The sequence below is a fragment of the Rattus norvegicus genome, chromosome 17, assembly GCF_036323735.1.
Source record: "Rattus norvegicus strain BN/NHsdMcwi chromosome 17, GRCr8, whole genome shotgun sequence".
Taxonomy (NCBI): Eukaryota; Metazoa; Chordata; class Mammalia; order Rodentia; family Muridae; genus Rattus; species Rattus norvegicus.
This window is the reverse complement of record NC_086035.1, coordinates 3,108,138-3,252,316: the sequence shown is the minus strand read 5'-3', so window position 1 is coordinate 3,252,316 and position 144,179 is coordinate 3,108,138. Positions and strand designations below refer to the sequence as shown.

The following is a 144,179-nucleotide window of genomic DNA, read 5'->3' as shown; positions in this document are numbered from 1 at the left end:
GATCCCAAAAGTTCCACCAGAGAACTACTAAAGCTGATAAACAACTTCAGCAAAGTGGCTGGGTATAAAATTAACTCAAATAAATCAGTAGCCTTCCTCTACACAAAAGAGAACAAGCCGGGAAAGAAATTACGGAAATGACACCCTTCATAATAGACCCAAATAATATAAAATACCTCAGTGTGACTTTAACCAAGCAAGTAAAAGATCTGTACAATAAGAACTTCAAGACAATGAAGAAAGAAATTGAAGAAGACCTCAGAAGATGGAACGATCTCCCATGCTCATGGATTGGCAGGATTAATATAGTAAAAATGGCCATTTTACCAAAAGTGATCTACAGATTCAATGCAATCCCCATCAAAATACCAATCCAATTCTTCAAAGAGTTAGACAGAACAATTTGCAAATTCATCTGGAATAACAAAAAACCCAGGATAGCTAAAACTATCCTCAACAATAAAAGGACTTCAGGGGGAATCACTATCCCTGAACTCAAGCAGTATTACGGAGCAATAGTGATAAAAACTGCATGGTATTGGTACAGAGACAGACAGATAGACCAATGGAATAGAATTGAAGACCCAGAAATGAACCCACACACCTATGGTCACTTGATTTTTGACAAAGGAGCCAAAACCATCCAAAGGAAAAAAGATAGCACTTTCAGCAAATGGTGCTGGTTCAACTGGAGGTCAACATGTAGAAGAATGCAGATCGATCCATGCTTATCACCCTGTACAAATCTTAACTCCAGTGTATCAAGGACCTCCACATCAAACCAGACACACTCAAACTAATAGAAGAAAAACTAGGGAAGCATCTGGAACACATGGGCACTGGAAAAAATTTCCTGAACAAAACACCAATGGCTTATGCTCTAAGATCAAGAATCGACAAATGGGATCTCATAAAACTGCAAAGCTTCTGTAAGGCAAAGGACACTGTGGTTAGGACAAAACGGCAACCAACAGATTGGGAAAAGATCTTTACCAATCCTACAACAGATAGAGGCCTTATATCCAAAATATACAAAGAACTCAAGAAGTTAGACCGCAGGGAGACAAATAACCCTATTAAAAAATGGGGTTCAGAGCTAAACAAAGAATTCACAGCTGAGGAATGCTGAATGGCTGAGAAACACCTAAAGAAATGTTCAACATCTTTAGTCATAAGGGAAATGCAAATCAAAACAACCCTGAGATTTCACCTCACACCAGTGAGAATGGCTATGATCAAAAACTCAGGGGACAACAGATGCTGGCGAGGATGTGGAGAAAGAGGAACACTCCTCCATTGTTGGTGGGATTGCAAACTGGTACAACCATTCTGGAAATCAGTCTGGAGGATCCTCAGAAAATTGGACATTGAACTGCCTGAGGATCCAGCTATACCTCTCTTGGGCATATACCCAAAAGATGCCCCAACATATAAAATAGACACGTGCTCCACTATGTTCATTGCAGCCTTATTTATAATAGCCAGAACCTGGAAAGAACCCAGATGCCCTTCAATAGAGGAATGGATACAGAAAATGTGGTACATCTACACAATGGAATATTACTCAGCTATCAAAAACAACGACTTTATGAAATTCGTAGGCAAATGGTTGGAACTGGAAAACATCATCCTGAGTGAGCTAACCCAATCACAGAAAGACATACATGGTATGCACTCATTGATAAGAGGCTATTAGCCCAAATGCTTGAATTACCCTAGATCCCTAGAACAAAGGAAACTCAAGACGGATGATCAAAATGTGAATGCTTCACTCCTTCTTTAAAAGGGGAACAAGAATACCCTTGGCAGGGAAGAGAGAGGCAAAGATTAAAACAGAGACTGAAGGAACACCCATTCAGAGCCTGCCCCACATGTGGCCCATACATATACAGCCACCCAATTAGACAAGATGGATGAAGCAAAGAAGTGCAGACCGACAGGAGCCGGATGTAGATCGCTCCTGAGAGACACAGCCAGAATACAGCAAATACAGAGGCGAATGCCAGCAGCAAACCACTGAACTGAGAATAGGACCCCCGTTGAACGAATCAGAGAAAGAACTGGAAGAGCTTGAAGGGGCTCGAGACCCCATATGTACAACAATGCCAAGCAACCAGAGCTTCCAGGGACTAAGCCAACACCTAAAGACTATACATGGACTGACCCTGGACTCTGACCTCATAGGTAACAATGAATATCCTAGTAAGATCACCAGTGGAAGGGGAAGCCCTTGGTCCTGCCAAGACTGAACCCCCAGTGAACGTGTTTGTTGGGGGGAGGGTGGTAATGGGGGAGGATGTGGAGGGGAAGACCATATAGAAGGACAGGGGGAGGGGTTAGGGCGATGTTTGCCCAGAGACCAGGAAGGGGAATAACAATCGAAATGTAAATAAGAAATACTCAAGTTAATAAAGATTAAAAAAAAAGACCAATCCAACTTAAATTACAAAAGAAAAAAATCCCCAACCAAAAGAGCCCAGGACCAGATGGGTTAAGTGCAAAATTCTATAAGATCTTCATAGAAAACCTCATACCAATACTGTCCAAACTATTCCACTAAATACAAACAGATGGAACACTACCAAATTCCTTCTATGAAGCCGCAATTACACTTGTACCTAAACCACACAAAGACCTAACAAAGAAAAAGAACTTCAAACCAATTTCTTTTAGCAATATCGATGCAAAAGTACTCAATAATATTCTTGCAAACCAAATCCAAGAACAAACCAAAACAATCATCCGTCATGATCAAGTAGGCTTCATCCCAGAGATACAGTGATGGATCAATATACAGAAATTCATCAATGTAATCCACTATATAAACAAACTCAAAGAAAATACCACATGATCATTTTAATAGATGCTGAGAAATTATTTGACAAAATTCAATACCCCTTCATGATAAAAGTCCTGGAAAGATCAGGAAGTCAAGGCCCATACCTAAACATAGTAAAAAGCAATATACAGCAAACCTGTAGCTAACATCAAACTAAATGGAGAGAAACTTGAAGCAATCCCACTAAAGTCAGGGACTAGACAAGGCTGCCCACTCTCTCCCTACTTATTAAATATAATACTCGAAGTCCTCACCAGAGCAATCAGAAAACAAAAGGAAGGGAAAGGGATACAAATTGGAAAGGAAGTAGGCAAAATATCACTATTTGCAGATGATATGATAATATACTTTAGTGACCCCAAAAGTTCCACCAGAGAACTACTAAGCCTGATAAACAAATTCAGCAAAGTGGCTGGGTATAATATTAACTCAGACAAATCAGTAACCTTTCTCTACTCAAGAGATAAAAAGGCTGAGAAAGAAGTTAGGAAAATGACACCCTTCACAATAGTCCCAAATAATATTAAATACCTCAGTGTGACTTTAACCAAGAAAGTGAAAAATCTGTATGACAAGAACTTCAAGTCTCTGAAGAAAGAAATTGAAGATCTCAGAAGATGGAAAGACCTCCCGTGCTCTTGGATTGGCAGCATTAATATAGCAAAAAAGGCCATTTTTGCCAAAAGCAATCTACAGATTCAATGCAATCCCCATCAAAATTCCAATTCAATTCTTCATTGAGATAGAAAGACCAATTTGCAAATTCATTTTGAATGACAAAAAAATCCAGGTCGGCAAAAACAATCCTCAACAATAAAAGAACTTCTATGGGAATCACCATCCTGGACTTCAACCAGTATTACAGAGCAATAGTGATAAAAAAAAAACTGTATGGTATTGGTACAGAGACAGGCAGGTAGATCAGTGGAATAGAATTGAAGACCCAGAAATGAAACTACACACTTATGGTCACTTGATCCTTGACAAAAGAGCTAAAAGCATCCAATGGAGAAAACATAGCATTTTCAACAAATGGTGCTGTTCAACTGGGACTCAAAATGTAGAAGAATGCAAATCAATCAACTCCTATCATCCAGAACAAAGCTTAAGTCCAAGTGGATCAAGGACCTCCACATCAAACCAGATACACTCAAACTAATAGAAGAAAAGGTGGGGAAGAATCTCAAACAAATGGGCACTAGGGAAAATTTCCTGACCAAAGCAACTAAACTTTTTTCCTTAATTTCCTAATGCTGTACACAAGAGCTAATTGCCAGAGCCAGGAATATTTTACCACAGAATAGCAAACAGTTAAAGAGAGTTAATCACCAAAAGTCATCAGGTTTTGTCCCTGTTCACCAATTCTACTCTTCACTGCCTTCCCCTGATACCCAAAATGGAGGACAGGCTGAACTCCACCAGAATTGGAAACGATTTTTATCAACTCCACATCTGATAGAGGACTGATACCCAAAATATATAAAGAACTCAAGAAATTAAATACAAGAAAAAAATCAAAGGTAAAAAAATGGGTTACAGATCTAAAACTGAGAATTCTTAATAGAGGAAACACAATTGGCTGAGCAACATTTAAAGAAAGCTTTATTTTTAAAGATTTAATTTCTTACACGAAAAATAAAAATAACACTGTTATAGAAAACAAATACAAACCAATGTATGGCATCAGGTACAGCAGTGGTCATGTCTTACAATAGTAAACATATCACAACATTCACCTCACAACTGGCCTTCCAATGACTGCAGTGTCTTACATACACAGGAATGGCCAGCTGATTGGAAATGGAAGTGCCTCTTCTCTACATGTTGTCTTCTGTTCTTTCCTTCCTTGTCACCACCAGGCAATTCACACCCTTGGATAAAGGGCATATGTAGCAATTCCACAGTGGTTACCCTGGTCTTTGGCAATCTTCATATAGCCTCTGTTGCCCCATTTATTTCCCATGCTGAAAGAAATCATGTTTTCCACTTAGTAACAATTACACACTGCAGTGGATTATTACAATAACTCCTCATTTGAACACGGAGCCAGATGTCAACTTAATAGAAAGCATGAGAAAAAGCAGAGGTTGAACTCATAGGCAACCAAAAATTATCTCAAACATGACTGTGAAAATAGCAGCAAGGAAATGATAAGACAACTATCATAGGTGGCTGAGAAATAACGATTGTCATATTTTAGAAAATCAATGGCACAGGCATGATATTAGCACCCAAGGAAACCAGTGGATGAACACTGTGATCTTGCAGTGTGAGCTGGTTGTGTGAACTGGTTGTTAAAGCTGTTGAGATACAAAGATGGTCACACTCTGCCATGCAACAGGAAAGACTGAAAGTCAAGTTCAGGCTCCCATTGAGAACCAAGATGGGGGCTGGAGATGGCTCAGTGCCTAAGAGTGTGAAGACAAGGGCTCCCACCCAGCGCCAATGTCATTCAGATCACACCTCCTCTTACTGGAGTTTCAGGTAATGTACCATTTTTAGGCCTCTGAGGGCATTTGCCAATGTAAAGCATCCATTCATATAAACATACATATAAATAAAAGTAATAAAACTTTGTGAAATGCCAGGTAGCCTTAACTGTCTAAATTCCCAGAGGCCGGACATAACTGGGATAGAAAGGGTAGACACAATAGGCTGAGTGACCTCTAGGATCAGCAGAATTCCCTGCCTCTACTGATTAGTGGAGGACAACTACAGAAGACAACTGGTGTGAATTTATGGTCTCTATATAAGCAAGCACACAGACAAGTGTCCACAAACATGTATCTATACACACGCAAGCACACAGTCAAATCAGTCCATGTGCACACACACAACTCACATACATAAGAGAAAATAAAGTAAAAGAAAAAAGTTTTGTTTAATTTAAGTGGAACAATAATTTCTAGGACTTCTGAAAACTCTCAATAGAAATGGAAAAAGTATCTCCTTCTAACTACAAATATAAATAATTTTGGCAGTTTATACCTGTTCTTAAGAATCCAGTACTTCCTGCCATCTGATTCTTCTCCTACAAATCCATAGCCAACCAGTAACATAGCATGTGTGACAACAGAACTACTGCAGTTTGGCTCATGATATATACCTGAAATATAAAATGCATAAATCAGTGAGACCCAGGAACATGATAAGGACAATGGTAAACAACAATAAGTGAGCTATTTCTGATTTCACTGAAGTGACAGACACTCCACTAACCATGCGATCAGTCATTGACAGGAATCCTGATATAGAATCATTATCATCTAATGGTCCTCATTAGAATCCAGAGACATCTAAGTGATCATGAATGTGCATAGATGATGATTCATTCACATTTTATGTTTTTACTGATAGAACCCCTTTGCAAGCAAGCAGCCCTGACCATAACTTATTTAATTAAAGACTCTCATTAAGTTATTCAAGAAATGCCATTTCACTAAAATCATAAAACCATACCACATAATGGGAAATTAAGTTAAAAAGTAAATTTTATGGATTATGCATTGCTGACATGCCAGGGAGAGGTCATATCAAGTACAGATGATATGCAAGATTATGGAATGGATAGCTATAAAATATGCAAACCCACATAAATACATCACATTTTATATTTTGAAGAATGATCTGTTAAACATAAATGCCATGAAACATCACAGATTTTTCAACCAATATCCAAAAGGGCATATGCTTACCATTTCTATAGAACAGGAAAGATTCATGCCTTGCATCAATCGCAACAGAAATGGGCCCTAGCGTCGCCACAGCATTCATTAATGCATCCTCATTCTTTGGGACAAACTCAAAGTCTGTGATACTAGCAGTAGAATTATCTGGATGGTACCTGCAGGATCCTTCCTTGAAAACATAAAGAGTTAAAAGACCAGGTTACTTCTCTCTGGGCCCCTGTGGAACAAGAGGCAGGACCACATTCTGGTCATTGCAGCTGAGTCTCCCCACAGCTAGGCTTTCATAATCATGCCAGGAAATAAAAGCTACTGGGAGATTTGGAACTTAAAGTCATGTTATCAATGACACCCATTTCAGTCTCACAGTCAATAAGAAATTTTCACAGTGAAGAAATGAATATTTTATATAAGGACTTTACATGTTCTCCGTGTACATAGAAATAGAATCAGCTACATGGCAACCATATCAATTGGCACGACTGCAAAGACAATACTGCAATGACATGACAATAGCATAAAAATCTACCTACCTTTTCTTCATATGGATAGGTTGCCTCAGATTCCAGACCTCCATTTTCCTTCACATACTGCAATGCAAGGTATGTATTGCCTAAATAACAGCCCAGGTTGCCTTGAGGTCTAGAGCAGTCCACCAGGTTCTGTACACTCAGAGGGATCAGTTGACCTGTTTTCTGGAACATCTGTCCTTCTATGGCACCAGCCACAGAAAAAGCCCAACAAACATTACATCTTCCCTAAGTGGAGAACAAGAGGCAATCATTCAAAAACAAATGGCAACTCCAAATCAAACAGCTGAATACTATATCAGAAAATGAACAACTGGCAGCTGAGGGAAGTCTGTCAAGGGAAGGTCAGTCTTCTTCAGAGACTTGCCTGCTGGTGGTTTGCTCATGCCAAAGCACTCATCGATATACATGTGCATAAGGGCAGGTTATAGATAGCAATGAAAGATGACATGAAGTCTAAAGATATGATGGGGGACAGGAGAGGGAGATGTAATGCTAAGGTAATGGTGGCTGGAAATGATTGATAAGCCTTGTATAAGAGCACAAGAAGAATAAAATTTTTCATAAAAATTGCTCAGTCCACGCAGACATGCCCCTTCCCAATTTCCTGTGGCTGAGGAAGGTGGGCATGTGACACAGTAATACCTGTCTCCGCACAGGGGTAACATAGCCTCTCTTCCTCCAGTTTATAAAGTTGGGCACGTTAACAGCCTGACGTTTCTGTACACTGTTCTCTTTCTTGACAGTTGGGATTGGGATTTCAATCATTAATTTCCTGAATTCTTCAATTGTCTTTAAGGAAAAAATACATGAATTATTGAAAAGCAAAAACACCAATGAATTGAAGAAAAAATACATTGTGATGTTATATATGTCACAGTCACCATGTCACCAAAAGCATTCATTTCCATAGTGAAACCATGCTTCCCTAGGCCATTCTCCCCATTGTGCAGTTTGATCTTTTTCATATTTTCTTCCCATACTGCTCTCTTCTGTCCTTCTTCCTCCTGGAAATAAAAATAATAGGTTTTAACCACTGTAGAAGCTTACCAAGTACTTGCTGCATTAAGTAAAGGAGAGAGAGAGAGAGAGAGAGAGAGAGAGAGAGAGAGAGAGAGAGAGAGAGAGATCTCAGGACACTGAAGCAAACTATTTACGACATGTCTAGGAACAGAGATCCTAACCACCCTAAGCTCACCTGAGTTTATGTAATTCTTCAGAAAAGTGCAGTTTCTATAACCCTATTATGCCCATAACCCCCATCAGCAAGCTCTCTGTGTTCCCTCTGGACAGTTCCAAAATTACTAACCAGGCTGTATGTTTTTTCATATTTTATTTTCCATTTCTGCCATTCAGCATCCAAAACGGGATCAGGTGCTGGTGAAGATGAGATCAGTCTCAAGCACAGGATGGCCAGAAAGACAGCAGGAGTCATATCTCAAGTATGCAAAGAGGGAAGAGAAATGAAGGCGTGATTACACCAACACTTTTAAATGACTTCTTACTCCTTCCTGAGAAACAAAAACATTCATGGTAGATAAAATTATTTTAACCCTTCTCCCAAATATTTATCCAAAGATTTTGGAAATTACTAGATATATATTTGGAATGAAGGCTCAGTGAATAGCATTTAGTTTTTCCATAAAGAAGCACAACACCTGGAATAATTAGAGAAAGGAGAAACTTCCATCCAGACATAACATATGAGAGATAAATATATAAAGAAAGAAGAAAGAAAGAAAGAAAGAAAGAAAGAAAGAAAGAAAGAAAGAAAGAAAGAAAGAAAGAAATAGATGATAGGTAAGTAGATAGACAGACAGATGATAGATGATAGATAGATAGATAGATAGATAGATAGATAGATAGATAGATAGATAGATGACAGATAGATAGGAAGATAGATAGATAGATGATAGATAGATAGATAGATAGATAGATAGATAGATAGATAGATAGATAGAGATGCAGCACATGACAACAATTCTAGGAATGCAAACTGCATCTCTACTAGAAACTTAAGATAACAAAGTTCAAAATTTATGCATCTATGTACTTATGACATAGGTAACAGGATTTTTATACAGAAAAGCTTCTCTTACATAGCACAAGGTTTCCTCATGAATTGGGGCCACACAACATCATATTCCTGCCTGACATACATCAATAGGTTGGCTTGTTTGAACATTGCCCACCCTTAGGTCTTTGGAATAACATACATTACCTCAGTGAGGAAAGAGTTACACAGAAAAATCATTGCCAGACAGAGCCACCACTAAAGAGGAGGTACTGGAGAAAGCCACTGCTGGGATTCCAGATTAAGATATGCTGGATCTGCTAAGCCACACCCTCTATAGTTCTTGCCTAGAGACACACTACCTGCTACTACATCTTTTCATGCCAACCATGTAAAGCAGCTTTTTATCCAGTGGTGATATGCAAGAAAATTATCTCTGTAGGCTCAGGGTAAGATGACTATGTTCCTGCTTTATATGGTACCAGATGTCACTCTCTCCAGACAGAATCAGATTTTCAGTGTAATGGGAACCTATGTGAATCTAAACATAAGAGATGTTGGGTTTCCTTACTCTATAGCTTCCCCACCATTCTCTACCTTCACATGGCAGGATTACTGAAGTTAAAAAAATATTCTCATTACTGGGTCACTGATTGGGTAGCCATGGAGTTTCTCAAGGCTCTCTCCCATGGACACTTACTTTTCTGCCCTTGTGGATGTAGGACCTCACCTGTGGTGACTGCAGCTGCCCTGGTGTACTGCACAGCTTTCCAAAGGTTACTGAATTCCCAAGATCTGGACCAACAACACTTTATTCAAGTGTTAAATCCCAACTCTCTGGCTAGTTAGTCCCACCCTTCAACCTTGGCCCTCTTCTGCTTTGCTGTGCAGTGATATGATTGGCCTTCAGGCTGAAGACTTACTGCCTCCAAGCCTCAAGATTTCAAACTCTAGGCTCTAACTAGATCTTATCCTGCTTGTCCTGAAAGGGTGACTGTGGGCCAGACAGTTAGTCAATCACTTCATACGTGACATTTTGCATGATGACTGGCTCAAGGAAAAAATGGTTTTCTTCATAAACTGGTACCACATTTACTGTTTAATCTACAGCTAGAATGAGATTCTATGAGAACACAAACATTGGAATGACTTTTTCCTACACTCAAGGTATAACATTTGTGACTTTCATAGAAATCTTTGGGGGAAGCTGATTCTCAAATAAGACAAAATTCAAGACAAAAAGCTAACAAACAAGGTGAATTTTCTTGCTCTCTGAGTCTACTGAAACTGTCTGTCCTTTCTTTACTTCGATTTAAATGGAGAACCTATTTGTAAGAAATATAAAATGTCAATCTTTTCACTGGGAAACACATATATCAGCTGAAACACCTGAAAGTTCCCACTTTTACTACGTATATGTACATCTCAGTGACCTTAGGGACAATAGCAATGCTGTTCAAGTATCACCAAGTAGATCTCTGGAATGATTTCTTTTTCTTTAGAGAAACTCTGGATTTCTTAAACAATAATCCTCTAATTCATGTCCCCAACCACCATACCCCTCACTTCAATAGCTCTGTTTAGGAATTTGCCTTACTATCACCATGTTGGATTTTGCTTACCATCACCATATTGCAAGGAGGTTCCTCTGTACCAGTATTGAAAGTGGACCACTTGGAAAGAAATTAGTCCCCAGAAAATACTGTCAAAATACGATCCTTTATTAAGGTTTTATAATTTTCTAGTTAGTCAATTTCTAGTATATGGTATCTTAGGGGTTCTATTGCTATAAAGAAACAACAGAGCCATGGTTGTTCTTATAAAAGAAAACATTTAATTGAGATCCTTACAATTTCAGAGTCTATTTTAGTCCATTTCTCTCATGGTGACATGCAAGCAGACATGGTGACAGAGAAAGATCAGAGAGTTTATATCTTCATCCACAGGAAAAGAGTAACACAATGGGAATGGCTTGAGCATCTGAGACCTCAAAGCCCAACCCCTAGTGACACACCTTTTCAAAAAAAAAGTCACACCTAACTCTACAAGGCTACACCTCCTAATAATTCCATTCTTTATGGGTCTATGACAGTCATTTCCATTCCAAATAGCACACATAGCGATGATGTCATATTCTGTTTGTCCATTGACTGTGACAGTTTCTGCTTCTTTAGATCAGGAAAGCAATGTATGTTACCAGTCAACCCTATAACCTACACTATCCAAAGTAAAGTACTCAAATTTAAACTTCAGCAATATGTTTTGAAATATAGAAGAAATGCTGAAGCATCATTAATAAAAAATACATGTTACAGCTGCGGGACCACAGGTAAGACCAACTTTTCTGCACCAAGCAACCTGACTGGTGGTCTCAGGACACACAAAGGCAAAATTACTCTGGGACCTGACACTTCCGGTTTTTAGCGGAATTACCAACCTTGCTGATCCCCGCCCACAGCTCACTGCTCCCAAACCCCATGGGAGAGAGAGCTCACCACGAGGCCCTGGCCCAGGAGGAAATTGTATACAGCCTCTGGGAACCTGAAGATACGGGCACTGGAGCTGCAGGTCCCCCGCACTCCAGACACCTCCGGAACCTGAAGGGAATGGATCAACAGTTCTCTGCACCCAAATCCCGTGGGAGGGAGAGCTAAACTTTCAGAGAGGCAGACACACCTGGGAAGCCAGAAGAGACTACACTCTGCCCACATTTCTGACTCCAGAGGAAAACACCTGACCCATCTGGGACCCTGGTGCACTGAAGTTCCCAGAAACGGCGGTGCAGATCTTCCTGGTCGTACGGGGGCTCCGGGAAAAGGCGGCGCAGCCCTCCTGGTCGCAGCCCTCAGAGAGCTCAAAAGCAACACGCCACAAGGAAACTTGAGCCACTGGACCACAGGTAAGACCAACTTTTCTGCTCCAAGCGACCTGCCTGGTGAACTCAGGACACAGGCCCACAGGAACAGCTGAAGACAGGTAGACAGGAAAGACTACATGCCCGAAAGCAGAACACTCTGTTCCCATAACTGGCTGAAAGAAAACAGGAAAACAGGTCTACAGCACTCCTGACACACAGGCCTATAGGACAGTCTAGCCACTGTCAGAAATAGCAGAACAAGGAACACCAGAGATAATCTGATAGCAAGAGGCAAGCACAGGAACCCAAGCAACAGAAACCAAGACTACATGGCATCATTGGAGCCCAATTCTCCCACCAAAGCAAATACTGACTATCTAAACACACCAGAAAAGCAAGATCTAGATTTAAAATCATATTTGATCATAATGCTGGAGGACTTCAAGAAAGACATGAAGAACTCCCTTAGAGGAACAAGAATACCCTTGGCAGGGAAGAGAGAGGCAAAGATTAAAACAGAGACTGAAGGAACACCCATTCAGAGCCTGCCCCACATGTGGCCCATACATATACAGCCACCCAATTAGACAAGATGGATGAAGCAAAGAAGTGCAGACCGACAGGAGCCGGATGTAGATCGCTCCTGAGAGACACAGCCAGAATACAGCAAATACTGCCTGCAGGAAACACACCTCAGAGACAAAGACAGACACTACCTCAGAGTGAAAGGCTGGAAAACAACTTTCCAAGCAAATGGTCAGAAGAAGCAAGCTGGAGTAGCCATTCTAATATCAAATAAAATCAATTTTCAACTAAAAGTCATCAAAAAAGATAAGGAAGGACACTTCATATTCATCAAAGAAAAAATCCACCAAGATGAACTCTCAATCCTAAATATCTATGCCCCAAATACAAGGGCACCTACATATGTAAAAGAAACCTTACTAAAGCTCAAAACACACATTGCACCTCACACAATAATAGTGGGAGATTTCAACACCCCACTCTCATCAATGGACAGATCATGGAAACAGAAATTAAACAGAGATGTAGACAGACTTAGAGAAGTCATGAGCCAAATGGACTTAACGGATATTTATAGAACATTTTATCCTAAAGCAAAAGGATATACCTTCTTCTCAGCTCCTCATGGTACTTTCTCCAAAATTGACCATATAATTGGTCAAAAAACGGGCCTCGACAGGTACAGAAAGATAGAAATAATCCCATGCGTGCTATCGGACCACCACGGCTTAAAACTGGTCTTCAATAACAATCAAGGAAGAATGCCCACATATACTTGGAAATTGAACAATGCTCTACTCAGTGATAACCTGGTCAAGGAAGAAATAAAGAAAGAAATTAAAAACTTTTTAGAATTTAATGAAAATGAAGGTACAACATACCCAAACTTATGGGACACAATGAAAGCTGTGCTAAGAGGAAAACTCATAGCGCTGAGTGCCTGCAGAAAGAAACAGGAAAGAGCATATGTCAGTAGCTTGACAGCACACCTAAAAGCTCTTGAACAAAAAGAAGCAAATACACCCAGGAGGAGTAGAAGGCAGGAAATAATCAAACTCAGAGCTGAAATCAACCAAGTAGAAACAAAAAGGACCATAGAAAGAATCAACAGAACCAAAAGTTGGTTCTTTGAGAAAATCAACAAGATAGATAAACCCTTAGCCAGACTAACGAGAGGACACAGAGAGTGCGTCCAAATTAACAAAATAAGAAATGAAAAGGGAGACATAACAACAGATTCAGAGGAAATTCAAAAAATCATCAGATCTTACTATAAAAACCTATATTCAACAAAACTTGAAAATCTTCAGGAAATGGACAATTTCCTAGACAGATACCAGGTACCGAAGTTAAATCAGGAACAGACAAACCAGTTAAACAACCCCATAACTCCTAAGGAAATAGAAGCAGTCATTAAAGGTCTCCCAACCAAAAAGAGCCCAGGTCCAGACGGGTTTAGTGCAGAATTCTATCAAACCTTCATAGAAGACCTCATACCAATATTATCCAAACTATTCCACAAAACTGAAACAGATGGATCACTACCGAATACCTTTTACTCTTATACCTAAACCACACAAAGACACAACAAAGAAAGAGAACTTCAGACCAATTTCCCTTATGAATATCGACGCAAAAATACTCAACAAAATTCTGGCAAACCGAATCCAAGAGCACATCAAAACAATCATCCACCATGAGCAAGTAGGCTTCATCCCAGGCATGCAGGGATGGTTTAATATACGGAAAAACATCAACGTGATCCATTATATAAACAAACTGAAAGAACAGAACCACATGATCATTTCATTAGATGCTGAGAAAGCATTTGACAAAATTCAACACCCCTTCATGATAAAAGTCCTGGAAAGAATAGCAATTCAAGGCCCATACCTGAACATAGTAAAAGCCATATACAGCAAACCAGTTGCTAACATTAAACTAAATGGAGAGAAACTTGAAGCAATCCCACTAAAATCAGGGACTAGACAAGGCTGCCCACTCTCTCCCTACTTATTCAATATAGGTCTTGAAGTTCTAGCCAGAGCAATCAGACAACAAAAGGAGGTCAAGGGGATACAGATCGGAAAAGAAGAAGTCAAAATATCACTATTTGCAGATGATATGATAGTATATTTAAGTGATCCCAAAAGTTCCACCAGAGAACTACTAAAGCTGATAAACAACTTCAGCAAAGTGGCTGGGTATAAAATTAACTCAAATAAATCAGTTGCCTTCCTCTATACAAAAGAGAAACAAGCCAAGAAAGAAATTAGGGAAACGACACCCTTCATAATAGACCCAAATAATATAAAGTACTTCGGTGTGACTTTAACAAAGCAAGTAAAAGATTTGTACAATAAGAACTTCAAGACAATGAAGAAGGAAATTGAAGAAGACCTCAGAAGATGGAAAGATCTCCCATGCTCATGGATTGGCAGGATTAATATAGTAAAAATGGCCATTTTACCAAAAGCAATCTACAGATTCAATGCAATCCCCATCAAAATACAAATCCAATTCTTCAAAGAGTTAGACAGAACAATTTGCAAATTCATCTGGAATAACAAAAAGCCCAGGATAGCTAAAGCTATCCTCAACAATAAAAGGACTTCAGGGGGAATCACTATCCCTGAACTCAAGCAGTATTACAGAGCAAAAGTGATAAAAACTGCATGGTATTGGTACAGAGACAGACAGATAGACCAATGGAATAGAATTGAAAACCCAGAAATGAACCCACACACCTATGGTCACTTGATTTTTGACAAAGGAGCCAAAACCATCCAATGGAAAAAAGATAGCATTTTCAGCAAATGGTGCTGGTTCAACTGGAGGGCAACATGTAGAAGAATGCAGATCGATCCATCCTTATCACCTTGTACAAAGCTTAAGTCCAAGTGGATCAAGGACCTCCACATCAAACCAGACACACTCAAACTAATAGAAGAAAAACTAGGGAAGCATCTGGAACACATGGGCACTGGAAAAAATTTCCTGAACAAAACACCAATGGCTTATGCTCTAAGATCAAGAATCGACAAATGGGATCTCATAAAACTGCAAAGCTTCTGTAAGGCAAAGGACACGGTGGTTAGGACAAAACGGCAACCAACAGATTGGGAAAAGATCTTTACCAATCCTACAGCAGATAGAGGCCTTATATCCAAAATATACAAAGAACTCAAGAAGTTAGACCGCAGGGAAACAAATAACCCTATTAAAAAATGTGGTTCAGAGCTAAACAAAGAATTCACAGCTGAGGAATGCCGAATGGCTGAGAAACACCTAAAGAAATGTTCAACATCTTTAGTCATAAGGGAAATGCAAATCAAAACAACCCTGAGATTTCACCTCACACCAGTGAGAATGGCTAAGATCAAAAACTCAGGGGACAACAGATGCTGGCGAGGATGTGGAGAAAGAGGAACACTCCTCCATTGTTGGTGGGATTGCAAACTGGTACAACCATTCTGGAAATCAGTCTGGAGGTTCCTCAGAAAATTGGACATTGAACTGCCTGAGGATGCAGCTATACCTCTCTTGGGCATATACCCAAAAGATGCCTCAACATATAAAAGAGACACGTGCTCCACTATGTTCATCGCAGCCTTATTTATAATAGCCAGAAGCTGGAAAGAACCCAGATGCCCTTCAACAGAGGAATGGATACAGAAAATGTGGTACATCTACACAATGGAATATTACTCAGCTATCAAAAACAACGAGTTTATGAAATTCGTAGGCAAATGGTTGGAACTGGAAAATATCATCCTGAGTGAGCTAACCCAATCACAGAAAGACATACATGGTATGCACTCATTGATAAGTGGCTATTAGCCCAAATGCTTGAATTACCCTAGATCCCTAGAACAAACGAAACTCAAGACGGATGATCAAAATGTGAATGCTTCACTCCTTCTTTAAATGAGGAAAAAGAATACCCTTGGCAGGGAAGGGAGAGGCAAAGATTAAAACAGAGACTGAAGGAACACCCATTCAGAACCTGCCCCACATGTGGCCCATACATATACAGCCACCCAATTAGACAAGATGGATGAAGCAAAGAAGTGCAGACCGACAGGAGCCGGATGTAGATCGCTCCTGAGAGACACAGCCAGAATACAGCAAATATAGAGGCGAATGCCAGCAGCAAACCACTGAACTGAGAATAGGTCCCCTATTGAAGGAATCAGAGAAAGAACTGGAAGAGCTTGAAGGGGCTCGAGACCCCAAAAGTACAACAATGCCAAGCAACCAGAGCTTCCAGGGACTAAGCCACTACCTAAAGACTATACATGGACTGACCCTGGACTCTGACCCCATAGGTAGCAATGAATATCCTAGTAAGAGCACCAGTGGAAGGGGAAGCCCTGGGTCCTGCTAAGACTGAACCCACAGTGAACTAGTCTATGGGGGGAGGGCGGCAATGGGGGGAGGGTTGGGAGGGGAACACCCATAAGGAAGGGGAGGGGGGAGGGGGATGTTTGCCCGGAAACCGGGAAAGGGAATAACACTCGAAATGTATATAAGAAATACTCAAGTTAATAAAAAAAAAAAAAAAGACACGTGCTCCACTATGTTCATTGCAGCCTTATTTATAATAGCCAGAAGCTGGAAAGAACCCAGATGCCCTTCAACAGAGGAATGGATACAGAAAATGTGGTACATCTACACAATGGAATATTACTCAGCTATCAAAAACAATGACTTTATGAAATTCGTAGGCAAATGGTTGGAACTGGAAAACATCATCCTGAGTGAGCTAACCCAATCACAGAAAGACATACATGGTATGCACTCATTGATAAGTGGCTATTAGCCCAAATGCTTGAATTACCCTAGATGCCTAGAACAAATGAAACTCAAGATGGATGATCAAAATGTGAATGCTTCACTCCTTCTTTAAAAGGGGAACAAGAATACCCTTGGCAGGGAAGAGAGAGGCAAAGATTAAAACAGAGACTGAAGGAACACCCATTCAGAGCCTACCCCACATGTGGCCCATACATATACAGCCACCCAATTAGACAAGATGGATGAAGCAAAGAAGTGCAGACCGACAGGAGCCGGATGTAGATCGCTCCTGAGAGACACAGCCAGAATATGGCAAGAACATAGGGGAATGCCAGCAGCAAACCACTGAACTGAGAATAGGACCCCCGTTGAAGGAATCAGAGAAAGAACTGGAAGAGCTTGAAGGGGCTCGAGACCCCATATGTACAACAATGCCAAGCAACCAGAGCTTCCAGGGACTAAGCCACTACCTAAAGACTATACATGGACTGACCCTGGACTCTGACCTCATAGGTAGCAATGAATATCCTAGTAAGAGCACCAGTGGAAGGGGAAGCCCTGGGTCCTGCTAAGACTGAACCCCCAGTGAACTAGACTGGTGGGGTGAGGGCGGCAATGGGGGGAGGGTTGGGAGGGGAACACCCATAAGGAAGGGGAGGGGGGAGGGGGATGTTTGCCCGGATACCGGGAAAGGGAATAACACTCGAAATGTATATAAGAAATACTCAAGTTAATAAAAAAAAATAAAATGTAAAAAAAAAAAAGAATAATCTATTCCTGAGTCATCAACACCATGGCTCATGGTTCTTTCCTCAATTTCGTGCAATTAGAACCAAGGTAATTGGAAGAATAAATACAGAAATTGAATGTTACAAGACATTTACAAAGAATTGACAGGGATGGCTGTGTTTAAAATATAAATAAAAGTTTCTTCTAAAAAAAAAAAAGAACTCCCTTAGAGAAACACAGGAAAACATAAATAAACAAGTAGAAGATTATAGAGAGGAATCACAAAAATCCCCAAAAGAATTCCAGGAAAACACAATCAAACAGTTGAAGGTATTAAAAATGGAAATAGAAGCAATGAAGAAAGAACACACGGAAACAACCCTAGATATAGAAAACCAAAGGAAGAGACAAGGAGCCGTAGATACAAGCATCACCAACAGAATACAAGAGATAGAAGAGAGAATCTCAGGAGCAGAAAATTCCATAGAAATCATCAACATAACAGTCAAAGAAAATGTAAAATGGAAAAAGCTACTGGACAAAAACATACAGGAAATCCAGGACTCAATGAGAAGATCAAACCTAAGGATAATAGGTATAGAAGAGAGTGAAGAATCCCAGCTCAAAGGACCAGTAAATATCTTCAACAAAATCATAGAAGAAAACTTCCCTAACCTAAAGAAAGAGATGCCCATAAACATACAAGAAGCCTACAGAAGTCGAAATAGATTGGACTAGAAAAGAAACTCCTCACGTTAATAATAGTCAAAACACCAAACGCACAAAATAAAGAAAGAATATTAAAAGCAGTAAGGGAAAAAGGTCAAGTAACATATAAAGGCAGACCTATCAGAATCACAACAGACTTCTAGCCAGAGACTATGAAATCCAGAAGTTCCTGGACAGATGTCATACAGACCCTAAGAGAACACAAATGCCAGCCCAGGTTACTGTATCCTGCAAAACTCTCAATTAACATAGATGGAGAAACCAAGATATTCCATGACAAAACCAAATTTACACAATATCTTTCTACAAATCCAGTACTACAAAGGATAATAAATGGTAAAGCCCAACATAAGGAGGCAAGCTACACCCTAGAAAAAGCAAGAAACTAATCATCTTGGCAACAAAACAAAGAGAAGAAAAGCACACAAACATAACATCACATCCAAATATGAATATAACAGGAAGCAATAATCACTATTCCTTAATATCTCTCAACATCAATGGCCTCAACTCCCCTATAAAAAGACATAGATTAACAAACTGGATATGCAACGAGGACCCTGCATTCTGCTGCCTACAGGAAACACACCTCAGAGACAAAGACAGACACTACCTCAGAGTAAAAGGCTGGAAAACAAATTTCCAAGCAAATGGTCAGAAGAAGCAAGCTGGAGTAGCCATTCTAATATCAAATAAAATCAATTTTCAGCTAAAAGTCATCAAAAAAGATAAGGAAGGACACTTCATATTCATCAAAGGAAAAATCCACCAAGATGAACTCTCAATCCTAAAAATATATGCTCATCATACAAGGGCACCTACGTACATAAAAGAAACCTTACTAAAGCTCAAAACAAATATTGCACCTCACACAATAAGAGTAGGAGATTTCAACACCCCTTTCTCATCTATGGACAGGTCATGGAACCAGAAATTAACAGAGACATAAACAGACTAAGATATTTATAGAACCAAATGGACTTAACAGATATTTATAGAACATTCTATCCTAAAGCAAAATGATATACATTCTTCTCAGCACCTCATGGTACTTTCTCCAAAATTGACCATATAATTGGTCAAAAAACAGGCCTCAACAGATACAGAAAGATAGAAATAATCCCTTGTGTCCTATAAGACCACTACGGGCTAAAGCTGGTCTTCAATAACAATAAGGGCAGAACACCCACATATACATGGAAGTTGAACAATGCTCTACTCAATGAAAACCTGGTCAAGGAAGAAATAAAGAAAAAACTTAAAGACTTCTTAGAATTTAATGAGAATGAAGCTACAACATACCCAAACTTATGGGACACAACGAAAGTTGTGTTAAGAGGAAAACTCATAGCTCTGAGTGCCTGCAGAAAGAAACAGGAGACAGCATATGTCACCAGCTTGACAGCACAACTAAAAGCTCTTGAACAAAAAGAAGCAAATACACCAAGGAGGGGTAGAAGGCAGGAAATAATCAAACTCAGAGCTGAAATCAACCAAGTAGAAAGAAAAAGGACCATAGAAAGAATCAACAGAACCAAAAGTTGGTTCTTTGAGAAAATCAACAAGATAGATAAACCCTTAGCCAGACTAACGAGAGGACACAGAGAGTGTGTCCAAATTAACAAAATCGGGAATGAAAAGGAAGAGATAACTACAGAATCAGAGGAAAATCAAAAAATCATCAGATCCTACTACAAAAGCCTATATTCAACAAAACTTGAAAATCTGCAGGAAATGGACAATTTTCTGGAAAGATACCAGGTACCAAAGTTAAATCAGGAACAGGTAAACCATTTGAACAACCCCAAATCTCCTAATGAAATAGAAGCAGGCATTAAAGGTCTCCCAACCAAAAAGAGCCCAGGTCTGGACGGGTTCAATGCAGAATTCTATCAGACCTTCATAGAAGACCTCATACAAATACTATCCAAACTATAACACAAAATTGAAACAGACAGAGTCTCAACGAATTCCTTCTCTGAAGCCACAATTACTCTTATACCTAAAACACACAAGGACCCAAAAAGAAAGAGAATTTCAGACCAATTTCCCTTATGAATATCGACGCAAAAATACTCAAAAAAATTCTGGCAAACCGAATCCAAGAGCACATCAAAACAATCATCCACCATGATCAAGTAGGCTTCATCCCAGGCATGCAGGGATGGTTTAATATACGAAAAGCCATTAACGAGATCCATTATATAAACAAAGTGAAAGGACAAAACCACATGTCATCTCATTAGATGCTGAGAAAGCATTTGACAAAATTCAACACCCCTTCATGATAAAAGTCCTGGAAAGAATAGGAATTCAAGGCCCATAACTAAACATAGTAAAAGCCATATACAGTCAACCAGTCTCTAACATTAAACTAAATGGAGAGAAACTTGAAGCAATCCTACTAAAATCAGGGACTAGACAAGACTGCCCACTCTCTCCCTACTTATTCAATATAGTTCTTGAAGTTCTAACCAGAACAATCAGAAAACAAAAGGAGATCAAGGGGATACCGATCAGAAAAGAAGAAGTCAAAATATCACTATTTGCAGATGATATGATAGTGTATTTAAGTGATCCCAAAAGTTCCACCAGAGAACTACTAAAGCTGATAAACAACTTCAGCAAAGTGGCTGGGTATAAAATTAACTCAAATAAATCAGTAGCCTTCCTCTACACAAAAGAAAAACAAGCCGAGAAAGAAATTAGGGAAACGACACCCTTCACCATAGTCACAAATAATATAAAATACCTCGGTGTGACTTTAACCAAGCAAGTAAAAGATCTGTACAATAAGAACTTCAAGACTCTGAAGAAAGAAATTGAAGAAGACCTCAGAAGATGGAAAGATCTCCCATGCTCATGGATTGGCAGGACGAATATAGTAAAAAGGCCATTTTACCAAAAGCAATCTACAGATTCAATGCAATCCCCATCAAAATATCAATACAATTCTTCAAAGAGTTAGACAGAACAATTTGAGAATTCATCTGGAATAACAAAAAACCCAGGATAGCTAAAACTATCCTCAACAATAAAAGGACTTCTGGGAAAATCACTATCCCTGAACTCAAGCAGTATTACAGAGCAATAGTGATAAAACCTCCATGGTATGGGTACAGAGACAGACAGATAGAGCAGTGGAATAGAATTGAAGACCCACAAATGAACCCACACACCTATGGGCACTTGATTTTTGACAAAGGAGCCAAAACCATCCAATGGAAAAAATATAGCATCTTCAGCAAATGGTGCAGGTTCACCTCAAGATCAACATGTAGAAGAATGCAGATCGATCCATGCTTATCACACTGTACTAAGCGTAAGTCCAAGTGGATCAAGGACCTCCACATCAAACCAGATACACCCAAACTAATAGAAGAAAAAGTGGCCCTGAATCACATGGTCCTCCGTCCGTAGGCTAGGCCCCTCAATATAATGATGAGGTATGACAGTTGAATTCCCCCACCACAAGAGTTTCTAAAGTAGCCTTCCCTTATCATTCTATTGACCACAGAGCTTCCCCTCTAGAAAGGCTCTCAAGAGATAGGGATGTACTTCTATCTTTCCAAAAGATTGATAAATTATGAAATATGATTCCAATTCTTCTGGAATGTGAGAAATTTCAAAAACCATTTTTAATTCTCCTGGGCCCTATAAAGGGGATGGTTTAGGATGTTGGCTTGATTCTTCAGATGCTTACTTAGAGAGTGAGCCCAAATGTACAGTGAATCAATGACCAGGCCCTTGCCTTCTCTCCAGTCCTTGGGTGCACTGATGGTACTAAACATTGGCACCAATTCTGTGCAGTGATTCTTCACTGTTTCATCTAAGGAGGGTAAAAATGGTCAAGCAGGAAGTCATGGAGCTGAGATTTAAGAGGCAGAGCAGGTAGTAAGGGAAATCAGTTTCCTGTTGGTGTTTCCTGGAATCCTTCTTTTCTCTTTTATGGCAGGCAATGTGCTGGGCAATCAACATGAAGCAGCTGTATTGCATTCTGAGATTGGGAGCTCACATTACAATTGAAGGTGGGGCTAAAGACTTCCTTTCTGTGAGCAGAAAGCATGTGAATTATTTCTTGACCATTGCTCTAAGAGTCTGACATGATTTTCCTTTGAGACCCCAGACAGTCATATGTACATGCAAGAAATCCAAGTCCTTCTAGGTGGGATAATGAGGAGGTGGGGCCAATTCCTCTTCCCCACACTTTGCAGGAAAAGAAAATGTTTTTAATGACAGTAAATAAAATCAATTATGTTAACCATTTCATCATCTCGAACGACATTCTAACCTAGGTCTCTTGGTGCCCTCCATCAGCATATGTAAAAGCTGCTTGTGGCACAGAGCTTTTGCCTAAATTATCAGACTCTCCAAACTGTAGTTCACTTCTCCCCAGCTCAGTTCACAAATTTTGAGGCAAATTGCTTGAAACAGGTCCTGTGGTCTTTGCTGCATGACTTGAGATGAAACCACCTGGATGTCCTTGAGCTTCCCCACACTAAAGATGAAATAGTTCAACTCATACTGACTTGGATTGGACTGCCCCACCAAGATGGCAACATGGTTCAGCCCACCAAGGGTATAAGAGGAGCTAGAAACTTCTTTTTATAGCAATCAATTTAATCTTTGAGAGCTCTTTTACTAGGTTTTCTCTCTCTCTCTCTCTCTCTCTCTCTCTCTCTCTCTCTCTCTCTCTCTCTCTCTCTCTCTCTCTCTCTCTCTCCTCCCCGCCTCTTTGTCTGTGTGTGTCTTGGCTGAAAAGAGCTTCATGAAAGAAGAGGCTAAAGAAATAGCTTCATGGCCTAAGCTCCATGTAATACACAGAAGGAACAGGATTTGAAAAAGAAAAAGTACAAAGCAGCCCTTCAGTTTAAAGGAGCTCAAGAGAAAGGTAAACACTAGCTGGGTGAAAGAGCATAGACAGAAGGGGATTTCTGAGCAGCTATCAGGTTAGTGGTAGAATCAAGCTTGTAAATAGTTATTTTGCATTTAGTTTAGAAAGTAAAGTTACTTCATTGAACTAGTTCGGTTTTCTTTTGCACACCTTCTGCCTCATGTGTATTACTGAAGATGAACACTCGATACATTTTTAAAGGATAAATATTACAGAAAGTGATGTAATATATTTTAATTCAAATGTATAAAAATGAATTTTAAATAAAAAATAGCACATACACAGATGCCTTAGCCGTTATGAACATTGGGTGTTTTTACAGATGACACAGGTTGAATTCACAAAAATCATGTTAGTCAACCAGGTACCATATTCCAATGTCAAGGTTGCCCTCTTCTGGCTGCTGGGAGCATCTGTGTTCTTCCTCTGAACCAGCAGGCTCAGCTTTCTTCTCAGGTTAGAATAGCTCAGCAAAGCTGTTCCTATATGAACAGTAACCAGAGTGCTGTTAGGTGACATTTTTCTGGATGTTTTCTGTGTTTGTGTTCTCAGTCCTTTGAATGTGCAAGAACTGTGGCATTGGTACATCTTTTAAGTCTATATTTAAGACCATAGATTATAGTCTAGAAGATGGATTTGGTCTGTAAATCTCCATCTCCCACAATGGCCATACTTGCAGTCTCATGTCCCTATTTAAATTGTTCAAAGTAGAGCCTGGGACCAGAACCTAAAAGAGACTTAAGGATGACAGTATATACGGAGTGGAAAATCTGTTCTAGGTGGGCTCCTCTTTGACACTAGCCAGAGCTGAATGAGTGATTACTCCCTGGGAAAGAATTTTAATTCTAGAGCGCTTGCACGTATAGACTTTTATAAAAATGCTTCTGGGACAAGCTTTCCTGTGTTGACTCAAGTATCCTTGATTCCGTTCTATTACTCGCCAGGGTATGTCTTGTGACTATAAGTTCTCTAAAGTTAACTACAGAGAAGAATTATGAAGACTATGAGAGCACAATAAACAAAAAGAAGGGAGGGCTTTTTTTTCTAAATCTAGCTGCAGAGCAGTTAGCTTAAGTCCACTCACTTTAAGAGTAAGAGTGTCCCCATTATAGACAAATCTAGGCTATGCTATGCTAGGCTGCTTAATCCTGTTAAGAACATAATGCTTTACTTCTAAACAGGCCAATGTCAAATTACTTTTCAGGCCTCTCTTCTATAGATTATCGTGCTAAGAATAGTGGGCCAATAGCATGGGATAAATATATACTGCTATTTCTTACTGATTCAATATCCATTACATATTTTAGTGCACTTAGAGAATTAAGGTCAGCTGAAGTTCTAAATGAGACTCTGTCTCATACAGAGGAGACAAATCAAACATGTTTGTGATAGCCTAGCAGACTACACTCTTTCTACCTTTTACTAATAAATCACATTTTAAATTTGATTCCAAGTTAAAAGTCAACATTTTTTAACTTGTTCTTTCACTATAATTTTTTGATGTCAACATCATAAATGATTTCTACTGTCCATATTATGTTCCAAGGATTGGGTGATAGTTAATTAAATTAATACCTAAAAAGAATTTGATTTTGTAATCACTTGCTAGGTAACTAGCCCTTGAAGTTGACTATAAAAAGGCTTTCCTTCTTTTAGTCAGGGTTGCCTTATATACTGGGAATGAAGGATGGATGATCTGATAGAAAGTTTAATGCTCTGAGTTTTGAAGATATTTTCTACTCTACATCATATTTTCTATTCTACATCATATTTCTTGTACAAAGTGTTCTCAGATTGTGGGGGTCTGGATTGTCTTAATGGCTCCCTGTAGGTAGGAAAGAGAAACATGCTAACAGAAGAGAATGAAAACTCCATGTAGATTGTGTTTTTCAACATTGATTAGACTTCAGAAAGTCAAATACCAGGAGATTCATTGCCAGCATAGTGAAAACACAGGAAAATTTGGCAAAAGGTTTACAGACAAGTGCCCATCCAACCAGTACAAATCCAGCCACACAATAAAGCCTAAGAAGTACCTATCCAGAGACTCTTGCAAAAAACATTTTGCTGGGGTAATAGATTCTCTAGCTTAAAGATTTATATTCAAGTATTTTCTCTGATGAAGAACAAAGAGATCTGCAGGCCATAAAATGCATGCCACATTTCCTGTAATGTTAAGTAACAATTATGAAGGGATAAAGTCTGGGGAATTTGGGGGGACATCTACCTATACCAAAGGTAGGGGTGATATGCCACAAAAATAGCATAGAGCTTATCAGGTAAATAAAAAATTCCATTTGGAGCTCTGGGATTTGGAGCAGGTACTTTATCTCCTTCACAGAGGAGAGGCCTGTTTCTTACTTTCCCAGTGATCTATAGATGCTTTGTGCTCCCCAAGTCCTATTGCTTATTAAAGAGTGGAAATCTCAAGTAAGAGAATTAGCACTAGGCTATTCCCTATTTGCCTAATCAATGCAACATGGTCAGCCCTTCAACCATATAAACCAATAAAAATTGAGTCAGCAAGTTTTGCTTATATATTTGAGTGTTCATAGTCACATATACACAACAAGGGAGAAATTGGTGGTAAAGAATTTAGGATGGAGAGGGGAGAAGTAAGGGGCTAAATTGTTGAAGGATATTTGATGATAGTTCACTGAAAACCTAATTGGTAGTAAATATCCAAGCTTAGAAAGGTATAGCCGTTTCAGATGCAGCTAGGTGTATCCTGAGAAGATGTAGTGTGGGTGTGCCTCTGAAAGGCAAAGCCTCAATAGAAGAAAATGCTAAAGGATGGAAAGTTTCTGCCAATTTTAAGGCAAATTGCATGGGAGGGGTTTTGTTGTCTTTTCTGGATGACTTGAAGTGAAGTCAGCTGCATGTCCTTGAGGTGCTCCTTATTAAAGCTGAAAAATTGTTGGCTCCTTACTGACTTGGTTTGGATTCCACCGCCACCACCAGCACCACCAGCACCACCAGCACCAGCACCACCACCAGCACCACCACCACCACCACCACCACCACCACCACCACTACCACAACCGAACTGATCTGCTTCAGCCTTCCAAGGGTGTAGTCTGGGAGAGAGATCCTTCTTTTATAACGATTTGACATCTGAGAGCTCTCCTGCTGGGCGATCTCTTTGAACTCTATTCTCCTGGCAAAGAATAGAGACCTGGAGACAAAGGAGTAAGAAGTAGCAGGACACAGATGAAACGGGATTTGAGAAAAGAGAGCAGAGCCCGCCTGGGTTTTGTCAAGTCAAGAGAAAGGTAGGCTAGCTAGGTAAAAGGGCATAGATTTCTGAGCATCTAGCACTTTACTTGTATATTCAAGTTTGTAAATAAATATTTCACATATAGTTAAGAAAAGGAAGGTAGCACACTAGGCTAGCATGCTTTTACTAAACTTCCCACCTCATTTGTTGTTATTGGGAGTATATATGAGAGAAATGTAAAAATATAAAGGTTTGCTGGTTGCTGCCGCTGCAGAGAGCCCCTGGGCAGCACCCCACGAGCAAACCTGAGCCTCGGGACTACAGGTAAGACCAAATTTTCTGCTGCAAGAAAGCTGCCTGGTGAGCTTGGGACACATGGAAGCAGAATTTCTCTAGGACCCAGCACGTTCTGTGTTTACCGGAAGTCCCCCACCCACGGATCCCGGCCCGCAGCAGCTCTCTGCTCCCAGACCCGGTGAGAGAGAAACCCAACCGCCTGGTCAGGTGGGCACTCCTGAGGCTGCAGAGCAGAAGAGACCACCAACACTGCTCACCCCTGCCCACATCCCTGGCCCAAGAGGAAACTGTATAAGGCCTCTGGGCTCCCGTGGGGGAGGGCCCAGGAGCGGCAGGACCCCGCCGGACCCTGAAGGAAACAGACCGGATAAACAGTTCTCTGCACCCAAATCCCGTGGGAGGGAGAGCTAAACCTTCAGAGAGGCGGACAAGCCTGGGAAACCAGAAGAGACTGCTCCCTGCACACACATCTCGGACGCCAGAGGAAAAAGCCAAAGACCATCTGGAACCCTGGTGCACTGAAGCTCCCGGAAGGGGCGGCACAGGTCTTCCTGGTTGCTGCCGCTGCAGAGAGCCCCTGGGCAGCACCCCACGAGCAAACCTGAGCCTCGGGACGACAGGTAAGACCAAATTTTCTGCTGCATGAAAGCTGCCTGGTGACCTCAAGACACAGGCCCACAGAAACAGCTGAAGACCTGTAGAGAGGAAAAACTACACGCCCGAGGCAGAACACTCTGGCCCCATAACTGACTGAAAGAAAGGAAAACAGGTCTACAGCACTCCTGACACACAGGCTTATAGGACAGTCTAGCCACTGTCAGAAACAGCAGAACAAAGTAACACTAGAGATAATCTGATGGCGAGAGGCAAGCGCAGGAACCCAAGCAACAGAAACCAAGACTACATGCCATCATCGGAGCCCAATTCTCCCACCAAAACAAACATGGAATATCCAAACACACCAGAAAAGCAAGATCTAGTTTCAAAATCATATTTGATCATGATGCTGGAGGACTTCAAGAAAGACATGAACACACTTAGGGAAGCACAGGAAAACATTAATAAACAAGTAATAGCCTACAGAGAGGAATCGCAAAAATCCCTGAAAGAATTCCAGGAAAACACAATCAAACAGTTGAAGGAATTAAAAATGGAAATAGAAGCAATCAAGAAAGAACACATGGAAACAACCCTGGATATAGAAAACCAAAAGAAGAGACAAGGAGCTGTAGATACAAGCTTCACCAACAGAATACAAGAGATGGAAGAGAGAATCTCAGGAGCAGAAGATTCCATAGAAATCATTGACTCAACTGTCAAAGATAATGTAAAGCGGAAAAAGCTACTGGTCCAAAACATACAGGAAATCCAGGACTCAATGAGAAGATCAAACCTAAGGATAATAGGTATAGAAGAGAGTGAAGACTCCCAGCTCAAAGGACCAGTAAATATCTTCAACAAAATCATAGAAGAAAACTTCCCTAACCTAAAAAAAGAGATACCCATAGACATACAAGAAGCCTACAGAACTCCAAATAGATTGGACCAGAAAAGAAACACCTCCCGTCACATAATTGTCAAAACACCAAACGCACAAAATAAAGAAAGAATATTAAAAGCAGTAAGGGAAAAAGGTCAAGTAACATATAAAGGGAGACCTATCAGAATCACACCAGACTTCTCGCCAGAAACTATGAAGGCCAGAAGATCCTGGACTGATGTCATACAGACACTAAGAGAACACAAATGCCAGCCCAGGTTACTGTATCCAGCAAAACTCTCAATTAACATTGATGGAGAAACCAAGATATTCCATGACAAAACCAAATTTACACAATATCTTTCTACAAATCCAGCACTACAAAGGATAATAAATGGTAAAGCCCAACATAAGGAGGCAAGCTATACCCTAGAAGAAGCAAGAAACTAATCGTCTTGGCAACAAAACAAAGAGAATGAAAGCACACAAACATAACCTCACATCCAAATATGAATATAACGGGAAGCAATAATCACTATTCCTTAATATCTCTCAATATCAATGGCCTCAACTCCCCAATAAAAAGACATAGATTAACAAACTGGATACGCAACGAGGACCCTGCATTCTGCTGCCTACAGGAAACACACCTCAGAGACAAAGACAGACACTACCTCAGAGTGAAAGGCTGGAAAACAACTTTCCAAGCAAATGGTCAGAAGAAGCAAGCTGGAGTAGCCATTCTAATATCAAATAAAATCAATTTCCAACTAAAAGTCATCAAAAAAGATAAGGAAGGACACTTCATATTCATCAAAGGAAAAATCAACCAAGATGAACTCTCAATCCTAAATATCTATGCCCCAAATACAAGGGCACCTACATACGTAAAAGAAACCTTACTAAAGCTCAAAACACACATTGCACCTCACACAATAATAGTGGGAGATTTCAACACCCCACTCTCATCAATGGACAGATCATGGAAACAGAAATTAAACAGTGATGTAGACAGACTAAGAGAAGTCATGAGCCAAATGGACTTAACGGATATTTATAGAACATTCTATCCTAAAGCAAAAGGATATACCTTCTTCTCAGCTCCTCATGGTACTTTCTCCAAAATTGACCATATAATTGGTCAAAAAACGGGCCTCAACAGGTACAGAAAGATAGAAATAATCCCATGCGTGCTATCGGACCACCACGGCCTAAAACTGGTCTTCAATAATAATAAGGGAAGAATGCCCACATATACGTGGAAATTGAACAATGCTCTACTCAATGATAACCTGGTCAAGGAAGAAATAAAGAAAGAAATTAAAAACTTTTTAGAATTTAATGAAAATGAAGATACAACATACTCAAACTTATGGGACACAATGAAAGCTGTGCTAAGAGGAAAACTCATAGCGCTGAGTGCCTGCAGAAAGAAACAGGAAAGAGCATATGTCAGCAGCTTGACAGCACACCTAAAAGCTCTAGAACAAAAAGAAGCAAATACACCCAGGAGGAGTAGAAGGCCGGAAATAATCAAACTCAGAGCTGAAATCAACCAAGTAGAAACAAAAAGGACCATAGAAAGAATCAACAGAACCAAAAGTTGGTTCTTTGAGAAAATCAACAAGATAGATAAACCCTTAGCCAGACTAACGAGAGGACACAGAGAGTGTGTCCAAATTAACAAAATCAGAAATGAAAAGGGAGACATAACTACAGATTCGGAGGAAATTCAAAAAATCATCAGATCTTACTATAAAAACCTATATTCAACAAAATTTGAAAATCTTCAGGAAATGGACAATTTCCTAGACAGATACCAGGTATCGAAGTTAAATCAGGAACAGATAAACCAGTTAAACAACCCCATAACTCCTAAGGAAATAGAAGCAGTCATTAAAGGTCTCCCAACCAAAAAGAGCCCAGGTCCAGACGGGTTTAGTGCAGAATTCTATCAAACCTTCATAGAAGACCTCATACCAATATTATCCAAACTATTCCACAAAATTGAAACAGATGGAGCCCTACCGAATTCCTTCTACGAAGCCACAATTACTCTTATACCTAAACCACACAAAGACACAACAAAGAAAGAGAACTTCAGACCAATTTCCCTTATGAATATCGACGCAAAAATACTCAATAAAATTCTGGCAAACCGAATTCAAGAGCACATCAAAACAATCATCCACCATGATCAAGTAGGCTTCATCCCAGGCATGCAGGGATGGTTTAATATACGGAAAACCATCAACGTGATCCATTATATAAACAAACTGAAAGAACAGAACCACATGATCATTTCATTAGATGCTGAGAAAGCATTTGACAAAATTCAACACCCCTTCATGATAAAAGTCCTAGAAAGAATAGGAATTCAAGGCCCATACCTAAATATAGTAAAAGCCATATACAGCAAACCAGTTGCTAACATTAAACTAAATGGAGAGAAACTTGAAGCAATCCCACTAAAATCAGGGACTAGACAAGGCTGCCCACTCTCTCCCTACTTATTCAATATAGTTCTTGAAGTTCTAGCCAGAGCAATCAGACAACAAAAGGAGATCAAAGGGATACAGATCGGAAAAGAAGAGGTCAAAATATCACTATTTGCAGATGACATGATAGTATATTTAAGTGATCCCAAAAGTTCCACCAGAGAACTACTAAAGCTGATAAACAACTTCAGCAAAGTGGCTGGGTATAAAATTAACTCAAATAAATCAGTTGCCTTCCTCTATACAAAAGAGAAACAAGCCGAGAAAGAAATTAGGGAAACGACACCCTTCATAATAGACCCAAATAATATAAAGTACCTCGGTGTGACTTTAACCAAGCAAGTAAAAGATCTGTACAATAAGAACTTCAAGACACTGAGGAAAGAAATTGAAGAAGACCTCAGAAGATGGAAAGATCTCCCATGCTCATGGATTGGCAGGATTAATATAGTAAAAATGGCCATTTTACCAAAAGCAATCTACAGATTCAATGCAATCCCCATCAAAATACCAATCCAATTCTTCAAAGAGTTAGACAGAACAATTTGCAAATTCATCTGGAATAACAAAAAACCCAGGATAGCTAAAGCTATCCTCAACAATAAAAGGACTTCAGGGGGAATCACTATCCCTGAACTCAAGCAGTATTACAGAGCAATAGTGATAAAAACTGCATGGTATTGGTACAGAGACAGACAGATAGACCAATGGAATAGAATTGAAGACCCAGAAATGAACCCACACACCTATGGTCACTTGATTTTTGACAAAGGAGCCAAAACCATTAAATGGAAAAAAGATAGCATTTTCAGCAAATGGTGCTGGTTCAACTGGAGGGCAACATGTAGAAGAATGCAGATCGATCCATGCTTATCACCCTGTACAAAGCTTAAGTCCAAGTGGATCAAGGACCTCCACATCAAACCAGACACACTCAAACTAATAGAAGAAAAACTAGGGAAGCATCTGGAACACATGGGCACTGGAAAAAATTTCCTGAACAAAACACCAATGGCTTATGCTCTAAGATCAAGAATCGACAAATGGGATCTCATAAAACTGCAAAGCTTCTGTAAGGCAAAGGACACTGTGGTTAGGACAAAACGGCAACCAACAGATTGGGAAAAGATCTTTACCAATCCTACAACAGATAGAGGCCTTATATCCAAAATATACAAAGAACTCAAGAAGTTAGACCGCAGGGAAACAAATAACCCTATTAAAAAATGGGGTTCAGAGCTAAACAAAGAATTCACAGCTGAGGAATGCCGAATGGCGGAGAAACACCTAAAGAAATGTTCAACATCTTTAGTCATAAGGGAAATGCAAATCAAAACAACCCTGAGATTTCACCTCACACCAGTGCGATTGGCTAAGATCAAAAACTCAGGTGACAGCAGATGCTGGCGAGGATGTGGAGAAAGAGGAACACTCCTCCATTGTTGGTGGGATTGCAGACTGGTAAAACCATTCTGGAAATCAGTCTGGAGGTTCCTCAGAAAATTGGACATTGAACTGCCTGAGGATCCAGCTATACCTCTCTTGGGCATATACCCAAAAGATGCCTCAACATATAAAAGAGACACGTGCTCCACTATGTTCATCGCAGCCTTATTTATAATAGCCAGAAAATGGAAAGAACCCAGATGCCCTTCAACAGAGGAATGGATACAGAAAATGTGGTACATCTACACAATGGAATATTACTCAGCTATCAAAAACAACGAGTTTATGAAATTCGTAGGCAAATGGTTGGAACTGGAAAATATCATCCTGAGTGAGCTAACCCAATCACAGAAAGACATACATGGTATGCACTCATTGATAAGTGGCTATTAGCCCAAATGCTTGAATTACCCTAGATCCCTAGAACAAACGAAACTCAAGACGGATGATCAAAATGTGAATGCTTCACTCCTTCTTTAAATGAGGAAAAAGAATACCCTTGGCAGGGAAGGGAGAGGCAAAGATTAAAACAGAGACTGAAGGAACACCCATTCAGAGCCTGCCCCACATGTGGCCCATACATATACAGCCACCCAATTAGACAAGATGGATGAAGCAAAGAAGTGCAGACCGACAGGAGCCGGATGTAGATCGCTCCTGAGAGACACAGCCAGAATACAGCAAATATAGAGGCGAATGCCAGCAGCAAACCACTGAACTGAGAATAGGTCCCCTATTGAAGGAATCAGAGAAAGAACTGGAAGAGCTTGAAGGGACTCGAGACCCCAAAAGTACAACAATGCCAAGCAACCAGAGCTTCCAGGGACTAAGCCACTACCTAAAGACTATACATGGACTGACCCTGGACTCTGACCCCATAGGTAGCAATGAATATCCTAGTAAGAGCACCAGTGGAAGGGGAAGCTCTGGGTCCTGCTAAGACTGAACCCCCAGTGAACTAGTCTATGGGGGGAGGGCGGCAATGGGGGGAGGGTTGGGAGGGGAACACCCATAAGGAAGGGGAGGGGGGAGGGGGATGTTTGCCCGGAAACCGGGAAAGGGAATAACACTCGAAATGTATATAAGAAATACTCAAGTTAATAAAAAAAAAAATGTAAATAAAAAAAAAAAAAAAAAAAAAATATAAAGGTTACAGAAAGTGATATATTTTAAGTCAAATGTATAAAAATCAATTTTAAATGAAAATATAGTAAATACAGAAATGACTTAGTTACAGGCATTGAATGTCATTACATGTGACACAGGATGCATAAACCATGGGCATATACCAGCTACTGTAACTGTAATACTAAGGGATCTACTGCCCTCTTCTGACTACTGCAGGTTCTGCACACAAACAAGTGCAAGGAAAACACTGCTACACATAAAATAAAAATAAAGTATAAAAAATGGAGTCTTCTCCACAGATGTCATAGCCTTCAGACAGAGAGCATTCAGGACTAGGTAAGATGTACTCCATGCCAAATTACTGCAGTTATTATCTGAAACTGAAACAGGTGGACATCATCAGGGCTTTTTTATTATTTGAAATATTTACCAAGGAGAAAACGTTCTTTATTATGGGGCTTTTGGGATGACAGAAAAAAATATTTTATCTAGGCCACAGCTTCTCATTGCAGCCTACATATATAAAGGATATTGAAGATGGTAACTCTCAATTTCTCCTTGCCATACTCTGGCAAGAGAGATCACTTTATTTTTCTAGCAGAAAAGTCTACTACTTTGGAATTCTGGTATGTGCTGAGAACCTGCTGAGACATAAATGCACTACTGTATTCTTTTTTAATTTTTTATTAGATATATTTCTTTCCTTACATTTCAAATATTATTCCCCTTCCTGGTTTCCTGTACATAAGACCCCATCCCATCCCATCCCTCTCCCCTATACTGGTATTCCCCCTATGCATCCCCCTTACTGACCCCCATATTCCCCTGCACAGGGGGTCCAACCTTGGCAGGACCAAGGGCTTCCCATTCCACTGGTACTTCAACAAGCCTATTCTCTGCTACATATACAGTTGGAGCCCTGGATCACTTCATGTGTAGTCTTTCGGTAGTGGTTTAGTCCCTGGAAGCTCTGGTTGGTTGGCATTGTTGTTGTTCTTGCTTCACTGGTCTGTGAGCATTAATTGGAACTGAATATAGGCTGTTACCAAAAGATTTTTAAGTAATCTTTTAAGCATGTGAAATAATTTCTTCCAATAGAGGCATATTAGTTCTGGGACAGCTACTCCCAGTCTGGAATGTTATTTCTGAGATAAGCTCCGCTAGGTTATCTCTGGTGATCCTCGCCAGCATCTGTTGGCACCTGAGTTTTTGATCTTAGCCATTCTGATGGGTGTGAGGTGGAATTTTGGGGTTGTTTTGATTTGCAATTCCCTGATGACTAAGGATATTGAACATTTCTTTAGGTGCTTCTCAGCCACTCGATATTCCTCAGCTAAGAATTCTCTGTTTAGGCAGATAGACCAGTGGAATAGAATTGAAGACCCAGAAATGAACCCACATACCTATGGTCACTTGATTTTTGACAAAGGAGCCAAAACCATCAAATGGGAAAAAGATAGCATTTTCAGCAAATGGTGCTGGTTCAACTGGAGGTCAGCATGTAAAAGAATGCAGATCGATCCATTCTTATCACCCTGTACAAAGCTTAAATCCAAGTGGATCAAGGACCTCCACATCAAACGAGATATACTCAAACTAATAGAAGAAAAAGTGGGGAAGAATCTCAAACACATGGACACTGGAGAAAACTTCCTGAACAAAACACCAATGGCTTATGCTCTAAGATCAAGAATCAACAAATGGGATCTCATAAAACTGCAAAACTTCTGTAAGGCAAAGGACACTGTTGTTAGGACAAAACAGCAACCAGTAGATTGGGAAAAGATCCTTACCAATCCTACAACTGATAGAGGGCTCGAAATATACAAAGAACTCATGAAGTTAGGCTACAGGGAGACAAATAACCCTATTTAAAAATGGGGTTCAGACCTAAACAAAGAATTCACAGCTGAGGAATGCTGAATGGCTGAGAAACACTTAAAGAAATGTTCAACATCTTTAGTCATAAGGGAAATGCAAATCAAAACAACCCTGAGATTTCACCTCACACCAGTGAGAATGGCTAAGATCAAAAACTCAGGTGGCAGCAGATGCTGGCGAGGATGCGGAGAAAGAGGAACACTCCGCCATTGTTGGTGGGATTGCAGACTGGTACAACCATTCTGGAAATCAGTCTGGAGGTTCCTCAGAAAATTGGACATTGAACTGCCTGAGGATCCAGCTATACCTCTTTTGGGCATATACCCAAAAGATGCCCCGACATATAAAAAAGACACGTGTTCCACTATGTTCATCGCAGCCTTATTTATAATAGCCAGAAGCTGGAAAGAACCCAGATGCCCTTCAACAGAGGAATGGATACAGAAACTGTGGTACATCTACACAATGGTGTGCTTTTAGGTGTGCTGTCAAGCTGCTGACATATGCTCTTTCCTGTTTCTTTCTGCAGGCACTCAGCACTATGAGTTTTCCTCTTAGCACAGCTTTCATTGTGTCCCATGAGTTTGGGTATGTTGTACCTTCATTTTCATTAAATTCTAAAAAGTTTTTAATTTCTTTCTTTATTTCTTCCTTGAAATCATTCCTTGTTATCATTGAGTAGAGCATTGTTCAATTTCCAAGTATATGTGGGCATTCTTCCTTGATTGTTATTGAAGACAAGTTTTAGGCCGTGGTGGTCCGATAGCACACATGGGATTATTTCTATCTTTCTGTACCTGTCGAGGCCCGTTTTTTGACCAATTATATGGTCAATTTTGGAGAAAGTACCATGAGGAGCTGAGAAGAAGGTATATCCTTTTGCTTTAGGATAGAATGTTCTATAAATATCCGTTAAGTCCATTTGGCTCATGACTTCTCTTAGTCTGTCTACATCTCTGTTTAATTTCTGTTTCCATGATCTGTCCATTGATGAGAGTGGGGTGTTGAAATCTCCCACTATTATTGTGTGAGGTGCAATGTGTGTTTTGAGCTTTAGTAAGGTTTCTTTTACATATGTAGGTGCCCTTGTATTTGGGGCATAGATATTTAGGATTGAGAGTTCATCTTGGTGGATTTTTCCTTTGATGAATATGAAGTGTCTTTCCTTATCTTTTTTGATGAATTTTAGTTAAAAATTGATTTTATTTGATATTAGAATGGCTACTCCAGCTTGCTTCTTGTGACCATAGGCTTGGAAAGTTGTTTTGCAGCCTTTCACTCTGAGGTAGTGTCTGTCTTTGTCTCTGAGGTGTGTTTCCTGTAGGCAGCAGAATGCAGGGTCCTCGTTGTGTATCCAGTTTGTTAATCTATTTCTTTTTATTGGGGAGTTGAGGCCATTGATGTTGAGAGATATTAAGGAATAGTGATTATTGCTTCCCGTTATATTCATATTTGGATGTGAGGTTCTTTTGTGTGCTTTCATTCTCTTTGTTTTGTTGCCAAGACGATTAGTTTCTTGCTTCTTCTAGGGTATAGCTTGCCTCCTTATGTTGGGCTTTACCCTTTATTATCCTTTGTAGTGCTGGATTTGTAGAAAGATATTGTGTAAATTTGGTTTTGTCATGGAATATCTTGGTTTCTCCATCTATGTTAATTGAGAGTTTTGCAGGATACAGTAACCTGGGCTGGCATTTGTGTTCTCTTAGGGTCTGTATGACATCAGTCCAGGATCTTCTGGCCTTCATAGTTTCTGGCGAGAAGTCTGGTGTGATTCTGATAGGTCTGCCTTTATATGTTACTTGACCTTTTTCCCTTACTGCTTTTAATATTCTTTCTTTATTTTGTGCGTTTGGTGTTTTGACAATTATGTGACTGGAGGTGTTTCTTTTCTGGTCCAATCTATTTGGAGTTTTGTAGGCTTCTTGTATGCCTATGGGTATCTCTTTTTTTAGGTTAGGGAAGTTTTCTTCTATGATTTTGTTGAAGATATTTACTGGTCCTTTGAGCTGGGAGTCTTCACTCTCTTCTATACCTATTATCCTTAGGTTTGATCTTCTCATTGAGTCCTGGATTTCCTGTATGTTTTGGACCAGTAGCTTTTTCCGCTTTACATTATCTTTGACAGTTGAGTCAATGATTTCTATGGAATCTTCTGCTCCTGAGATTCTCTCTTCCATCTCTTGTATTCTGTTGGTGAAGCTTGTATCTACAGCTCCTTGTCTCTTCTTTTGGTTTTCTATATCCAGGGTTGTTTCCATGTGTTCTTTCTTGATTGCTTCTATTTCCATTTTTAATTCCTTCAACTGTTTTTGTTTTCCTGGAATTCTTTCAGGGATTTTTGCGTTCCTCTCTATGGGCTTCTACTTGTTTATTTATGTTTTCCTGGAATTCTTTCAGGGATTTTTGCGATTCCTTTCTGTAGGCTTCTACTTGTTTATTAATGTTTTCCTGTGTTTCTCTAAGGGAGTTCTTCACGTCTTTCTTGAAGTCCTCCAGCATCATGATCAAATATGATTTTGAAACTAGATCTTGTTTCTCTGGTGTGTTTGGATATTCCATGTTTGTTTTGGTGGGAGAATTGGGCTCCGATGATGCCATGTAGTCTTGGTTTCTGTTGCTTGGGTTCCTGCGCTTGCCTCTCGCCATCAGATTATCTCTAGTGTTACTTTGTTCTGCTATTTCTGACAGTGGCTAGACTGTCCTATAAGCCTGTGTGTCAGGAGTGCTGTAGACCTGTTTTCCTCTCTTTCAGTCAGTTATGGAGACAGAGTGTTCTGCTTTCAGGCGTGTAGTTTTTCCTCTCTACAGGTCTTCAGCTGTTCCTGTGGGCCTGTGTCTTGAGTTCACCAGGCAGGTCACTTGCAGCAGAAAAGTTGGTCTTACCTGTGGTCCTGAGGCTCAAGTTCGCTCGCGGGGTGCTGCCCTCGGGCTCTCTGTGGCGGCAGCAACCAGGAAGATCTGCGCCGCCCTTTCCGGGAGCTTCAGTGCATCAGGGTTCCAGATGGCCTTTGGTGTTTTCCTCTGGCGTCCGAGATGTATGTGCAGAGAGCAGGTATCCTTGACTTCTTTCACAGCATGTTTGTAGTTTCTATAAATGAAGACTACTGATGTCTTTGAATTAACTTGTTTATAGTCACTTTGATGAAGGTGTTTATCAGCTATAGGAATAATCTGGAAGAATTTTAGGCATCAGATATTTATACCAATTTATCATCACATGCTATGAAAGAAGTAAGGGAGACAAGACCCTTCACAATATCCACAAATAATATAATATATTTTGGTGTAACTCTAACCAAGCAAGTGGAGGAGTGATCCTTGATTTCTTCCTTTACAACTTGTATCTCCTTGATCCCCCTTGCTATCTTATTGTGCTAGCTAGTACCCCAAATACTATATTTCATAGATACAGAGTAGAGATCTTTGTCTTATCTCTGATTTCAGTAGAATTTCTTTAAGTTCTCTCCGTTAAATTTGATGTTGCCTATTGTCTTGTTGCATATAGATTTTATTGTGCTTGTACATATTGTGTTTATGGCATATATACCATGTATACCAGATGTCTTCCAGAGTTCTGACATAATTTTGTTCTATTTTGTAAATGATCTTTTCAGAATGGAAGGATATGATCATATGACTTTTTCAGTTCTTTCATATGGTGGATTGTGTTGATGAATTTTCATATATTGAAATTTCCCTGCATCCCTAGAATGAAGCCTACATGACCATGGTGATTGTGTTTACATGTGTTCTTGGGTTCAGTTGGTGTGTGTGTGTGTGTGTGTGTGTGTGCATGTTCTGACTTCTTTCATTGAATTCTAAAGAGTTTATGATTTCTTCCTTTATTTCCTCCCTAACACAGTGATCAGAACATGAAAAATATTTAGTTTGGGAAAAGTTTTAGGCTATCTGTTCTGTTCATGTAGAGAAGTTTACCTAGTACAGCTGTGTGTTTTTCACCTTCCCACTGCAGAAAATGTTGCTAGCTAACAATAGTGCTCCAAAATTGTTTTTATCCATTTCCTACTTTTCTCCCCGTGTCAGGAGTCTCTAGGTAGCAGGTATATACCAGCTATACTGATGCCAGTGTGAAGTCACAGAAACAAATATCATATTTTGCATCCTAAATCTCTCTTTAATTGTCAATCTTCTTAGAAGAGTTGTCCTGTGAATTTGATAGTTCACCCTCCTGCAAGTTGAATAATGTACTATGAAAAATATCCACCTTGATTCCTGGAGGAAGGAGAAAACATGCCTGCTGAGTGTTAATGCTGTCTTCATTTTAGATTGTAACCATAGTATAACTATAAGTAACCATAACCATAGTAACTGTAAGTGTTGAAGAAAACTATAAGTTGATAATGAATCTTATTTGCAAGAAAAAATGTTGAAGTGCTATCTCTTTTAATGTGTTATTGCATTCTTAGATAGAAATACTATTCAGAACAATTTTCTCAGAACCACAATGAGTTCCAGACAACTGTCGCAGTGGGTATGACTGGTTGCTTCTAAACCTCATGACATAATTTCAATTTCTGATAGACACATATTATCTATGAGTTCTTTTCTCATTTCTATACTTAGAGTCTGGCATAGGTATGTCACACACTGGCAGTATATAAAATGTTAAACAAAATAAGGAACAATGATGTCACTTGAGGCAAAAAGCATACTTGGATTTTATCTCTAGAATGCACATAGTGGAAGTAGATAATAGAAACCTGTAAGGTGTTTTTTTCTCACTGCTACCTATACCCATGGCACAGGTGTATATGCACAAACACAGTTGAAACATTTTTTATGCAGATGAAATCAACAATGGAAAGAATATGCCCCATTTTGTGAAAATATGAAATGATTTTCCTGTTTAAATTATTATTGTAATGTTTCAGTAGTTACTATGAAACATCAAGCCCATGAGGCTTAATCTGTAAGTTTTACCTTGCCATTCATTCTTTGATTCAAAACTAAGTCTTGAAAAAAACATCTCAGCTGGCGTTTGAGGTGCATACGTATAATCCCAGGACATGGGGAGGGTGATAGGCCAGTATCTCTGAATTTGAGGTGCAGTGCTGTACTTTGTAGTGGCATAGTTTATAGCCACATTCTGTCTCAAGAAAAAAAATCCAAAAAAAAAAAAAAAAGAGCATGCCTCATTTTATTGACGCTTCCTAATAGAATCTGGGTGCTTTCTGAACTCATTTGGCAGCAGTGGGAGGCCACACAGTGCATGTCAGGAGTATCTCTGATGTGAACTGTGCTTCCTGTAAGGAGAGAACAGGAACATGCATACGTGAATGGGATCCTATTCGAGTTCCTGATGACTGAAAAACATTCATTTTGGAACTCTGTTGGTAACTCTAGGTGACATCAGTCTGTCATCAGGGTACCATGGACCTCAAACAGAAATCACTCTCAAACTATGGAAGTCAGGTATTTAGAAAGAACAATGGGAGCTGGAGAGAGGGCTCATCAGTTAAGAGCACTGACTGCTCTTACAGAGGTCCTGAGCTTAATACCCAGCAATGGCACAGTGGCTCACAACCATTTGTAATGGGATCAGATGACTTCTTCTGGTGTGTCTGAAGATAGTGACGGTGTACTCATATTTATAAAGTAAATAAATCTTTAAAAAGTAAAAGAAAGAATCATGGAGTGTTGATCAACTATTAGGGGGTGGGCATTGTATACTAAAAGGAAGAAAAGGCCCTTGACCCCAATTCTTAGGGTGGACCTGAACACCAGCTGCTTTCTACTGTAATCTCTGTATCCACTCAGATGTGGTGGGTCAGTCCTGTCCAGTTCTTCCCCTCCTCTTTTTCTTTCATAACAACTACACAGATCTATCTGTGTTAGCACAATGCATAGCCTCTGTGGCAGTCTCCAATTAAAACTTAAAGGCATTTAGTCGCCACCCAATGGTCCCTGTAAATTGCCTGCATGGTAGGAATTGATTGGGTAGTCAAAAACTACATTAATATTTCTCCTTTTGCTTATGGTCTAATAGAACACTGGACCACATATCCCTTGGAATGTCATTCTCAAATATGACTGATTCCTCTAGGTAAGGACTTCTGTGCATAACAAAAGTTTATTCCTTAACTGAATACATTTCAGGGGGAAAAGCAACTAAAATTCAGTGAAAGAATTAGAAAAGGGAGGACACTGCTGTTCCAAATGAGTCACACTGAGCAAATACATTAATCTATTTTCAATTTTCATTAATGATTTTGTTTTGTTCTTTTTATTCATTTTTGTTGTTTTATTTGAAAGTGTATTCTTACCAAGAGTCTCTGACTGCTCTGGAACTCTTACCTGTTCTAGAACATCAGAGAATTCTGCCCAACCTACCTCCAAAATACCAGCATTTTAGGCAAACTTGTCACAGCTAGATGAGTCAGTTCTTTTGAGTCTATCTGGTTAGGGTAGCTAAGACACAGACTGTGGTCTTAAGTCTAGCAATAGATGTCTACCTTGAAATGCAGCCCTTCAACCTTCAACTCCAATGTCTTTCAAATTAGGAGCAATTTTGTTTTTGCTTTATTATAATGTTTGTTATAAGTCACCAAAGGACTAGGCAGAGTTCTGTCCTTATCATACAGATAGTGAAACCCAGACTCAGAGTGCTATGCCATTACTGAGTAGATATGTGGACCTGCTCATCTTGTTCATGCTGTGATTCTAATGACTCAGTAAATGAAGTGGAAGGCAAGGCAACTGCCAGGAGCCAAGTCCTTACTCAGCCTCCCTCTCAGGAATGTTTCAGGAATGTCAAGCCCACTTACACCCTCTGGGACATAGAAGCCAGATGTCCATTCTTATCACTTTTACAGCTTCTGTCTCCAGCATCTGTTCTTATCAGTCCATACCTGCAAATTACGGTTTAGGGCTTTAGGGAGGGTGGTGGCAGTGATCTCTCAGTCTTGGGTCCTGGGTGACCTTCCCACCTGCTTGTCTTTATAAGCTGCTGTTTTTGTTCATTAAAGTTTGAGAGCTTGATCAGAACACAGACTTGCTCTCCTTCCTTGTGCCTCCTGTCCTCCATTCTTTCGCCCCCTCTGAGATCTCCTCTGAACCACCTCAGGTTGGGGCACTCAACCAGATATGGTGGCACAGGCCTGCAATCACAATGCTTGGAAAATGGAGACAGCAGTTTCAGGATTTCACAGTCATCCAAGGTGAAAGTGATCAATGGGGTATGGTGCTAGTCCTAGAGAAACAAGGCAAACTGTGATTGGCTCAGACCAATATCCATAGTCTTCCCTGCAGCTCCAGAAGCTCAAGGTCCTGAAACCAGTAGGTGTTTGGTAAGTAAACATTTTCTATTATTGATATTTCTTGCCCAAGACAACCTAGGACAATTCAGGATCAGTGTAGGATCCTAGTAGGAGTTCAAGGGCAACAATTATACTCAGGATGGGATGAGTTCACTAGTGTCATATAGAAAGCAAATTATTCATCCCTGAAACTATAAATCAGGGCTGCACCGGCAGGTTTTATTGATATATTTGTGCATTATTTTTCATCCTTAACGAGAAGAAATTGAAAAAAAATGGGGACAGATAAAGAAAAAATAGACCAAAGTGAAAATAATGCAGTATATTTTTACGTAATGTGTATAAAAGTACATTTTATATGAAAATGTGTCCAGATAGACATCTTAGCAGTTTAAGTTTAACTGGTCTTTGTTACAGTAGACAAGGAGTCTTATTTTCAAAACTACTTGGTTGCTAACTATAATTACGAAGTACCTGCTGCCCACTTCTGGTCTCAGTTTATACTGTTCTCAGACCCATGCAGTCAAGATACCAATACATATAAATTAGCATTTAAAAAGAATAGCTCAAAAAACTGGAATGCTCCAAACTGAAGTCATTGTCCTGAGAAATAGAGCAGTCAGGGATAAATGAAATGTACTTCATTCTTGTCCTGCATTGATGCATCCATTGCCTTCCTCTGAACCAGTTTGTTCAGGAAGAAAAGCTGCTTTACTATGATATTAGAATAGCTCAGCAGAGTTGTTCATGTAAGAGCAGTAATCACAGTACTATCAGGTGACTTTTCCATGATGTATTCTCTGCCTGTTCTCTGTCCTTTGTATGTGTGAGAATTGTGGCATTGATACATCATTTAATGCTATCATAGAGATCTTACTTCATGATTTTTTTTTCTTTTTCTTTTTTTCAGAGCTGGGGACCGAACCCAGGGCCTTGCGGTTGCTAGGCAAGCGCTCTACCACTGAGCTAAATCCCCAACCCTTACTTCATGATTAAAATGTAAATCTGTGCTGAAAACCACCATCTTCCTCAGATGCTAGACTTGCAGAGTCCTTTCCCTATTGATGTGGTTCTAAGGATGACCTTGGGCCTAAAACTCAGAAATAAGTAGGAATGATAGCATATGTGGAATGCAAAATCTGTTCCAGTTTGGTTCTCTTTGAACTGAATACACACTCTTTTTAAAGATATTTTTAAAGTAATTATGTAGTGTTGGGCAGTAAATCCCTTATCAAACACATATTAATGCTAGAGCAGCTGTACCTGCAAACTAGAAAGATGTTTCTGAGAAAAGCTCTACCGCAGCCATGTGTCCCTGATCCCAGTTGCTGCTCCTGAGGGCCACAAATATTGTCTTCTTCATTAGCAAGCTAAATTCTTAAATTAACTGCCCACACCACCACTCAGTTTTAAAATTCTCTCTTGGAGCCATGTAGACAACATCCATTGAAGCAAGAGGAAAAGGATCTGCATGTGGAGCATGGCTTCTACCTTCAGACCACAGTAGGAGGACTAGTTTTTTGTGTAAATCATGGAGACAAATAGGGCAAGCAATCAACTGTTAGCACCTTGATTATGTAGAATTACCAGGTTGTGCCTGGTAATCATGGTGAGTGATTTTGTAATTTCCCAGCCTGTATTAATTCATGTTCTGTGAATGAAAGCAGATCAAAGTAGTGGTCATACAAATTGGGAAGATTCGCTTGATCCAATTAATATTGAATTTCCAACTAGAGGGCACTATTGGAGATATGTCCAATACACTTGCAAATTTACTTCAGCTCAGACTGTTTTGAAACAATCTGATGTTTTTGTGGAGCTCTAGTTATAGATCATTGTGAGCTGCCATGTAAATGTTAGGAATGAAGCCTGGTTCTACAGTTGGTGCTCTCTACAACTAACCCACTTTGAACATAGTAAAGTATGATCTCATGCACAAGGTATTTGGGACAAGAGGAGCAGCTTTGAAAAGAGCTGCAAGCATGTAGAGGAGTTGACCTACAAGTGAGCTATGTGTGCTTCAGTGACAGAGTTGGCAGAGTAAGGATAGCTAAGTACACTGTAGTTAGGCGACTTCATCATAATCTCAAGAAGCTGAACAATGATCTTCCTGACTCCATGTTTTCCTGCTGGATTTAGTCTTGCTTTGGTCTGTTCCATCCTTAGCATGCTTTGACTCATTGTGAAGTAATACCGTTTATTCTTCACACTGTATGGTGGAAACCTAGCACTCTTGTTGAAGGTCATGGAAGATTGTGGGAGTGTAAGAGGTAGTTTGCACTCTCTAAGATTTTAGCAAAATGTGTTGTTGAAACGGGAATGTGTCTCATTCACTCATATCTAAAAATACTTATTTTCCAGTACCTGGAAGACTTTGGAAAGGAATAGAGATGTGAGCACATGTGTATCATGTAGATGTACTAAGATCCTTTATAAGCCTATGACCATACAAAGTGTGCTGCCTACTTTCTTTCTGAGTTTCAAAATGTGAACTGTATGTTCTTCTCATTTCCATGTGTTTACAGTTCCTTCCAGGACTCTAATCATTTGGAAGTAGAAGTCCACGTTAATGCTTTCAATTATAATTTTCCTTGGCCAGGATGTGTTTTATGACAACATTAAATGTTAACTATTCAGATGGGTTTCATGAACAGTGAGACTACAATACACCTCCCCTTCCAATTACAGAAACCATGGAGGGGGTTTTCTAAATCGAGTTCCAGAGCAGTTCTTAAGTCCACTCCCTTTGAGAGTAAGAGAAACCCCATGATAGACAAGTCTAGGCTGCTATGGAGAATCAATCCTGTTAAGAACATAATGCTTTAATTCTTTAGAAATGTCAGGCCAATGTCAAATTACTTTTAGGTTGCTCTTCTGTATAAGATTATCATGCTAGGGGGTTGGGGATTTAGCTCAGTGGTAGAGCACTTGCATAGGGTTAGGTCCCTAGCTCCGAAAAAAAGAAAAAAAAAGATTATCATGCTTTGAATAGTGGTCTAATTGCATGGCATAAATATATACTGCTATTTCTTACCAATTCAGTGTCTATTATATATTTTATGTGTTTAGTGTATCAAGATCAGCTGGAGTTCTAAATGAGACCCTGTCTCATACAAAGGAGGCAAATCAAACATATTTGTGACAGCCTAGCAGACTACACTATTTCTACAATCTACTAATTAATCACAATGTAAAATTTGACTTCTATGTTAAAAGTCAACCTTTTATTTTCCTTGTTCTTCCTCTATAATCTTGTGATTTCCACATCATAAATGATTTCTACTATTTATGGTATGTTTTAAAAATTGGCTGATATTTAACTAAATTGATACCTGAAAAGAATCTCCTTTTGTCATCACTTGCTATATTACTAAGCCTTCCTTTTGACTATTAAAAGGCTCTCCTACTTTTAGTCAGGGCCACCTTATATACTGGGAATGAAATCTCAATGGTCTGACAGAACATTTAGGACTCTGTGTTTGGGTCCTAAATTCTGTCCTAGGTTTTCTATTCTTGATCATGTTTTCTGTCCTAGGTGTTCTAGGACATGTGGGGGTCATGATTTCCTTGATGGGTCCCTGAAGGGAGGAAAGGAAATCTTGGGAAGAGGTGAGAATGAAAACCTCATGAAAATTGTCTTTTTCAACCTGGATCAGAATTCAGGGCATCTAACACCAGGCTAATCATTGCCAGCATACCTAAAAGACATTACAATAAGGCAAAAGTTTTCCAGGCAACTGTCAATCCAATCAGTCCAATTCCAGGGGCAAAATACAGCCTAAGAAGTAACGAGACAGAAACCCTTTTTCCAAAGGCATATTACCAGGGAATAGATTGTCTAGCTTAAAGATGTATGATCAAATGTGGTCTCTGACAAATAACAAAGAGGACGGCAGACCATAAAATACATGTCACATTTTACATAAGGTTAAGTGACAGTTCGGAGGGGGCAAAGCATGGGTTAATCATTCTTGGGAATTTGGGTGACATCTACCTTTATATCAAGGTAGGAGACTTCTCCCACCACAAAAAGTAAAAAGCTAAAAATGTAAATAAAAAAAAATACACTCGCAGCTTTTAGATTCCAGGCAGGGACTTGATCTCCATCACTAAGGAGGGAGGCCCCTTCTTTATTTTCCTAATAATTGGTGGATGCATTATGATCTGCAAATCCTATTGCTTATTAAAGTTTGGAACTCCTCCTCAAGTTGGAGAATTAGGCTCAGGCAGAGAATTTCTTTTTGGCTAATCAGTGCAACATGGTCAGTCCTTTAACCATATACACATAACCAGTAGAAATGCAGCCAAAAATTTTATTAATATGTTTGAGCATTTATATTGACACATACATAACAACGAAGAAATTGGTGGGGAAGAATCTAGGATTGAGCAAAAACAAAAAGGGCATAAATTGTTGAGGATATTTGATTATGGTTCCTAGAAAGAGTAGTTGTAGTAAAATACCAAAGCTTAGGAAGATATTGCCTTTTCAGATGCAGCTGAGTGTGTCCTGAAAAGATGTGGTGTGGTTGTGTCTCTGAAAGTCTCACTAGATAAGAATTCTAAAGAGAGGAAAGTTCTTGCCTATTTTAAGACAAATTGCTGGAGAGGGATCTTGTTTCTTTGCTGTCAGACTTGAGGCCATGTCAGCTGGATGCATTGAGGTGCTCATCAGTTAAGTTGAAAACTGTTGACTCCCTACAGACTGTGCTTGGATCCTCACAGCAGAACCACTAATTGCAATGACCTGCTACAGCCTGACAGGGGTATAGTGAGGAAGATAGAGTCTTCTTTAGCAGCAATTAGACATTCGAGAGCCCTCTTGGTGGGCACTCTCTTTTGACTCTATCTCTGTCTCTTGGCTTAGAAGAACATCTTGGAAGAAGAGGGGTGAGAAATAGCAGGACACAGATGAAACAGGATGTGAGGAAAGCAGAGGAGCTCCCATGAGTTCTGATGACCTCAAGAGAAAGGTCGCCTACCTAGGTAAAAGGTCATGGATGAAAGAGAGGTCTGAGCACCTAGCAGTTTAGTTGTATATTCAAGCTTATAAATAGATATTTCTCATATACATAGGAAAATTAAGTTTACTCTCTAGGTTAGCAGGTTTTTACCAAACCTCCCTTCTTGTTTGTCAGTACAGGAAATACATATTAGGAAGATGTAAAAAGGTAAAGGTTACACACAGTGATGTATTATATTTCAAATGTATAAATATTAATTTTAAATGAAAATATACTAAATAATGATATGACTAAGTTTTGAACATTGAATGTTGTTACACAGACACAGGTTGCATTCCAGAGAACATATGGCAGTACTCCTGCTGCTCTAACTGCAATCTCTCAGATCTATTCCCCTCCTCTGACCCTTGTACAAACAAGTGCCAGAAAAACACTCATATACATAAAATAAAAATAAAGGATAAAAAAACTGAGTCTTCTATGCAGATGTCACAGCCTTGAGACAAACAGCACTCAGGATAAGGTCAGATGCCCTTCACTTAAAATTACTCTAGTTAATTACCTAAAACTGAAACCAGTGGACACTATGAGGGCTTTACATTATTTTTAATACTTAGCATGGAAAACCCTCTTTAATGTGGAGCTTTTGGATTTACAAGGAAAATCTTTACATTAGCCCACAGCTTCTGTTGGCAGGCCACATACAGAGAGGATATTTAAGATGGCTAACAATGGTGTTCCTTAGTGATCAGCAACCATTTCCTGCTCTTCTCCCCGGGTTGTCGGGAGAATCTTATTGAAAGGGCAAGATAAGCACCATTTCTGGAGAATCATATTGAAAGGTAAAGATAAACTCCATTAATCTCCATATGGACCTCATTTGTCTCCATTTGGAAGACCAGACCTGATTTTTCTAAAGGGCCATTATGCACCAGCTTCAGAAGTAGATCCTAAGTCCCTGAAAGTAAGTCATAAGGGAGGAGCTCTAGGAACAGACCCTAAAGTCCAGAACAAGATTATAAACCCCCACTGCCAGAGACCAATCTTGTTATAACCACAAAATAGTAGAAATGTGGTATATCAGAATGCCCGATCTGCACTGTGCAGCCCTATTTCACCATATGATTAAAAGTCCATGGCATTGAAATTCAGACACTGACCTGTCACCCCCTAGCTCACAGCAATGACATTTTAGATTACCTAATTCTTCTAGACGGTTCCACCTGTTCCCTCTAAGAAAGTGTGTGTGTGCCTTTCCTGGGATCGACATTTCAAAGAATGTTTAACACCCACAAACGGGTGTTTTCTACATAATTAAGTGCGTTTTATTTTTGCATAATATCTGGGCTTAGGGTTTTCTTTCAGTGATTTTCAGAACATCAAAACATGTGGCAGGTGAATATCAATTCCTCCTGTCCTGACATCAGTGTGAAGTCACAAAAACGAATATCCTATTGTGTCCTAAAATAGCCCTGTAACTGTCACTATCCTTGGAATCTTTCTGCCTGTGGTTCTTATACTTCCCTCTGCTAAAAGGTGAAAAACAGACTGTGCAAGCAATTCACCTTGATTCAAGAGGAGGAACAGAGGACAGTTGGGGGAGGGGAGGAGAAGGAAGAGGAAAGGGAGAGGCAGAAGCAGCAGGACCAGGAGGAGAATGAAGAAATTCCTGCTGAGTGTTGGAATGTAGAAAGATAGGTTATTGGAGGACAGGCACAAGTGACATTGAAACAAGAGTCTTGACCATCAGAAAAGTGTCAGCTCCTACACTAGAATCCTGGGGCAGGAATGCCTTTACTGTGTACTTTCAATGCACTCTAACCCTAAGGGCGGTGCTCAAGTCACTCAAGATGCAGCAGCCAATCAGTGTCCACAAGAACACTTTCCACTTAGATGGGACAGGAACTTGCAAATGCTTTCCTGCCTGCTGTAGGTTCCTCACATTCTTAGCTTAATGTAAGTGCACACATCACTCAAGATTCACTGGCCAATGAGGACCTCCAAGAAGACCTTCCGATCAGAAGAGCAGGTACTTCTGAGCACTTTGGTCACTGCTGCGGGTTCAGCTCCATTGCAGAGCAACCATAATGGATTGGATTGACCTCTGCTTCTCTGTGCCTTAGCAGAGTACCGACGGGTGAACTACTGAATCGCAATATGGTAAGCCTGGGACCACTGCCCCTAACCTGAAGGGAAGGTGACTTGAGAAGCAGGAGTCCGGGTGGCAGGCCCAACCCTTGTATGGAGTGGAAACCAACAGCCCCATGTGTGGTTCCCTTTGGTCTGAGCCGCTAGATGTATTCAGCGGTGGCATCTGAATAACTTCATTATGGGAGGTGCATCAAGGGCTTGCATGTAGAAATATCCTTAGCTATATGCCAAATTCGGAAAGGCCTCGTTTGTCTGGTATGTTGTAGAAGTGTGCTCTTGCCGCTTAAGATCTGTTTGGAGATAATTTTGTGGAGACTGTAAAACCCATCTCACCCACTGTGTAACGCTCCAAATTTAAGCTGTGATGAGATTAGAATCTGTGATTTAAAGGATTATCCAAAGTTTGGAAAATAGTAGGTCACATGGAGTAAAATTTAGTTGAGGGAATGGCTCCCTTTAAAACATCCCACAGAAAAGTAGTATGTTAACCAATCATGTCAGAGATTAGGATGCTAGGATACACATGTTTGTTTCTCAGGGTTGTGGGGAAATATGGCTCCAGATCATATAAAAGAAGAGAACCTTAATTAACAAACACCCGCTATGTCCATGACCGGGTCAAACACCAGCCTATTAAAAAACTGCTCACTTAGGCCTGGTGTGCCATAAAGGACTGCTTTTCTCCTTAAGAAAAGCATAGTTCTGTCCCATGGACAAGACATCTGGTGAAACCATTCAAAAAGGAAAAGCACTGTTGTGTTGCAGAATGGCCTGATTGAGCAAGGCTCTCCCTGAGGACTTCATGGATAGAGAATTACATGGTTCCTTCTGAAACTCAGCCATATCCTTGACTGAGCATGTAACAGCCTGGGTCCTAGAACTTGGAGCCTTTAGTTAATGCCTTGATGTATTTGTTAAGAAAACAAAAACAAGAAATAGAGCTCCTTCTGTAAAACCAACCATGTGCTTGGGAGAGCTGGTAATGGTCTGGGGCCAGGTCCTTTGGCGAGGGGATGTCTCTGATCCTGAGATTCCAATAATTCCTACCACGTGGGGCTGATGTAATCAGTTCCAAACCGCTGTAGTCATGGTCAGTAATTTTGATGAAATTACTCTGTTCTCAGTGTGCAGAATTGTTTGATAGAGCCCTCTTTCTTTTGTCCATTGTATGGTAGTTTCTGCTGATTTCCTGGGAGTGTTGCATTTTTTCCATTTTTCCCTGTAGGTAGTCTACAGCTGCTGTTCTTGAGAAACTTCCCTTAGCATCCGCCTTAGCCCCTCACTACCCCACCCGAGGTTTTATACTTTCTACCTCCTTTTTTTTTTCTTTAACTTTTGCATCCTGTGTGGTCTTCCACTTAGGACTGTGTCTCTGAAGAATAGCCTGCTCTTTCAGGGTTTTGGTGTAGCTAAATAATTGATATAATGTGTGTTCTATGTAAATCTCCCAACCACCAAGTGGCTAAACCAAGTTGTCTCCATGCCATCCTTAATAACCAAGGATGTAACACCCAAAGAGACATAGGATAGTGGCATAAGTGGACTGCAAATCTCTACTACCCTGGCTCTTCTTTCAGCATCAGGGAGAATTAGGTGAGTGTCCTTGTTACAGAGATTTCTTTATCTTCGTTAATATTTTAATTGTGTCTTTGCTGATTTGTACCCTGGAAAGACATTAATTCTAGACAGCTGTATTTTCAGCCCTTTAGAAAAACGTTTCTGACACAGACTGTGTTGCCTCAGGGGGCACTGACACTGATCCCAACGTGTTGCTCCCTAGAGTAATGACCATGCTTTCTTCTTGATTAAAGTTTCTAAATCCTTCAATTTAAGTGTAGGACCACAAGAGAGTTTTAAAATTACCTATTTGAGTCATGGAATGAACTGCATTGCAGTAACAGGGAGAGGATTTGCATGTGAGCATGGCTTCTGCTCTCAGACCACAACAGTAGAAACAGTGTCCTGTGTACACTGGAGAGTGAAACAGGATAGGTAATAGCTAGGTCACAGACTCATTAATGTCTAAAGTACTCAGCTGCAGGCCTTGCCATTTTAAAGAAAGACCTGATTGACAAAGGCTTGGTGATTTTGTAATTTCCTACCAAGTGTTAATTCATACGTTTTAATGTAAAACACACAAGATTGGTGGGTGTACAATTTGGAGCGATTAGGTTGATGCAATGAATGTTGAATTTCCAGTTAGGGTACTGTCCTATGTGGATATGTGCTGTCCTCATTGACATAGTTCAGTCAGTTCGATGTTTGAGACACAGACCACTCATTGGCTGCAGCTGTGTGTGTCAGGTTATGGGACTCAACCCCTAACAGTCTACATAGGGGAAAGATCAAAAGTAATTTAGTAATGCCACAGCCTCTGCCAGGGAATGGCCTCTTCTTTTTCAAAGTTAATTTACCTTTGCATTTTTTCAATGACATTTATTTTCCTCTAAAGACCATTCTTGGCATGACTTTTTATTTTTCATTTTTCTTTAATTTTTTATTACATATTTCTTTACTTACCTTTCGAAGGTTATTTCCCTTCCTGGTGTCCTGTCCATAATCCCCCATTCCCTTCCCTCCCCCTACCCATGCAGGTGTTCCCCTTATACATCCCCCTTATAGCCCTCCCCCATATTCTCCTGCACTGAGGTCCAACCTTGGCAAGACCAAGTGCTTTCTCTTCCACTGGTGCCCCACCAAGGCTATTCTCTGCTACATATGTAGTTGGAGCCCTGGGTCAGTCCAGTATTTGTTTAGTTCCTGAAAGTTCTGGTTGGTTGGCATTGTTGTTTTTATGGGGTTGCAAGCTCCTTCAACTCTTTCAATACTTCCTCTAATTCCCCCAAGGGGGCCCTATTCTCAGTTTGGTGGTTTGCTGCTAGCATTGACCTCTGTATTGGACATGCTCTGGATGTGTCTCTCAGGAGAGATCTATAGCCAATCCCTTCTGCATGCATTTTCTAGCTTCATCAATCTTACCTAGTTTTGGTGGCTGCATATATATGGGCCACATGTGTGTCAGAGTCTGAATGGCCATTCCTTGAGTCACTGCTCTAATCTTGGCTTCCATATCCCCTCCTATCAATATGTTCCAATTTTAAGAAGGAATGGGAATATCTGCATTTTGGTCATTCTTCTTCTTGAGCTTACTGTGGTCTGTAGATTGCATCTTGGATAATTTGAGCTTTTTGGCTAATATCCACTTACCAATGAGTACATACCAATTGTGTTTTTCTGTGATTGAGTAACCTCACTCAGGATAATATTTTCTAGTTCATTTCATTTGCCTATGAATTTCATGAAGGCGTTGTTTTTGATAGCTGAGTAGTACTTCATCGTTTAGATGTATCACATTTTTTGAATCCATTCCTCTGTTGAAGGGCATCTAGATTCATTCCAGCTTCTGGCTATTATAAATAAGGCTGCTATGAACATAGAGGAGCATGTGTCTTTGTTATAAGTTGGAGCATCTTTTGGGTATATGCCAAAGAGAGGTATAGCTGGTTCCTCAGGTACTATAATGTCCAATATTCTGAGGAACCCCCAGACTGATATCCAGAGTGGTTGTACCAGTTTGCAATCCCACCAACAATGGAGAAGTATTCCTCTTTCTCCACATCTTCGCCAGAATCTGCTGTCACTGGAGTTTTTGATCTTAGCCATTCTGACTGGTGTTAGGTGGAATCTTATGGTTGTTTTGATTTGCATTTCCCTTATGACTAAAGATGTTGAACATTTCTTTAGGTGTTTCTCAGCCATTCAGCATTCCTTAGCTGTGAATTCTTTGTTTCGGTCTGAACCCCATTTTTAAATAGGGTTATTTGTCTCCCTGTAGTCTAACTTCTTGAGTTCTTAGTGTATTTTGGATATTAGCCCTCTATCAGATGTAGGATTGGTAAAGATCTTTCGCCAATCTCTTGGTTGATGTTTTGTCCTAATGACAGTGTTTTTTGCTTTACAAAAGCTTTGCACTTTCATGAGGTCCCATTTGTCGATTCTTGATCTTACAGCATAAGCCATTGGTGTTTTGTTCAGGAAATTTTCCCCAGTGCCCAAGTGTTGAGACTCTTCCCCACTTTTTCTTCTATTAGTTCAAGTGTATCTGGTTTGATGTGGAGGTCCTTGACCGACTTGGACTTAAGCTTTGTACATAGTGAGAAGAATTCTTCTACATGTTGACCTCCAGTTGAACCAGCACCATTTATTGAAAATGCTATCTTTCTTCCATTGTTTGGTTTTAGCTCCTTTGTCAAAGATCAAGTAGCTATAGGTGTGTGGGTTCATTTCTGGGTCTTCAATCTGTCCCACTGATCTACCTGCCTGTCTCTGTACCAATACCATACATTTTTTATGACTATTGCTCTATAATACTGCATGAAGTCAAGGAAGGTGATTCCCCCAGAAGTTCTTTTATTGTTGAGTATAGTTTTCTCTATCCTGGGTTTTTTGTTATTCCAAATGAATTTGGAAATTGCTCTTTCTATCTATATAAAGAATTGAGTAGGAATTTTGATGGGGATTGCATTGAATCTGTAGATTGCTTTTGGCAAAATGGCCATCTTTACTATATTAATCCTGCCAATTCATGAGCATGGAAGATCTTTCCATCTTCTTAGGTCTTCTTCAATTTCTTTCTTCAGAGACTTGAAGTTCTTGCCATACAGATCTTTCACTTGCTTGGTTAAAGTCACACCAATATATTTTATGTTATTTGGGACTATTGTAAAGGGTGTCATTTCCTTAATTTCTTTCTCAGCCTGTTTTTCCTTTGAGTAGAGGAAGGCTACTCATTTGTTTGAGTTAATTTTATACCCCGACCCTTTGCTGAAGTTGTTTATCAGGTTAAGTAGTTCTCTAGTGGAACTTTTGGATTCAGTTAAGTACACTATCGCATCATCTGCAAATAGTGATATTTTGATTTCTTCCCTTACAATTTGTATCCCTTTGACCTCCTTTCACTGTCTGATTGCTCTGGCAAGGACTTCGAGTACTATATTGAATAAGTAGGGAGAGAGTGGGCAGCCTTGTCTAGTCCCTGATTTTAGTGGGATTGCTTCAAGTTTCTCTCCATTTAGTTTGATGTTAGCTACTGGTTTGCTGTATATGGCTTTTACTATGTTTAGATATGGGCCTTGAATTCCTTTTCTTTCCAGGACTTTTCTAATGAAGGGGTGTTGAATTTTGTCAAAGGCTTTCTCAGCATCTAATGAAATGATCATGTCGTTCTTATCTTTGAGTTTGTTTAAATAGTGGGTTGCATTGATGTATTTTCATATATTAAACCATCCCTGTATGCCTGGGATGAAGCCTCCTTGATCATGATGGATGATTGATCTGATATGTTCTTGGATTTGGTTTGTAAGAATTGTATTGAGTATTTTTGCATCGATATTCATAAGGGAAATTGGTGTGATGTTCTCTTTCTTTCTTGGGTCTTGGTGTGGTTTTGGTATAAAAGTAACTGTAGCTTCATAGAAGGAATTTGGTAGTGCTCCATCTCTTTCAATTTTGTGGAATAGTTTGGACAGTATTGGTATGAGGTCTTCTATGAATGTCTGATAGAATTCTGCACGGAATCCATCTGGACCTGGGCTCTTTTTGGTTGGGAGACTTTTAATAACTGCTGCTGTTTCTTTAGGAGGGATAGGATTGTTTAGATGGTTTAGCTGATGCTGATTTAACTTTGGTATCTGGTACTTGTCTAGAAAATTGTCCATTTCCCCCAGATTTTCCAGTTTTGTTAAATATAGGCTTTTGTAGTAGGATCTGATGATTTTTTTTTAATTTCTTCTGATTCTGTTGTTATCTCTCCCTTTTCTTTTCTTTCTTAATTTGGATACACTCTCTGTGCCCTCTGGTTAGTCTGGCTAAGGGTGTATCTATCTCGTTAATTTTCTCAAAGAACCGGCTCCTGCTTTTGCTGATTCTTTGTATAGTCCTTTTCTTTCCTACTTGGTTGATTTCAGCTCTGAGTTTGATTATTTCCTGACTTCTACTCTTTTTGGATTTATTTATTTCTTTTTGTTCTAGAGCTTTAAGGTGTGCTGTCAAGCTGCTGGCATATGCTCTCTCCTGTTTCTATTTGCAGGCACGCAGAGCTATGAGTTTTCCTCTTAATACCGCTTTCATTGTGTCCCATAAGTTTGGTAATGTTTTTTCTTCATTTTCATTAAATTCTAAGAAGTCTTTAATTTCTTTCTTTATTTCTTCCTTGACCACGTTGTCATTGAGTAGAGCATTGTTCAACTTCCATGTATATGTGGGCTTTCTGTCATTATTGTTGTTATTGAAGAACAGTCTTAGTACGTGGTGATCTGAAAGGACTCATGGGATTATTTCTATCTTCCTGTATCTGTCGAGGCCTGTTTTGTGACCGATTATATGGTTAATTTTGGAGAAGGTTCCATGACGTGCTGAGAAGAAGTTATATCCTTTTGTTTTTAGGATGGAATGTTCTATAAATATGTTACATCCAAATATGTTCATAACTTCTGTTAGTTTCTCTAAGTCTCTGTTTAATTTCTGTTTCCATGATCTGTCCAGTGGTGAGAGTGGGGTGTTGAAATCTCCTAGTATGGGGTTGGGGATTTAGCTCAGTGGTAGAGCGCTTGCCTAGGAAGCGCAAGGCCCTGGGTTCAGTCCCCAGCTCCGGAAAAAAAAAAAAAAAAAAAGAAATCTCCTAATCTCCTAGTATTATCGTGTGAGGTGCAATGTGTGCTTTGACCTTTAGTAAGGTTTCTTTTATGAATGTAGGTGCCCTTGCATTTGGAGCATAGATATTTAGGATTGAGTGTTCATCTTGGTGGATGTTTCCTTTGATGAATATGAAGTGTCCTTCCTTATTTTTTTTAATGACTCTTGGTTGAAAGTCAATTTTATTTGATGTTCGAATGGCAACTTCAGCTTGTTTCTTCAGACCATTTGCTTGCAAAATTGTTTTCCAGCCATTTACTCTGAGGTATTTTCTGTCTTTGTCTCTGAGGTGTGTTTCCTGCTTGCAGCAAAATACGGGGTCCTCTTTACGTATCCAGTCTCTTAGTCTATGTCTTTTTATTGGGGAATTGAGTTCATGGATGTTGAGAGATATTAAGGAATAGTGATTGTCACTTCCTGTTATTTTCATTGTTAAAGGTGGAATTATGTTTGTCTCTCTTTTGGTTTCATTGCAAGGAAATTATATTCTTGCTTTCTGTACAGTGTAGTTTCTCTCCTTGTGTTGGAGTTTTCCATCTATTATCCTTCGTAGGGCTGGATTTGTAGAAAGATATTGCGTAAATTTGGTTTTGTCATGGAATATCTCGGTTTCTCCATCTATGTTAATTGAAAATTTTGGTGGATACAGTAACCTGGGCTGGCATTTGTGTTTTTTTAGGGTCTGTATGACATCTCTCCAGGATCTTCTGACTTTCTTAGTCTCCAGTGAGAAGTCTGATGTAATTCTTATAGGTCTGCCTATTTAAAAATATCACTTGACCTTTTTTCCTTACTGCTTTTAACATTCTTTCTTTGTTTTATGCATTTGGTGTTTTAACTATTATATGGCAGGAGGAGTTTCTCTTCTGGTCCAATCTATTTGGAGTTCTGTAGGCTTCTTTTATGGGCATCTCTTTCTTTAGGTTAAGGGAGTTTTCTTCTATGATTTTGTTGAAAATATTTACTGGTCCTTTGAACTGGGAGTCTTCACTCTCTTCTATACCTATTATCCTTAGGTTTGATCTTCTCATTGAGTCCTGGATTTCCTGTATGTTTTGGACCAGTAGCTTTTTCCGTTTTACATTATCTTTGACAGTTGTGTCAATGATTTCTATAGAATCTTCTCCTCCTGAGATTCTCTCCTCTGTCTCTTGTATTCTGTTGGTGATGCTTGTATCTATGGCTCCTTGTCTCTTCCTTTTGTTTTCTATATCCAGGGTCATTTCCCCTGTGTTCTTTCTTCACTGCTTCTATTTCCAATTTTAATTCCTTCACCTGTTTGTGTTTTCCTGTAATTCTTTCAGTGATTTTTGTGTTTCCTCTCTAAAAGCTCCTACTTGTTTACTTGTGCTTTCCTGCATTTCTCTAAGGGAGTTCTTATGTCTTTCTTGAAGTCCTCCATCATAATCAAAACATGTGATTTCAAATCTAAATCTTGCTTTTCTGGTGTGTTTGGATATCCAGCATTTACTTTGGTGGGGGCACTGGGCTCTGATGATGCCAGATAGTCTTGCTTTTTGTTGACTAGGTTCCTTCGCTTGCCTCTAGTCATTGATTTGTCTCTGGTATTTGCTTTTCTTGCTGTTTCTGAGAGTGACTTGGCCCTGCTGTAGGCCACTGTGTCCTGTAGGCACTCCTGTAGAACTGTTTTACTGTTTTCTTTCAGCCTTTCCTGAGAACAGATCCTCTGTTCTCAGCTGTGGCCATGCTCCTGGAGACTGTCTTCCATCTCTAGGCACGGGCAGGAATCAAAGGGTCCTGCCCTTGATTGCTCATGTAGGTCTTTGCACCCCTCGGTCACAGTTGTTACAATGCGATTCCCTCTTGGGTCTGGACTGTGGGCAGAAGGTATTCTCCTCTGACTTCTCATGAGTATCCACACTTCTGAGGTTCCAGCTCTCTCCCCCACGGGATTTGGGTACAGGGAGTTGTTTGGCCATATCAGTTCGGTCATGGGCACAGACCAGAACCATGGGTACTGGTGGCTGTCTGTTCCTGTATCCCTCTGTCCAGAGGCACTGTGAAGTTTTCCCTTGGACCAGGGATCTGGGCCGAGGTGTGCAGAGGTGGCAGTCTGTCCTGTGGCCTCGGAATGTCTGCACGCCTGGGTGGTCTGCTCTCTTCCCCACCTTATTTTTCATTTTTTAAAGAATTACTGCTTAATGCCTTATTTGTTTCAATTCTCCAAAGTTTCCCGATCACTAAGAATTTCAATTCTTTCTTCCAAGTGCTTTCTTTGTCTCTGTTCATAGCAGTATCTTCTGTAGCTCAGTTTTGTCTTATTGTATGGAATTGATTATAACATCAAACACAATCTTGCCTCTACCACCCAGTTCCTGGGAGAGAGCCCTACAACACCTTCCAGGCTGTGTCCTGACTTCTGAGTGGGAAGCATAAAAGACCAGTGCGTGAGTGTTTTCTGAGATCTATGTCCTTTTGGGCATACTAAACAAATAATGAGAAGCCAGTGCAAGAGATGACTTCACTGTCAATCTTTGAAGCTGGTATAGTCACAACATAATGGAGGGGCAGGAAGAAACTGAGGCCTTTCCTGTGTGACAGTATTTGACAATGCAAATTAGTAGTCAGGTAATCATTTTAGATGGTGAATACACTTCAAAACTGAACATTTTTCTGAGTTGACATAACTGGGAAGTCTACAAACTGAATAAGGAACTGAACTTATTTCTAGAAGACAAATCACTGCAGTAACCATAGTGCCATCAATACAGAATAGCTTTCAAACTTGTGTGAATATAACTAATAGGATGTTATTTTTTCTGTCTGAAAATGCACAGTGAGTAATTGGTGAGTAATACTTGCTGGACTCTAGTTAACGCGCTTAGACTGGTAGACATTTGAACAACAAAGTATGTTTAAAATAATTTCTGTGTTTATACTTAAACCATTTCAACCTTCTCCTTCCTTCCTTCCTTCCTCCCTTCCTTCCTTCCTTTCTTCCTTCTTTCCTTCCTTCCTACTTTTCAGTCTCCATCCCTGGGACAAGTGCTTGATGTGCTGACTTAACGAGCCAGCATCCTTCAGTGCCTTCTTCTTACAGGGTGTTGCTGGCACCCCGACTTTTACTTTGGGAGGTGGAGTGTGGTACCTTTCTCCCAGCTGCCTTCCTCATGCAACATGAACATGTGCTTTCCTGGTCTTTTCCTGCTGTCATTTACCCCTCTGTCCTATTGGTGTGGTTCTGATCTCTATTACCTCTCCCCACATGCTCAGGACCATGTCTACTCTGGCCTCAGATGTTCCTGTTTCTGGCTGTGTTCTGCTTTTTAGGTGCAATAAACTTTCTACCGCACCATGCTTGGGAGATCATGATTTTTCTTTGTATTGCCTTTTCATTCACCTCTATTTACCTCTTCTCTCTTTCATGTTTCTCAGGTGCAGGCACTTAAATTGTTTCACTCAGTGAATTTGACTGAAGTTTGGGGACAGGACTTCCCAGCTATGAGGTAGACATGGCTGCATGGGATATTCAGTTTGTAATGAAATGTGTATACAGTGCTCCTTGATTTGTGGAAGATGCACAGGTGCTCTAGCAAACTGAAGGTTTCTTCAAAAATACGAATTTACCTTAAGGTCAGACCTTAAGGTGGAAAGATTGATCTGGTAAGGCCTGTAGGCTTGTCCCCCTCTGAATTGCATGATCACTAATTCTCCACTAGGGGACCTGCTACAGTCCTGAGGTCTAGCTGTGTCTTTTAAGCTAATGAGGGGCACTGAGCAGAACTAGCATTCGGAATCACCAGTAAAAGAGCCTGCAGTTTCTACCAAGATTTTCTTCAGACCCAGTCATTAGTAATTCTATGGGAGATCTCAGTCCTACCATGATGAGGGTGAGGACCACTGGCCCCATACCTGGAAGAGTACATAGGTGGAGCTATCGGAGTCCAAGCTCCTGGCACTAGCATTGACTGTGAGCCTTGCTATACATTTGGTATATGTGTTGATCTGGGTAGAGACACTTGACTTTCTTTCTTCCCTGAATGTGGATTCCTCTTGGAGGGGAGGCTCTGCAGCCCAAGCTCTTGGATGCGGTAGTACTGATACTATCACTATCCATTGTTCACACAGAGGACTTTGGTGTGCAATGCAAGGACATGTAGGGAAATTCGAGGTCTGCTTTGTAGAAGTTCTAAATATTCTATTCTATACTTCAGTCTCATTGGATACATTTTTCAAATAGTTTAGGAACTGGTTGACAGGTGGTGCTTATCCTTTGTCAGCCTTACTCGATTAGAATTCTTTTAACGTTCTACTACTACCAGTCCCAATGGCATGATTCAGGCAAATTCAATTCCATGGTTCAAAGGTGAGTCTTTGATATAGAGGTGCTTGATGTATGCATGGTGTTGTGTTATGGATAAGACACATTGTACATCTCATTCCATAAGTCATATGAAAGGAAGCATACATTAAGTTATTCTTCAACCTTATTTTTCTGTGGTCATTAGAGGGTCTGGGTTTGACTAAGACCACTAGGGCTCGTGAGGAGTTATAAAGCCACAGCCAACCTTTCTGATCCCTTCCATTTTGAGACAGAGCCCTAGAAAATGAGGTTCCTTTGGAAGACAGATCAGAAGTAGGTGGAGGGGCAGAAATTTGTCAACTTAGGGGTCACTTTGAGTTATATTTCCTGGGAGTTTTTTGTCTATATCCTTCTAAACAAATACAATCATCTTTAATATTGTTGAAATTCTAATTTTCACTTGATTACTTTCCTAACGGAGTTTGATGAAGACTGAATACATTTGAGCCTTTTATTCTTATCTTTTTCTCTGCACAAACTACATATGGACAAGGGCAGTAGAAGATACAGCAGTAGGGGTAACCATGGTTATTGAATCTCAGATAACACTTCCTGTGAATAGTTCCCAGGCCTCTAACCTGATCCTATAACTTACCTGATCCTAAGTACTGAGATCACGTTCCCAGGATTAATTTATTCAGTTCTTTAGTAATTTAAATTTTTGTTTTGTTACTCTGTGAAACCTTTCCTTCATTGGATGAAAAGTACTGTGTGAGCTATGCAGGTCACTGAGTGTACATGTTTCTCAGGGTGATTTTAAATACCAAAATCCTTGGTGACTAACTGTACTTCAGATCCATGGAATCTGACACCCTCTTCTCTGGTCTGTCATTCAAACACACATGGAAAACTTTCTTACATATAAAAACACATGAAAATAGAGACTGATATGTTTTCAAAAGTGCTCATATTTTATAATACAATTAAAGCAAAACAAGTAAGTTTATGAGTATAATAGAAATCATACACTGTTTTTCTTAATCTGCTACTTTGTATTTCTCAAAGTTTTTTAATTTTATTTTTCTTGAATATTTTATATATTTACATTTCAAATAATATCCCCTTTCCCCTCCTCTCCCATAACCCTTCCCCCTGCTTCTATGATGATGCACCTACTCCTACCCACCCACTCCTACTTAACACCCTGGCATTACCCTACTTTGGGGAAGCAAGTCTTCACAAGACTAAGGGCTTTTCCACCTTAATGCTGAACAATGCCATCCTCTGCTTCATATGTGGCTAGGGTCATGGGTCCCTCCGTGTGTACTCATTCGTTGGGGAATGCGTCCCTGGATCTCTGGTGGGGTCTGCTTGGTTGATATTGTTGTTCTTCCTATGGGGATGCAAACCCCTTCAGCTCCTTTAGTCTTTTCTCTAACTCTTCCTTTGTGATCCCCTTTTTCAGTCCAATGGTTAGCTGAGACCATCCTTATCTGTATCAGTAGGGCTGTGGCAGAGCAGCTCAGGAGACACCCATTTATAGCTCCTGTCAGCAAGCACTTCTTGGCATCAGCAATAGTGACTGGGTTTGGTGGCTGTATGTGGGATGGATCCCTAGTTGGGGGAGTCTCAGTATGAACTTTTCTTCAGTCCCTGCTCCACTCTTTGTCCCTCTATTTCCTCTTGTGAGTATTTTGTTCTCCCTTCTAAGAAGGGCTGAAGCATCCACATTTTGGTCTTCCTTATTCTTGAGCTTCATGTGATCTGTGACTTTTTTCTTAGGTATTCCAGGCTTTTGGGGTAATATCCACTTATCATTGACTGTATAGCATGTGTGTTCTTTTGTGACTGGGTTACCTAACTTAGGATGATATTTTCTAGTTCCATCCATTTGCCTAAGAATTTCATGAAGTAGTTTTTCATAGCTGAGTAGTACTCCTTTGTATAATTGTACCATATTTTCTATATGCATTCCTCTTTTAAAGGACTTCTGGGTTCTTTCCAGCTCTGCTTATTATAATTAAGGCGACCATGAACATAGTAGACCAGGTATCATTTTTTAAAGATAGATTTATTTATTTATTTATTTATTTATTTATTTATTATATATAAGTACACTGTAGCTCCATCATACCACAGGATGGAATTAGAACACATTACAGATAGTTGTAAGCCATCATGTACTCACTGGGGTATGATCTCAGGAATTCTGGAAGAATAGTCAGTGCTTTTATCCACTGAGCCATCTCTAGCCCATATCCTTGTTATTTGGTCACTCAGGAAGCATTTGCTTGGGGTTACCTGTGGTTACATAACAACACCCATTTTAACTACCTACTATTTCAGATCCAGGGGATCTGACACTCTCTCTCCCCTGGTGTTTCACTCTCTCACACATGGAAAACATTCTCTCCCTTTACATATAAACATACAACAGAAAATAGGGACAGACGTGTTTTCAAAAGTGCTAATATCTTATAATGCAATTAAAGAAAAATAAGAAAGTTTATATGTATAATAGAAATCATATACTGTTCTTCTTCATATGTTATTTTTATATTTTAAAGTTTCTACTTCATAAATGTGGTACACATATAGTATCTAATCATTAATCATAAGAAACAACATAGATTCTAAGTGATCCTAATAAATATCCTTTTTCTCAACGTAAAAGAATGAGATAATAGAGTAATCAACACTATTTCTTCCAAATTTGAAATATCAGAATGCTTATTCTCTTCAATTTATTGTCATAGCCTTCACTCCCAATCCATCTCCTATTACTCTCAAGTTAGAGAACCAGAATGAACAGGATGCATGCTGGCCAGTGACTTTGTCTTTTTTGTCCTGAGTATAATGTTGCATTTCTTATTTTCTTATTTCTATGACCATGCTATATTTACAGGTTGGTTCTTGTGTTTCCTTTTTTCAATGATAGCAACTAAGTTATATCATCCATATCTGCTATTTCTGTTATTTTGTTTTGCTTGAAATTCATTCTTTAGCTTCCTTCTCATGTCCATCCTTCCTGTCATGAATTCCTTTTAATAGACTCTGTCCTTAAATTGCATAATATACAGGAGGAACAATAACTAGCTATTCATTGTTACACTGTTTTGCTTATTTAATGTTTTCATATTTTTTGAATTTTATTTTTTGTTTTTAAAGACATTATTTATCTTTCTGGGCCTGCCTCTCCTCAAAGTAGGCCTGTATGCCAGTCAGGTACTGAATGTAGAGATCAATTTGATTCTGGCTTCAAGTGGTAGGATCAGATGTGGACCTACAAGCCTGGCCTTTTTTTTTTTTTTGTAGAGATGGACTTGGAATGTATGTATCTTTATATGTTAAGCAGATCCTTTTGTGATGAGCTTACCCCATATTTTAGTTTTGAAATTTCTTAGACATTCTCATTCTATTTCCTAGGGTACCATGTACTCATGATGTTAACACTGCTGAGTCTTCTTAGTCATTGCAGGGCAGGCACTGGCCTTCTTTCTACCTATTGTGTTTGTTGTGACTTTATGTTAGAAAGACTATGAGTATTTTGCCTATATGCACAAATATACACCACATGTCTGTCCAGGCCTCACAGTAGCCAGAGGATGGCCTGACACTTCCTGAAAGTAGAATAATGGATAGCTGTGATCCTGCTGTAAATACAGGCAACTGAGCTCACTTATTTGTAGGACCAGCAAGAGCTCTTCCTGTAGCATGTAGCCTTTTAACTACCCTGCCTTAAGTTCCTGACAGGCATACTTCCTCTCCCTGCCCTGGTTCCCTTGTATCTGGGGACCAATGTCACAAAATAGAACACACACACACACACACACACACACACACACACACACACACACACATTAATATGTTTACCCTGACATATGTGTCACTGGCTGTGCTTTTCCAAGTCCCCCACAGATAGTCTTTCCTTCCCATTACCCTTTACTCAGCACTCTATATCTGCCCTTAGCTTAGTTGCCCAGTTACCTTTTCCTTGCTCAACACCATAAAACTACTCTCAACTTAATTGCAATTCTAATCTCCCACCTGCAGAGTGGCCAATCATGAGTCCTCAGAACATCTCAGAGGATTGGCAGCTCTCCCTCCAAAGCATGGCAAATTTCTCTTTCCTTTCTCTTGCTTCTCTTTCGTCACCTTTGGGAACCTGGAATTCTCACCTATTTCACTGTTTTCATTGGCTGCTGTCAATATTACTAATCAATAAAAATCCTATTAGAAACAAGGACCTTCATAATTTACATGTAGATTCCCAGGCAAAGCATAAAACCCTGGTCTATACTTCACTGCTGAGCCATGTCTCCTGCACTGTGTTGTTTACATCTAATCAAATTTCAAATTGCTAAGATTTTCTCCTATCCAATTGTAACTGTTTAAACATATATTCCCTTTCAGTAATATCTGGTTAATGTTACAGTTTGAAACTGTGCACCTCAGGTTTCTTGAAGATGAATACAGAACTGGATTGTGGGTATAATTCTCTTAGGAATTTATGTAAAACCTGAGTTCTTTCTATATTTCTGGTTTGGTTGGTTAATTCTGGTAGAGAATACAGGGTCTTATTATGTATCTTTGGCTGTTCTAGAACTCATTGTATACCCCACACTGGCATCCGACTCAATGTGGTACTTCTGCTTCTGTCTCCTGACTGCAGTGTTAAAGGCATAAACTAATAAAGCCAGCTTTTAACTGATTTTTACAGATAGTAATTGTTAATTGTAATACAATTTTTTGATGTGTGATAATTACTATTGATATTGTATCTCTGTGTCCTCTTTATACATGTAGCTGACATTTCTCTAGAAAGGCTCCATTCTATTCAATGGAATGAGAGATGACAGGGTGAACCTCAACATTAAGTTTCCTTGTAAGATGACTTGGTAGTTAGAGTAGAACTTCAGTCAGGAAATAAGTCAGACAGACCCTGTAATTCTATGATCACATTGTTTATGAGGAATGCATGCCACATTAATGTTGTCTTTATCATGCTTTCTTTTGTGCCATGTATGGATAACTCTAGAAGCCAGTGACTTTTGAGGACGTACATGTGAATTTCACTCAGGAAGAATGGGTTTTGCTGGATCCCTCCCAGAAGAAGCTCTACAAAGATGTTATGCGGGAGACCTACAGGAACCTCAATGCTATAGGTCAGAGTGTGAATTTCCCATTCTTGTTTTAAAATTGGAGAAAAGAGTTTCTTTCTTTGGATGCACTTCTGAAATTTCAATTGAGATGGATACAGAATTTTGTGCATGAAGCATGCATGATTGAAGATAGTAACTTATGTTTTTCCTTATTTCCATCCATACTTTTTTTGTTACTTTATTTTAGGCTTCAATTGGGAAGACCAGAATATTAAGGAATATTGTCAAATATCTAGAAGACAAAGAAGGTAATTTTATGTGAAAATTCATGCAAATATGTCTCTGAAGAAATTTTAATGTGTGCTGAAAGTTTGAGAGTAAAGCAGCAGTGTAAATAAGGACAGGTTTAAGTGCATTGATGATTGGTACATTCTAACAAAACCATGGTCTTCCATGTGCTGTGTCTGATTTGTTTTTGCAATCCAATCCTTTAAGACACAGGATTTGGAAACAGTGCCTGAGTATGTATCAGCATTTGAAACACAGCCCTATTAGAACTACACTGCCCAACTGGCAATACATTTTTGCTAATTTTGTAAAAGCTACACAGTGAACATTTGAAAGATACATGTCCAAAGCTTCCAATAAGCAAATAGTCTATAGTAAAGATAGTGTTACTCACATATTAGGAGTGATATTATTGCCTTTAGCCAGATGAGGAGATTATTGGTGTTAAGAAGGATGTTGTGCAGTAACATTAATGCATATATCACATGTCTATGAGGAGCAAAATGTCAAACTATGTAAATGCAATGTGTTAGTTCCTTTCATAGACATATCACATATAATAATGAATAAAAACCATATTTAAAAGGGATGTTGATGGACTGACCCTGGACTCTGATCGCATAGGAAGCAATGAATATCCTAGTGAGAGCACCAGTGGAAGGGGAAGCCCTGGGTCCTGCTAAGACTGAACCCCCAGTGAACTAGATTGGTGGGGGGAGGGCGGCAATGGGGGGAGGATGGGGAGGGGAACACCCATAGCGAAGGGGAGGGGGAGGGATTAGGGGGATGTTTGCCCGGAAACCAGGAAAGGGAATAACACTCGAAATGTAAATAAGAAATACTCAAGTTAATAAAAAAAAAAAAAGAAAAAGAAAAAGAAACATCAAAAAAAAGAAAGAAAAAGAAACATTAAAAAAAGGGATATTGAAAAAAATCAATGTACATGTCTGGCTCTCTCTCTCTCTGTATCTATCTAATTCAATCTTTTGTCTCATCTCTTTCCCATAACAATGGGACGATATATAGTGGGTTGCTGTTATAGTAGATTTTTTTCAACATGATACAAGTTTACAATTAATTGGTTTTCTAACTTCATTGGCAACACATAAGCAACCTCATTCTGTAGAAAATTCTCTTGAGTACTAGGAAGGTAGAAATGCTTCTATTTCTCCTCCATCACTTTGCAAATATAGTATGTAGAATACAGTAAAAACTGGAAAACACTGAGTGTGTTAAAGATCTAAATTATTTTCCTTTTCTTCAGACTTGGTAAAAAGCTTTTATAGAAAAAGGACATGTAAAGCTGAGCCATGTAAAATATGCTCTGCCATCTCAGGGATCTTGGAAGATGAAAGCCAACCCATAGTGAAGGGAAAAAGCTTGAATGTGAGCAAAGTAATAAAATCTTAAGGCCAGATGCCTCTTTATATTTAGAGAAACAGTAACATTAAATCATCCAGATGAAAGTATTCATCAGTGTGGTAAACCTTTCACATGTGCATATTATCTTCTCAGGCATGAAAGAAGTCAGAGTGCAGAGATTCCCTCCGAATATACTCACTCTGGAAAACCCTTTGCTTTACATGCTCACAGTCATCCTCAAAGGAATGAAAGGATTCATTCAGAAAAGAAGCCCTCTGAAGTTATTCAGTGTGTTGAAGCCTTTGCTCCTTACACAGTTCTCCAAATACATAAAAGAACACAAGCTAGACAGAAACCTTATGAATGTAGTCAGTGTGGTAAAGTTTTTACACAACTCTGTAGTCTTAAAAGGCATAAAAAAAATCACACTGGAGAGAAGCCCTACAAATGTAATGAATGTTATAAATCCTTTTCACGGCATGATGCCCTCCAGATACATAAAAATATTCATAGCGTAAAGAAGCGCTACATATGTAATCAATGTAATAAAGCCTTTGCACAACCTGGTGTCCTCCAGAATCATGAAAGAATTCATACTGCAGAGAAACTGTACAAATGTAGTGAATGTGATAAAGCCTTTTCACAACCTGGCTATCTCCAGAAACACAAAAGAATTCATACTGGAGAGAAACCCTATATATGTAAAGAATGTGATAAAGCCTTTTCACTACTCATTCGGTTACAGAAACATCTGAGAATTCATACTGGAGAGAAACCCTATAAATGCAATCAATGTGATAAAGCCTTTTCACGGCACAGTACCCTCCACAGGCATAAGAGAATTCATAGTGGCGAGAAACCCTACAAATGTACCAAATGTGATAAAGCCTTTACACAACCCTGTATCCTCCGGAAGCATAAAAGAATTCATACTGCAGAGAAACCCTACAAATGTACTGAATGTGATAAAGCCTTTTCACAACCTGGTTACCTCCAGAAACACAAAAGTATTCATACTGAAGAGAAACCCTACAAATGTAATGAATGTGATAAATCCTTTCCACTACCCAGTAGTCTCCGCAACCATAAAATAATTCATAGTGGAGAAAAACCCCACAAATGCAATGAATGTGATAAAGCCTTTTCACACCCTGGTTACCTCCAGAAACACAAAAGAATTCATACTAGAGAGAAACCCTACAAATGTAATGAATGTGATAAAGCCTTTTCGCTACCCACTTACCTCCAGAAACACAAAAGAATTCATACTGGAGAGAAACCCTACAAATGTAATGAATGTGATAAAACCTTTCCACGACCCAGTAACCTCTGCAACCATAAAATAATTCATAGTGGAGAAAAACCCTACAAATGCAATGAATGTGATAAAGCCTTTTTTCGACAAGATTACCTCCAGAAACATAAAAGAATTCATGGTGGAGAGAAACTCCACTAATCTAATCAATGTGATAAAGCCTTTTTACTACACAGTAGGCTTCAGAAGCATAAAAGAATTCAGACAGTACAGAAACCTTACAAATATAATGAATTTGATGAAGACTTTTCACAGCAACAACAACAAAAAATCTTCAAATACATATAAGAATGCATACTGGAGAGAAACCTCACGAATGTAATGAATGTGGTGAAGCCTTTTCATAACACAGAAACCTCCAGAAGCATAAGAGACTTCATCCTACAGAGAAACACTATGACTGTCATCAATGTGGTCAACATTTGTACAGCACAGAAATCTCCTACAACATAAAACAACACATACTGGAGAGAAAGGATAGGAATGTCATCCATGTGATAAAGACTTTTCACAACACAGTCATAACGCATATAGCAGAGAAACCCTACAAATATATTCAAAGTGATACAGTGTTTTCAAATCTCAGTTATCTTAAAAGTAATGGAAAAAATTATCCTGGAGAGAAACCCTACAAACATAAGCAATGTGATGAAGCCTTTTCATGACATAGTATTCTACAGAACCAAAAAAAAAAAAAAAAAAAGACTTCATACTGGAGAAAACCTTAACTGTGATCAATCTGATTAAACCTTTTCATGACAGAGTAATCTCCAAATACAGGAAAGAACACATATAGGAGAGTTACCCTACAAATGTAATCAATGTGACAAAGCCTTTTCCCAAAACTATAGTCTCCAAATACATAAAAAGATGTATACTGGAGAGAAGCCCTACAAATGTAGTCAGTGTGATAACAGCTTTACAATCCAAGTCATCTTAAAAGGCATGGAAGCATACATACTGGAGAGAAACAGTACAAGTGTAATCTATGTGACAAAGCCTTTTCTCAACTTTACAATCTACAAATGTATAAAAGAAGACATTCTGGAGAGGAAACTACCAAGGTAATGACTGTTAGATAGCCTTTTTACAATGCCATCACTGTTGAAAGTATAAATGAACATGCTGAAGAGAAACCCTATGAATGTGATCATAGTCTTCATCATCCTGAACATATTTGTATTGGAAAGAAACCTGAATATAAGCATGATGGTAAAGACTATGCCCAGCACAGTTATCTCCTAATACAGCAAGGAACACATGCTGGAGAGATAAAGAGACAGAGACAGAGATAGACAGAGAGACAGAACACATTCACACCCAGAGAGAGACAGAGAGACCTTACGAATGTATTTAATGTGGGAAACCTTTGAATATCACAGCTCTCTTTAACCACATAGTATATCTTAGAGTAGATATACTAGTAACCCACCAGTGAGAGAAGCCCTGTGTGAGTAACATGGTATAGACTATGCAGGAGTCATTTATCTTGTATAAAATAATAAAGACTGGTAAGAAACTTCATGAAAATAAGCAATGTGGTAATTTTTTTGAAATGAAGAGAAAAATACATGCTGCAGGAAGCCCTATAAATATAGCCAATGTGGTAAAATTTTGCACTTTGTGATATTTTATGCGGGAGTAAATCTGTTAAATATTGCATATCGCAGTAGTCTTTCAAGATCTACAACTCACAATTGAGGAAATCTGTGAATCTGATGGACTTGGTACTATCTTTAGACAACACACTTATATTAAGTTACAGGAAATTATTCATTCTTGAGAAAACTCTAGCAAGTGTCAACTCTCTGCTCAGATACGATGATATCTCTGTTTTGTTTGTACCTGCAAATTCACAAGGACAAAATCCATATGAATTTTATTTATAAGGTAACTTGTTTAGATTTCAGAGTTTACTTTAAATTACATGAACTAACTCATTGAGGTGTAAAACTCTATGGTGCATATTAGTGCCTTTGTTCTTGCTGTGATAAAATGTCTAAGGCAATAGAGAAAAATTTAATCCCAAACCAGGGTTTCTACCTTACCTTTGATCATTTAATTTTCAGATAAAATGTACACACAACGTTTACATTTATAAAAGCCTTAATCAGCTCAAGGCTTTGGCAGATAGCTATCCTCTATGCCAGTATGCCTATATCTCAGCCAATAATTTCATCATACAGTCTTCATTGTTTCGTCTTGGCTATGCTTAACTCCAATTAGTCATCCCACATGACCATTATTTTATTATTGACCTTACCTAAGGCTGTTTTTTCTCCATCAACTTTTTCTCCTCATGGTTCTCCTCCAACTCCAAGCCCAGTATCCCTAAACCCTGTCTATGTCTCTTCTCTCCCAGCTACTGATTGTTGTCATCTTAAACACCAATGAAAAGTAACTAGAGAGCAAGGTACACAGCTTCACTTTGGTCTGTGTATGGACTTCCCTGGGAAAACCAGGTTTTAGGGTCCTGCACTGGACATTACAGTCCATAGCAACAGACTAAACCTTAGCATGAAGACAGCTTTTTAAAGTGTTTAAATTGCCTTATGATTCCAAAGGGATATGGGATCAGCATGAAAGTGTCAAGGCAACAACTGTCATTATGGGGCAGCTAAAGGAGGGAGCTCAGTGCTCACATCCTCAACCTGTAGCATTAAAGAGAGTATGGCATCTAGACATGGTATGAAGATTTAACCTCACAAGTCTACTCCCAGTGACATATTTTCTCCAGCAGGGGAACATTTCCTAAATCTCCCCAAATGACACTACCAACTGAGAAGAATTGATTTCTCTGTCTTCAAGGCTATATGATTGCATTCTGTTACATGAGCCAATTCATGATGATAAAAATGCTGTGGGTAAGCCTTCAGATGCCTCAGCCCCTGGGTTATACAAGAAGAACATCATGAGTAATATTTTCTTTGTTTATCAATTTCTTTTAATTTAATTATGAGATTTGTCTGTGTCTTTGTGTAGGTCTGTGCATGTGAATGCAGATTTCCAAGAAAACTAAACTTGTATCTTTTTATATCAGGAGTCACAGTAAAATGTCAAAACCTGATCTTGTTTCTGGGAATGAGCTTTTATTACTTGGCCATGTTTCCAGGGATGTAAATATTTTAAAGTGTTTTTATGTCATCTTGATGTCAGAAAATAGTAAAACTTACACAAGAGACAAACCCTATCCATGTTATTGACTTGGCTATAGACTGTGGACATCACAGATATTTTCAGTTTCAAGAAAAGCATCCTGTTTCATCTCTTCTTCATCATATCCTTGAGGGAAGTAAATTATTTCCCATGTTCATGAAAGTGTTGTAGTAGAGATCACCAGTTAGGTTTCTGGTTTGTAATTTCAAACACTTGGTATAGATATTAAAGTTTGTTTTGTGTGTTTCAAATCCATTTACAGATATTTATTAGGCTGTCCTTGAGTTCCTTCTGTGACTTCTGTTCATTAATTCCACTTTACTTTGAGATTGGTATTTTTTCTTCTGCATTGAAGTGAGTTGAATACTCATTTTCTATGTGGTCCATCATTTATTCAAATAACAGGTTTTGTGATTATACATTTCCAGTAATGTTGCTGGTGAAAGCATGATGGGATCACTTTTGGTTTTTTTGTTTGTTTGTTTGTTTGTTTGTTTTTGTTCTTTTTTTCTTGAGTGATGATGCAGAGTGTCTTCCAATCACCAGCTACTGAGCAAACTTGGAATGGAATGGGTACCTCTGCTAGACTTGTCCTCCCTCCTTCTTCCAAAGCTGGCAGAGAATACTTGATTTTTTTATATTTTCACAAATTCCTTTGAGATGTTGTTTGTTATGCAGCCTGGCTTTGGTGTCAGTCATTAGTCTGGGTTATAATTTCATTCTTGATTCTCACATGTCAGCCTTCGGAGTACAAGTCCAGGGATAGAAGATGTGCACTCAGGGTTGGGGATTTATCTCCGTGGTAGAGTGCATGCCTAGCAATCGCAAGGCCCAGGGTTCGGTCCCTAGCTCCGAAAAAAAAAATAAAGAAAAGAAGATGTGCACTCTATGTGTACTGTTTACTCAACACATTTTAATAACATTAACGTTAAAATCCTTAATAGGTGGAAATAGAAAGAACATTAAATACCTTAGGTGTATACCCAAAGGATCCTATTCATCTATCTCTAGAAGTGTAATAATGTACAGTAATCAACAATCAACTGCATATCTCACAACGCAGCTTGTTGTACAATGTGTATGTATAATTATTTGTCAGTCCATGCTAATTCATACACTGTGAGTAATGCTATTGGTACTTCCTCTAGAACTGCTGCCTCCTAAGGAAATTATTTGCAGATGTAGGAAAATGTAAGTGCAGTGAGATTTATTTTAATTATTTTTTACAGTTGGGTGTGTGTAGAATGTGGTGATGTGTTTTTAGGCAACCACAGATATATGGAGACTGGAAGACAATACTGTGGCTTCTACCTTAGCCATCTGTATATGGAGAGCAAGGTCATGCTGGCAGCCTTGCTCAACACAGACTTTTCACCCTGAGCCTCAACACTGATGCTCACATAGGATTAGGTGAAAGATTACATCAGTAAAATCCTGTCTTTGTTTCAGTTTTTTTAACTTATTGTCATCTAAGGATGGAAGAAAACAGGACAAATAGAAAAATAAGGAAATATTTTGTCATTTTTTGTAATCTGGCAGTTCAGTCTTAGACGGAAATACTTTTGCTGCTTAGATAACACACTTTTTTTTTTTTTGGCTTAATGAGGGCAGATGATTGAGCTTAGCAGGTTGGGTAGTGAGAACACAGGCTCTAGTCCTAACACTAGTAACAGAAGTCTCCTGTCATATGCAGCCCTTCTGCCTAAAACTCATGCCTTCCAACTAAGAGCAATATCATTTTGGTTTATCATGGCATCTATTATAATTCACCAAATCTAGGGCAGAGTTCTGTCCTTATTCCACAGATGGTGAAACAGGCTCACAGAGTTAAGTTGCTTCCGATTATCCTCATGTGGACTTGCTTGACTACAGGAAGTGGCCAATTCATGATCCACATCTTCCACTTCTCGGAGTTTTAGCTAGAGTCTCACAATAGTCATCCTGGGTGTTCTCCCTCTTTCAGGTTTCTGGCAGGTCCTAGGGATGCCTTCTGCACCCTTACACCACCATTTCCGTTATCTCCTCTGCTTTCCCTGCACCGGTCCTTCCCCACCCCCCACAGATTCCTTCCCCATTTCTTCTCCCACCCAATTCCCTTCCACTGTCCACCATTGAAATCTTATGAGAAAAATTCAGCCAGCCTTCCTTATGCCCCCTTACTTATTTAGGCTCTTTGGGTCTGGTGATTGTAATATGGTTGTCCTGTATTTTATGTTTAATATCCCCTTATAAGTCGGTACATGCCATTCATGTATTTTTGGGTCTGGGTTACCCCACTCAGAATGACATTTTCTATGTCCATCTATTTGCTTGCATGATGTCTTGTTTTTAATGCCCAAGTGGTCCTTGTGTGATTGAATGACATTTTCTTTATCCATGGTTCTGTTGAGGCACATTTTCTTAAGTTTCTGTCTATTACAAATAAAGCTGCTTTTAATATAGTTGAACAAGTGTCCTGGTGTTATGGGGGCGTGTACATGGGAGATCCTTCCATCTTCAGATATCTTCTTCAGTTTCTTGCTTCAGGGACTTGAAGTTCTTGTTGTACAGATCTTTCACTTGCTTGGTTAGAGTTACACCAAGGTATTTTATATCATTTATGGATGGTGTGCATGGTGTTGTCTCCCCGACTTCTTTTACAGCTTGACTATAGTTTGTATAAATGAGGATGACTGATTTTTTTGAGTTAATTTGTTTCCCATCACTTTGGTGAAGGTGTTTATCAACTGCAGGAATTCTCTGGAAGAATCTTAGTCACTAGATATTTATACCATTATATCATCTAGAAGGAGTGATACTTGACTTCTTCCTTCCCAATTTCTATCTCCTTAATTACCTTGTTATCTTATTGTGCTAGCTAGTACGTCATATACTATATTGCATAGATATAGAGATCATTGTCTTATTTCTATACTTAGGGTGTGGCATATGTATGTCAGACACCAGCAGTATATAAAATGTTAAACCAAAGAAGGATCAATGATGCCACTTGAAACTAAAAGCATCTTTGGGTTTTGTCTCTAAAACACACATAGTGGAAGTAGGTAATAGATATCTGTGAGGTGTTTTCTCACTGCTACCTACACCCATGGCACAGGTGTATATCCACACACACAGTTGAAACATTTTTACATGGATGAATTACAAAGGAAAGAACCCAGTTTTTGAGAATACACGAAATGATTTGCCAGTTTAAGTTATTGTTATAAAATATCAGTACGTATTACCGAACATCAAAACTATGAGGTTTCCTTTTTAAATCTTAGTTTATCATTCATTCATGCTTTGATCAAATGTAAGGCATCAGAAAACCTCAGTGTGTCTTCGAGGTACATACTTGTAACCCCAGGACATGGGGATGGTGGCAGTCCAGTCTCTGTGCTTTAGACCATGGTTGTGTACATAAAGAGTTCTTGGACAGCCATCCTATAGAGTGACATCTGTCTCAAGATGAAAGAGCATACCTTCTTTTACTGAAATTCCCTAAAACAATGTGCCTGGCTTCTGGACACATTTGGCAGCATTGGGAGCCCACAACAATGCCTGGGAGGTAGACCTCTGATGTAATTTATGCTTCTTGTAAGGAGAGAAAAGGAACATGTATGTATGAAGATTTGTTTGCTGAATGGGATTGTATTCTGATTCCTTGATGCCTGCAAAACTTTCAGTTAGGAACTCTGAGTGGTGGTGACTCTCGGTGACATCAAGGCTGTCCTCAGGGGACGATGGACCTCAAACAGAAGTCACTCTCATAAATCTGTGGAAGTCAAGCCTTTAGAAAGAACCATGGAGTATGGATGAACTATTGGGGGTGGGGCTTTGGATGTAAAAGCAAGAGGAAGAAAAGGCCCTCCAGAGTGCAATGCTTGGGGCGGATGTGAACACCAGCTGCCTTCCATTGTACTTCCTATATCCACTCAGCTGTGACGAGTCAGTCCTGTCTGATTCTTCACCTCTCTTTTTTCTTGGCACATACACAGAGATGTCAGTGATAGCACCCTGCATACCCAACACGGCAGTCTCCAATTAGACCATAAAGTCTTTCAGTCCCAAAAGGTCATACCTGTAACCTGCCCTCCTGGTAGGAAGTAGATATTCTAAAGATTCATTCATATCTCTCCCTTTGGTTATGCTGTAGTGTAACAGTGGATCCCATGAGCTTTGAATTTCCCTTGGAGTCTCTGGAAAATAACTGATTCCTCTAGGTATGAACTTCTCCGCATATCTTCCCATTTACTGAATACTTTTCAGAGGCAAGAAGAGCTAGAATTCTTTTAAGGACTTAGGAATAGGAGAAAATTCCCTGTTCCAAATGAGTCACACGGAGTAAATATGTTAATCTTTTTCAACTGTTATAATTTCCTTTTTTCTTTTCCTTCATTTTTATTATTTTATTTTAAAGACTATTTTCACTCTAGTCTCTGGATGGCCTGGAACTCCTATCTGTTGGATAATCTCAAAGAATTTTGCCCACCTTGCCTCAAGAATAACAGCATTATAGGTAAACATGTCACAGATAGATGAGTCAGTTCTTTTAATTGGCTTAATGGGGATGAGTGGCTGAGTCTAAGTGGTTAGGGTAGCAACGACACAGACTGTGGTCCTAAGTCTAGCAATAGATGTCTACCATGAAATGCAGCCCTCTTCCCTTCAGCTCCACCGTCTTTCTAATCAGGAGCAATATTGTTTTGCTTTATCATCTCTGTTGTAAGTAACCAAAGGAAAAGGGCAGAGTTCTGTCCTTTTCTACAGATGGTGAAACCCAGACTCAGAATGCTCTGTCATTACTGCATAGATATGTGGAACTGCTCATGTTGCTCATGCTGTGATTCTAATGACTCACTAAAGTGGAAGCCACCTCAGCCAGACCTGGTGGCACAGGCCTGTAATCACCGTGCTTGGAAAGTGGAGACAGCCGTTTCAGGATTTCGAGGTCATCCAAGGTGAAAGTGATCAATGGAGTATGGTGCTAGTCCTAGAGATCCAAGTCAGAATGTGATTGGCTAAGGCCTATATCCATAGACTTCCCTGCAGCTCCAGAGGTTCAGGGTAATGACACCATTAAGTGTTAGCTGAGGTACTTACACTCCAATTTTTCTATACTTGATAATATTTCCTGTTTGAAACACACTGGTTATTTCAGGGCCAGGTTACTGCAAGTGGGAAATTCTTCCTCAGGCCGGTATGAGCTCCCTAATGGCACATCCAATGCAAAGTGTTTATCCCTGAAATCATGTACACACCAAACAGTACCACACAAAGCAGGTGTTATGCATTTATTTGTACATACTTTTTCATACATGGGTAACAAGAAATGGGAAAGGAAGGATTTCAGGGTGCACAAGGAAGAGATAAGGAAGGGAAAAAATAATACGATATATTGAGATCAAGATGTATAAAAATAAAATTTAAATAAAAATGGGCTCAGATAGCACAGCAATTTGATAAGGCACTGTTAGAGGGGCAGGAGGCCAATTCCCAAGACTACCTGGTTACTATCTCTGTAAAGATCTGCTTCCCCCTGCTGGTCTAAGCATATACTGTGCACAGGCAAATGGGGGCAAAAGACCCATACATAGAAAATAAAACTCAAAAGGAATACCTTAAAACACTGGAATTCTCTGCAGTGAAGTCCTGGTCGTGAGAAAGAGAGCAGCCAGGGCTAGTCGAAATGTAATTCTTTATGTCCTCCATTGAGGCATCTATTGCCTTCCTCTGAACCAGCTTGCTCAGGAGGAAAAGCTACTTTACCTTGAGGTTAGAATAGCTCAGCACAGGTGTTCAGGTAAGAACAGTAACCATTGCAGTGACATGTGACTGTTCCTTGATGTATTCTGTATTTGTGTTCTGTGTCCTTTGAATATGGGAGGGTTGTGGCACTGAAACATCTTTTAAGTCTGTCTTTTTGATCAAAACATTAAGGACTAGTATAGTTTTGCTGTGTAAATCTCCATCTGCCTCAGTGACTAAACTTGCAAGATCCTATTCCCATTCAAATTGTTCAAAACATTACCTAGAGCCCAAACTTAAAAGAGACTTATGGATGACAGCATATGTGGAACTCAAACTCTGTCCTAGGCTGCCTCTTCTTTGGGCATCAGCCAGAGGTGAATGAGTGATCTCTCCCTGGGAAAGGATGTTAATTCTACACCAGCTGTACATCCAGCCTTTTAGAACATTGTTTCTGAGTCAAGCGTTCCCACAGCGAGTCACAGACCCTCATTCCACTATGTTATTTTCCACGTCAGTAACATTGCTGTCCTACTGATAACACCAGCTGAATCTTAAGTTAACATCTGTACCATCACTGTGTTTTAAAAGTTCACATTTGAGTCATATAATGAACTGTTTATTGCATCCAGAGGGAAAGGATTTGCATGAGGGGCATAGCGTCTGCATTCAGACCAGAATAGGAGGAAGTTTATTGGGTACACTACTGGGGCGGTGGGCACAATCAGCTACTGGAGTAGCCATTTAAAAAAGGACCTGATCATGGCAGGGTGGTGATTTAGTAATTTTACAGAATGTATTAATTCATGTTGGGTGAGTGAAAACAGACTAGATCCGTGGGTGTAGGATTCGTGATGTCAGTGAAGCCCATGAGTATTCAAATTGCACTTAGGTTACTGTCCTGGAGAGATATGTGCAGTCAGCACTGACATAGAGAAGTCAGCTCAGAAATGTGAAACACAGGCCTTCATTGCCCGTAGTTGTTTGTGGCAAGTTCCAGGTCCCAGCAGCCAACGCTCCAGATAGAGACAAGGTCAAACGGTATTTGATAAATGCTTTTCCAGGAAAAGGGCCGCTCTTTTTCTAAGTCAGAATGCCTATGTGTTTTTCAATTCTATTTATGTTTGTAAAAAGTCCTCCACTGGTTCCCTTTAATGCAGCACTGCTCTGAACTCTTACTTGTTTGCATTCTGTGATGTGTCCCAGGCACAAGAATTTCTTTACCTTTTTTACAAGTTCTGCTTAGGACAAGGTCTGCTGAAGCCCAGGCTGAGTCATGCTACGTAATAGAGAATTGCTTTGAACCTTTAGTCCTGTCTCTAAGGCCACATGATGGGAGGACAGTCCTGCATCTCTTCTAGGCTTGGCTCTGAAGGTGAAAGTTTTCCTGTATTGGCAGTACTTGACATTAGCAATGAGTAGTGATGTCATCCATTTCCCTTGGTCGATAATCACCCTGACTGACCATTACTCTGGTCCACAGACCAGGCAATGAAGAATCTGGAAAGTGTATTGCCAGGGCGTTAAGTTTGGAATCGATGTGTGGGGGTGGGAGCATCGTCATAGAAGCAAGGGTAGGGGGCGGGGGTATAGGAGAAGGGGAAAAGGAGATAACATTTGAAATGTAAATACATAAAATATCTAAGAAAATAAATAAAGTAGAAACAAATGTAAAGAAAGAAGAATATGGACAAAGACCTGAACTTACTGTGAACTGTTGTTGACACTAATGCAGCTAGTTCAAATTACTCTAGTTACACAAGTTCAGTTCCCTAAAACCAAACAGATGGGCACTCTGAGGGATTGTTATTATTTGCAATATTCAAGATGGGAAATCTCTTCTTTAATCTGGAGGTATTGATTGACAAGAAAAAATTAGTCTAGGCCATAGCTTGTGGTGGGCGCTTCCATGTATAAAGGATATTGAAGTTGGTAGTTCTTTCTCTTCTTCCCCTACACTGGCTAGAAAGATCATTTTATTTTCTGGCATTAGCATCTCCTTCTCTTTAATTCTGGCATATGGTAAAGACGAGCTGAGACACACAGCTACTGCTGTATTCTTCAAATTTCCATTGGTACACAGTTTTTGTTTTACTAGTTGGACCACATTCTGCGAGCCATTCTTATATATCCACTCCATGCACACATAGACAGATCCATTGTATTAGGTCTGTTCATCTGGAAAACCTTTACTAACACAGATATGATGTTTCACCTTCCACTGAGGAAGATGTGCTTCTAACATTAGTGCTCCGTAGCTGTCGGCATCCATTCCCTGCTTTTCTCCCAGGGTTGTTTGCAGTCTCACATGTAGCAGTTGAATATTAGCTGCAATTTTCCCGACGTCAGCGTACAATCAGAGAAACAAATATCACGCTTTGTGTCCGAAACTCTCTCTTTAATTGTTACTATCCTTGGAACCTATACTTCAGTCTGCTCCAAGCTGAATACTGTACCTTGCAAGTTATCCCACTTGATTGAGGAGCAGCAACAGCAGCAAGAGCAGGAGGAAGAAACTCCTGCTGAGTGCTGGAAGGCAGAAAGATAGGTTATTGGAAGACACGCTAAAGAGATACTGAAAAATCTTGCAGCTCTGAGAAGGGTAAGCTCCTGGACTAGAATCCTGGGCCAGGAAACGCTATGCTGTGTGCCTTCATCGCACTCTAATCCTACGGGAGGGGTTCATGTCACTCAAGATTCACTGGCCAATCAGGGCCTCCAGGCAGGGCGTCCACTAGTAGAAGAGGAGTGTACTTCCTGGTGCCCTGTTTCCAGCAGCCGATTTACCGGAGTTGCTTAGCGGGCTTGAATGATTGGCCTGATGTGTTTTGATGTCTGCTGACGGGTGTCTTATCGACGTGCTCCAATCTACTAAGTCGGGACATGGTGAGCAGGTGACCGCTGCCCAAAACGAGAAGGAGCAGGCGGCTCAGCCGCCGGACTCGTTGTGGTGGGTTGCAGGGGGCCAACCCTGGCTGTTCTTTTTGGTTTCTTTTGAGGCAGCGGAGGGGGAAGAATGTCCGCGGGGGCAAGACTTGGTCTTGCGACATATTTAGGGTTGCTGTTTTACCTATTTTAAGTCTAAGGCGCTTTGCAGCTGTAGCTGACGTTCCTGAGTTCCTCAGAGGCCAGACTGTAAAGTGCAATCTCTGGTGTGTAGCCCCTCACCTTAAAACAGCAGGAGGGTTAAGTAGCCTTTCTTCTATCTCCAGGGAACTGGGCTGCTCTAACTTCCAGCCTGGTAGTTGAAGTCACAGGAAGAAAAGTGACACACTTTGAAAGGTGACTTTAATGTTTATTTCCAAGTTTTTCTGAAACGTTGTCTAATAAAAGGGAATCGGGTAATTGAGTAAAGGATTGATTGCTAGAGCCTTTCCCTCAAGTCCAGATGCACTCACTTGATAGGCTTGGGGGAAGTTTGGAGTAGTAAATTCTATGAGCCAGGAGAAGAGAGACACACTCACAGAAGAAAGACTTTTATACAAGCAAATATGGATAAACTCACCTAAGTTCTATACAAAATCATATGTTTTGGGGAGGTTGGCTTGATCAATGCATATTGAATTTCCAACTGGAGGGTACCCCTTTGCAGCTGTGTCCAATCCACTTGCACAATTACTTCAGCTCAGTGGGTTGAGAAGAATGCCATATGTTTCAGCTGTGTGTTACGTTACTTATCTAGCACCTAACATTGCACATAGGGTCCAGGTCAAAGCCATTCTCTCTGCCAGGGAATGGCCCTTACTTATTCAAAATTGGTACGGATATGTGGGGATTTTCTTATTATTAATAATGTTTTTCTTTTGAAAGAGTCAACGATTGATTTCACATTTTATATTTCATTTCTTATTAATTCGTTCATTTTTATTGGTTATTTGATTTATTTACATTTCTTTTTTTTTTTTAAAGATTTATTTATTTATTATATAAGTACACTGTAGCTGTCTTCAGATACACCAGAAGAGGGCATCGGATCTCTTTACAGATGGTTGTGAGCCACCATGTGGTTGCTGGGAATTGAACTCATGACCTCTGGAAGAGCAGTCTGGTGCTCTTAACCACTGAGCCATCTCTCCAGCCCTATTTATTTACATTTCAAATGTTATCCCGCTTCCTGGTTTCCCCTCTGCAAACCTCCTATGATATCCCTCTCGTGCGCCCCCACAAACTCCTGCCTCACCTCCCTAGCATTCCCCTACGTAGGGGCAGCGTCTCCACAGGACCAAGGGCCTTCCCTGCTCCCATTGATGTCAGATAAGGCCATCCTCTGCTATGTGAACAGCTGGGGCCATGGATCCCTCCATGTGTTCTCTGGTTGGTGGTTCATCCCTGGTAGCTCTAGGGGAATCTGGTTGGTGATAATGTTGTTCTTGCTATGGGGTTGCAAACCCCTTCAGCTTCTTCAGTCTTTCCCCTAAGTCCTCTCTGCTGTCCTAGTGCTCACTCAGTCCGATGGTTGGCTGTGCGCATCCACATCTGTATTGGTCAGGCTCTGGCCGAGCCCCTCAGGGAGCAGCCATAGCAGGCTCCTGTCAGCTCATGCTTCTTGGCATCAGCAATAGTGTCTGGGTTTGGTGTCTGCAGATAAGATGGATCCGCATGGGGGGGCAGTCTCTGGATGGCCTTTCCTTCAGTCTCTGCTCCATTCTCTGTCCCTGCATTTCCCTTAGACAGGAACAATCGTGTGTTAATATTTTTGAGATGTGTGTGTGGCCCCATCCCTCAACTGGGTCTGCATATGGTCTCTACAGGTTCTCTTTCCCCTTTGTTGGGTATTTCAGCCAATGCCATCCCAGTTGTGTGCTGGGAGCCTCTTGCTTTCCTAGCATCTAGGGCTTTCTAGTGGCTACTCCCAGTTCCTCATTCCCCACTGCTACATACTTCCCTTCCATTTCCTGACCCTCTGTACTTCTTTCCTATCTCTCCCCCAACTAATGCTCTCCCACCTCCACTGCCCGCCCAGCCTTTCCCTCTCCCTCTTTCTGCTCCTGTAATTTTTTTATTCCCTCTTCTAAGTAGGACTGAAGCATCCACATTGGTCTTCCTTCTTGCATTTCATATGGTCTGTGAGTTGTATTGTAGGTATTCTGAGCTTTTTGTCTAACCTCTAGTTATCAATGAGTACATACCATGTTTATTCTTTTGTGACTGGGTTACCTCACTCAGGAAGATATTTTCTACTTCCATCCATTTACCTGTGAGTTTCATGATGTCATTGTTTTTAATAGCTGAGTAGTGCTCCATTGTGTAGATGTACCACATTTTCTGTATCCATTCCTCTGCTGAGGGACATCTGGGTTCTTTCCAGCTTCTGGTAGTATCAATAAGGCTGCTATGAACATAGTGGAGCATGTACCTTGTTATATGTTGGAACATATTTTGGGTATATGCCCAGGAGTGATATACCTAGGTCTACAAGGACGACTGTGTCCAGTTTTCTGAAGAACAGTCAGAGTGATTTCCAGAGTGTTTGTACCGGCTTGCAAACCCACCAACAATTGAGGAGTGTTTCTCTTCTCCACATCCTTACCAGCATGTGCTCTCACATGAGGTTTTGATCTTAGCCATTCTGACTGGTGTGAGGTAGAATCTCATGGTCATTTTGATTTTCATTTCTCTGATGACTAAGAATGTTGAACATTTTTTTAAATGAAATTTTCCTCTCTCTTTTTAAAATTTTTTAAAACACTTTACTATATATCAGTACACTGTAACTGTCTTCAGGCACACCAGAAGAGGGCATCTGATCTTATTTCAGATGGTTTTGAGCCACCAGGTGGTTGCTGGAATTTGAACTTGGGACCGCTGGAAGAGCAGTCAGTGCTCTTAAGCACTGAGCCATGTCTCCAGCCCCAGTGTTTGGATTGTTAATACTTAAATGACTGATTTGGTTTGAGGCTCTCACAATTTTCTCATATATTCTTGTCTCTGCCTCCTAATTTGCTGATTGTCAGCATTTCAGACCACATGATCATTTGATGGAGATGCAATTTAGGGGGTGCCTCCGAGCCATTCGATTTTCCTCATTTGAGAATTCTTTGTTTAGCTCTGTACCCCAAAAGGAAATTGATAACATTGCTGCTGTGACAGTACTTAATATTAGGGATGAACAGTGCCTTTGTTGTGAAGTCAAAAGATCATTTCTAAGAAATGATGGTCTGGTTCCTAGGACTTGTGAACACTGCATTCCACATTTTGGTTTGCCTGCTACATTTTACTAATTGTTTAGAAACTGATAGACAGGCGGTGATGGGAAGCACTCTTGAGAGAAAGATCAGTAGCAACTGACGGTAAGAAATAAACAGATTAGAGGGCAGTTTGAGGTATTTTTGTGATGGCTGTAAAGTCTGTGTTCTTTTTAAATTTTTCACACATACAATCATAGGTAATAATGGTCAAGTTGACATTATGCCTGGCAGAGTCTCCTTAGTGTTTGATGAAAGCCTGACTGTATTTTGTGCTTTTGTTCATGGCTTTTTCTCTCTGATCCCTCATTATGTCAGCAAGGCTGCACGCAGTCTTGATTATTGTATCTTTGTGTCTTATTGTGTCTGTGTGTTTTCTATTTCTTTATTATCCTATTGATAACTCTGTGTTGTATAGGATGGCACATACCCTGGGATCAGGTTCCCCATCATAAATTGTTGTAATGTTTTTATATATACATTTTTTAAAAGAATTATTTATTTTATGTCTATGCATACACTGTAGCTGTCTTCAGTTAAACCAGTAGAGGGCATCAGATCCCAACACAGATGGTAGTGAGCCACCCTGTGGTTGCTGGGAATTGAATTCAGTCTACCTGGAAAAGCAGTCAGTGCTCTTAACCACCGAACATTCTTACCAGTGCCAATTGTTTGATATTTTAATTTATACTTTTTTTTAAATCTGAGTTGCTGTTTCCATCCTGTCTGAGATTCAACCAGTGAGCTCTTTTCTCTTCTTGTCGCCATGTGCCTACATTGCTGTGATGGATTCTAATCCTTTAGAAGTGCAAGTCCAATTCAATGCTTTCAATAATGATTCCTCTTGGCCATGACCTATTTCATGATATCAGTGAAAATTAACCATACAGTAGGGTTGTGTGGATGATCGGAACACAGTAAATTTACCCTTCCAACTACACAAACCAGGGAGGAATTTCTTCTACATTAGCTGCAGAGCAGTTAGCATCAGTGCAAATCCTTTAAGGGTTGGAGTGATCCCAAGATTGACAAGTCTAGGCTGCCGTGAGGAATAATCCTGTTAAGAACATTCTCCTTGGGCTGGAGAGATGGCTCAGTGTTTAAGAGCACCCCACTGCTCTTCCAGAGGTCCTGAGTTCAATTCCCAGCAACCACATGGTGGCTCACAACCATCTATAATCAGGTCTGGTGCCCTCTTCTGGTGTATCTGAAGACAGCTGCAGTGTACTTATATATAATAAATGAATAAATTAATCTTTAAAAAAAAAGAACATTCTCCTTTACTAATAAGGAGACCAACGTCAAATGACTTCTCAGCTCTCTCTTCTGTAGAAGATTCCGATGCTAGGAATATTTGTTGAAAGGCGCTTCCTTAAACACAGACTGCTATCTACTATACTTTTAATATGTGTTATAGATTATAGTGTGCTCATCAAATCAAAGTCAGCTGGGGTTCTAAATCAGACCCTGTCTCAAACAAAGGAAATAATCAGAACTGTATTTGTCATAGGCTAGCATATTTCGTTTTTTCTTTCCTTTACTAATTAATCTTAATGGTAAAATTTGATTCCAAGGTAAAAGTTACCCTTTTTTTTTTGACTTGTTGTTCATGTACATTCTTGTGATTTCCACATCATACATGGTTTCCAGTGTTCCTGGTATGTTCTGTTAACTGGGTGATAGTGAACTAAGTTACTAACTGAAAAAAGATTCTACTTCTGTAAGCACATGCCATGTACCTAGGCCTTGAGCTTGACTATAAAAGCCATCCCCTGCTTTTTAATAAACTGATTTATTTCTTTTATGTATTCAGTTTACATTCTGCACACTGCCCTCCTCCCAGTTACACCCTCCCATAATTCTTCCCCCAGCTGCCTCTCCTTTTCGCCCCTGAGTCGATGAGCCACATTGCATTACGCAGACCTTCTATTTCGTAGGACTAGTGTAACTACAGTATCTTGGTTTCATACTACGTTCAATGTTTTATTCAGATTCTTGATAGCCTGGTGTGTAGACCCAAAAATGGGCCAGTCAGACGCTCATCAATCATCTAAAATTGATTACCTTACTGTTCATTCCTAATATTAAATATTGTCAAAGAAGGGAAGTTATCAACTTCCTTTATTCTGTCCCTTTCTGGACTGTGACTTTACCACTTTCAAAGTTCCTGGAGTAGACATTGATATTAAGCTGTGATGAAAAGAGTACAGAATCTTTGATGTAAAGGATTTTCCAATGCCTGGGAAATAGCGAATCACACTGAGTAGAGTTTACCTCAGGGAGAGACTGCTTCCCTGAGGTAAGTAGCATGGTAACCAAGCATATTAGATATTAGGATGCGAGGATGCACATGGTTGTTCACCTGGATTGTCAGAAAATATGGCTTCAGAAGGTAACACAGGAGACAGCCATGATTAACCAACAGCCACTAGGCCCATCCCCAGATCACAGAGCAGCCCTTTAACAAGCAGCTTCATGGAGCATTGCAGGGTCACAACCACCACTAAGGCCTGGTGTGCCATAAAGGACCGCTTTTCTTCTTGAGAAAAGCATAGTTCCGCCAGGTGGGCAGGACATCAGGTGACACCATTTGAAAAGGAAAAACACTGTTGTGGTGAGGACTGGCCTCATTGAGCAAGGCTTTCCATGAGGACTTCATGGATAGAGAATTACATAGCTCCTTCTCAAACTCAGCCACATCTTAGAGCCTGTAAGGGCCTGGGGCCTAGGACCTGGGGCCTTTCCCTAAGGCCTTGAGGTATATATTAAAAAAGCAGAGCTTCTCCTGAACAAAACACCAATGGCTTATGCTCTAAGATCAAGAATCAACAAATGGGATCTCATAAAACTGCAAAGCTTCTGTAAGGCAAAGGACACTGTGGTTAGGACAAAACGGCAACCAACAGATTGGGAAAAGATCTTTACCAATCCTACAACAGATAGAGGCCTTATATCCAAAATATACAAAGAACTCAAGAAGTTAGACCACAGGGAAACAAATAACCCTATTAAAAAATGGGGTTCAGAGCTAAACAAAGAATTCACAGCTGAGGAATGCCGAATGGCTGAGAAACACCTAAAGAAATGTTCAACATCTTTAGTCATAAGGGAAATGCAAATCAAAACAACCCTGAGATTTCACCTCACACCAGTGAGAATGGCTAAGATCAAAAACTCAGGTGACAGCAGATGCTGGCGAGGATGTGGAGAAAGAGGAACACTCCTCCATTGTTGGTGGGATTGCAGACTGGTAAAACCATTCTGGAAATCAGTCTGGAGGTTCCTCAGAAAATTGGACATTGAACTGCCTGAGGATCCAGCTATACCTCTCTTGGGCATATACCCAAAAGATGCCTCAACATATAAAAGAGACACATGCTTCACTATGTTCATCGCAGCCTTATTTATAATAGCCAGAAACTGGAAAGAACCCAGATGCCCTTCAACAGAGGAATGGATACAGAAAATGTGGTACATCTACACAATGGAATATTACTCAGCTATCAAAAACAACGAGTTTATGAAATTCGTAGGCAAATGGTTGGAACTGGAAAATATCATCCTGAGTGAGCTAACCCAATCACAGAAAGACATACATGGTATGCACTCATTGATAAGTGGCTATTAGCCCAAATGCTTGAATTACCCTAGATCCCTAGAACAAACGAAACTCAAGACTGATGATCAAAATGTGAATGCTTCACTCCTTCTTTAAATGAGGAAAAAGAATACCCTTGGCAGGGAAGGGAGAGGCAAAGATTAAAACAGAGACTTAAGGAACACCCATTCAGAGCCTGCCCCACATGTGGCCCATACATATAGAGCCACCCAATTAGACAAGATGGATGAAGCAAAGAAGTGCAGACCGACAGGAGCCGGATGTAGATCGCTCCTGAGAGACACAGCCAGAATACAGCAAATACAGAGGCGAATGCCAGCAGCAAACCACTGAACTGAGAATAGGACCCCCGTTGAAGGAATCAGAGAAAGAACTGGAAGAGCTTGAAGGGGCTCGAGACCCCATATGTACAACAATGTCAAGCAACCAGAGCTTCCAGGGACTAAGCCACTACCTAAAGACTATACATGGACTGACCCTGGACTCTGACCCCATAGGTAGCAATGAATATCCTAGTAAGAGCACCAGTGGAAGGGGAAGCCCTGGGTCCTGCTAAGGCTGAACCCCCAGTGAACTAGACTATGGGGGGAGGGCGGCAAAGGGGGGAGGTTTGGGAGGGGAACACCCATAAGGAAGGGGAGGGGGGAGGGGGTTGTTTGCCGGGAAACCGGGAAAGGGAATAACACTTGAAATGTATATAAGAAATACTCAAGTTAATAAAAAAAAAAAAAAAAGCAGAGCTTCTTCTCTAAAACCAGGCATATGCTTTTGAGATCTGTTAATGGTCTGGGGCCAGGTCCTTTGGAGAGGGGTTGTCTTTGCTGCTTAGATTCCAAAAATTGCTACCACCTGGGACTGAAGACATCAGTTCCAAAGTAGTGGAGGCGTGGTCTTTAATGTTAATGACATGGCCCTATACTCCGTGAGCAACATTGTTTGATCAGATCCCTCCTTAATTTGTCCATTGTATGGTTGATTCTGCTGACTTCATGGAAATCTCCCATTTCTTTCCATTTTCCTTGTAGGTAGTATAAATGCTGCTGTTCTTAAGAACCTTCCTTAGCAGAAGCCTTAGCTCCTTGCTACCCCACCCCAGCTTTCATACTTTCTATCTCCTACTTTTTCTATCTTTTACATCCTCTGAAGCCTTCCACTTAGGATTCTGTCCTTGAAGAATGGCCCGCTCTTTCAGAGTATTGGTGTAGTTAAGAAATGATTGGTGAAATATATTTGCTATGTAAATCTCCTAACTGCCAAGGGGCTAAAACAAGTAGTCACCACTCTATCCTTAAATTGTTCAGAATTAAAGTTAGGGTGTCTGTAAATTGTTGTCTTTATGCAGGTGAGAGCTAAATGAGTCCATTTGTGCATTTGGGAAAGTGAGTCTTTTGCTTATTCTCTGGGGAGTATAGCTTTACCCTTGAGTGTGCCACTGCCCTTCCTCTTCTAAGCAATTTGGGCCCTTTCTTCTGCTGTATATTCTAAATGAGCCCATCCTTTAGTCTAATCCCGGTTCCCAGCAGGTGTCTCTTGCTGGCCCAAAACTGGGATAGTCACTTGCATAACCATTTCTGGAGCCACCTGATCTGCCTGGGTATTGTTCAGTGCCACTGAGTCTCTTCCCATCTGATGTCTGGGGTAATGAATGCTCATAGTTGTTACCTTCATCATGACATCCAAGAGACCCACGATTTTGGCTTTGAAAGACCCCCAGAGCAGGGAGACCCTCACTCAAGTCTCGAGATGATGCGACCCCCCAAGAACTCACGTGAGACCGTCCTTGCTGTAATAAACATGAGGTGTAATAAACATGAGGAACCAGTGCACTGGGGTCGAGACTCATATCCCATGCAGGGGCAGTGGAGTTCGACCCCGAGATGCTGGGAGAAAGGGAGAAACCACAACCCAAGGGGGCGGGGGTGGTGTCTTTGGAAAATCACAAGAAGCTTCCTGTCAAGATTGCTTAACTTCTTGTTCCCTTTAGTTCCTAGGAGAAGCTTCCTTCTTCTCAAGGTTGTTCTTTTAAGATTTTAATCTAACTTTATGGTCAGCTAGTTCCTGGAAGAAGCTTCCTCTTATCTTTACTAGGTTGGGATCACCTATCTAAGGGCCTTATCTTAAACCCTTTATCTGGATCCTGGGAGAGCAGGCTCAAGAAATGTGAATCTTTACTTACTTACAGGTAGAGGGCAGGGTCTGGAATTTGAGGTATTTAGGGCTTCTTAGGGGTGAGATTCCATTTTTAAACTTCCGACTTTTTGGCTGTATTTTTTATTCTTTGAGCTTCTTTTTCTACCTTGGTATATAGCCCGGTGGACGGGAGCTGTGGCAAAGGCATCTGTGCTGATGTGCTGAGGGATAAAATGCTAAAGAATGGAAATTTCCTACCTATTTGAAGGCAGATTGCTTGGGTGGGATCTTGTGGTCTTTTCTGGATGTCTTGAGGCAAAGTCAGCTTCAAGTCATTGAGATGCTCCTCATTTAAGTTGAAAAGTTTTAACTCCCTATAGACTGGACTTGAGTCACCCACCTACCTCCCACCCCCAAGAAATGAAGTGTTTTAGCCTGCCAAGGGTGTATTGGGGGGAGAGCCTTCTTTTATAACAATTAGATGTCTGAGAACTGTCATGGTGGGCACTTTCTTTGTACTCTAGCTTTATCTCTTGGCTTACAATAGATTCTTGGAAGCAGAAGGGTAAGAAAGAGCAGAACACAGATGAAACAAGATTTGAGGAAAGGGAGCAAAGGAGCTGACTTGGGTTTGATGTTTTCAGGAGAAACGTATGAAAGACCCCAGCTTAGCAGCAGTAACGCCATTTTGCAAGGCTGTACTTAAGATGACTGGTTCAGGGAAAGGTTAGAACACTGAGTACACAGCGGCTGCCAAGCAGGATGTGTTTGGTTGAAGGCCTGGCAACAGGACGACTTCGGTTGAGCACCTGACAATGAAAAAAAGCCCCGGGAGAGGTCCCACACCCTGGTGGGGGGCCGAGTCAGTCGTTATGTTTCAGGAAGGTAGCTAAGAAACTTGCCCCCGGGCTGAACCCTTGGGGGGCCGAGTCAGCCGTTATGTTTCAGGAAGGTAGATAGGAAACTTGCCCCCGGGCTAAACCCTTGCCATATTAGAATCCACCAATTATATCCCTGTAACCATGCATCTGCTTCTGTATGCTTGCTTCTGCTCCCCAAAATCCTATAAGAAGCCCATCCTTGGTTCCGTGGGGCGCGCCAGTCCCCCGAGTGACTGAAGCGCCCACAGGTGCCTGTGCCTGTGTATCCCGACAATAAACCAAATCCTCTTGCTGATTGCATCCTGTGGTGTCTCGGTCTGGTCTTTAGAGTTGGAGGGTCTCCATCCCGAGGGAAAGTTCTCCCTGAGAGCTTTTCATTTGGTGCATTGGCCGGGAAAGGAGATCCTCCACCCAGGGACCACCGACCACCCACTGGGATGTAAGCCGGCCGGCGTCTGTCTGATTCTGTCTCGTTCTGCCCTATTCTGTCTGTTCTGTGAGCGCTCGGCCAGGTCTGTTCTGTGAGCGCTCAGCCAGGTTGTTTGGAATTTGGGCGGGACGAAGAAGGAGCTGACGAGCTCGGACTTCTCGCCCCGCAGCCCTGGAAGACGTTCCAAGGGTGTTAGGGCCCGACTTTTCGGGGCCCAATCTGGGACTCTGGTTAGAGGAGAAAGATCCGGACTAACGGCACCTCTGTCTGTATTTTTGGCTTTCAGAGGGCCCCGGACCTTTGCCACCTCCATCTGACTTTTTGCTTTCAGTTTGGTACCAAAGCCGTGCAGCACGCCTGTCTGTTGTTTGTTTGACTGTTGGTGTTGTTTGTTTTCTCTGTGTTCTAATCTTCCTTAGAACTAACATGGGACAGTCCCTAACAACGCCCCTAAGTCTCACTCTTGATCATTGGAAAGACGTCCACGACCGGGCACACAACCAGTCCGTCGAGGTTAAAAAAGGAAAATGGCAGACTCTCTGCACATCCGAGTGGCCCACTTTCGGAGCGGGATGGCCAGTGAATGGCACATTTAATAAGATCATTATTTTACAGGTTAAAGATCGGGTCGACCACGGACATCCTGACCAGGTTCCTTATATTATCACTTGAGAGAGTCTCGCCTTAAAACTCCCCCCCTGGGCGGAACCCTTCGTGGACCCGAATTGGCCTCCCCTCAACCCCCAGCCTGTCCCCTCGGCCCCGCCCGGTCCGCCGGCCACGTCTTTCTCTCTCTACCTTTGTGAAATCAGAGCCTTCTAAGAAACCTGTCCCAAACTCCCCTCTCATAAATCTTCTCTCTGACAGGCCCGGCTAAAACGGAGGAGGCAGAGCCGCCGGCCAGATCAGTTGCCGGGCCACAGTCTGATAAGGGTTTCTCCCCTGTCGCAGGGAGATTGCGCAATAAGTGCGAGGTGATGCCAGATACAACCTCCCAGGCTTTCCCCCTTAGACAGGGAACCGGTGGCCAGACCTAATACTGGCCGTTTTCAACAGCTGACATTTACAATTGAAAACAAAACAACCCTTCTTTCTCCAAAGATCTGGTGGCACTCACCAACCTAATAGAATCTGTTTTACTTACCCACCAGCCTACTTGGGATGACTGCCAACAGCTCTTACAGGCCCTCTTAACCTCAGAAAAAAAAAAACAAAGAGTGTTCCTAGAGGCCAGAAAGCATGTTCTGGGAGATGATGGGCGTCCCACCCAGCTGCCTGAGAAAATTGATGCTGCATTCCCACTTAAGAGACCAAACTGGGATTTTAATACAGCTGAAGGTAAGGGACACCTACGCCTTTATCGCCAGTTGCTTCTAGCGGGTCTCCGAGGGGCTATACGACGCCCTACTAATTTGGCTCAGGTAAAACAAGTATTACAGGAACAGGGGAAACTCCCTCCGCCTTTCTAGAGAGACTTAAGGAGGCCTACCGTATGTACACTCCCTATGACCCAGATGACCCAGGACAAATGACGAGTGTCTCTATGTCCTTCATCTGGCAGGCTGCTCCAGATATCAGGACTAAGTTACAGAGGTTAGAAAATTTACAGGGCTATACATTACAGGATTTAAAGAAGCTGAAAAGATTTTTAATAAGAGAGAGATAAAAAAAGAAACAAAGAATTGAGTCGAATCTTGGCCGCCGTAGTTCAGGGCCAAGAAAAGAAGGGAGATGGGGGAGGGGGGGCTCGAAAGGGGCTGAAGCTGGATAAAGATCAATGTGCCTATTGCAAAGAGGAAGGACACTGGGCCAGAGAGTGCCCCAAGAAGCCTGGTGGACCCCGAAAGCCTCGACCACGAACCTCCCTCTTGGCTCTAGATAAAGATTAGGGAGGTCAGGGCCAGGAGCCCCCCCCCCCCCCCGAGCCCAGGGTAACGCTTAAAGTTGGGGGGCAGCCGGTTACTTTCCTGGTAGACACAGGAGCCCAGCATTCAGTCCTCACCCAAGCTTCAGGACAACTCAGCGACCGGACGGCCTGGGTACAAAGAGCTACTGGTGAAAAACAATACCGATGGACTATGGACCGCCGGGTTCAGCTGGCTACCGGTAAGGTGACCCATTCCTTCTTACATGTTCCGGACTGCCCGTACCCTCTGCTGGGCCGTGACCTGCTCACCAAACTAAAAGCACAAATTCATTTTGAGGAAAGAGGGGCCCAAATAACTGGCCCCCACGGAACTCCCCTTCAAGTTCTAACCCTATGAACCGGGACAGGACACTGGCTTTGGCAGAGACTGGTGGGATGGGGTTGGCGCTCCAACAGCCCCCCTTAATTACAACTCCAGTCTCCATAAAACAATACCCCCTGTCACATGAAGCTTATCAAGGTATAAGGCCTCACATTACGAGGCTTCTAGATCAAGGCATCCTAATCCCCTGCCGGTCGCCTTAGAATACGCCTCTTCTGCCTGTTAAGAAACCCAGCACTGGAGATTATAGGCCAGTACAAGACTTGAGAAAGGTCAACAAGAGGATAGAAGATATTCATCCGACTGTTCCAAACCCTTACAATTTGCTCAGTAACTGTTCATCGATGAGAAACAGGGGTATGCTAAAAGGGTCCTAACACAAAGGTTGGGACCCTAGAAACGCCCTGTGGCCTACCTGTCTAAGAAATTGGACCCTGTGGCCTCCGGCTGGCCACTGTGCCTAAGGATGGTGGCTGCTATTGCTGTCCTGATCAAGGACGCTAGAAAATTGACTTTGGGACAGCCACTCACCATCCTAGCACCCCACGCAGTGGAGGCCTTGGTAAAACAGCCCCCAGACCGCTGGCTCTCTAATTCTCACATGACCCACTACCAAGCCTTGTTACTGGATGCAGAACGGGTTCAGTTTGGGCACGTAGTCGCCCTCAATCCTGCCACCTTGCTTCCTCTACCAGAGGAGGCAGAACAGCATGACTGCCTACAAATCCTCGCAGAAGTACATAGAACCAGGCCAGACCTATCGGACCAGCCTCTTCAGAATGCTGACCACACATGGTACACGGATGACAACAGCTTCTTGGCAGAGGGAGAGCGAAAGGCTGGAGCTGCGGTCACTACGGAGGACAAAGTGATTTGGGCGAAAGCCCTGCCTGCTGGTACCTCCGCACAACGGGCTGAACTCATCGCCTTGACTCAGGCGCTCAAGATGACAAAAGGTAAGAGGCTAAACAGCCGTTATGCCTTTGCCACGGCACACATCCACGGGGAGCTCTACCGGAGGCGGGGGCTGCTCACATCTGAGGGTAAAGATATTAAAAATAAGGCTAAAATTCTGGCCCTCTTAGAAGCCCTATTCTTGCGCAAAAGACTGAGTATTATACATTGTCCAGGACACCAAAAAGGACACAACCCAGAGGCACGAAGAAACCGGCTGGCCGATGCCACGGCGCGAGAAGCGGCCATGAACAAACAAATCTTGCCCTTAAATAGCCCAGACCAACCCACGCCCCCACCAGTGGGACAAACCAGTTGGGTTTATGCCCATGAGGACATAGAGCTCCTAAAAAAATGGGGGCCATCTACCACCCTCAACTAAAACAGTGGGTCTACAAAGGACTTTTGAATTGATCTCCTTTTTACATAAATTAACCCATTTGGGGTTTAAGAAGATGAAAACCTTACTAGATCGAGAAGAGATAAATCTGTGTTTTTTAAATCGGGACAAAGCGATACAAAAGGTGACTGAGAGTTACAAAGCGTGCGCTCAGGTTAACCCGGGAAGGACCATGATTGGACAAGGAGTTCGTCCTAGGGGACACCGTCCCGACATCCATTGGGAAATTGATTTTACTGAAATTAAACCAGGTATATATGGATACAAGTATCTCCTAGTGTTTGTAGACACTTTCTCAGGATGGGTCGAAGCCTTCCCCACAAAACACGAGACTACAAAAATGGTCACCAAGAAGCTCCTCGAGGAAATCTTTCCCAGGTATGACATGCCTCAAGCGTTGGGGTCGGACAACGGGCCCGCTTTCGTCTCCCAAGTAAGTCAGTTGGTGGCCAAATTGCTGGGGATTGATTGAAAATTACATTGTGCCTATAGACCCCAGAGTTCAGGTCAGGTAGAACGCATGAATAGAACAATTAAGGAGACTTTATCCAAACTTACGCTTACAACTGGCTCAAAGGATTGGGTGGCCCTCCTTCCCCTAGTTCTATATCGGGCCCGGAATACCCCGGGCCCCCATGGTCTAACTCCTTTTGAAATAATGTATGGAACACCACCCCCATTTGTCCATTTCTTTGATTCAAACATTGCTGATTTTGCTGACAGCCCTTCTCTGAGGGCCCATTTACAGGCCCTACAGATTGTGCAGAGAGACGTCTGGAGACCTTTGGCCGCTGCTTACCAGGACAAGCTTGAGCATCCGGTGGTGCCACACCCGTTCCAGATTGGAGACACCGTGTGGGTGCGCAGACACCAGACCAAGAATCTCGAGCCACAGTGGAAAGGACCCTACACCGTCCTCCTGAGATCCACGCACCACACGTCAAGGCAGTCCGGTCTGAAGAATTGACTAATCACAACACTACACCCCAGACATGGAGAGTTCAGCGCACTCCAAACCCCTTAAAGTTAAAACTCCTACGTGGCTCCTCCTAGCCCTTTTGTGGCCTAGAGTCAGTGGGGGAATAAGCCCCCACCAGACAGAAATTTCTTGACCAAGTCGAGTGAAAGATTTCACTCAAAGTTAACAAAAAAAAAATGGGGGAATGAAAGACCCCAGCTTAGCAGCAGTAACGCCATTTTGCAAGGCTGTACTTAAGATGACTGGTTCAGGGAAAGGTTAGAACACTGAGTACACAGCGGCTGCCAAGCAGGATGTGTTTGGTTGAAGGCCTGGCAACAGGACGACTTCGGTTGAGCACCTGACAATGAAAAAAAGCCCCGGGAGAGGTCCCACACCCTGGTGGGGGGCCGAGTCAGTCGTTATGTTTCAGGAAGGTAGATAGGAAACTTGCCCCCGGGCTAAACCCTTGCCATATTAGAATCCACCAATTATATCCCTGTAACCATGCATCTGCTTCTGTATGCTTGCTTCTGCTCCCCAAAATCCTATAAAAAGCCCATCCTTGGTTCCGTGGGGCGCGCCAGTCCCCCGAGTGACTGAAGCGCCCACAGGTGCCTGTGCCTGTGTATCCCAACAATAAACCAAATCCTCTTGCTGATTGCATCCTGTGGTGTCTCGGTCTGGTCTTTAGAGTTGGAGGGTCTCCATCCCTAGGGAAAGTTCTCCCTGAGAGCTTTTCACGTAGACTAGGTAGAAGGGCATACATGGAAAGAGATTCCTGAGTGTCTTGCAGTTTAGTTCTACATTCAAGCTTGTCAATATCTATGTTACATATAGTTAAGAAAATGAAGTTAGCTCACTAGGGTTGCATGTCTTTACCAAACCTCCCACAGCATTTGTTATTATTGGGAATATATATCAGAAAATGTAAAAAGGTAAAGGCTAGAGAAAGTAACTTATTTTAATTCAATTGCATAAAATCAATTTTAAATGAAAATATGGTAAATACAGAGATGGCTTAGTTATGAGCATTGGATATTGTTATAGATGACACAGGTTGCATTCTCTAAAACCATGTGGCATTAAACCAGCTGCTGTAACTGTAGTCCCAAGGGATCTAATGCCTTCTTCTGACCACTGCAGGTGCTGCACACAAACAAGTGCCAGGAAAGCACTCATATACATAAAATAAAAATAAGGTATAAAAAATGGCGTCTTCCACTGGATGGTTTTGGCTCATTGGTCAAAGATCAAGTGACTATAAGTGTGTGGGTTTATTTCTGCGTCTTCCATTCTATCCATTCCTGCCTGTCTGTCCTCATCACTCTTGCTCTGTAATACTGCTTGAGGTCAGGGATGATGATTCCCCCCAAAATTGTTTTATTGTTAGAAATAGTTTTTGCTAGCATAGGTTTTTTTGTTATTCCAAATGAATTTGCAAAATGCTCTATCTAACTCTGCGAGTTGGAATGTTGATGGGGATTGCATAAATCTGTAGTTTGCTTTTGGCAAGATGGCCATCTTTACTCTATTAATCTTGCCAATTAATCTATGCCAGTCCATGAGCATAGGAGATCTTTCCAAATTCTGAGATCTTCAGTTTCTTACTTCAGACTTGAAGTTCTTGTCATACAGACGTTTCACTCGCTCGCTTAGAGTCAACCGAGGTATCTTATATTATTTGTGACTACTGCGAAGGGTGTTATTTCCCTAATTTCTTTCTCAGTCTGTTTTTCCCTTGTGTAAGGAAGGCTACTGATTTGTTTGAGGTAACTTTATACCCAGCCACTTTGCTGAAGCTATTTATCAGGTTTTGTAGTTCTCTGGTGGGTTTTTTGGCCTCACTTAAGTATATTATTATATCTTCTGCAAATAATGATATTTTGACTTCTTCCTTTCCAATTTCTAATCCTTTGATCTCCTTTTTTTTTGTCTCATTGCTCTGGCTAGGACTTGAAGTACTATATACAATAGGTAGGGAGAGATAAGGCCGCTTTGTCTAGTCCCTGATTTTAGTGTGATTGCTTCAAGTTTCCATTTAGTTTGATGTTGGCTACTGGTTTGCTGTATATTGCTTTTACTGTGTTTAGGTATGGGCCTTGAACTCCTGATCTTTCCAAGACTTTTAACATGAAAGGGTGTTGAATTTTGTCAAATATATTATAAGCATCTAATGAGATGATCTTTAGGTTGTTGTTGTTGGGTTTTTTTGTTGTTGTTGTTGTTGTTGTTTTTTTGAGTTTGTATATATAGTGATTTATATCCAATGGAAAAAAAGAGAGCATTTTCAACAAAATGCTGGTTCAAATGGCAGTCAGCATGTACAAGAATACAAACCAGTCCACTCTTATCTCCTTGTAAAATGCTCCAGTTGAAATGGATCAAGGAGGTCCACATAAAACAAGATACACTGAAACTAATAGAAGAGAAAGTTGGGAAGAGCCTCGACCACATGGGCACAGGGAGAGATTTCCTGAACAAAACACCAGTGGCTTATGCTCTAGATCAACATTTGACAAATGGGACCTCATAATATTCCAAAGCTTATATAAGGCAAAGAGCACTGTTAATAGGACAAAACAGCAACCAACAGATTGGGAAAAGATCTTTACCAGACCTACATTCCATACAGGGCTAACATATCATATATAAAAGAACTCAAGAAGGTAAACTCCAGAAATCAAGTAACCCTGTTAAAAAGTGGGATACAGAGCTAAACAAAGACTGCTCAACTGAGGAATATCAAATGGCCGAGAAAGCACCTAAAGAAATGTTCGGCATCCTTAGTTATCAAGGAAATGCAAATCAAAACAACCTTGAGATTCTACCAAACACCAGTCAGGTTGGCTAAGATCGAAAACTCAGGTGACAGCACATGTCTTCGAGGCTGTAGAAAAAGAGGAACACTCCTCCATTGCTGGTGGGATTGCAAGCTGGGACAACCACTCTGGAAATCAGTCTGGTGGTTCCTCAGAAAATTGGACATAGTATTCCCTGAGTACCCAGCTATACCACTTCTGTGTCTTTACCAAAAAGATGTTCCAACATATAACAAACACACATGCTCCACTATGTTCAAAACAGCCTTATTTATAATAGCCAGAAGTTGAAAAGGACCCAGATGTCTTCAACAGAGGAATGGATACAGAAAATGTGGTATATTTACACAATTGAGTATAACTAAGCTATTAAAGCAATGACTTTGGGAAATACTTAGGCAAATGGATGGAACTAGAAAATATCATCCTGAGTGAGGTAACCCAACCACAAAGGAACACACATGGTATGCACAAACTGATAAGTGGATATTAGCCCAAAAGCTCAGAATACCCACAATACAATTCACTGACTATCTGAAGCTCAAGAAGGAGGAAGACCAAAGTGTGGATGCTTCAGTCTTTCTTAGAAGAAAGAACAAAACACACAGGAGGAAATAAGGAGACAAGGTATGGAGCAGAGACTGAAGGAAAGGCCATCCAGAGACTGACCCACCTGGGGATCCATCCCATATACAGTCACCAAACTCAGACATTATTGCAAATGCTAAGAAGTGCTTGCTTACAGGAGCCTGATATAGCTGTCTCCTGAGAGGCTTGGCCATAGCCTCACAAATATTGAGTTGGAGGCTCACAGCCAACTACTGTACTGGGTCCGGTGTCCCCAATGGAGGAGTTAAAAAAACGATTGGAGGAGCTGAAGGGGTTTGCAACCCCATAGGAAGAACAACAATATCAATGGAGCAGACCCCCCCCCAGAGCTCCCAGGGACTAAACACCCAACAAAAGTGTACACATGGAGTGACCCTTTGCTTCAGCTACATATGTAGCAGAGAATGGCCTTGTTGGACATCAGTGGGAGGAGTGGCACTTGGGCCTGTGAAGGCTTGATGATTCAGTGTAGGGTAATGCCAGGAAGGCAGGTGAGAGTGGGTGGGTTTTTCAAGGCACCTCAGAGAAGCAGGGGAGGGGCTATCTGATAGGGGTCTTCTAAAGGGGAAAGCAGGAAAGGTGATAACATTTGAAGTGTCAATAAAGACAATATCCTGTAAAAGAAAAGAAAAAAAAATATGGAATCTTCTACAGAAGATTCCTTGAGACACAGAGCATTCAGGATGAGGTAAAATGTACTTCAGGTCAAATAACTGCAGTCAGTTACTGAAACTGAAACAGGTGGACACTCTGAGGGATTTTTCTTATTGAAATATTTACTATGGGAACCCATCCCCCTTTTTTTGTGGAGGGAGCTCATGAGTTGATAAGAAAAATCTTTATCTAGGCCATATCTTCTGGTGGAAGCTTACGTATGTAAGGATGAAGATTGTAACTATTTTTCTTTTTCTTCCTGCCATACTCTGGTAAGAGAGATTACTTCATTTTTCTAGCATTAGAGGTTCCGTGTTAGGAATTCTGGTACATGCTGAAGACCAGCTGAGACATAAAGACACGACTGTATTCTTTTTTTTTTTTTTTTTTGGTTCTTTTTTTCGGAGCTGGGGACTGAACCCAGGGCCTTGCGCTTCCTAGGCAAGCGCTCTACCACTGAGCTAAATCCCCAACCCTGACACGACTGTGTTCTTGAACTTGCCATTGTTGCAGTCATTGTCTTACTCGTGGACAACATTCCATGAGACATTTCTCTATATCCACTTCATCCATACATAGAGAGAGCCATGCTTTGGGTTCTGTTCATCTGGAAAACCTCGGCTAATACAGATATGTGTTTTCACCTCCCACTGAGGAAGATGTGCTGGCTACCAATACTGCTCCACTGTGGTTTGCATCCACTTCCTGCTTTTTTCCCAGGGTTGTCTGGATTCTCATATTGAAAGAGCAAGATAAACTCCATTTCTGGGGAATCATTTTGAAGGGAAAGATAAACCCCATTTATCTCCACTGAGACAACCCTTTTGTATCCATTTGTAAGAGAGGCCTGATGTAAAAAACAGCCATAAAGCACGAGCTTAAGAATTAGACAATTATTAATATAAAGTCCTGAGACACCAGCTCTAGGAACAGACCATATAACCTAGAACAGATTCATAAAACCATACCCCCAGAGACCAGCCAGGGGATAACCACAAAAGATGGGAAATATCTTTTCTCAGAATAGACCATCTGCACTGGGCAGCCCTATTTCATTATATGGTTAGAAGTTCTGAAAGGCCCCGGGAGCAGGGAGACCCTCACTCAGGTCTCGGGATGATGCGACCCCCCAAGAACTCACGTGAGACTGTCCTTGCTGTAATAAACATGAGGTGTATTGATAGGAACCAGTGCACTGGGGTCGAGACTCATATCCCACGCAGCGGCAGTGGAGTTCGACCCTGAGAGGCTGGCAGAAAGGGTATTTAAAGGGAGAAACCACAACCCAGGGGCACAGGGATGACGATGACGTCATTGTAATACCAGTGAAATGTCACAAGGAGGAGCTTCCTGTTTCTCAAGATTGTTCTCTAAGGGCCGTATCTTTAGTCCTTTTATCTAGCTCCTGGGAGAGCAGGCTCAAGAAATGCGACATTTTACTCACAGGTAGAGGGCAGGGTCTGGAATTTGAGGTATTTAGGGCTTTTATAAACTTCTGACTGCTTTGCTGCATTTTTATTCTTTCAGTTCATGAGGAAGGCATGCAGACCACTGACAACCTGTGACAAATAGGGTCATTTGTCTGGGGTTGCCATTTCAAATCATGATTGACCCCTGAATGATGATTGTTTCTGCACAATAACCCTCTTTGTTTTTGTATACTATCAGAGTCTGCAGTCTTCAACAATTTTCAGACCCTTACATCGTATAGCAGATGAATATTAGCTACAATTTTCCTTATGCAAATGTGAAATTACAGAAACAAACATCATATTTTGTGTCCTAAAAGCTCTCTTTAATTATTAATATCCTTGGAACCATTCTGCCAAGGGGTCATGTAGTGAAAATTGGACTTTAGAAGCTATCCATCTTGATTCAAGGGGGTTTAGCATGAGTGGAGGAGGAGGGGCAGAAAGAGGGTGGTAGAAATGAAGAGGAAGGGGAAAAAGAACAAGAAGAGGAACAAAAATAACAAGGAGTAGGAGAAAAAGAAGATGAGGAAGAAGAGGAGAAGAAATACACCAGGAAGTGGAGGAGCAGCACTAGGAAGAGGAAGATGAGGACAAGGAGTAGAAGAAGGAGGGGAATAAATTCCTGCTTAGTGCTGGAAGACAGAAAGGTCGGCTATTGGAGGACAGACAAATGGGATACTGAAACACAAATCTTGCAGATCTAAAATGTGTCATCTCCTAGAGTACAATGATGGGCCAGAAATCTTGCTACTCCATGCCTTCACCGCACTCTAATCCTAATGGAGGTGCTCATGTCACTCAAGATTCACTGGCCATTCAGGGCGTTTTTAATGACCCTCCAATCAGGAGAAAAGGAGTGTTCTTCCGGGTTCTTTTGTTCCTGCTGCAAGTTCCACTCTATTACCGAGCAGGCTTGAGTGATTGGTGTGACATACTTTGAACTCTGCTGCTGAGTGCCTTACTGAACTGCCAACCCTGAACTACCAAGTCCAATCATGGTGAGCATGTGACCACTGCCCCTAACCTGAATTAGCAGTGGACTGAGAAGGGGGAGGCAGGGAGGTGGTCCTCCCATGCTTGGGCTTGGTGGGAACTAGCAGCCATCTTGTAGATTCCATGTGGTCCTGGCCATTAGGTGTTCTCATGTGTTCAGTTTGGGAGCTGCATCTGTGCAAAGCCTTTGTAGCAAGGGGTTTCTGTTAGAAACATCATGGGCAGGATGCCAAATGCGGAGACCTAGCTTCTCAGTGTCCTCCAGAACTTGTCCCTTGCCATTTAAAATCAATTTGGAGTGAATTTTGTGGGTGTTATAAACCACACCTCAAAGGCTGGGTAGCACTGGAATTTAATCTGTTAAGGAGAATCTATGATGTAGGATCTTCCAGTGCTTAGGAAATAGAGGCACTGTGGATTGCTCCGGTGCTGTTTGTATTTTGATGTTAATTCCACTTTTCCCAGAGGGGCAGCCTAGGATGAGGAGTATTCACATATTCAGGTGTCTTTCCTTGGAAACTTCTCCCCATTTTAACATGTGAAATATAGGCTAGAGCAGGTTATTGGGCTGGGGAGTGGAAGGTGGAGCTGAAAAGCTTTAGGGAGAAGGAGAGATGTGAGGGAAGATGGGGAAGGAAAATGGAAGTGAAGCAGGTGGCCTACAGCATGTGTATTGGTCCCCAGAACAATGGACTTGCTTTCTTGATTTAAGTTTCTAAATTCTTAAGATAAAGGGCAGTACCACAAACGAGTTTTAAAATTACCTATTTGAGTCATCGACTGTACTGTGCATTGCAGTAACAGGGAAAGGATTTGTATGTGGAGCAGGACTTCTGCCCTCAGAACAGTGCAGGAGGAACAGTGTCCTGTGTACAGTGCAGAGTGGAACAGGGTAGGCAACAGCTAGATCACAGACTAATTGAAGTTTAAAGCCTTCATCTGCAGGGCTCACGTTTATGAATAAAGTCCTGCCTGACTTAGGGTGTGTGATTTTGTAATTTCCTAACAAGTGTTAATTCATACCTTTTAATGTAAACACACAAGATTGGTGGGTGAGACTCTGGGACCCACTCCTGAAAGACAGTCTTACAACAGCTTCCAAGATGTTCCACGAGTGGACAGTAGGAAGGAGAAAGGACCTTTCATTAGTGTTTTCTGAGGTCTCTGTCCTTGGCGTGGGGCGGGGGTTGCGGGGTAACTACAAACAAAGAGGATCCTGTGTATGAATTGACATCACTGACAACTTCATGTGGAAGTGTGGATCACAGGAGACCTGTTTTGTCTCAGTTGCTTGAACAGCATACCTCCAGTAGGGGAGATGCTAAGTTCCTAAGACTTAGCTGTGTGGTTCAAGCTAATGAGGGATATGGGGAGGCCGAGCAGTCACACACACCAGTGGGAGATAGCAAGCAGTGTGTTCTAGGATTCCCCTTAGACACATCCATTAGGAAATCTGAGGGAGATCACAGTCCCACCGTGGTGAGTGTGAGGACCCCAGACCCCAGACCCCAGACCCCAGACGTGGAAGAGTACACTGGTGGATCTATCAGAGTCTAATGTGTTAGACTAGGATGAGCTGTGATCCACACTGTTTTGTTGGTATATGTGTTGATCTGGGGAGATGCACTGGGCTTTCTTTCCTTAGTGAGAGGGCATTCCTTGAGGAGGGGAGAATCTGGATTTCTAGCCATTGCTGTGTTGCTGCTACTTTCTCTATGCAGTGCACACACTGAAGCTTACAGTGTGTGGTACACGGACTTGTAGGGAATATTGAGGTCCAGTTTGTAGAAGTTCCAAATGAAATAACTCGACAAGATCAGTAGGAGTGAAATCAAAGTTTGTGGCTTATCCAGAACAAAAGGTGGTTACAAATGACCATCAAGTGCTGAAAGGAAAGCATAAATTGAAATGCAAGGAGATTATCACCTTTAAACAGAAGATCCTTTCTATGGACTTGAAATCTTAGAAGATGCCATGAGAGTAACACGCTTTCCTACTAACCCTCCAATTAATGGAAGGAGTAGGCAAAGTGATCCCTAGTCCCAGTAAAAGATTCTACAACTGTTATTCATCTGTGATGGGGTCCAGCCCAGTTTAGAAGCAAGACTCAATAAGACCACTTATTTCTTGTGGGTTGGAAACAAGAAGGATGCAAAGGTCATGGATGCTTGCTCTGTGGTTTCAATTGAGCACTCTTCCAGCCATCTGTGTTCTACAGAGTCAGAGCCCCATTGATGAGCCTGTTGAGTTCATTACTTGAGGTCATGAGGATGAAGCTTCAGTAGTATTTCCTGACCACATGATGTTGAGATACAAAACATGAGTCATCTGCTATGGAGAGCTGCATACACAATGTAGAAGTAACCAAAACAACAGCTATGTTACAAGTTGCCCCTTAAAATGTAAGCCACATATGTCTGAGACAGAGCCATGGGACTTGCCTTTGATCTGCAGGTTTCTTGCTCCATCTACTGATGTACCCATCCCTGTTTATTGGAATGGGAAGTGATATTCTGTGCCATTTTTGTCTTTTATTGTATACTCTTTGTTTACCTTTCAAATGTTGTTCCCTTTCCAGATTCCCGGACGTAAGCCCTCTATCCTATCCTCCTCTCCTTCATTATAAGGGTGTTCCCCACCCCAACTACCGTACCTTCCCACCCTCCTGACTTTCCCTTACACTGGGGGTGGTTCACTCTTGGTAGGACCAAGGGATTTTCCTCCTATTGTTGCCCAGCAAGGCCATCCTCTGCTACATTATCAAGCTGGAGCCATGGGTTAGTTCATGTATAGTCTTTGATAATGGTTTAGTCCCTGGGAACTCTGTTGTTGTTATGGGGTAGCAAGCCCCTTCAGCGTTTCCAATCCTTTCTCTAATTCCTTCAACAGGGATCCCATTCTCAGTTCAGTGGTTTCCTGCTTGCATTTGCCTCTGTATTGTACATGCTCTTTCTGTGCCTCTGAGGAGACAGCTATATTTGGCTCCTGTCAGCATGCAGTTCAGTGAGTGCATACCATGTGTATTTTTCTGTGATTGGGATACATCACTCAGGATGATATTTTCTAGTCCAATCCATTTCCCTACGAATTTAATGAAGTCAATAATTTGATAGCTGGGGTCTAATTTCTTGAATTCTCTGTATATTTTGCATATTAGCCTTCTATCAGATGTAGGATTGGCAAAGATCTTTTCCCAATCTGTTGGTTGCCGTTTTGTCCTATTGATAGTGTCCTTTGCCTTACATAAGCTTTGCAGTTTTATGAGCCCCATCTGTCGATTCTTTATCTTGGAGCTTAAGCCATTGGTGTTTTGTTCAGGAAATTTTCCCCAGTGCCCATGTGATCAAGACTCTTCCTCACTTTTTTCCTATTAGTTTGAGTGTATCTGGCTTTATGTGGAGGTCCTTGATCCACTTGGACTTAAGCTATGGACAGGGTGATAAGACTGGTTCCATTTGCATTCCTGTATATGCTGACCTCCAGCTGAACCAACACAAATTGTTATAAATGCTATCTTTTTTCTATTGAATGGTTTTAGCTTTTTTGCCAAAGATCTAGTGACCATAGGTGTGTGGGTTCATTTCTTGGCCTTCAGTTCTGTTCCACTGAACTACATGCCTGTCTGTGTACCAATTCCATACAGTTTTTATCGCTATTGTTCTGCAATACTGTTTGAGGTCAGAGATGATTCCCACAGAAGTTCTTTTATTGTTAAGGATAGTTTTCGCTAACCTGGGTTTTTTGTTATTCCAAATGAATTTGCAAATTGCTCTTTCTAACTCTATGAAGAATTGAGTTGGAATTTTGATGGGGATTGCATTCAATCTGTAGATTGCTTTTGGGAAGATGGCCATTTTTAACCTATTAATCTTTCCAATCCATGAGCTTGGGAGATCTTTCCATCTTTTGAGATCTTCTTCACTTTCTTTCTTCAGAGACTTGAAGTTCTTTCAATTGCTTGCTTAGAGTCACACCAAGGTATTTTATGTTATTTGGGACTATTATGAAGGAATGCCTTTTCTCTCATTTCTTTCTCAGCCTGTTTATCCTTTGAGTAGAGGAAGGCTACTGATTTGTTTGAGTTACTTTTATACCAAGCCACTTTGCTGAAGTTGTTTATCAGGCTTAGTAGTTCTCTGGTGGAACTTTTGGGGTCACTAAAGTATAGTATCCTATCATCTGCAAATAGTGATATTTTGACCTCTTCCTTTCCAATTTGCATTCCCCTGACCTCCTTTTGTTGTCCGATTGCTCTGTCTAGGACTTCGAGTAGTATGTTGAACAGGTAGGGAGAGATTGGGCAGCCTTGTCTAGTCCCCGATTTTAGTGGGATTGCTTCAAGTTTCTCTCCATTTAGTTTACTGTTGGCTACTGGTTTGCTGTGTATTGCTTTTACTATGTTTATGTATGGGCCTTGAACTCCTGATCTTTCCGGACTTGTGTTGTGAAGGGGTGTTGAATTTTCTCAAATGCTTTCTGAGCATCTAATGAAATGATCATGTAGTTTTTTTCTTTGAGTTTGTTTATATAGTGGAGTACGTTGATGGTTTTCTGTATGTTGAAACATCCCTGCATCCCTGGGATGAAGCCTACTTTATCATGATGGACGATCATTTTGATGTGTTCTTGGATTAGGTTTGCAAGAATTTTATTGAATAATGTTGTGTCAATATTCACAAAGGAAATTTGTCTGAAGTTCTTTCTTTGTTGGGTTTTTGTGTGGTTTGTGTCTGTTTGTATTTTGTGGAATAGTTTGGACAGTACTGGTATGATATCTTCTATGAAGGTCTGATAGAATTCTGCAATAAACCCAACTGGTCCTGGGCTCTTTTTGGTTGGGAGACCTTTAATGACTGCTGCTGTTTCTTTAGGAGGGATAGGATTGTATAGATGGTTTAGCTGATGCTGATTTAACTTTGGTATCTGGTACTTGTCTAGAAAATTGTCCATTTCCTCCAGATTTTCCAGTTTTGTTGAATATAGGCTTTTGTAGTGGGATCTGATGATTATTTTAATTTCCTCAGATTCTGTTGTTATGTCTCCCTTTTTATTTCTAATGGTGTGAATTTGGATATACTCTCTGTGCCCTCTGGTTAATCTGGCTAAGTGTTAATCTGTCTTGTTGATTTTCTCAAAGAAGCAGCTCCTGATTTTGTTGATCTTTGTATGGTCCTTTTCGTTTCTGCTTGGTTGATTTCAGCCCTGAGTTTGATTATTTTCTGCCTTCTACTCCTCTTGGGTGTATTTGCTTCCTTTTGTTCTAGAGCTTTTCTGTGTGCTGTCAAGCTGCTGATTGATGTATGCTCTCTCCTATTCCTTTTTGGAGGCACTCAGAGCTATGAGTTTTCCTCTTAGAACTGCTTTCATAGTGTCCCATAAGTTTGGATATGTTGTGCCTTCTTTTTCATTAATTTCTAAAAGGTCTTTAATTTCTTTCTTTGTTTCTCTCTTGTTATTATTGAGTAGAGCTTTGTTCAACTTCCATGTATATGTGGACCTTCTGTCATTTTCTTGTTATTGAAGACCAGCCTTAGTCTATGGTGATCTGATTGGATGCATGGGATTATTTTAATCTTTTTCTATCTCTTGAAGTCTGTTTTGTGACTGATTATATGGTCAGTTTTGGAGAAGGTACCATGAGGTGCTGAGATGAAGGTATAGTCCTTTGTTTTAGGATGAAATGTTCTATAAATATTTCTTAAGTCCTTTTGGTTCATAACTTCTGTTAGTTTCTCTATGTCTCTGTTTCATTTGTATTTCCATGATCTATCCATTGATGAGAGTGGGGTTCTCCTACTATTATTGTGTGAGGTGCAATGTATGCTTTGAGCTTCAGTAAGTTTTTTTTTTTTTAATAAGAATGTAGGTGCCATTGCATTTGGAGCATAGGTATTTAGGATTGAGAGTTTGTCTTTGTGGATTTTTCCTTTGATGAGTATGAAGTTTTCTTCCTTATTTTCTTTTATAACTTTTGGTTGCAAGTCGATTTTATTCGATATTACAATGGCTGCTAGAGCTTGTTTCTTCAGATCAATTGCTTGGAAAATTGTTTTCCAGCCTTTTACTCTGAAGTAGTATCTGTCTTTGTCTCTGAGTTGTGTTTCCTGTATGTAGCAAAATGCTGGGTTAGACCTTCTTTCTACCTGTCGTGTTTGTTGTGACTTTATGTTAGAAAGACTATGAGTCTTTTGCCTATATGCATGAATATACACCTTAGTTGTGTCTAGTCCTCAGAGTAGCCAGACAATGGTCTGACACCTGCTGAAAGTAGGATAATGGATAGCTGTGATCCTGCTGTAAATAGAAACAATTCACCTCACTTATTTGTAGGACCTGCAAGAGCTCTTCCTGAAGCATGTATCCTTTTCACTACCCTGCTTTAAGTTCCTGACAGGTATACTTCCAGTCCCTGCCCTGGTTCCCTTGTATGGGGGAACAGTGTCACACAATAGAACACACACACACACACACACACACACACACACACACACACACACAAATATGTTTATCCTGACTTATGTTTCATCCAAGCTTCTCACAGCTAGTGTGTCCTCTCCATTACTCTTTTCTCGACGCTCTATATCTGCCCTTAGCTTAGTTGCCCAGTTACCTTTTCATTGCTCACCACCATAAAACTACTCTCAGCCTAATTGCATTTCTAATCCCCTACCTGGGGTTGCGGGCAATGAACACTCCTCTGGACATCTTACATGGTTGTCGCTTCTCTCGAAAGCAAGACAAATCTCTCTTTTCCTGTCTCCTGCTTCTCTTTCCTCACCTTTGGGAACCTGGAATTCTCACCTTTTCTACCCTTTCCATTGGCTGCTGTCAATGGATCTCGATCGATCAAAGTCCAATTAGAGACAAGGAACTGCATAATTTACATGCAGATTCCCAGTCAAAGCATGAGATCCATGCCCTGTACTTCACTGCTGAGCCCTCCATCCTGCACTGTGTTGTTTACATCTAATCAACTTTCATATAGCTAAGATTTTCTTCTGCCTAATTGTAAAGTTCTTTTTTTTCCCCCGGAGCTGAGGACCGTACCCAGGGTCTTGCGCTTGCTAGGCAGGTGCTCTACCACTGAGCTAAATCACCAACCCCTGCCTAATTGTAAATGTTTAAACATATATTCCCTTTTGGGTTTTTCTTTTTTCTTTTTCCGGAGCTGGGGACCGAACCCAGGGCCTTGCACTTCCTAGGTAAGCACTCTACCACTGAGCTAAATCCCCAGCCCCCAAGGCAAATGGATTCCAGTACTGAAGCTCCTAGGCTACCTCCAGCTACATACCATCCAGGCCTCTTTTTTTTTTTTTTTTTTTTTTTTTTGAGCTGGGGACCGAACCCAGGGCTTTGTGCTTACTAGGCAAGCGCTCTACCACTGAGCTAAATCCCCAACCCTTCCCTTTTGTTAATATCTTGTTAATGTTACAATTTGTACCTGTGGACCTCAGGTTTCCAGAAGATGACTACAGAACTGGATTTTATGTATAATTCTCTTAGGAATTTAAGGAAAAACCTGAGGTCTTTCTATATTTCTGGTTTGGTTAGTCAATTCTGGTAGAGGATACAGGGTCTTACTATGTACCTTTGGCTGTTCTAGAACTCATTATATACCCCACACTGGCATCTGACTCAATGTGATAATTCTGCTTCTGTCTCCTGACTGCAGTGTTAAAGGCACAGGACAATAGACCCAGCTTTTAACTGATTTTTACAGTCAGTAATTGTTAGTGTTAATACAATTTCTTCGATGTGTGGTAAGCACTATTGATCTTGTAGAGCTTGTGTCCTCTTTACATATGTAGGTGTCATTTCACTAGAAAGGCTACACCCTATTGAACAGGCTGTGAAATGACAGGGCTGAACCTCATTAATACATTTCCTACAAGTATGTATTGGTAGTTACAGTAGAACTTTGCAGTCAAGAAATAAGTCTGACAGTCCCCATAATTATATGAACACATTGTTTATGAAGAATACATGCCCAATGTTGTCTCTATTGTGCTTTCTTTTGTACCCATGTATGGGATACTCGAGAAGACAGTGACTTATGAGGATGTGCATGTGAACTTCACTCAGGAAGAGTGGGCTTTGCTGGATCCCTTCCAGAAGAAGCTCTACAAAGATGTCATGCTGGACACCTACAGGAACCTCAATGCTATAGGTAAGAGTATAAATGCCCTTTCCTGTTTTAAAATTGGAGAAAACCCTTCTTTCTTTTGAAGCACTTCTGTAATTTCAATTGAGATGGGTACAGAATTTGGTGAGTAAAGCATGTATGACTTTCAGATTCACTGAACATTGTAACTTACATTTTCCATAATTTCCATTCATCGTTTTTCTCTTACTCTATTTCAGGCTTTAATTGGGAAGACCAAAATATTGAGGAACATTGTCAAAGATCTAGAAGACAGAGAAGGTACTTCTTATATGCAAGCTCATACAAATATGCCTCTGAAGAAATTTTAATGTGTGCTGAAAGTTTGAAAGTAAAGCAATAGTGTAAATAAGAACTGCTTTAAATATATTGGTGATCGATACATGATAACAAAACCATGGTATTTCATGTGCTTTTATCTGATTTGTTTTTGCAATGCAATTTTTTAAGAAAGTGGACTTGGAAACAATGCCTTAGTGTATATCACCATTTGAAAGACAGCCCTATTACAACTACACTGTACAACTGGCAGTACATTTCTGCTAATTTTGTAAAAGCTCCACATGTTGAATAGTTGAGAAATACATGTCGAAAAGCTTCTAATAAGCTTATTCAGGTATTAATAATGATATTGTTAGATTTAGTGAAATTGGCAGATTATTTGTTGTAAGAAGAATGTTGTGCATTAACCTCCATCCCTATATCACTTCTCTATGAAGAACAAAGTGTTAAATTATGTGAATGCAGTGTGTTCATCTTCCTTTCATAGATATGTCATATAATGAACACAATCCATGTATGTAAAAGGGATTTTGAAGGAAACAATGTACCTCTGTCTATCTATCTATCCATTTATGTATCTATCTATCTCTGTCTATCATATCCATCCATCCATCCTTCCATCCATCCATCCTTCCATCCATCCATCCTTCCATCTATTTATCTTTCTACCTATCTTTCTATCTATGTATCTCAATCTTTTTCTGACACTCTCTCTCCCATAACAATGAGAAGATATATAGTGAGTGGCTGTTATACTAGACTGTTTCTACATGATAAATGTTTTACAATTAATGATTTTTCCAACTTCATTGGCAATACATATGGAACCGCAATTTGTAATAAATTCTCTTGAGTACTGGGAATGTTGAAATGCTTCTGTTTCTCCTGGATTACTTCCCAAATATAGTATGAACAACACTATTAGAATATTAGAATATTAGAATATTAGAATACACTTAGTGTGTTAAAGCTCTGAGCTCTTTTGCTTTTCTTCAAATTTTGGAAAAACCTTTTATAGGAAAAGGATATGTAAAGCTGAGCTATGTAATAAATGCTCTGCCATCTCAGGGATCTTGGAAGATGCAAAACAGCCCATAGTCAAGAGAAAGCTTGAATGTGAACGAAATTAAAGAAAATTAAGGCCAGATGCCTCTTTATATTTAGAGAAACAGTAACATTAAATCATCCAGATGAAAGTGTTCATCAGTGTGGTAAACCTTTCACATGTGCATATTATCTTCTCAGGCATGAAAGAAGTCAGAGTGCAGAGATTCCCTCCGAATATACTCACTGTGGAAAACCCTTTGCTTTACATGCTCACAGTCATCCTCAAAGGAATGAAAGGATCCATTCAGAAAAGAAGCCCTCTGAAGTTATTCAGTGTGTTGAAGCCTTTGCTCCTTCCACAGTTCTCCAAATACATAAAAGAACACAAGCTAGACAAAAACCTTATGAATGTAGTCAACGTGGTAAAGTTTTTACAAATCACAGTAAACTTAAAAAGCATGAAAGGCTTCATACTGGAGAGAAACCCTACAAATGTAATGAATGTGATAAAGCCTTTTCACGATGCAGTAGCCTCCAGAAGCATAAAAGAGTTCACACTGGAGGGAAACGCTACAAATGTCATGAATGTGATAAAGCCTTTTCACAACTCAGTATACTCTACAGGCATAAAAGAGTTCACACTGGAGAGAAACCCTACAAATGTAAGGAATGTGATAAAGCGTTTTCACGACCCAGTGGACTCCAGATGCATAATAGAGTTCATACTGGAGAGAAACCCTACAAATGTAATGAATGTGATAAAGCCTTTTCAATACACAGTAGCCTCCAGAAGCATAAAAGAGTTCACACTGGAGAGAAGCCCTACAAATGTAGGGAATGCGATAAAGCCTTTTCAGACCACAGTAGCCTACGGAGGCATAAAAGAGTTCACACTGAAGACAAACCCTACAAGTGTAGGGAATGTGATAAAGCCTTTTCAGGACACAGTGGACTCCAGACGCATAAAAGAGTTCACACTGGAGAGAAACCCTACAAATGTAATGGATGTCATAAAGCCTTTTCACAAAACCATAGCCTACAGACACATAAAAGAGTTCACACTGGAGAGAAACCCTACAAATGTAGGGAATGTGATAAAACCTTTTCAATACACAGTAGCCTCCAGAAGCATAAAAGAGTTCACACTGGAGAGAAACCCTACAAATGTAGGGAATGTGATAAAGCCTTTTCAGGACACAGTGGACTCCAGATGCATAAAAGAGTTCACACTGGTGAGAAACCCTACAAATGTAATGAATGTGATAAAGCCTTTTCACAACACCGTAGCCTCCAGCAGCATAAACGAGTTCACACTGGAGAGAAACCCTACAAATGTAATGAATGTGATAAAGCCTTTTCACGACCCAGTAGACTCCAGCAGCATAATAAAGTTCACACTGGAGAGAAACCCTACAAATGTAATGAATGTGATAAAGCCTTTTCAGAACACAGTAGCCTCCAGATGCATAAAAGAGTTCACACTGGAGAGAAACCCTACAAATGTAATGAATGTGATAAAGTCTTTTCACACCAAAATAGCCTACGGAAGCATAAAAGAATTCATACTGGAGAGAAACCCTACAAATGTAATGAATGTGATAAAACCTTCTTATACCACACTAGCCTCCAGATGCATAAAAGAGTTCACACTGGAGAGAAACCCTACAAATGTAATGAATGTGATAAAGCCTATTCAGACCACACTAGCCTACGGATCCATAAAAGAATTCATACTGGAGAGAAACCCTACAAATGTAATGAATGTCATAAAGCCTTTTCACGACCCAGTAGCCTCCAGCAGCATAAACTTGTTCACACTGGAGGGAAACCCTATAAGTGTAATGAATGTGATAAAGCATTTTCACGACCCAGTGGACTCCAGCAGCATAAAAGAGTTCACACTGGACAGAAACACTACAATTGTAATGAATGTGATAACGCCTTTTCAAACCACACTAGCCTAAAAAACCATAATAGAATTCATACTAGAGAGAAACCATAGAAATGTCATGAATGTGATAAAGCCTTTTCACGACCCAGTGGCCTCCAGTTGCGCAATAGAGTTCATACTGGAGAGAAACCCGACAAAAGTAGTGAATGTGATAAAGCCTTTTCAGCACACAGTAGTCTCCAGATGTATAAAAGGATTCATACTGGAGAGAAACCCTACATGTCTTGAATGTCATAAAGCCTTCTCATGACCCAGTAGCCTCCAGCAGCATAAACTTGTTCACACTGGAGGGTAACCCTACAAGTGTAATGAATATGATAAAGCATTTTCACGACCCAGTGGACTCCAGCAGCATAAAAGAGTTCACTCACACTGGACAGAAACCCTACAAATGTAATGAATGTGATAAAACCTTTTATACCACACTAGCCTCCAGATGCATAAAAGTGTTCACACTGGAGAGAAACCCTACAAATGTAATGAATGTGATAAAGCCTATTCAGACCACACTAGCCTACGGATCCATAAAAGAATTCATACTGGAGAGAAACCCTATAAATGTAATGAATGTCATAAAGCCTTTTCACAACCCAGTAGCCTCCAGGAGCATAAACTTGTTCACACTGGAGGGAAACCCTACAAGTGTAATGAATGTGATAAAGCATTTCACGACCCAGTGGACTTCAGATGCATAGAAGAGTTCATACTGGACAGAAACCCTACAAATGTAATGAATGTGATAACGCCTTTTCAGACCACACTAGCCTACAAAACCATAATAGAATTCATACTAGAGAGAAACCATAGAAATGTAATGAATGTGATAAAGCCTTTTCACGACCCAGTGGCCTCCAGTTGTGCAATAGAGTTCATACTGGGGAGAAACCCGACAAAAGTAGTGAATGTGATAAAGCCTTTTCAGCACACAGTAGTCTCCAGATGTATAAAAGAATTCATACTGGAGAGAAACCCTACAAATGTCATGAATGTAATAAAGCCTTTTCACGACCCAGTATCCTCTACAAGCGTAAAAGAGTTCATACTGGGGAGAAATCCTACAAATGTAATGAATGTGATAAAGTCTTTTCAGACCATGGTAACATTCGGAGGCATACTGAAGACAAACCCTACAAATGTAGTGACTGTGGTGAAGCCTTTATTCAACACAATAGACTCCTGATACAAGAAAGGGTTCATACTGGAGAGAAAGCCTACAAATGTAATGAATGTGATAAAACCTTTTCACAACCCAGTAGACTCCAGATACACAGAAGAATTCATACAGGAGCAAAACCCGTCAAACTTAATGAATGTGTTAAACCCTTTTCACAACAAAATAGTCTCTAGACACATAGAGTTCCTACCAAAGAGAAACCCTACAACCTTAAACAATGTGATAAAGCCTTTCACAACACAGTAATCTCCAAATACATTTAAGAACACACAGAGGAGGGATACCCTCCAAATGTAACCAATGTGACAAAGTCTTTTCCCAACATAATATTCTCCAAATACATAGAAAAATACATACTATAGAGAAACCCTACAAATTAATCATTGTAATAAAAGCTTTCCAATCCACATTCATCTTTTTTTGTTTGTTTGTTTTGTTCTGTTTAGAGTTAAAGACAGATTTTATTTTAAACTCTGATTTACCAAATTAGCTTTTCCTACCAACTTTCAGAGCAGAGACCTTCACAGTATTCACAATCTTTTGTTTATTGGCTGCGTTTGTGGGAGCCTTGGCAGCCACCATTGCAGTCTTTGATACCCGCTTAGCCTTTTTTCCTTTCTTGTTCCTTCTAGCCTGCTCTCAATGAGCTTTCCTGACTCCTGTTTTCTGATTCTTCTTAGCATTATATCAGCGAGACACACAGGGATGACTCCCTGGAACGTGACTCTACTGCGGGTTCTCTTCTTTTGAATTTCTTCAGCCTATGTTTCGTGTGTGTGTGTGTGTGTGTGTGTGTGTAGGTGTATCTGTGGAGGACAGTCTAGTTCATCTGTCTAGGATTCCTTTTGGAGAGGAATGCAGACTCACTTTTGCCACTAAGAAAACTGGAAAACCTTCCCATCTGTCTTGGCATAATGCTACCCATGTCCCAGGTAGATCTTGTACCCGCTGAAACTGAACAGCTCAGCCTTCACGGTCATAGATGCTCACCTGCCAGGGAAAGACAGCACAGAGCACAGTCATCTTAAAAGGCAAGGGGGAGTGGGTGATGTCATTAAGCAGGTGAAGGCAGGCACAAGATAGGACAAGGCCTGTCATTGGATGAGAGGGAAGGATGAGTGGCAGAAAAGTTTGAGGGAAGAGGATCTTATCAATTGGATCAGAGGTTATTGTGTATTGTTTCTTGTGGGGAATTAAGTTTAATAGAGTATGTGTCAGCTGGGACACTATGCCACCATGGAATTGAGATGTATATTTCTGGCATGGTGACAGCCTGCCTTGGTAGAGAGATTGTTGCCAGGCTCAGAGAGAGGCCATAGGCAGTGTTGTAGGGGCTAGAGCAAAGAGGGTGAGAGGCTTTGCTGATTGATATTAAGATATCTACCAGATAAATAGGGGCACTGTGGTGCTGACCAAGTGGGGGTAAAAGACAGCATTCCATTTTTTATAATTTTGCAGCAACACGTACACCTGCAGAGAAGCCATTGGTGTTTTGTTCAGTAAATTTTCCCCCTTTTCCCATGTATTTGAGGCTCATCCCCAAGTTTTCTTCTATTAGTTTGAGTATTTGGTTTTATGTGGAGTTCCTTGATCCACTTGAATTTAAGCTTGTCCAGGGTGATAAGAATGGGTCAATTTGCATTCTTCTACATGTTAACCTTCAGTTGAACCAGCACCATTGGTTGAAATGTTATCTTTTTTCCACCAGATGGTTTTAGTTCCTTTGTCAAACATCAGTTGACCACATGAGTGTGGGTTCATTTCTGGGTCTTCAATTCTGTTCCACTGATCTGCCTGTCTCTGTACCAATACCATACAGTTTTAATTCCTCATTGCTCTGTAGTACTGCTTGGGGATGATGATTTCCCCAGAAGTTCTTTTATTGTTGAGTATTTTGTATGCTATTCTGGTTTTTTTTTGTTATTCCAAATGAATTTCCAAATTGCTCTAAGTCTTTGAATGATTGTGTTGGAAATTTGGTGGAGATTTCATTGAATCTGTAGATTTTTTTTGGCCAAATGGCCATTTTTGCAATATTAATCTTGCCAATACCTGAGCATGGGAGACCTTTCCATCTTCTGAGATCTTCAATTTTTCTTCAGAGGCTTGAAGTTCTTGTCATGTAGACATTTCACTTACTCGGTTAATGTCACAACAATGTATTTTATATTTTTGTGACTACTGTCAAGGGTGTCATTTCCCAAGGACACATGCTGCTCTATGTTTATCAAAGCCTTATTTAAAAGAACTCAGATGGCCTCGAACACAGGAAGGGATACATAGGCGTGGGCAGCCTGGGGAAAGCCTGATAGTCTCAAGACAGACAACGGGCCTGCCTACACTACAAAGTCCTTTCAGGCATTTTGCCAAACTATGCAGGTCAAACATACTACAGGATTACCATACAATCCCCAAGGTCAAGGAATTGTGGAAAGAGTGCATCGTACTTTAAAAGAGCTCTTACAAAAACAAAAAGGGGAAGTTGCCTATGGCAGAACACCAAGAGAACAGTTGTCTTTAGCTCTTTTTACTCTAAATTTCTTAATTTTGGATGCGCATGGCCGCTCTGCTGTGGATCGCCATGCTGCTACTAAACTTATGACTAATGCAGAAGTAAAGTGGAAGGATGTCTTAACTGATAAATGGTGTATCCCAGATCCTGTAATTTCGAGATCTAGGGGAGCTGTTTGTGTTTTTCCACAGAATCAAGACAATCCAATCTGGGTGCCTGAACGTTTGACTCGCAAACTGCCTCCTGCTATTCCTGAAGATGAGACTTCGAGCCCTACTATTACTAAAGGGAATGGTAATCCAGCTTGATTCACTCACACTGTGGGCTATTGCCAGATCCTGGCCAGTACTTATGCCAGTTCATAGCAATTCCACCGTCTTGCCAACCTTTTTCTCCACATCCTGTTTGCGTGATGTTCCTTGTATAGTGCCAAATGGAGAATTGCCCCAATGGTATACTGCCACTAATCTTTCTTTGTTACATACATTATGTTTCACTCTTAAAAATTACTCCCAGCCTTGTATATGGCTGTATATGTGCTTTCTTTTGTACCCATGTATGGGATACTCGAGAAGACAGTGACTTATAAGGATGTACATGTGAACTTCACTCAGGAAGAGTGGGCTTTGCTGGATCCCTTCCAGAAGAAGCTCTACAAAGATGTCATGCTGGAGACATACAGGAACCTCAATGCTATGGGTAAGAGTATAAATTCCCTTTCCTGTTTTAAAATTGGAGAAAACCCTTCTATCTTTTGAAGCACTTCTGTAATTTCAATTGAGATGGGTAGAGAATTTGGTGAGTAAAGCATGCATGACTTTAAGATTCACTGAACATTGTAACTTACATTTACCATAATTTCCATTCATCGTTTTTCTCTTACTCTATTTCAGGCTTTAATTGGGAAGACCAAAATATTGAGGAACATTGTCAAAGTTCTAGAAGACAGAGAAGGTACTTCTTATATGCAAGCTCATACAAATATGCCTCTGAAGAAATTTTAATGTGTGCTGAAAGTTTGAAAGTAAAGCAACAGTGTAAATAAGAACTGCTTTAAATATATTGGTGATCGATACATGATAACAAAACCATGGTATTCCATGTGCTTTTATCTGATTTGTTTTTGCAATGCAATTTTTTAAGAAAGTGGACTTGGAAACAATGCCTTAGTGTATATCACCATTTGAAAGACAACCCTATTACAACTACACTGTACAACTGGCAATACATTTCTGCTAATTTTGTAAAAGCTCCACATGTTGAATGGTTGACAAATACATGTGGAAAAGCTTCTAATAAGCTTATTCAGATATTAATAGTGATATTGTTAGATTTAGTGAAATTGGCAGATTATTTGTTGTAAAAAGGATGTTGTGCATTAACCTCCATCCCTATATCACTTGTCTATGAAGAACAAAGTGATAAATTATGTGAATGCAATGTGTTCATCTTCCTTTCATAGATATGTCATATATCATAATGACCACAAACCATGTATATAAAAGAGATTTTGAAGGAAACAATGTACCTCTCTCTCTGTCTATCTATCTATCCATCTATGTATCTATCTATCTCTATCTATCATATCCATCCATCTTTCCATCCTTCCATCTATTTATCTTTCTACCTATCTTTCTATCTATGTATCTCAATCTTTTTCTGACACTCTCTCTCCCATAGCAATGAGAAGACATATAGTGGGTGGCTGTTATACTAGACTGTTTCTACATGATAAATGTTTTACAATTTATGATTTTTCCAACTTCATTGGCAATACATATGGAACCGCAATTTGTAATAAATTCTCTTGAGTACTAGGAATGCCGAAATGCTTCTGTTTCTCCTGGATTACTTCCCTGGATAGTATGAACAACACTACAGTAAATATTAGAATACACTTAGTGTGTTAAAGCTCTGAGCTCTTTTGCTTTTCTTCAAATTTGGGAAAAACCTTTTATAGAAAAAGGATATGTAAAACTAAGCTATGTAATAAATGCTCTGCCATCTCTGGGATCTTGGAAGATGCAAAACAGCCCATAGTCAAGGGAAAGCTTGGATGTAAACGAAGTGAAAAAAATTAAGGCCAGATGCCTCTTTATATTTAGAGAAACAGTAACATTAAATCATCCAGATGAAAGTGTTCATCAGTGTGGTAAACCTTTCACATGTGCATATTATCTTGTCAGGCATGAAAGAAGTCAGAGTGCAGAGATTCCCTCCGAATGTACTCACTGTGGAAAACCCTTTGCTTTTCATGCTCACAGTCATCCTCAAAGGAATGAAAAGATTCATTCAGAAAAGAAGCCCTCTGAAGTTATTCAGTGTGTTGAAGCCTTTGCTCCTTACACAGTTCTCCAGATACATAAAAGAACACAAGCTAGACAGAAACCTTATGAATGTAGTCAGTGTGGTAAAGCTTTTGCAAATCACAGTAAACTTAAAAAGCATGAAAGAAACTGAAAAGAAACACTACAAATGTCATGAATGTGATAAAGCCTTTTCACAACCCAGTAACCACCAGACGCATAAAAGAGTTCACACTGGAAAGAAACCCCACAAATGCAATGAATGTGATAAAGCCTTTTCACGACATAGTAGACTCAAGAGGCATAAAAGAGTTCACACTGCAGCAGAAAATTTGGTCTTACCTGTGGTCCCGAGGCTCAAGTTCGCTCGTGGGGTGCTGCCCCGGGGCTCTCTGCAGCGGCAGCAACCAGGAAGACCTGTGCCGCCCCTTCCGGGAGCTTCAGTGCACCAGGGTTCCAGATGGTCTTTGGCTTTTTCCTCTGGCGTCCGAGATGTGTGTGCAGGGAGCAGTCTCTTCTGGTTTCCCAGGCTTGTCTGCCTCTCTGAAGGTTTAGCTCTCCCACGGGATTTGGGTAACAACCCTGCATATAGAAAACCAAAAGAAGAGACAAGGAGCTGTAGATACAAGCTTCACCAACAGAATACAACAGATGGAAGAGAGAATCTCAGGAGCAGAAGATTCCATAGAAATCATTGACTCAACTGTCAAAGATAATGTAAAGCGGAAAAAGCTACTGGTCCAAAACATACAGGAAATCCAGGACTCAATGAGAAGATCAAACCTAAGGATAATAGGTATAGAAGAGAGTGAAGACTCCCAGCTCAAAGGACCAGTAAATATCTTCAACAAAATCATAGAAGAAAACTTCCCTAACCTAAAAAAAGAGATACCCATAGACATACAAGAAGCCTACAGAACTCCAAATAGATTAGACCAGAAAAGAAACACCTCCCGTCACATAATTGTCAAAACACCAAACGCACAAAATAAAGAAAGAATATTAAAAGCAGTAAGGGAAAAAGGTCAAGTAACATATAAAGGGAGACCTATCAGAATCACACCAGACTTCTCACCAGAAACTATGAAGGCCAGAAGATCCTGGACTGATGTCATACAGACCCTAAGAGAACACAAATGCCAGCCCAGGTTACTGTATCCAGCAAAACTCTCAATTAACATTGATGGAGAAACCAAGATATTCCATGACAAAACCAAATTTACACAATATCTTTCTACAAATCCAGCACTACAAAGGATAATAAATGGTAAAGCCCAACATGAGGCAAGCTATACCCTAGAAGAAGCAAGAAACTAATCGTCTTGGCAACAAAACAAAGAGAATGAAAGCACACAACATAACCTCACATCCAAATATGAATATAAAGGGAAACAATAATCACTATTCCTTAATATCTCTCATAGAAGAAAACTTCCCTAACCTAAAAAAAGAGATACCCATAGACATACAAGAAGCCTACAGAACTCCAAATAGATTAGACCAGAAAAGAAACACCTCCCGTCACATAATTGTCAAAACACCAAACGCCATCTCTCAATATCAATGGCCTCAACTCCCCAATAAAAAGACATAGATTAACAAACTGGATACGCAACGAGGACCCTGCATTCTGCTGCCTACAGGAAACACACCTCAGAGACAAAGACAGACACTACCTCAGAGTGAAAGGCTGGAAAACAACTTTCCAAGCAAATGGTCAGAAGAAGCAAGCTGGAGTAGCCATTCTAATATCAAATAAAATCAATTTCCAACTAAAAGTCATCAGAAAAGATAAGGAAGGACACTTCATATTCATCAAAGGAAAAATCCACCAAGATGAACTCTCAATCCTAAATATCTATGCCCCAAATACAAGGGTACCTACATACGTAAAAGAAACCTTACTAAAGCTCAAAACACACATTGCACCTCACACAATAATAGTGGGAGATTTCAACACCCCACTCTCATCAATGGACAGATCATGGAAACAGAAATTAAACAGTGATGTCGAAAGACTAAGAGAAGTCATGAGCCAAATGGACTTAACAGATATTTATAGAACATTCTATCCTAAAGCAAAAGGATATACCTTCTTCTCAGCTCCTCATGGTACTTTCTCCAAAATTGATCATATAATTGGTCAAAAAACGGGCCTCAACAGGTACAGAAAGATAGAAATAATCCCATGCGTGCTATCGGACCACCACGGCCTAAAACTGGTCTTCAATAACAATAAGGGAAGAATGCCCACATATACGTGGAAATTGAACAATGCTCTACTCAATGATAACCTGGTCAAGGAAGAAATAAAGAAAGAAATTAAAAACTTTTTAGAATTTAATGAAAATGAAGGTACAACATACCCAAACTTATGGGACACAATGAAAGCTGTGCTAAGAGGAAAACTCATAGCGCTGAGTGCCTGCAGAAAGAAACAGGAAACAGCATATGTCAGCAGCTTGACAGCACACCTAAAAGCTCTAGAACAAAAAGAAGCAAATACACCCAGGAGGAGTAGAAGGCAAGAAATAATCAAACTCAGAGCTGAAATCAACCAAGTAGAAACAAAAAGGACCATAGAAAGAATCAACAGAACCAAAAGTTGGTTCTTTGAGAAAATCAACAAGATAGATAAACCCTTAGCCAGACTAACGAGAGGACACAGAGAGTGCGTCCAAATTAACAAAATCAGAAATGAAAAGGGAGACATAACTACAGATTCAGAGGAAATTCAAAAAATCATCAGATCTTACTATAAAAACCTATATTCAACAAAATTTGAAAATCTTCAGGAAATGGACAATTTCCTAGACAGATACCAGGTACCGAAGTTAAATCAGGAACAGATAAACCAGTTAAACAACCCCATAACTCCTAAGGAAATAGAAGCAGTCATTAAAGGTCTCCCAACCAAAAAGAGCCCAGGTCCAGACGGGTTTAGTGCAGAATTCTATCAAACCTTTATAGAAGACTTCATACCAATATTATCCAAACTATTCCACAAAATTGAAACAGATGGAGCCCTACCGAATTCCTTCTACGAAGCCACAATTACTCTTATACCTAAACCACACAAAGACACAACAAAGAAAGAGAACTTCAGACCAATTTCCCTTATGAATATCGACGCAAAAATACTCAATAAAATTCTGGCAAACCGAATTCAAGAGCACATCAAAACAATCATCCACCATGATCAAGTAGGCTTCATCCCAGGCATGCAGGGATGGTTTAATATACGGAAAACCATCAACGTGATCCATTATATAAACAAACTGAAAGAACAGAACCACATGATCATTTCATTAGATGCTGAGAAAGCATTTGACAAAATTCAACACCCCTTCATGATAAAAGTCCTGGAAAGAATAGGAATTCAAGGCCCATACCTAAACATAGTAAAAGCCATATACAGCAAACCAGTTGCTAACATTAAACTAAATGGAGAGAAACTTGAAGCAATCCCACTAAAATCAGGGACTAGACAAGGCTGCCCACTCTCTCCCTACTTATTCAATATAGTTCTTGAAGTTCTAGCCAGAGCAATCAGACAACAAAAGGAGATCAAATAGATACAGATCGGAAAAGAAGAGGTCAAAATATCACTATTTGCAGATGACATGATAGTATATTTAAGTGATCCCAAAAGTTCCACCAGAGAGCTACTAAAGCTGATAAACAACTTCAGCAAAGTGGCTGGGTATAAAATTAACTCAAATAAATCAGTTGCCTTCCTCTATACAAGAGAGAAACAAGCCGAGAAAGAAATTAGGGAAACGACACCCTTCATAATAGACCCAAATAATATAAAGTACCTCGGTGTGACTTTAACCAAGCAAGTAAAAGATCTGTACAATAAGAACTTCAAGACACTGAGGAAAGAAATTGAAGAAGACCTCAGAAGATGGAAAGATCTCCCATGCTCATGGATTGGCAGGATTAATATAGTAAAAATGGCCATTTTACCAAAAGCGATCTACAGATTCAATGCAATCCCCATCAAAATACCAATCCAATTCTTCAAAGAGTTAGACAGAACAATTTGCAAATTCATCTGGAGAAACAAAAAACCCAGGATAGCTAAAGCTATCCTCAACAATAAAAGGACTTTAGGGGGAATCACTATCCCTGAACTCAAGCAGTATTACAGAGCAATAGTGATAAAAACTGCATGGTATTGGTACAGAGACAGACAGATAGACCAATGGAATAGAATTGAAGACCCAGAAATGAACCCACACACCTATGGTCACTTGATTTTTGACAAAGGAGCCAAAACCATCCAATGGAAAAAAGATAGCATTTTCAACAAATGGTGCTGGTTCAACTGGAGGGCAACATGTAGAAGACTGCAGATCGATCCATCCTTATCACCCTGTACAAAGCTTAAGTCCAAGTGGATCAAGGACCTCCACATCAAACCAGACACACTCAAACTAATAGAAGAAAAACTAGGGAAACATCTGGAACACATGGGCACTGGAAAAAATTTCCTGAACAAAACACCAATGGCTTTTGCTCTAAGATCAAGAATCGACAAATGGGATCTCATAAAACTGCAAAGCTTCTGTAAGGCAAAGGACACTGTGGTTAGGACAAAACGGCAACCAACAGATTGGGAAAAGATCTTTACCAATCCTACAACAGATAGAGGCCTTATATCCAAAATATACAAAGAACTCAAGAAGTTAGACCGCAGGGAAACAAATAACCCTATTAAAAAATGGGGTTCAGAGCTAAACAAAGAATTCACAGCTGAGGAATGCCGAATGGCTGAGAAACACCTAAAGAAATGTTCAACATCTTTAGTCATAAGGGAAATGCAAATCAAAACAACCCTGAGATTTCACCTCACACCAGTGAGAATGGCTAAGATCAAAAACTCAGGTGACAGCAGATGCTGGCGAGGATGTGGAGAAAGAGGAACACTCCTCCATTGTTGGTGGGATTGCAGACTGGTAAAACCATTCTGGAAATCAGTCTGGAGATTCCTCAGAAAATTGGACATTGAACTGCCTGAGGATCCAGCTATACCTCTCTTGGGCATATACCCAAAAGATGCCTCAACATATAAAAGAGACACGTGCTCCACTATGTTCATCGCAGCCTTATTTATAATAGCCAGAAACTGGAAAGAACCCAGATGCCCTTCAACAGAGGAATGGATACAGAAAATGTGGTACATCTACACAATGGAATATTACTCAGCTATCAAAAACAACGAGTTTATGAAATTCGTAGGCAAATGGTTGGAACTGGAAAACATCATCCTGAGTGAGCTAACCCAATCACAGAAAGACATACATGGTATGCACTCATTGATAAGTGGCTATTAGCCCAAATGCTTGAATTACCCTAGATCCCTAGAACAAACGAAACTCAAGACGGATGATCAAAATGTGAATGCTTCACTCCTTCTTTAAATGAGGAAAAAGAATACCCTTGGCAGGGAAGGGAGAGGCAAAGATTAAAACAGAGACTTAAGGAACACCCATTCAGAGCCTGCCCCACATGTGGCCCATACATATACAGCCACCCAATTAGACAAGATGGATGAAGCAAAGAAGTGCAGACCAACAGGAGCCGGATGTAGATCGCTCCTGAGAGACACAGCCAGAATACAGCAAATACAGAGGCGAATGCCAGCAGCAAACCACTGAACTGAGAATAGGTCCCCTATTGAAGGAATCAGAGAAAGAACTGGAAGAGCTTGAAGGGGCTCGAGACCCCAAAAGTACAACAATGCCAAGCAACCAGAGCTTCCAGGGACTAAGCCACTACCTAAAGACTATACATGGACTGACCCTGGACTCTGACCCCATAGGTAGCAATGAATATCCTAGTAAGAGCACCAGTGGAAGGGGAAGCCCTGGGTCCTGCTAAGACTGAACCCCCAGTGAACTAGTCTATGGGGGGAGGGCGGCAATGGGGGGAGGGTTGGGAGGGGAACACCCATAAGGAAGGGGAGGGGGGAGGGGGATGCTTGCCCGGAAACCGGGAAAGGGAATAACACTCGAAATGTATATAAGAAATACTCAAGTTAATAAAAAAAAAAAAAAGAGTTCACACTGGAAAGAAACCCTACAAATGTAATGAATGTGATAAAGCCTTTTCACGACCCAGTAACCACCAGACGCATAAATGAGTTCACACTGGAGAGAAACCCTACAAATGTAATGAATGTGATAAAGCCTTTTCACGACCCAGTAACCTCCAGACGCATAAAAGAGTTCACACTGGAGAGAAACCCTACAAATGTAATGAATGTGATAAAGCCTTTTCAGTACACAGTAGCCTCCAGAAGCATAAAAGAGTTCACACTGGAGAGAAACCCTACAAATGTAATGAATGTGATAAAGCCTTTTCAGAACACAGTAGGCTCCAGACACATAAAAGAGTTCACACTGGAGAGAAACCCTACAAATGTAATGAATGTGATAAAGCTTTTTCAGAACACAGTAGCCTCCAGATACATAAAAGAGTTCACACTGGAGAGAAACCCTACAAATGTCATGAATGTGATACAACCTTTTTATACCACACTAGCCTATGGTAACATAATAGAATTCATACTAGAGAGAAACCATACAAATGTAATGAATGTGATAAAGCCTTTTTATGACCCAGTGGACTCCTGGAGCATAAAATGATTCATACTGGAGATAAACCCTACAAATGTAAGGAATGTGATAAAGCCTTTTCATGACCCAGTAGACTCAAGAGACATAATAGAGTTCATACTGGAGAGAAACCCTAAAATGTCATGAATGTAATAAAGCCTTTTCAGACCACACTAGCCTACAGAACCATAATAGAATCAATACTAGAGAGAAACCATAGAAATGTAATGAATGTGTTAAAGCCTTTTCAGCACAGAGTAGTCTCCAGATGCATAAAAGGATTCGTACTGGAGAGAATCCCTACAAATATAATGAATGTGATAAAGCCTTTTCACGACCCAGTATCCTCTACAGGCATAAAAGAGTTCATACTGGGGAGAAACCCTACAAATATAATGAATGTGATGAAGTCTTTTCAGACCCCGGTAACATTCAGAGGCATAAAAGAATTCATACTGAAGACAAACCCTACAAATGTAGTGACTGTGGTGAAGCCTTTTCGCAACACAATACACTCCTGATACATGAAAGGATTCATACTGGAGAGAAACCCTACAAATGTAAGGAATGTGATAAAGCCTATTCACGACACAGTAGACTCCAGATTCATAATAGGGTTCATACTGGAGAGAAACCCGACATATGTAATGAATGTGATAACGCTTTTTCACAACCCAGTAGACTCCAGGTACATAGAAGAATTCATACAGGAGCAAACCCGTCAAATGTAGTGAATGTGTTAAACCCTTTTCACAACAAAATAGTCTCTAGACACATAGAGTTCATACCAAAAGAAACCCTACAAAAGTAAGCAGTGTGATAAAGCCTTTCACAACACACTAACCTCCAAATACATTAAAGAACATACACAGGAGAGATACCCTCCAAATGTAACCAATGTGACAAAGCCTTTTCCCAACATAATAGTCTCCAAATACATAGAAAAATACATACTGGAGAGAAACCCTACAATTTAAAAATTGTGATAAAAGTTTTCCAATCCACATTTATCTTTTTTTGTTTGTTTTGTTCTGTTTAGAGTTAAAGACAGATTTTATTTTAAACTCTCATTTACCAAATAAGCTTTTCCCACCAAATCTCAGAGCAGAGACCTTCACAGGATTCACAATCTTTTGTTTATTGGCTGCCTTTGTGGGGGCCTTGGCAGCCACCATTGCTATCTTTGATACCCGCTTAACATTTTTTGCTTTTTTTGTCAGTCCTTATAGCCTGCTCTCAATGAGCTTTCCTGACTCCCATTTTCTGATTCTTCTTACCATCATATCAGCACAAGACACACAGGAATGACTCCCTGGAACGTGACTGTACTGCGGGTTCTTTTCTTTTGAACTTCTTCAGCCTGTGTTTCGTGTGTGTGTGTGTGTGTGTGTGTGTGTGTGTGTGTGTGTGTGTAGGTGTAGGTGTATCTGTAGAGGACAGTCTAGTTCATCTGTCTAGGATTCCTTTTGGAGAGGAATGCAGACTCACTTTTGCCACTAAGAAAACTGGAAAACCTTCCAATGTCTTGGCATAGTGCTGCCCATGTCCCAGGTAGATCTTGTACCCGCTGAAACTGAACAGCTCAGCCTTCACGGTCATAGATGCTCACCTGCCAGGGAAAGACAGCACAGAGCACAGTCATCTTAAAGGGCATGGAGGAGTGAGTGATGTCATTAAGCAGGTGAAGGCAGGTACAAGATAGGACGAGGCCTGTCATTGGATGAGAGGGAAGGATGAGTGGCAGAAAAGTTTGAGGGAAGAGGATCTTATCAATTGGATCAGAGGTTATTGTGTGTTGTTTCTTGTGGGGAATTAAGTTTAATAGAGTATGTGTCAGCTGGAATACTAAGCCACCATGGAATTGAGATGTATATTTCTGGCATGGTGACAGCCTGCCTTGGGGACTGCATTGGTAGACAGATTGTTGCCAGGCTCAGAGAGAGGCCATAGGCAGTGTTATAGGGGCTAGAGCAAAAAGGGTGAGAGGCTTTGCTGATTGATATTAAGATATCTACCAGATAACTAGGGGCACTGTGGTGCTGACCAAGTGGGGGTAAAAGACAGCATACCATTTTTTATAATTTTGCAGCAACACATACACCGGGAGAGAAGCCATTGGTGTTTTGTTCAGTAATTTTTCACCTTTTCCCATGTATTTGAGGCTCATCCTCAAGTTTTCTTCTATTAGTTTGAGTATCTGGTTTTATGTGGAGTTCTTTCATCCCCTTGAATTTAAGCTTTGTCCAGGGTGATAAGAATGGGTCAATTTGCATTCTTCTACATGTTAACCTTCAGTTGAACCAGCACCATTGGTTGAAATGTTATCTTTTTTCCACATGATGGTTTTAGTTCCTTTGTCAAACATCAGTTGACCACATGAGTGTGGGTTCATTTCTGGGTCTTCAATGCTGTTCCACTGATCTGCCTGTATCTGTACCAATACCATACAGTTTTTATCCTCATTGCTCTGTAGTACTGCTTGGGGATGATGATTTCCCCAGAAGTTCTTGTATTGTTGAGTATTTTGTATGCTATTCTGGTTTTTTTGTTATTCCAAATGAATTTGCAAATTGCTCTAAGTCTTTGAATAATTGTGTTGGAAATTTGGTGGAGATTTCATTGAATCTGTAGATTTCTTTTGGCCAATTGTCCATTTTTGCAATATTAATCTTGCCAATCCCTGAGCATGGGAGATCTTTCCATCTTCTGAGATCTTCAATTTTTCTTAAGAGGCTTGAAGTTCTTGTCATGCAGACATTTCACTTGCTTGGTTAATGTCACAACAACGTATTTTATATTTTTGTGACTACTGTCAAGGGTGTCATTTCCCAAGGACACATGCTGCTCTATGTTTATCGAAGCCTTATTTAAAAGAACTCAGATGGCCTCGAACACAGGAATGGATACAGAAAATGTGGTAAGTTTACACAATGGAGTACTACTTGGCCATTAAATACAATGACTGCATAAAATTCTTAGGCAAATGGTTGGAAGTATAAAATATCATAGTTACTGAGGCAACTCGGTCACAAACAGACACACATGATATCCACAAACTGATAAATGGGTATTAGCCCAAGAGCTCAGAATACCCACAATAAAATTAACACATCCTATGAAACCCATGAAGAAGGAAGACCAAAGTGTGGATGCTTCAGTCCGTAGAAAGGAAAACAAAATACCCACAGAAGGAAATAAGGAGACAAAGTATGGAGTAGAGACTGAAGGGAAGACATCAAGAGAATACTCCACAGGGTGTTCACCCCACATACAGTCACCAAACAGATACTATTGCAGATGCCAAGAAATGCTTGCTGACTGGAGCCTGATAAAGCTGTCTCGTGAAAGGCTCAGCTAGAGCTGGCAAATACAGAGGTGGATTTTTAAAGCAAACCATTGGGCTGAGTACGGGGTCCCCAATGGAGGAGTTAGAAACAGGATTGGAGGACCTAAAGAGGTTTGCAACCCCATAGGAAGAATCCCACAGAGCTGATCCCACAGAGCTTCCAGGCACTAAACGCCCAACAAAAGAGCACACGTGGAGCCACCCATGACTGCAGCTACATCTGTAGCAGAGGATGGCCCTATTGGAAATCAGTGGGAGGAGAGACCCTTGGTCCTGTCAAGCTGCAATGCTTCAGTGTAGTGGAATGCCAGGAAGACAAGCAAGAGTGGGTGGGTTTGTGGGAGCACCCTCAGAGAAGCCAGGGAGGGGCTATGTGATAGTGGGTTTCTGGAGTGGAAACTGGGAAAGGGGATAACGTTTGAAGTGCAAATAAAGAAAATATGCTTTGACAGAAAAGGAAAAAAAGAAACGGAGTCTTCTTTAGAATGTCACAGCCTTCAGACACACAGCACTCAGGATGAGGTAAAATGCCTTTCACATCAAATTAGTGCAGTCAACTACCTAATCTGAATCAGGTGGTTAATGTGAGGTCTTTTTCTTATTTGGAATATATAACATGGCAAAACCCCTCTGTTTTTCTGGAGCTTTTGAGTTCACAAGAAAAATCTTTATCTAGACCATATTTTCTGGTGGAAGCTTACACATGTAAGGATGATGAAGATGGGAACTCTTTCTTTTCTTCCTGCCATACTCTGGCAAGAGAGATCACTATTTTTCTAGCATTCAAGGTTCCGTGTTAGGAATTCTGGAATATGCTGAAGACCAGCTGAGACATAGAGACACGACTGTATTCTTCAACTTGCCATTGTTACACAGTCATTGTTTTACTCGTGGACAACATTCCATGAGACATTTCTCTATATCCACTTCATCCATACATAGAGAGAGCCATGCTTTGGGTTCTGTTCATCTGGAAAACCTCTGCTAATACAGATATGTGTTTTCACCTCCCTCTGAGGACGATGTGCTGGCTTCTAATAGTGCTCCACTGAGATTGCCATCCATATCCTACTTTTTTCCCAGAGTTGTCTGGATTCTCATATTGAAAGAACAAGATAAACCCCATTTGTGCAGAATTATTTTGAAAGGGAAAGATAAACCCCTTTTATCTCCACTGAAGCAACCCTTTCATCCATTTGGAACACCAGGCGTGTTTGAAAAAGCAGCCATAAAGCACCAGCTTCAGGATAGACCACAATTAACATAGAGAAAGTCATGAGACACCAGCTCTAGGAAAATAAAATTAAATCTAGAACAAATTCATAAACACCCCTCACTCCAGAGACCAGTCCAGGTATAAGTACAAATATGGGAAATACCTTTTCTCCGAATGGGCCATTTGCACTGGGCAGCCCTATTTCATTACATGGTTTAAAGTTCATAACACAGGGATGCAAAACACTGACAATGTGTGACCTCATAGCATCCACCAAAGAAATATTTTATTATGCTAGAGATTTTCCCTGGTTCCCTATAAAATGATTTTGTGCTTTTCCTGGGGTTGGTATTCTAAAGAATGGGTGACCTCTGTATGAAGACCATCTCTGCACAATAAGCCTTCTTTGTTTTTGCATACTATCTAAGTCTGGGCTCTTCAGTGATATTCAGACCCTTACATTATATAGCAGATGAATATTAGCTACCGTGTGAAGTTACAGAAATAAGCATCCTATTTTCTGTCCAAAAAGTTCTTTTAATTGGGAAGACCCCATCTTTCAAGGAGTTATATAGTAAATAATGGGCTTTAGAAGCTATCCATCTTGATTCAAGGAGGTATAGTTTGAGTGGAGGAGGAGGGAGAGGACAAAGGGGTGGTAGAAAAGGAAAGGAAGAGGAAGAGTGAAAAGAACAAGAAGAGGAACAAGACAAGAAGAAGAACAAGATGAGGAAGGAGGAGGAAGAGGCAGAGCAGAAGAAACTGAACAGGAAGTGGAGGAGGAAGAGCGTGAGAAGGAAAACAGGAGCAGTGTATATGGAAGAGGAGAATGAGGACAAGAAGAATGAGTGGGAGGAGGAGGGGGAAGAAATTCCTGCTGGAAGATAGAAAGGTAGGATAACGGAGGACAGGCATATTTGATACTGAAACACAAATCTTGGGGATCTTAAAAGGGTCAGCTCCTGGACTGGAATGCTGGCCCAGGAAACCTTAAGCTGATGTGTCTCTTCAGCACAATCCAACCCTAAGAGAGGTGCTTATGGCACTCAAGATCCACTGGCCAATCAGGGCCTCTAGGAAGACCCTGCAATCAGAAGAGGAGGGATCTTACAGGTGCCTTGTTCCTACAGCAAGTTCAGCTCTCTTGCTGAGGATGCTTCTAAGGTTGGTATAGTGTGTTTTGACCTCTTCTGCTGAGTGCTTTCCAGGAGTGCATGCCTGAGCTACTAAGTCTCATTGTAGTGAGCATGTGACCACTGTCCCTAACCTGAATTATCAGAGGACTGAGAATGGGGAGGTGGTGAAGTGGCCCTCCTGTGTGCAGGGTGTAAATTAGCCGCCACCTTTGAGGTTCTTGTGGTCCTAGCCACTAAGTGTTCTTATGGGTTTCACATGAATAACTTCAGTATGGGAGCCTCATCTGCACAAAGCATTTGGAGCAAGGGATTTCAAGTAGAGAAGCATCTTTGGCATGATTCCAAATTCGGAGGTCTTGTTTGTCAGCATCTGAACATTTCCTTAAGTATTCCTTGCTTATTCAAAATTTCTCTGTTGACCATTCTCTGTTTAGTACTGTACCTATACTTTAATTGGGATATTTGAGAAGTTTCTGTCTAACCTCTTGAGTTCTTCAGAAATTTTTAATACTAACCCTATGTAAGATAAAGCGTTAGTGAATATTCTCTTTCAATCTGTAGGCTGCTGTTTTGTCCTACTGACAGTGACCTTTACCTTAAAGATATTTTGTAGTTTCATGAAGTCCCACTTTTCAATTGCTGATGTTGGTGCCTGAACCATTGCCATTCTTGTCAGGAAATTGCGTCTTGAGCACTTGTGTCTGATATTATGTTGAGGTCCTTCATTCAATAGGACTGTGCTTGATGTTTACATGTGTTCTTGGATTCGGTTTGGTGTGTGTGTGTGTGTTGGTGTGTGTCTGTTGTGGCTTCATTTTCATTGAATTCTGGAAAGTCTATAATTACTTTCTTATTTCTTCACTGACATGGTGATCAGAGCAAAAAGAATATTTAGTTTGAGAGAAGTTTTAGGCTATCTGTTCTGTTCATGGACAGAAGTTTACCTACTACAGCTGTGTGTTTTTCACCTTCCCACTGCAGAAGATGTTTCTAGGTAATGATAGTGCTCCAAAATCATTTTCATCCATTTCCTTCTTTTCTCCCAGTGTCAGGATTCTCTAGGTGTAGCTGCAGTTGTCCTGATACCATCGTGAAGTCACAGAAACAAATGCCATATTTTGTATCCTAAATCTCTTTTTAGCTGGAATCTTCTTAGAACAGTTCTCCTGTGAATGTGATAGTTCACCCTCCTTCAAGTTGAATAGTGTATTGTGAAATATATCCACCTTGATTCCTGGAGGAAGAAGAGAACATGCCTGCTGAGTGCTAATGCTGTCTTCATTTTAGATTGTAACCATAGTACAACTATAAGTAACCATAACCATAGTAACTATAAGTATTGAAGAAAACTATAAGTTGATAATGAATCTTATTTGCAAGAAAAATTTTGAAGTACTATCTCTTTTAATGTGTTATTGCATTCTTAGAGAGAAACACTTATTCAGAACAATTTTCTCAGAACCACAATGAGTTCCAGACAACTGTCGCAGTGGGTATGGCTTGTTGCTTCTAAACCTCATGACATAATTAGAATTTCCAATAGACGCATGTTATCTATGAATTCTTTTCTCATTTCTATAGTTAGAGTCTGGCATTGGTACGTCACACACTGGCAGTATATAAAACGTTAAACAAAATAAGGAACAATGATGTCACTTGAAGCTAAAAGCATACTTGGATCTTATCTGTAGAATGCACATAGTGGAAGTAGACAATAGACACCTGTAAGGTGCTTTTTTCTCACTGCTACCTATACCCATGGCACAGGTGTATGTGCAAAAACACAGTTGAAACATTTTTTTATGCAGAGGAAATGAACAGTGCAAAGAATATGCCCCATTTTTGAGAAAATATGAAATGATTTTCCTGTTTAAATTATTATTGCAATGTTTCAGTAGGTATTACTAAACATCAAACCCACGAGGCTTAATCTGTAAGTTTTACCTTGCCATTCATTCTTTGATTCAAAGCTAAGTCTTGAAAAAACATCTCAGTTGGCCTTTGGGCTGCATTCGTGTAATCCCAGGATATGGGGAGGGTGGTAGGCCAGTCTCTCTGAATTTGAGGCACATTGCTGTACTTTGTAGTGACATACTTTATAGCCAGATTCTGTCTCAAGAATGAAATCTGAAAAGAAAGAGCATACCTTATTTTATTGACATTCCCTAATAGAATTTGAGTGTTTTCTGGACTCATTTGGCAGCAGTTGGAGCCCACAACAATGCATGTCAGGTGTACGTGTGATGTGAGTTGTGCTTCGTGTAAGGAGAGAACAGGAACATGCATACCTAAAGATTGACATGCTGAATGGGATCCTATTTGAGTTCCTTGATGACTAAAAAACATTCATTTTGGAACTCTGTTGGTAACTCTGGGTGACATCAAGTCTGTCTTCAGGGTACCATGGAACTCAAACAGAAATCACTCTCAAACTATGGAAGTCAGGTATTTAGAAAGAACAATGGGAGCTGGAGAGAGGGCTCATCAGTTAAGAGCACTGACTGCTCTTTCAGAGGTCCTGAGTTTAATACCCAGCAGTGGCACAGTGGCTCACAACGATTTGTAAATGGATCAGATGACTTCTTCTGGTGTGTCTGAAGATAGTGACGCTGTACTCATATTTATAAAGTAAATACATCTTTAAAAAAATGAAAGAAAGAATCATGGAGTATTGATCAACTATTAGGGGGTAGGCATTGTATATTAAAGAGGAAGAAAAGGCCCTCGATCCCAATGCTTAGGGTGGACCTGAACACCAGAGGCTTTCCATTGTAATCTCTGTATCGACTCAGATGTGGTGGGTCAGTCCTATCCAGTTCTTCCACTCCTCTTTTTTTTTCACAACAACTACACAGATCTATCTGTGTTAGCACAATGCATAGCCTCTGTGGCAGTCTCCAATTAAAACTTAAAGGCATTTAGTGGCCACCCAATGGTCCCAGTAAATTGCCTGCATGGTAGGAATTAGGTAGTCCAAAACTACATTAATATTTCTCCTTTTGCTTATGGCCTAATAGAACACTGGACCCCATATCCTTAGAATTTCCCTTGGAATGTCATTCTCAAATATGACTGATTCCTCCAGGTAAGGACTTCTGTGCATAACAAAAGTTTATTCCTTAACTGAATACATTTCAGGGGGAAAAGCAACTAAAATTCAGTTAAAGAATTAGGAAAGGGGGCTGGAGAGATGGCTCAGCGTTTAAGAGCACAGACTGCTCTTCCAGAGGTCCTGAGTTCAATTCCCGGCAACCACATGGTGGCTCACAACCATCTGTAATGAGATCTGATGCCCTCTTCTGGTGTGTCTGAAAACAGCGACAGTGTACTCATATGTATAAAATAAATTTAAAAAAAATTCTTTAAAAAAAAAAGAATTAGGAAAGGGAGAAAATTGCTATTCCAAATGAGTCACAATGAGCAAACACATTAATTTATTTTCAATTCTCAATAATTTTGTTTTGTTCCTTTTGTTCATTTTTGTTGTTTTATTTGAAAGTGTATTCTTACCAGTAGTCTCTGGCTGCCCTGGAACTCTTGCCTGTTCTAGAACATCAGAGAATTCTGCCCACCCTGCCTCCAAAATACCAGCATTATAGGTGAACTTGTCACAGCTAGATGGGTCAGTTCTTTTGAGTCTATCTGGTTAGGGTAGCTAAGACACAGACTGTGGTCTTAAGTCTAGCAATAGATGTCTACCCTGAAATGCAGCCCTTCAACCTTCAACTCCAATGTCTTTCAAATTAGGAGAAAATTTGTTTTTGCTTTATTATAATGTTTGTTATGAGTCACCAAAGACCTAGGGCAGAGTTCTGTCCTTATTATACAGATGGTGAAACCCAGACTCAGAGTGCTATGCCATTACTGAATAGATATGTGGACCTGCTCATCTTGTTCATGCTGTGATTCAAATGACTCAGTAAATGAAGTGAAAGGCAAGGCAACTGCCAGGAGCCAAGTCCTTACTCAGCCTCTCTCTCAGGAATGTTTCAGGAATGTCAAGCCCACTTACACCCTCTGGGACATAGAAGCCAGATGTCCATTCTTACCACTTTTACAGTTTCTGTCTCCAGCATCTGTTCTTATCAGTCCATACGTGCAAATTAGGGTTTAGGGCTTTAGGGAGGGTGGTGGCAGTGATCTCTCAGTCTTGGGTCCTGGGTGACCTTCCCACCTGCTTGTCTTTATAAGCTGCTGTTTTTGTTCATTAAAGTTTGAGAGCTTGATCAGAACACAGACTTGCTCTCCTTCCTTGTGCCTCCTGTCCTCCATTCTTTCGCCCCCTCTCAGGTCTCCTCTGAACCACTGCAGGCCGGGGCACTCAACCAGATATGGTGGCACAGGCCTGTAATCACAATGCTTGGAAAATGGAGACAGTAGTTTCAGGATTTTACAGTCATCCAAGGTGAAAGTGATCAATGGGGTATGGTGCTAGTCCTAGAGAAACAAGGCAGACTGTGATTGGCTCAGACCAATATCCATAGTCTTCCATGCAGCTCCAGAAGCTCAAGGTCCTGAAACCAGTAAGTGTTTGGTAAGGTATTTATCACCAAACATTTTCTATTATTGATATTTCTTCCCCTAGAAAACCTAGGACAATTCAGTATCAGTGTAGGATCCTCGTAGGAGTCCAAGGGCAACAATTATACTCAGGATGGGATGAGTTCACTAGTGTCATATAGAAAGCAAATTATTCATCCCTGAAACTATAAGTCAGGGCTGCACCGGCAGATTTTATTGATATATTTGTGCATTATTTTTCATCCTTAACAAGAAGAAATTGAAAAAAAATTGGGACAGATAAAGAAAAAATAGAGCAAAGTGAAAATAATGCAATATATTTTTACGTAATGTGTATAAAAATACATTTTATATGAAAATGTGTCCAGATACACATCTTAGCAGTTTAAGATAAACTGGTCTTTGTTACAGTAGACGAGGAGTCTTATTTTCAAAACTACTTGGTTGCTAACTATAATTACGAAGTACCTGCTGCCCACTTCTGGTCTCAGCTTATACTGTTCTCAGACCCATGTAGTCAAGATACCAATACATATAAAATAGCATTTAAAAAGAATAGCTCAAAAAGCTGGAATTCTCCAAACTGAAGTCATTGTCCTGAGAAAGAGAGCAGTCAGGGATAAATGAAATGTAATTCATTCTTGTCCTGCATTGATGCATCCATTGCCTTCCTCTGAACCAGCTTGTTCAGGAAGAAAAGCTGCTTTACTATGATATTAGGATAGGTCAGCAGAGTTGTTCATGTAAGAGCAGTAACCACAGTACTATCAGGTGACTTTTCCATGATGTATTCTCTGCCTGTTCTCTGTCCTTTGTATGTGTGAGAATTGTGGCATTGATACATCATTTAATGCTATCATAGAGATCTTACTTCATGATTAAAATGTAATCTGTGCTGAAAACCACCATCTTCCTCAGATGCTAGACTTGAAGAGTCCTTTCCCTAAAGGCCTAAAACTCAGAAATAAGTAGGAATGATAGCATATGTGGAATGCAAAATCTGTTCCTTTTTGGTTCTCTTTGAACTGAATACACACTCTTTTTAAAGATATTTTTAAAGTAATTATTTAGTGTTGGGCAGTAAATCCCTTATCAAACACATATTAATGCTAGAGCAGCTGTACTTGCAAACTAGAAAGATGTTTCTGAGAAAAGCTCTACCACAGCCATGTGTCCCTGATCCCAGTTGTTGTTCCTGGGGGCCACAAATATTGTCTTTTTCATTAGCAAGCTAAATTCTTAAATTAACGGCCCCCACCACCACTCAGTTTTAAAATTCCCTCTTTGTAGACAACATCCATTGAAGCAAGAGGAAAAGGATCTGCATGTGGAGCATGGCTTCTACCTTCAGACCACAGTAGGAGAACGAGTTTTTTTGTGTAAATCATGGAGACAAATGGGGCAAGCAAACAACTGTTAGCACCAAGATTATGTAGAAGTACCAGGTTGGGGCCACAGTGAGTGATTTTGTAATTTCCCAGCCTGTATTAATTCATGATCTGTACAAATTGGGAAGATTAGCTTGATCCATTTAATATTGAATTTGCAACTGGAGGGCACTATTGGAGATATGTCCAATGCACTTGCAAATTTACTTCAGCTCAGACTGTTTCAAAACAATCTGATGTTTTGTGGAGCTCTAGTTATAGATCATTGTGAGCTGCCATGTAAATGTTAGGAATGAAGCCTGGTTCTACAGTTGGTGCTCTCTACAACTAACCCACTTTGAACATGGTAAAGTATGATCTCATGCACAAGGTATTTGGGACAAGAGGAGCAGCTTTGAAAAGAGCTGCAAGCATGTAGAGGAGTTGCCCTACAAGTGAGGCTATGTGTGCTTCAGTGACAGAGTTGGCAGAGTAAGGATAGCTAAGTACACTGTAGTTAGGCGACTTCATCATAATCTCAAGAAGCTGAACAATGATCTTCATGACTCCATGTTTTCCTGCTGGATTTAGTCTTGCTTTAGTCTGTTCCATCCTTAGCATGCTTTGACTCATTGTGAAATAATGCCGTTTATTCTTCACACTGTATGGCGGAAACCTAGCACTCTTGTTGAAGGTCATGGAAGATTGTGGGAGTGTAAGAGGTAGTTTGCACTCTCTAAGACGTGCAACACCAAAATGTGTTGTTGAAACAGGAATGTGTCTCATTCACTCATATCTAAAAATGCTTATTTTCCAGTACCTGGAAGCCTTTGGAAAGGAATAGAGATGTGAGCACATGTGTATCATGTAGATGTACTAAGAACCTTTATAAGCCTATGACCATGCAAAGTGTGGTGCCTATTTCCTTTTTGAGTTTCAAAATGTGAACTCTATTTTCTTCTCATTTCCATGGGTTTTCATTTTCTTCCAGGACTCTAAGACTTTGGATGTAGAAGTCCAATTTAATTCTTTCAGTTATATTTTGCCTTGGCCATGTTGTGTTTTATGACAACACTAAATGTTAACTACACAGAAAGGTTTTATGAACAGTGAGAGCACAGTACACCTCCCCTTCCAATGAGAAACCATGGAGGGTATTTTCTAAATCGAGTTCCAGAGCAGTTAGCTTAAGTCCATTCCCTTTGAGAGTAAGAGCAACCCCATGATAGACAAGTCTAGGCTGCTATGGAGAATCAATCCTGTTAGGAACATAATGCTTTATTCTAAACTGGCCAATAACAAATTACTTTTCAGGTCACTCTTCTGTAGAGGATTATCATGCTAGAAGTAGTGGTTCAATTGCATGGCATAAATATATACTGATATTTCAGTATCTATACTGCGTTCAGTATCTATTCTATATTTTTGTGTGCTTAGTGAATCAAGGTCAGCAGGAGTTCTAAATGAGACTCAGTCTCATACAGAGGAGACAGATCAAACATATTTGTGACAGCCTAGCAGACTACACTGTTTCTACAAGTTACTAATTAATCACAATGTAAAATTTGACTTCTAAGTTAAAAGTCAACTTTTTTTTACTTGTTCTTCCTCTATAATCTTGTGATCTCCACATCATAAATGATTTCTAATATTTATGGCATGTTTTAAAAATTGGCTGATATTTAACTAAATTAATACCTGAAAAGAATCTCCTTTTGTCATCACGTGCTATATTACTAAGCCTTGATTTTGACTATTAAAAGGCTCTACTACTTTTAGTCAGGGCTACCTTATATACTGGGAATGAAATCTCAATGGTCTGATAGAACGTTTAAGACTCTGTGTTTGGGGGCTACATTCTATCCTAGGTTGTCTATTCTTGATCATGTTTCTCATCCTATGTGTTCTAGGGCATGTGGGGGGTCATGAGTTCCTTGATGGGTCCCTGAAGAATGGAAAGGAAATCTTGGGAAGAGATGAGAATGAAAACCTCATGAAAATTGTCTTTTTCAACCTGGGTCAGAATTCAGGGCACCTAACACCAGGCAAATCATTGCCAGCATACCTAAAACATATTAAAATAAGGCAAAAGTTTTCCAGGCAACTGTCAATCAAATCAGTCCAATTCCAGGGCCAAAATACATCCTAGGAAGTACCGAGACAGAAACCCTTTTTCCAAAAGCATATTACCAGGGAATAGATTGTCTAGCTTAAAGATGTATGATCAAATGTGGTCTCTGACAAATAACAAAGAGAACAGCAGACCGTAAAATGCATGTCACATTTTACATAAGGTTAAGTGACAGTTCGGAGGGGGCAAAGCATGGGTTAATCATTCTTGGGAATTTGGGTGACATCTACCTTTATATCAAGGTAGGGGACTTCTCCCACCACAAATACAAAAAGCTGAAAATGTAAATAAAAAAATACACTTGCAGCTTTTAGATTCCAGGCAGGCACTTGATCTCCATCACTAAGGAGGGAGACCCCTTCCTTATTTTCCTTATAATTGGTGGATGCATTGTGATCTGCAAATCCTATTGCTTATTAAAGTTTGGAATTCCTCCTCAAGTTGGAGAATTAGGCTCAGGCAGTGAATTTCTTTTTGGCTAATCAGTGCAACATGGTCAGTCCTTCAACCATAAACACACAACCAGTAGAAATGCAGTCAAAAATTTTATTTATGTGTTTGAGCATTTATATTGACACATACATAACAATGAAGAAATTGGTGGGGAAGAATCTAGGATTGAGAAAAAACAAAGAAGGGCATAAATTGTTGAGGATATTTGATTATGGTTCCTAGAAAGAGTAGTTGTAGTAAAATACCAAAGCTTAGGAAGATATTGCCTTTTCAGATGCAGCTGGGTGTGTCCTGAAAACATGTGGTTTGGTTGTGTGTCTGAAAGTCTCACTAGATAAGAATTCTAAAGAGAGGAAAGTTCTTGCCTATTTTAAGACAAATTGCTGGAGAGGGATCTTGTTTCTTTGCTGTCAGACTTGAGGCCATGTCAGCTGGATGCATTGAGGTGCTCATCAGTTAAGTTGAAAACTGTTGACTCCCTACAGACTGTGCTTGGATCCTCACAGCAGAACCACTAATTGCAATGACCTGCTACAGCCTGACAAGGGTATAGTGAGGAAGACAGAGTCTTCTTTAGCAGCAATTAGACATTCGAGAGCCCCCTTGGTGGGCACTCTCTTTTGACTCTATCTCTGTCTCTTGGTGTAGAAGAGCATCTTGGAAGAAGAGGGGTGAGAAATAGCAGGACACAGATGAAACAGGATGTGAGGAAAGCAGAGGAGCTCCCATGAGTTCTGATGACCTCAAGAGAAAGGTCGCCTACCTAGGTAAAAGGTCATGGATGAAGGAGAGGTCTGAGCACCTAGCAGTTTAGTTGTATATTCAAGCTTATAAATAGATATTTCTCATATACTAAGGAAAATTAATTTTACTCTCTAGGTTAGCAGGTTTGTACCAAACCTCCCTTCTTGTTTGTCAGTATAGGAATTACATAATAGGAAGATGTAAAAAGGTAAAGGTTACACACAGTGATATATTATATTTCAAATGTATAAATATTAATTTTAAATGAAAATATACTAAATAATGATATGGCTAAGTTTTGAACATTGAATGTTGTTACACAAGACACAGGTTGCATTCCCAGAGACCATATGGCAGTGTCCTGCTGCTCTGACTGCAATCTCTCGGATCTATTCCCCTCCTCTGACCCTTGTACAAACAAGTGCCAGAAAAACACTCATATACATAAAATAAAAATAAAGTATAAAAAAAACGGAGTCTTCTATGCAGATGTCACAGCCTTGAGACAAACAGCACTCAGGATGAGGTCAGATGCCCTTCAGTTAAAATTACTCTAGTTAATTACCTAAAACTGAAACCAGTGGACACTATGTGGGCTTTATATTATTTTTAATACTTAGCATGGAAAACCCTCTTTATTGTGGAGCTTTTGGATTTACAAGGAAAATCTTTACATTAGCCCACAGCTTCTGTTGGCAGGCCACATACAGAGAGGATATTTAAGAGGGCTAACAATGGTGCTCCTTAGTGATCAGCAACCATTTCCTGCTCTTCTCCCCGGGTTGTTGGGAGAATCTTATTGAAAGGGCAAGATAAGCACCATTTCTGGAGAATCCTATTGAAAGGTAAAGATAAACTCCATTAATCTCCATATGGACCTCATTTGTCTCCATTTGGAAGACCAGACGTGATTTCCTAAAGAGCCATTAAGCACCAGCTTCAGAAGTAGACCCTAAGTCCCTGAAAGTAAGTCATAAGGGAGGAGCTCTAGGAACAGACCCTAAAGTCAAGAACAAGATTATAAACCTCCACTGCCAGAGACCAATCTTGTTATAACCACAAAATAGTAGATATATGGTATATCAGAATGCCCGATCTGCACTGTGCAGCCCTATTTCACCATATGATTAAAAGTCCATGGCATTGAAATTCAGACACTGACCTGTCACCCCCTAGCACACAGCAATGACATTTTAGATTACCTAATTCTTCTAGACGGTTCTACCAGTTCCCTATAAAAAGTGTGTGTGTTCCTTTTATGGGATCCACATTTCAAAGAATGGTTAACACCCAAATACGGGTGGTTTCTACATAATTAAGTGCTTTTTATTTTTGCATATTATCTGGCCTAGGGTTTTCTTTCAGTGATTTTCAGACCATCACAACATGTGGCAGGTGAATATCAATTCCTCCTTTCCCGACATCAGTGTGAAATCACAGAAACGAATACCTATTGTGTCCTACAATAGCCCTGTAACTGTCACTATCCTTGGAATCCTTCTGCCTGTGGGTCCTATACTTCCCTCTGCTAAAAGGTGAAAACTAGACTGTGCAAGCAATTCACCTTGATTCAAGAGTAGGAACAGAGGACAGTTGGGGGAGGGGAGGAGGAGGAAGAGGAAAGGGAGAGGCAGAAGCAGCAGGATCAGGAGGCGAATGAAAAAATTCTTGCTGAGTGTTGGAATGTAGAAAGACAGGTTATTGGAGGACTGGCACAAGTGATATTGAAACAAGAGTCTTGACCATCAGAAAAGTGTCAGCTCCTACACTAGAATCCTGGGGCAGGAAAGCCTTTACTGTGTACTTTGAAAGCACTCTAACCCTAAGGGCGGTGCTCACGTCACTCAAGATGCAGCAGCCAATCAGGGTCTATAAGAACACTTTCCACTTAGAAGGGGCAGGAACTTCTGAATGCTTTCCTGCCTGCTGTAGGTTCCTCACATTCTTAGCCTAATGTTGGTGCACATGTCGCTCAAGATTCACTGGCCAATGAGGACCTCCAAGAAGACCTCTGATCAGAAGAGCAGGTACTTCTGAGCACTTTGGTCACTGCTGCGGGTTCAGCTCCATTGCAGAGGAACCATAATGGATTTGTTTGATGTGGTTTGACCTCTGCTTCTCTGTGCCTTAGCAGAGTACCGACGGGTGAATCGCAATTGAATCGCAATATGGTGAGCCTGGGACCACTGCCCCTAACCTGAAGGGAAGGTGACTTGAGAAGCGGGAGTCCGGGTGGCAGGCCCAACCCTTGTATGGAGTGGAAACTAACAGCCCCCTGTGTGGTTCCCTATGGCCTGAGCCGCTAGATGTACTCAGTGGTGGCATCTGGATAACTTCATTTTGGAGCAAGGGCTTGCATGTAGAAATATCCTTAGCTATATGCCAAATTCGGAGAGGCCTGGTTTGTCTGGTATGTTGTAGAAGGTGTGCCCTTGCTGCTTAAGATCCGTTTGGAGTTAATTTCGTGGAGACTGTAAAACCCATCTCACCCACTGTGTAACGCTCCAAATTTAAGCTGTGATGAGATTAGAATCTATGATTTAAAGGATTATCCAAAGTTTGGAAAATAGTAGGTCACACGGAGTAAAATTTAGTTGAGGGAATGACTCCCTTTAAAACATCCCGCAAAGAAGTAGTATGTTAACCAATCATGTCAGAGATTAGGATGGTAGAATACACATGTTTGTTTCTCAGGGTTGTGGGGAAATATGGCTCCAGATCATATAAAAGAAGAGAACCTTAATTAACAAACACCCACAATGTCCATGACCGGGTCAAAGACCAGCCTATTAAAAAACTGCTCAATGGAGCATTGTGCGGTTGTAACTAACACTAAGGCCTGGTGTGCCATAAAGGACTGCTTTTCTTCTTGAGAAAAGCATAGTTCTGTCCCATGGACAAGACATCTGGTGATACCATTCGAAAAGGAAAAGCAATGTTGTGTTGCAGAATGGCCTGTTTGAGCAAGGCTCTCCCTGAGGACTTCATGGATGGAGAATTACAT

At 40.5% G+C, this 144,179-nt stretch overlaps 3 protein-coding genes and 2 pseudogenes across 6 annotated transcripts; 4 read left to right on the top strand and 1 right to left on the bottom strand.

The window, feature by feature from the left end:
• Positions 1–4,420: 4,420 nt before the first annotated feature.
• On the bottom strand, positions 4,421–9,829 carry Ctsm (cathepsin M). The gene is made up of 8 exons (NM_181378.3): positions 9,766–9,829; positions 8,365–8,492; positions 7,940–8,062; positions 7,701–7,847; positions 7,059–7,283; positions 6,535–6,697; positions 5,828–5,945; positions 4,421–4,803 (listed from the first exon to the last, which is right to left on the bottom strand). Exons 2-8 carry the CDS (start codon positions 8,488–8,490, stop codon positions 4,704–4,706), a joined length of 1,002 nt encoding a protein of 333 aa, NP_852043.2. The 5' UTR covers positions 8,491–8,492; positions 9,766–9,829; the 3' UTR covers positions 4,421–4,703.
• Positions 9,830–66,012: 56,183 nt separating this feature from the next.
• Znf431l-ps9 (zinc finger protein 431 like, pseudogene 9) lies at positions 66,013–69,251 on the top strand (annotated as a pseudogene).
• Positions 69,252–80,577: 11,326 nt separating this feature from the next.
• On the top strand, positions 80,578–115,233 carry Zfp808l3 (zinc finger protein 808 like 3). 2 transcript variants are annotated; one of them, XM_063276864.1, is made up of 4 exons: positions 80,578–80,735; positions 110,249–110,372; positions 110,567–110,627; positions 111,894–115,233. In XM_063276864.1, exons 1-4 carry the CDS (start codon positions 80,733–80,735, stop codon positions 113,695–113,697), a joined length of 1,992 nt encoding a protein of 663 aa, XP_063132934.1. In that variant the 5' UTR covers positions 80,578–80,732; the 3' UTR covers positions 113,698–115,233. The 2 variants fall into 2 exon arrangements, with proteins under 2 accessions (XP_063132934.1, XP_038952235.1); XM_039096307.2 differs by having other exon boundaries at positions 80,583–80,743.
• LOC134482659 (uncharacterized) lies at positions 80,660–96,321 on the top strand. Of its 3 annotated transcripts, none has more exons than XR_010059027.1 (3): positions 80,660–80,799; positions 92,246–95,075; positions 95,421–96,321. XR_010059027.1 is itself a non-coding variant. In XM_063276866.1 (3 exons), the coding sequence occupies exon 3, from the start codon at positions 93,810–93,812 to the stop codon at positions 94,677–94,679; it is 870 nt and encodes a 289-aa protein (XP_063132936.1). In that variant the 5' UTR covers positions 80,665–80,799; positions 81,062–81,131; positions 92,246–93,809; the 3' UTR covers positions 94,680–96,321. The 3 variants fall into 3 exon arrangements, 2 of the variants coding, with proteins under 2 accessions (XP_063132935.1, XP_063132936.1); XM_063276866.1 differs by adding an exon at positions 81,062–81,131 and having other exon boundaries at positions 80,665–80,799; positions 92,246–96,321; XM_063276865.1 differs by having other exon boundaries at positions 92,246–96,321.
• Positions 115,234–115,377: 144 nt separating the features above from the next.
• On the top strand, positions 115,378–128,845 carry Znf431l-ps1 (zinc finger protein 431 like, pseudogene 1; annotated as a pseudogene).
• Positions 128,846–144,179: the final 15,334 nt, after the last annotated feature.

Excerpts from the sequence above, each read along its gene's own strand:
- Ctsm (NM_181378.3), bottom strand. The coding sequence starts at position 8,490 with ATGACTCCTGCTGTCTTTCTGGCCATCCTGTGCTTGAGACTGATCTCA. Across the intron at positions 7,848-7,939 it reads TGAATGCTTTTGGTGACATG|ACAATTGAAGAATTCAGGAA; the intron begins GTGACTGTGACA and ends TTTTCCTTAAAG. Across the intron at positions 5,946-6,534 it reads TTTCCTGTTCTATAGAAATG|GTATATATCATGAGCCAAAC; the intron begins GTAAGCATATGC and ends TTTATATTTCAG.
- Zfp808l3 (XM_039096307.2), top strand. The coding sequence starts at position 80,681 with ATGTCTGCTGACGGGTGTCTTATCGACGTGCTCCAATCTACTAAGTCG. Across the intron at positions 110,373-110,566 it reads CAGGAACCTCAATGCTATAG|GCTTTAATTGGGAAGACCAA; the intron begins GTAAGAGTATAA and ends ACTCTATTTCAG. Across the intron at positions 110,628-111,893 it reads AGATCTAGAAGACAGAGAAG|GCATGAAAGAAGTCAGAGTG; the intron begins GTACTTCTTATA and ends TTATCTTCTCAG.
- LOC134482659 (XM_063276865.1), top strand. The coding sequence starts at position 93,810 with ATGGTGGCTGCTATTGCTGTCCTGATCAAGGACGCTAGAAAATTGACT.